General features: G+C 49.0%; 4 protein-coding genes across 4 annotated transcripts; 1 reads left to right on the top strand and 3 right to left on the bottom strand.

The window, feature by feature from the left end:
- Positions 1-9,143: 9,143 nt before the first annotated feature.
- On the top strand, positions 9,144-18,155 carry TEX261 (testis expressed 261). The gene is made up of 6 exons (XM_012750152.2): positions 9,144-9,331; positions 10,247-10,326; positions 11,483-11,636; positions 14,305-14,372; positions 15,101-15,203; positions 15,391-18,155. Exons 1-6 carry the CDS (start codon positions 9,262-9,264, stop codon positions 15,504-15,506), a joined length of 591 nt encoding a protein of 196 aa, XP_012605606.1. The 5' UTR covers positions 9,144-9,261; the 3' UTR covers positions 15,507-18,155.
- A 723-nt stretch (positions 18,156-18,878) lies between these two features.
- Positions 18,879-25,554, bottom strand: ANKRD53 (ankyrin repeat domain 53). Its single transcript, XM_012750151.2, has 6 exons — positions 25,175-25,554; positions 24,721-24,850; positions 24,173-24,372; positions 22,755-22,919; positions 22,221-22,341; positions 18,879-19,571 (listed from the first exon to the last, which is right to left on the bottom strand). Exons 1-6 carry the CDS (start codon positions 25,333-25,335, stop codon positions 18,879-18,881), a joined length of 1,470 nt encoding a protein of 489 aa, XP_012605605.2. The 5' UTR covers positions 25,336-25,554.
- A 1,520-nt stretch (positions 25,555-27,074) lies between these two features.
- Positions 27,075-60,980, bottom strand: ATP6V1B1 (ATPase H+ transporting V1 subunit B1). Its single transcript, XM_012750149.3, has 14 exons — positions 60,744-60,980; positions 53,946-54,001; positions 40,472-40,570; positions 40,189-40,282; positions 39,503-39,580; positions 38,539-38,678; positions 37,573-37,674; positions 36,885-36,982; positions 35,439-35,562; positions 35,065-35,215; positions 34,740-34,822; positions 33,569-33,673; positions 33,255-33,384; positions 27,075-33,163 (listed from the first exon to the last, which is right to left on the bottom strand). Exons 1-14 carry the CDS (start codon positions 60,859-60,861, stop codon positions 33,000-33,002), a joined length of 1,542 nt encoding a protein of 513 aa, XP_012605603.1. The 5' UTR covers positions 60,862-60,980; the 3' UTR covers positions 27,075-32,999.
- Positions 60,981-63,015: 2,035 nt separating this feature from the next.
- On the bottom strand, positions 63,016-92,414 carry VAX2 (ventral anterior homeobox 2). The gene is made up of 3 exons (XM_012750054.2): positions 92,107-92,414; positions 74,833-75,020; positions 63,016-64,032 (listed from the first exon to the last, which is right to left on the bottom strand). The coding sequence occupies exons 1-3, from the start codon at positions 92,351-92,353 to the stop codon at positions 63,595-63,597; spliced, it is 873 nt and encodes a 290-aa protein (XP_012605508.1). The 5' UTR covers positions 92,354-92,414; the 3' UTR covers positions 63,016-63,594.
- Positions 92,415-127,746: the final 35,332 nt, after the last annotated feature.

Raw genomic sequence — 127,746 nt, 5'->3', positions numbered from 1 at the left:
TGCTATTCTGCTGCCTGTGTGTGTGGTGCGGAGAAGAAAAGGGAGACACCACAGCCATGGTGGCAGCTGAAAGCCCAGACAGGGGGACAGCCCTCAGTAAGAACCTACCTGCCCAGCTCAGCTCTAAGTCTAATCCCACCACCCAGCACACAGGGGCCTCCCCTGCTTGTGCAGACGGCACCTGGGACCGTCCCCAGTGGGCACCCCCAGCTCTGCTGCTCCAGCTGTGTCCACGTGGTGCCCAGCTCCTAGGGATGCCCAGGAAGAGCAACCAGGGCTCACATAGCCAGGCTTGCCCCTGGACCAGATCATGAACCTGGCCTTGAAGCTGTATTTTAGAAGCCAGAGGCACAGCTGCCGTGGATGCCCTGACACATAGGACCCACTGGCAGATGGTGGGATGGGCCTGCCCAGAGGCCTGAAGGGACACTGGAGACTCCCGGCTGTCCCTCTCAGCCCAGACTTTCCCCTGGGGGGTCAGAGGCCTGACATGGCACTCAATTTCAGGCAAGCACAGCGACCAGAGCTGGCCCTAGGAAAGCTGGGAGGCCTTTCCTGCCCTCGCTACCCCGGCCGCCTTCTCTCCATGATAGGGGCAGACTCTAGACACCAGCAAAGGGATGGCAAGCCAGCTTCCAACTTTAACTTCCGTCTCCCAAACCCCACAGCCCTGGGACAGAGAAGCCTTTTAGGCCCAGGGGAGGGGAAGGTGGGCAGCCCCTCTTTAGGTGGCCTCAAGGAAAGGTTGGGTGGATGCAAAGAAATGGAGGTGGGATGGGTGCGAAAAACTGTCATCACCACAGCAAATCAGCCAAAGGCTGCCTGTGACTGGGGAAGATTGATTTGGGTGTGTTAGGAGGATGTCGGGTGTGAAGCCCGTGTTTGTGGGTCTGCCTGGAGGTGTGTATATTTGGGGCCTAGGTCCATGGGGTGCCTTCCTGCTTGCTTACATGTCTGTGAGCGTGTCCTCATGCGCCTCTGTGCCCACGTGTCTCCGTGTGCACCCCCTGGGCTCCTGCACTGCCAGCTGTGAGGGGGCTCTCTGTGTATGTGCCTTTCTGGGTGTGAGTGTGAGGTGTCTCGAGCTTTGTCGCCTGTCAGCCTCCGCAGACTATAACACCCTGTTCCCCAGCCTCACCCTGAGGCTCTCGGGGGAGAAGCTGCCTGCTCGACTCTTGTCAAGGCTGCAGACGGGGTTGGCAAGGAGCCGCTCTTGGGAGATGCGGCTCTGCTGCTGTTGGCTGGCAGAGGTTTGCACTTAGCTTTTTCTTCGCTGTCACCACACACGCGCCCCATACAGCCAGCCAGGCTAGCGGCCCTAAAATTAGTCACACATTGATTCTGGCCTCTTACTGATCTCTGGCTGGGGTTTCAGACTCACACCACTGCTGTTGGCCCCCGAACGTGCACAGAGGGTGGTGGTGAGCAAAGGCAGGCAGGGCGGCTGGGACAGGCAGCTCGTCTGCTGTGCGGGGCTCAGAGAGTTCAGATTTGGGATGAAATTTAGAGGTATTCTACCCCCCACCAACTGATCGTTCCATCGGCCACAGCTGCATGTGTGTGTGAGAGAGGGCTTGTGGCCCTCTCACCCGATCCTTCTAAGGATGGGACCCTTACTGACATATTGGAGTTGGGGGGGGGGTGGCTGGGAGCGTCCACCAGTGCGTGGACTTCTCAGTGTGCATCTCCCTTGTGCCTAGCTCGATGTATGGCCAGGGCTGACCAGACATGGGGGCTTCCTCTGTGGCCATAAGACAACACCCTGCCACTGGGCCCACAAGCTGCCGCAGCGATGGCTCAGTGCCACACATTGCATGCAGGTGATCGGCTTCTCTCCGGCCCCCTCTCTAGGTGTGGGAAAGAACCTGTCTGGCTAGCTTGGGTCATGCAAGGACCCACCCCTCTGAGGGATGTACTGTGACCTTGCCAAAATAGGGCTGTAGGCAGGATGGCTCTTGCCCACCTGATACACCTCTGTGTGCCAGGCCCTGTGTGCTGGGCACCCAGGACCGAGATGAGCACACTCCCATGGCCTTCTCAGCAAATACTGGAGCTGGGTTTTGAAAAACGAATAGGAGGGGCTGGGTGCAGTGGCTCATGTCTGTAATCCTAGCACTCTGGGAGGCCGAGGCCGGTGGATTGCTTGAGGTTAGGAGTTCAAAACCAGCCTGAGCTGGTTTCGAGCGAGACCTTGTCTCTACTATACATAGAAAGAAATTAATTGGCCAACTAATATATATAGAAAAAATTAGCCAGGCATGGTGGCACGTGCCTGTAGTTCCAGCTACTCGGGAGGCTGAGGCAGCAGGATTGCTTGAGCCCAGGAGTTTGAGGTTGCTGTGAGCGAGGCTGACACCATGGCACTCACTCTAGCCTGGGCAACAAAGTGAGACCCTGTCTCAAAAAAAAAAAAAAAATGAATAGGAGGTTGCTAGGTGGAGAGGTGGGCAGGGTATAATGGGTCAGCTGGGAGTCTGTGTCTGAGGCAGATACTGCCCTGCTTTATCCTCACTGTGTGCATGGAGAGGGAGCATGCCAAGGCATGGAGGGACCCCAAGGGGGACCATCCTAATGTGCCATTTGGAATGGATATGTGTCATGCTTCCTCTTCCTCCTGCCACTCCCCACTGCCCCTAAATCAGATTTTCCTCCTCCAGTGGTTGTGCTGAGGCTGTTCTGGAGAGTTGTTCTGGTTTTTTGTTTTGTTTTGTTTTTTAAAGCAGGGCACACTTCTTTCGCTCTAAACAAAATGGAGACTCTGTTAGGAAGGAAAAGAGGAAATTGGGCAGCAAACCTTCAGTCTACACATGCTCGTTCCCCTTTCTGGTAAATGCCTGACTCTGATCCGGCCCAGGATGCACCTGGCAGGTGCTACACAGAGATGTGATGGATATTCTGACCAGGACGGTTTGCAAAAGAGGGAGGAGGCTGGCAAAGGGATGTGGAAGTGTTTTGTATGAGGGATGTCTGTGAAAAGGTGAGACATGGTCTGCAAGGAGAAGACTTGGGGGCAGCGCATGCATGTGTGAGAAACATTTGAAGAAGGGATATTCTCAGGCAGTGTATCTCAATGGTTAAGCATGTGGGTGCTAGTGTCAGGAAGACTGGGGTCTGGGTTGACCAACTTGTCCCAGTTTGCTGGTGGCTTGCCTGGTTTTAACACTAAAAGTCCAGTGACTTGAGTATACCAGTATGGTTTGTCATCCTACCTAGGACTTGTTTGCTGTTACCTAACTTCTCTGTGCCTCAGATTCCTCCTCTGTAAAATGGGTAGAAAAATAAAACCTACTTTATAGAATTGTTGTGAGCTTTAAACAAGAGAATCTGTATAAAGGACCTAACCCAGTGCCTGGGACAGGCAAGTTCAACAACTGTTAGCTATTTACCATACTATTAGATTAGATATAAAGACTTTCTCTGGATAGTATCAAGGGGGAAAGCTGGACTAATCTGCTCAGTATAAGGAAAGAGTTCCTCATAAATCATGGGGTAGTGAGTTGCCAGGGTGTTCAAATATAGACTGATGTTGGGTATGGTTCGTGAAATGAAAGACAGAACTAGCTTCCTCTTGGTCTGGAAATTTCTTAGTCCTCTCATATATTCATTCTCACCCTCCTTTTTTCCCCCTTGAGAAGAAAACTGTACCTTTTCTTCTCATCAGGATTTCTTGTCATGGGAGACCACCCAGAGCTGCTTGAATAGAGACAGGGAGGTACTCTAGCCATGGTTCCAGTGAGCTGCATTATGCTAATGACAGACGTCAACATGGTGGATGACTCTCTGCTGTCCTGGCTAATGTGGCTGCCTTGGGAGAGGAACACCAAGCCCAGGCCGGCTGGACCTCTGTCAGCCAGCTGCTCGACCCCTCTGCCTGACTGTAGGACTAGAACAACTGTACTCAGGGGCTCTGCTGTGTATGCGTGTGTGTGCGTTCGTGTGTTCATGTGTGTGTGTGTGTGTGTGTGACAGAGAGAGAGAGAGACAGAACAAGAGAGATGCAAGGGCCTTATGTGATGTGTGCATTCAAAGTCCCACATTGCTTCCCTCCCCCCTACTCTGTTCCTTCTGGCATTCCCCAGCCACCCCCTCACCCCACCCCACTCCCTACACACGGTCCTCTCAGGCCTAGCAGTTCAGTCAAAGACAATGCTGAGGCAATTAATGGAGCCCTTTGAGGACTTGTCACTAGAAAGCTCTTTAACTCAGCCACCTGATGGGGAGGGGGAGGGGCGCCAGGCCCATGCTGCAGCTGTGGGGCGGGGCACAGGCATAGTATAGAAGAGGGTCGGGAAGCCTAGATTACCTTGGACATACAGACTATGTGGACATAACAGCATTGTTTTCCATTGTTTGTGGTTTGTCTCTTAACTAGAACTTCTGTCTGGCCAACCTGCCACAGAACTGAGATCTGAGAAGTGGGACCTGAACAATAAACCTGCTGGCCACATGGACCATCACAGGAAAAATCCCCCCAGCATGTGGGGACCTTAGAGAGGGGACATCACATGATGACACAGTGGTATTAGGGATGTGGGGTACAGTAACACATCTCAAATCTGACTGCTCCAACACTGCTTCTGTGAGTCCTGGGGAGCTGGTGGGGAAGGGGCGTCAGGTCAAGGCGAGAACCAGACAGGGGAAGAGCAGATTTTACGAGAGAGGGTCCCGGGTCCCCAGGCCTGTCTCTGCCAGTGTCTGACTCCGTGCTGTCTCTTACACAGCAGCCGTTGTTTGTAGCCAGGCCAGGCAGGGGCAGCAGAGGCCCAGATGCCGAGGTCCGGAACTGCGTGCAGTGTGCGTGTGCCGTGGGTGTGATGCGGTGTTGGGCGCCTGTGCTCTCAGGGCCTGCCCGCCTGGCCCTCCCTCTGACCCTAGCGGAGGCTCCAGTGGTCTCTCAGGACGCCTTTTAGGGCCGATGGACGCCTTTGGTCCTCGCCAGCTCCTCTGCTCGCCAGTAGAGGGCAGCAGCGAACACAGCCAGGCACTGGGGGCTTTCTGCAGCCTCCTGGCGCTCCCGTGTCCTCATCCCGCTTGTCCCCGTCCTTCCCAGCCCCCAGGGACGTGCAGGACACTGAGGTGTGGGCCACTGAGACCACAGATCCAACTAAGTGCCTGTCCCCGGCCTTGGGCACAGTGAATGTGTAAGTCTGTGAGGGTGAGAAGGTGAGTTAGTGAAGAAGCTGGAGGGGCCAGAGGAGGCCAGAGCCAGAACGCTGGGGTCATACTCATTGGCTCCTGCAAGGATGAAGGCCGAGGGCGAAGAGGAGAAGCTGAGGGTCCCAGGCAGCCTGCAGAGAGTTAAGGCAGGACCTAACCCCTGGCCAAATGGCTGGTGATGACTAGGCAGGCAAATCACCCTGACTGCAAAGGCAGGCGACTTGAAGAGACCAGAGAAAACCACGTGGGTTCCAGAGACAGACTGCCCAGATTCAAACTCTGGCTCCTCCATGTATTAGCTGTGTGACTTTGGAGAAGGTATTGAACCTCTCTGTGCCGGTTTCTTATCTGGGATATAGAGACAATAACACTACTATCTTCTACACTAGACATGAGCAGTAAATAGGTTAATATTAATACATACAAATCACTAAGAACAGTGTCTGGCACACTAGTAAGAACACTATAAATGCTAGCAAGTATTGTTTTCTGCGCTTCATCTTAGCCAAAGGCTAAAAAGCGATTCAGTTATTGTTTTCTGAAACAGAGATCAGTGTGATGTTCAAATAGCTAGTTTCCGCTGGAAGCCCTCCATGCAATATGTGGGAATTGGTCACATGCAGGCATTAAATGGTGACATATGAATGTGCGTATTAGTAAGTTTTAAGAGTATGTGTAACACTGGAATGAGTATGTGTAGTTATCAAGGTCTGTCAATATTTAAATCAACAAAACGGTCAGTCGCCTTTGAATCTACACACTCTTTTACCCTTTAAATGTGTCCCTTGAATTGAGTGTGGGGCCCCTCCTGCTTCCCTCTATCCCTCCTTCAAGCAAGGCCTGGGTTTGCAACCCCCCACCCCGGGCCACCCTGCCTAGCATGGTCCTAAGGAGCCTCCTGAGCCCTGCCCTGCTCTGTTTGTCCATGGCACAGACCTGGGGCTGGCTTCTCATGGCTCTCAGGAAATGGTGGCTTCCTCCTTCCTGCTGTTGGAAGAAATTTGGATCCTCAGTCCTGTCTCTCTGGGGCCAGTCTTGGCTCTAAAACTTTGAGAAAGTGAAAGTGCTCAGCCCTGGAAATACAATGCTGGCTCAGCCAAAGGTGAATGCGCTTAATCTTTTGGGGCCTCAAGTTTCCATTGCCCACAGTTCTGGAGAGAGGTGGTGGATACTTTTATATTTTCCTCTCTCCCTGGGAGGACATTTAGGGAAAAGACCAATTGAGTTTATTGTGTCTCTATTCCCTCATGCTCTGTGTCTCAAATACAGACACCCCAGTAGAACAGATCTAAGCACAAAGCCCCCCTATTGGGCCAATCAGGAATGACCAGGTCACATGACCAAGTTAGCCAACTTACCAGTCAGGTACTGCAGTGGCTTTTCTCTCAAAGGGGCTGGTTAATGACAGGAAATTCGAGGCATCCTAGTAGATCCAGCATACTATGAACATTTTAATTTTAAACTTTATTTATGAATAGGTAATGTATTTCCACATATTTACATACTTCAATGTGTTAAGGATATAAAAACACATACAGTGGGAACACTCCTACTTTTGAACCCCATCTGTTCTCTTCCTAGGAAGCAAGCAGTGTTAGCATTTTCTAACATATCCTTCCAGAGAGGTTGTATATAAAGAAATACATATATAGATAGCCTCTTTCTCCCCATCCTTTTGCTTTTTTCAAAAGGAGTCCTATATGGGTACATAAAGAGCATCCTCGTTTGTTTTTATGGCTCTGCTTCATGATGTATCAAAATATACTTAACCGGTTTCCTAGTAATGAACATTTAGGTTGTTTTCAGTCTCTCACAGTGCTGCAATGAAAAGCCTTATAGGCCCTGTAAGACCCCACTTCTCCTTACACATGTCTCTTAGAAATTCTTCACTGGGGGTCCAGGGGCCTCTTAGAAGTCAGCAGATATAGAATTCAGTGAGACAAACTCAAGGAGCCTGGAAACTTAGAGGGGAAAATGTTTCTATCTTTGTTTGGACTAACCTCTAACTAAAATTTAACATTTCCTTCCCTTATGAATGTAGGCAGCAAACTCACAGTAGTTAGCAGTATCTGTGACTCTCTCGTTTTATATGATTGAAGATATCTTGCAATATAATTTACACTTATGCCTACTTTGTCATTGTGGTAGGGAGTTATTAGATTTTTCATTAGATATGGTTATATTATATATTAATAAAGAAGAATATATATTACTATAGCACACATTTGGTTTTCTAAAAGAATATTTTAATATCTGCATTTTAGTGTAATTGCTTTGCTTTGTAATCATATGGTTTTTTATTTTGGTAAATTATGCTTAATATAAAACTTACCATTTTAGCCACTTTTGAGTATACAATTCAGTGGCCTTAAGCACACTGACATTAATGTGAAGCCATCAACACTATCCATCTCCAGAACTTTCTCATCTTCCCAAACTGAAAGCTCTGTACACGTTAAACCACAGGTCCCCAACCTTTTTGGCAACAGGGAAAAAGTGTCCACAGAAAGGGGTGGAGGACGGAGCTCAGTCAGTGATGAAAGCGATGGGGAGCAGCTGTAAATACAGATGACGCTAGTCGGCTGCTCACCTCTGCTGTGCGACCCACTTCCTAAGTTTCACGGAAGACAATTTCTCCACAGAAGGAGGAGGGGAGGCGGGGCTTAGGCTGTGATGCACAGTCGGCTTCCTAACAGGCTGTGGCCCCCGGGTTGGGGACCGCATCATTAAAACAATGACTCCCCCATTTCCCAACCCTCAGCTCCTGGCAAGCACCATTCTACTTTCCATGTCTATAATTTCGCTATTCTAGGTACTGCATATGGCTGAAATCATACAGTATTTGTCCTTTCATATTTGGCTTATTTCACTTAACATAATGTCTTCAAGTTTCATCCATGTTGTAACATGTGCCAGAATTTCATGTCTCTTTAAGACTAAATAATATTTCATTGTATGTATACACCACATTTTGTTTATCTTTTCATCCATCGATGGACATTTAGATTGTTTCCATCTTTTGACTATTGTGAATAATGCTGCTATGAACATTGGTGTACAAATATCTCTGCTATCTCAATTCTTTTAGATATATACCCAGAAATGGAATTGCTGGATCAAATGATAAGTCTATGTTTTTGTTTTTTGAGGAATATGTATTTATTTTTATGCATGAAAAACATGATTCTGAAATAAGCAGTATACCAGACTCCTGATATACATACTTTACTTTGCATGCCTGTTTCGGCCACTAGATGGGGGACTTCTTGGCAAGGACTGTCCCGTTCCCTGTGCCTTCTTTAGTAATTCTCCCAAAGGTGTAGTCTTAGAAAACGCATTCGGCTCCTAGTGGGCGCCTTGCGCGCCCAGCACGGGGCGAGATGCAGGCGATACACAGGTACAGAACATACCCCAAAAGAACTCAGCCTAGAGGAAGAATTAGGCCTTAGGATGGCCGATTAAAGGCAGCCCAATTCCCGACCTTATTGCTTCCTAGGTGTACGGCCTGGGGCGAGGAAAACTACCGTGGCCCCAGCTTCCCTATGCATAAAATGATTTGCATCATCTGCTCAAATTTCTGTCATGAACATACAGCCTGGCCTTTAGCACAGTGCCAGGCACGTGTTAGGAACGCAATGATTTTTGTCCCTGTCCCCAATAGCAAGAGAAAGAAAGCCCTGTCGGCAGCCCGCCAGAGGCTTCTGGAGAGGTTGCTGGGGTCAGGCTCTCTCTGGCCCTGGGTACCCCTCAGGCTGGCGCAGGAGTGCGCAGGGAGGGGCCAGAGGCTACACTTCGAGCCCCTGTTGGGCGCCTCGTCCCTCCCCAGGGGACTGTGCCCTCCGCGGAGCCGCGGTAGCCTGGCGGTCCGCGAGCGCAGCGCCGCACAGAGCAGCAGCCGTTGGTCCTCCGCGCCGGCGGGCGGCGCTACTGCAGGCCTGGCCCGGGGCGGCGCTCGGGCCGGGCTCCTCTCGGCGGTGGCGCACGGCCGTCCGGCCGTCCGTGGGGCGGGGACGCGGCGGCGGCAGCGGTGGCGGCTCCGTATCGCCGGAGCCCAAGCGCGCAGGCCCGTCCCGGCGGCCGGGGGGCGGGCGGGGTCGGAGCGCCATGTGGTTCATGTACGTGCTGAGCTGGCTGTCGCTCTTCATCCAGGTGGCCTTCATCACGCTGGCCGTCGGTGAGAGTGTGCGACCCCGGCCCGCGCGGGCTCCCGCCCCGGCATCTGTGCTCGCCGGGGATCGTATCGCGGGGGTTCTGGAGCCACTGGGGTCCCCTGCCCGGCTCTCCCGGCCTTCGTTGCTCCCCTCCCATCCCGCCTGGTCCTGCCCCTCCTCCTGAGCCCAGCAGCCCCGCCCGACCGCGGGTCCTTCCAGGTGTCACAAAGTGCGCCCCAGCAGTGCCCGGGAAAGGCTGACTTAAGTGTCCCTGCCCGCGCCTGGGAACCGCCAACCGCTGCCTCTCCCACTCTCGCGGGCTGACCGCGCCGAACTGATCCCCGACACCTCCCGCCGCCCTTTCACCTCTGGCCCTTGGTACATGCTGCTCTCGCCGCCTTTGACACTTCCGCCTCCTGACTTGTACCTACTCGAACGCTGTTGAGATCTCACTTCCTCTGGGAAGCCCTCCTTAGGATTTCGATGGTCCAGCGGTACCCTCTACTTTCCCTGAAGTAGTATTTCTCACTCTGGGGTCATCTGACTCCCTTCCCTTCCAAGCTGGGTCAGGGAAGGGATATTGTCTGTTTTGTTCTGCTGTATTCTCAGCACTCAGCCCTGCACCTGGCTCATACTAAGTGCCCAATGGGAATTTTGATTGAATCAACGAAATTCCACTTTTCTGGGCCAGAGGTTAGCATTGTGCTGAGGCGTCAAATGCAGGCTTCCCCTGAATTCCATACATTTTTATGAAATTTTTCCTTTAAGTTTTACGTCTCCAGATTTGGAGGGGCAGTACTTGGGTTTGGTTTGTTCCTAACCTTCTGCAGTCCATGAAGGGTTGATGGGGACTGGGCTGCAGAGAGAGGGATGACCGGGATGGCGGGGGATGACCCTGGCTGATGATTTCCCTGCTTGCTCCTCTCCCCATCCCCCAGCGGCTGGACTCTATTACCTGGCAGAATTGATAGAAGAATATACAGTGGCCACCAGCAGGATCATAAAATACATGATCTGGGTAAGTGGCAGCTTTCTCCAGGATTCCCCCTCACTCCTTTGCCCTGCTTCAAAAGAAGGAAGTGGGGAAAGTTTGGCATGGATGATGAGACCTCTCCATCTGCTGTTTCCAGAGGGTAGCACTCCTACCTCATTGCCCTGAACCCTGTCTTTTGGGTCTGTTCTTCTGGGTCCAGATCTTCCCTGGCCTCCTTCCCTGAGTAGCATTGCTTCACTGCAGACCTTGTTTTCTGTTCTTTAAGGTGACAGCCAAGTGCACATTTTCTGTTGACAGGACCATGGCTTTGGGTTTGCTTGGCTTTCTTCCCCTTGCTCTGCTCACAGCATTTAGAACTTAGAAGAACCCTAGGACAGTTGAGTATTTGTTCATTGCTCTCTTTCTAATCGGATCAAGTGATTTGCTAAGAGGGGAGCACCTTCTGTGGCGCTGGCTCTGCCCACTGTCTGGTCCCATGGGAAGCTTCTCTTCCTGAAGACACAGTCCTTCCCACTGATGTCAAAGCCAAGGAGTGACTGCTGGTAGAGAGATTTCCTCCAGTGACAGGAAGGGGTGGGGGTGGGGGCACATTTGGACAGGAAAAGTCCACTTCCCCTCAAGTTACCTGATGTTAGCAGCCACTTCTACTCTGGGCATGGCCTGAGCTGGGAGTTAGTGGTGGAGGCAAGAGCATGGCCCTTAGCTCTGGGATCAGAGGTCCAGCTTGTGGGTGTTGGCACTGGAATTAGACTGTCATTCAGCCAAGTGTCATTTGTTAAACACTGAAAACTACTAAATCTTTTAGAATGGTGTTTTTCAAACTGTAAGCATGATTTATTATTGGGTTATACAATTCATTCAGTAGGTTGTAATCAGTATTTTTTTTTAATGGAATAGAAAAGACTAGAAACTTTAGTCTGGTCGTGTGTGTGTGTGTGTGTGTGTGTGTGTGTATTGGGATCATAGTGTAAAATGTTTCTCTTAATGTGGGTTGCCATCAAAAAAGTTTGAGAAATGGCATTAAAAGATGCAGCCTTTTGGGAGCTGAGAGTCCAGCTGGGGAGGCCAGACCTGTGACTGAAACATGAACCTGCTACTGCCTGGAGTGGAGTGGGGGTTAGGGAGCCCAGGAAGCTTGCCTGGAAGAGGCTCCTGCATTGTGTGCCTCTGGTCGTTTCAGTTCTCCACTGCTGTGCTGATTGGCCTCTACGTCTTTGAGCGCTTCCCCACCAGCATGATTGGCGTGGGCCTCTTCACCAACCTCGTCTATTTTGGCCTCCTCCAGACCTTCCCCTTCATCATGCTGACCTCGCCTAACTTCATCCTGTCGTGCGGTGAGAGGGGACAGAGTTGGGGAGGCAGCTAATGTGGTTGGATGTACCCATCACAGTCCCTGACACAAGGGCATACTCAAAAAGGAGGCAAGTCACAGGGTCCTCCAGGAGGTCTGGCTGATTGGGAAGATGGGGTTCTCACTTGTGAGTTCCCTAGAGCCCACTTTGGTTCTGGTGACTAGAATTTTGGGGGTCTGGGGGCTCAGACAGAGGACTCTCTCAGAGAGGTATGTCTGAAGAAGGGTTTGGGAAGGGAGAGAGGTGTGGTTTGGCCAAGGCAGGGCCTCCAGCTGAGTAGTTCCAGCCTTAAACAAACTACTGGCCAGAAAAAGCCCCAAGCCCTTCCTTGGCTGACAGTCAGGCAGCTCCCCATGCAGTTGTCTGACGCAAAGTCATGGTAAGACTGGAGCCTCATGGGGCTGTGAGGCCCCCTGCAGACCCCGGCCTGGTGCAAATGCCTTGTGGAGCTGCCTTTGCTAGTCTTGTTCTTCCCTGTTGCAGCTGCTGCCTCAGGGGTGAGGCCTGTGTGTGGAGGGTGCTGGCCTTCTTGCCTTTGCTGTGCTATCACTTTCTGACCCTAGGGAATCATTTGCCCTCTCTGGCCTTAGCTTCTCCATCTGTTCAGAAACGATGTTTCTGACACAACTGTTGGGAGACTCAGCCAGCACATAGTAGGTGCTTATAGGTATTTATGCAAAAGGTTTGGAAAGTATTTGGTTACCGGGATTGCCATTTCTTCTGTTAATCATTACTGGTCATCCTAGCTTTTGGTCAGGATATCAGATAGAGTTGGGTTTTTGTTTTTTTTTTAGAGTTACTGTTCTTTTTTTTTCTTTTTTTTTAGACAGAGTCTTGCTTTGTTGCCCAGGCTAGAGTGAGTGCCATGGCGTCAGCCTAGCTCACAGCAACCTCAAACTCCTGGGCTCAAGCAATCCTGCTGCCCCTGCCTCCTGAGTAGCTGGGGCTATAGGCATGCGCCACCATGCCCAGCTAATTTTTTCTATATATATTAGTTGGCCAATTAATTTCTTTCTATTTATAGTAGATATGGGTCTCGGTTTTGCTCAGGCTGGTTTCGAACTCCTGACCTCGAGCAATCTGCCCGTCTGGGCCTCCCAGAACGCTAGGATTACAGGCATGAGCCACCGTGCCCTGCCTGGAGTTACTTTTCTATTATGGGAGAATTTGGAAAGAAAATATTATCTACAAGGAGGGTATACTGTTAAAGCTAAAACTGGTCTCTTTCCTGATTGCCTTCGTGTGATTTGACCAAAGAATTTGTTCAGCAGGGATTTGTTTGGGGAGCCCTTCCCTGGAGACCAGGCCCTTCTGTGTCTTCCCAGGGAAAACCTCCCTTTCCCCACACACACCAGCAGATTTCCTTGGCTTCCTTTTGTCACTCCTGTGAGCTGCCCGTTAGTTGCCTGAGTTTTTCCCAAAGATCTTTTGACACCAGGCACCATCCTATCTTCCAGCATCCCTTAGCCTAGAGTGCTGCTAGTCATAGCAGAGCTGTGGTCTTTGCCTTACAGGGGAAGGGGCAAGAGAGAAGAAAAGAGATGTGGTAGTTTGTGAGGTGTTCAGTGTCAGGGACACATTCTTTTTCTTTTTGAGACAGAGTCTCTCTCTGTTGCCCTGGCTAAAGTGCCGTGGCGTCACCCTAGCTCACAGCAACCTCAAACTCCTAGGCTCAAGTGATCCTTCTGCCTCAGCCTCCCGAGTAGCTAGGACTATAGGCATGTGCCACCATGCCCGGCTAATTTTATATATTTTTTTATTTATATATTTATTTATTTATTTATTTTAGTTGGCCAATTAATTTTCTTTCTATTTTTCATAGAGATGGGGGCTCGCTCTTGCTCAGGCTGATTTCAAACTCCTGACCTTGAGCGATCTACCCGCCTCGGCCTCCCAGAGTGCTAGGATTACAGGCGTGAGCCACCATGCCCAGCCAGGGACACATTCTTTCTGGTGCCTGCCCTCATCTTACCATGGGAACAGGCAGATGCTGGTCTCTGGGCATCCTGCCCCTAGGACCTGCCCCCACTTTCATAAATCAGTTGGACACCAAGGGAGTGTGTGTGGGTCTAGAACAAATCAGTTCAGGCTGCTGTACCTTACCCTGGGGCAAAATGGGGAAGAACCCGTCCCCCAGAATTTTGAGGAACCTAAGACCACCTCAAAGCATGTAGTGAACTGCCTTTTTATTTGAGGAGGCCTTCTCCCTGCTGCCCAGTTTGGAGTGGAATCTCTCAGGCTGTCTGATCTGCAGGCCAATGGCTTCTCTCCACCTACTGCCCATGGGAGGCTTTCTTTAGGACTCACAGCCACTGAAAACCAGGTTCATTGTCACGATGCTTTGGATTATGTAACATGGAAGTCTAATTTTTATAGCATGTAAAGAGCTTTATTGCCTACCTCTAAGTTTACTCATAGTGCCCTCTGCAGGGGGCATGCTGGGGCTAATTCTTCCATTTCAACAGATGGCAAAGTGAGTTTTAGAAAGTAGTGTGCTTGGCCCAAAGCCATACTCTGAGTTGGCTTAATTTCTTTGGGTGTAAAGTCAGGACTAAAACTCGGGGCTCCCAACTCCAGGGCCTTTTAAGGTTAAAAGTCCAGTTTTATGTTTTTCACCCCCAGACTGACAGACTCTTCATTCCCTCAACAGGACTAGTGGTGGTGAATCATTACCTAGCATTTCAGTTTTTTGCGGAGGAATATTATCCTTTCTCAGAGGTAAGAGTGTCTAGCATATTCAGCTATTAACAAAGACGGGGGAGTAGAGGGGACCTACCTGATTTGCTTTGTGAACTTAACTATGATTTGAAATTGAGTCTATTCAGGGATTACATGTTTGAAAAAAGAAAAACATCATGTAGATGATTTTAGAAAGCAGTATGTATGAGGAACAGAGGGATCCCTTTGGCTGAGGTAGAGAGGACTTCTCCCCCAGTGAGCCGTTTAGGTCCCCCTGAGGGGGTCATCCTTAGGTCAGGAAGGGACACTGGACTTGTCTAACGCAGACCTCCCAGGGCATGGGTGGGCTGCACCCTTGAGCCCCAGCTTTTCCCAGTGGCCTGCCAAGATTTTCTCCTCCCAGAATTTCTCCACACCCTGCTCCTTCAGTTTGAACCCCTGGGAAGAACAAAGTCACCTTGAGGAGTGTGGGTCAGTCATGGCCTCACCCTCATCTGCCTCCTTCAGTCCAGAGGAGTTGCTTGTCCTAGTGACCAAGGTTTGTGGATAGTGGCCACATTCAGTCATCTTCAGCCTCCACCTTTCCCCACTGATGTATCTCCATGTCTGAGGATGTCCTGTCCCTGCTTCCCGGGCCATGGTCCCCTCAGAGATCAGGTGTGCCTTCTGTGTACTGTTGGCCACCTCTCCACAACACATGGTGACTGTGTTCAGCCCGCTCTTGGCACCTCCAAGGGCACCTTCTTCTCAGTCTCTCTTGTTGCCAGGTCCTGGCCTATTTCACTTTCTGCCTGTGGATAATCCCATTTGCATTCTTTGTATCACTTTCGGCTGGGGAGAACATCCTGCCCTCCACCATGCAGCCAGGAGGTGAGGAGGACTTGTAAGGGGCCAGGGTAGGGGGTTGCCAGCAAGTTCTGAGTTGGCTGGGGTTGGCTGGGAGGACCAGAGCCCAGCTCTGTGATGGAGACACTAGAGCTCTGGGGTGGGAGAGCTGTGTTCTCATTCACACACGCACATACACACACTCACACTCATCTTGCCTGTGTCTCCACAGATGACGTCGTCTCCAATTACTTCACCAAAGGCAAGCGGGGCAAACGCTTAGGGATCCTCGTTGTCTTCTCCTTCATCAAAGAGGCCATTCTACCCAGTCGTCAGAAGATATACTGACCTCCTTGGGGAGGGGATATAGGGGCAGGATCAGGAGGACCTCTGTGCTAGGTGGGGGCTGAGACCTGGGAAGGTACCTTCCACCAGACCTGGCTTTCCTCCCCTCAACTCTGAAGCCCCATCCCCACCCCCTCGGGGGCTCAGTTTGGCTCAGATCTGATGCTGCTAGAGGCAGTAACCTCAGAGGGCACCAGGGAGAGTGGCAGAGCCTGCTTAGCCAGGAAGCTGAGGGCCCCCCAGCCGTCTCCTCCCCCTTCCGAGGTGGATCGTGAGGTTATGGCCCAGCTAGGGAGGCAGAGAAGGGTCTGTGAAGCTGGAGAGCAAAGGGTGACAAGTTCTCTGGGCAGGTCGTTGTGGGAAGGGGCCATGGCTTGACATGTCCAAGAGAAATAGTTTTTGCTGTTGAACTGTGATCTCTGTCCAAGTGCTGATTCCCATGTGAATAAAGATTCTAGGCAGCACTGTTTGCCTTAATGCCCTGACAGTTCATCTTCCTTTCTTCCTGCTAACCTTCTGCCCTGGACTGGATTCGTTTTTCTGCTCCAGGGACTCCCTTTCTGGATTTGGGTCTTGCCCTTTCAAAGGGACTGTTTTTGTGGCCCTTAGTGGGAAGGAGGCAGAGGTGAGGTGCTGAATGTGGTCAGGGAGTGGGGAGTGGGCTAGAGGCAGCCTTTCTTAGGTCATGCAACTCCCTGTTCTTCCATCTCTTCTTTCCCTGAGGCTCCCTGCGAGGCTGGGGGTAGGAGAGGGAACAGTTTAGGACTGGGTTAGATTTTCAGAACATCTACAATATCCTATTTATAAATCCTCCTCTGGGGAAAAGGCACGGTTTCTGGCTGAATACTATCTCGAGCTCAAGGAGAAATGAAATAAAAATTGGCTTCTAGGCAGCCTGGGCTACAGCCTGTTTTTTAAGAAATGGGGCTGGTGGGAGAAGTCGTTTGTCACTCTAAGAGCAAGGTCTAGCCTTCTCTTCTGTGCATTCTTGGCTCCTGGGGAGATGATCTCTGCCTTCCAAGAAGGCAGGCCAGGTCTCAGGCACAGACCATTTGTTGACCTTGCACTCCAACTACAGTGCCTTGCAAGTGTTCAACGGTACATATTGGAATGAAATCCCCATGAGAGCCTTCACTGGCCATGCTCTATACCTCAAAGTGAGGCTGGCAGGTGCAGAGATAGACTGCTCACATGTAGTACCTTTAAGCCACTGGGAAGACCCCTGTGCTTAAAAATCTTTCCTTTCCGACATGCCTGAAGCCCATCATAGCCCTTTATTTCTTTAGCTTTAGCACTTGTGTTCTCTGAAGAATACCAGCTTTCCCCTTTCCCTGGGACGAGCAGCATTTGTTGGTCTTCTCTTGATGCAAATGAGGTTGTAAGGCCCTTTTCTCCTATGCAGACAGGACAGGCAAGGCAGAGGACACTGGAGGCCAGTGTCATCGTCTAGATAGGCCAACAGCTGGCCGTACTCTCCCTTGATGTCCACTGCTTTGTTCCTCAGCCTAATGATGTGGCTTCACCACCTCCATTCATTCTACTGCCAGTGTTCTCCCAAGGAGTTGCCAGTGGCCTTCTTGTACTAAATCCAGCAGATCATTTCCATAGCTTACTGGATCTGGGCAGCATCTGACATGGCTGATCACCTCCTGCTTCGTGATTGCACTTCCTTCCCTGGCACTTCTGTGGCTGGTTGTCTTCCTACCTCTCTGGCTGTTCCTTTCAGCCTCCTGTGCAGGCTTCTCCACTCGCCCCATGCACAATGGGGTCTCTCAGGGTTCTGTTTTGGGCTCCCTGGGGAAGCCCATCCATGGAATCGAGAGTTGACCTCCAGCCCCAACATCCCTCCTACTTACCTGAACCACAGTTTGCTGCCTTCTGCGTGCACAGACAACTCAAGTTCATGGCCCAGATGGCACTTGTTGCTGTCCTCTGCAAACCTGCCCTTTTGGGTACCTGCCTTGGCCCTAACATCACCCAGGAGCCAGACAGGGAACCTGCTTTCTAGTCCTGCTTTCTCTTTTTGTACCCCTCATTCAGTCTATAAAAACTGTCAAGTCTATCTTCTTAACATCTCTCAATTTGAGCCACTCCCACTGTCATCAGCTTTCACTTGGATTATTGTAACAGCCTCCTGCTTCTCTATCCCACAGCTGGGGTTGTCTTTCTAAAATGCACAGTTGATCAAGTCACTCCCTGGTCTAAAACCTTCCATGGCTCCCTACTTCCCTCAGGATAAAGTCCAGACCCCTTAGCATGGCTTGTGAGACTCACGGTGCCCTGGTTCCTGCTTGCCTCTCTGGTCTCATCATTTGCCTTCTTGCACTCTGGGTCCCCAGCCTCCTGTATACAGAGATGCCATGGCTCTCTCCTGCCACTTGGATTCCCCTTTCTTCTGCTCACTTTGGTACTTTCTCTGTCAAGTTGCAACTTGGATTTTACTTCTAAGGAGCTTTGAGTGTCCCTTCTCCCTCAACCCCACTCAGCACACCACACAGATCACTCTGGGCTTACTTGCCTGCTCTATGGTCTGTCCCTCCACTAGACTGTAAGCTCCTTGAGGGCAAGGACTGTCCTTGAATTTTTGTATTAACAGTGCCAGGCATGGTGTCTGGCACCTAGAAAGCACTCAATAAATGTTTGTTTAATGAATGAATTGTAGTGATGTGTACAAAGGATGGGGAAGGGGCAAGCAGGGAAATCATCAGTCAGGGTCACCACTGCCATCCTGATCACCCCTCTCTGCAGCCCAGTCCCCATCAGCCCTTCATGGACTGCAGAAGTACAAATGCTTTCACAGTCTGCAATTGAAGCCACAGATCCTCCCTGTCCTCAGATACAGCTGCCTGTGCCTCCATGAGCTGTAGAAACCTTAGTGGCAGCTGGGAATAAGGGATGGCAGCCCATAGTAGCAGGGAAACTCATGCCAAGGTGACACATTAGCTGTACTCTACCCCATTCTGGATTTGGAGATGAAGAGTGAGGCTCAGCATGCAGCAGGAAGAACTTAATGTGAACAAGGGACTGAATTTCCTAGTGGTCCCTCCATCCTGGAAGCCTTGGGAGGGCAATGGGGATGCCAAAGTGTCACTTTTACAATGCTAGGGCCCAGAATAGTGACTGACCCCTACTCTGAACCTAACTCGGATTTCCTGGGGGGGGTGGGGGTGGTGCTCAAGAGATTTGTTTGCAGAGAAAAGAGAAGCCTAGGGTCTGGGCTTTGAGTAGGGGGTTGGTAAGCAGGGGACTCCTACCCTTGAGCTTGGCAGTGGGAAGCCGGTAGGCACTCCTTCCCCTTGCTCCTCACCCACAGCGTGAATCACCACACCTCAGCCTCCACTGGGCTGCCTCAGGTGGAGAGGCTACAAAATAACTTTATGGGTTGATTTTAGGGGAGGGCAAGGCGGGGAGCGTTTGATGAGCTCGCACAGCTGCCAGGAAGGCTTCGTCAAATGTCTGACGCAGGTTCATGGCCAGAGTGTCTGTCCAGAAGGTGTTGTCACCGAAGTACCGCTTCCGGGGCACTTCCGTCATGCTGACGGGGTGAAAGCCCTGGGGCACCTTCATCCTGTATGGCCGGGCATGTGGGTACAATGTACGGAGCACCACCTCGAAAGGCAGCTGGGGCACGGGCGCCACCCAGTGGCCGTCCACCGTGCGTAGCTGCGCACTACCCTGCTGGTCTGGTGTCACCTCCAGGAATCTGCTGAAGTCATGCTCCAGGCTGGGGTCTGGATGCACCCCTAAACGGATGCCCTGCGGGAAGTTGATGTGAGTGCTGGGGTGTCTGGCAGGGTTGTTGCTGACATTCCACATCATGGGCCGCCTGACCCTGGGCTGTGGGTAGGTGGGCTTGGGCGGCGGAGGGGGCAGTGGTATGCATTGCAGGCGTGCTTCCACAGTGGGGTAGAAACCCTTAGAACACCGAGATCCCTGGTTCCCTGAGATCTTGGCGAAGGTGACGTCCTGGGCTCGCTTGGTATTGGGGACCAGAGAGTGACTTTGGTGCGGCATCTTGCAATGGAGCCACTTCTTGAAATCAGCTTCTCTCAGAATTTTGTGCGTTTTCTGCAACAACAGAGGGCACAAGATAGTCATGCAGTGCTGCCCCCCCTGCCTCTGTGGAAGGAGACTCTGTGGTTATAACCCTTGGAAACCTCCAGTCTGACTGGGGAGAGACTGTCCTTGCAGGAAAACCTTGCGTCCAATGAGAGATACACCTGCCTTATGGGAACCTTGTGATTGAAGGAGAGAACTTTTGACATAAGGGAGCCTCTGGGTTGATGGGGGATACAGTGCCTCTCCCATGGAGAGACCTCCAATCTGATGGGGGAGATAAGCCTCTACCCTAGGTGAATCTCCAGCTTGAGAAGTGAGATGGTCCTCACCCCAGGAAAAACCTCAAATCTCAAAAAGGGAGACAAGCTCCCTCCCCCCAGAGGAATCCTCAATCTGATAGTGAAGACATGTCTTGCCATAAAAGAGTCTCTGGTTTAATGGGGAAAAGGCAAATGAGGGCCAGGTGTGGTGGCTCATGCCTGTGATCCTAGCACTTTAGGAGGCTGAGGTAGGAGGATTGCTGGAGGCCAGGAATTTGAGACCAGCCTGGGCAACATAGCATGACCTGTGTTTTTTTTTTGAGACAAAGTCTCACTCTGTTGCCCAGGCTAGAGTGAGTGCCGTGGTGTCAGACTAGCTCACAGCAACCTCAAACTCCTGGGCTCAAGCAATCCTCTTGCCTCAGCCTCCCATGTAGCTGGGACTACAGGCATGTGCCACCATGCCCGGCTAATTATATATATATATATATTTAGTTGGCCAATTAATTTCTTTCTATTTTTAGTAGAGACAGGGTCTCGCTCTTGCTTAGGCTGGTTTCGAACTCCTGACCTTGAGTGATCCGCCTGCCTCAGCCTCTCAGAGTGCTAGGATTACAGGCGTGAGCCACCGCGCCCAGCCAAGACTTCTGTTTCTACCAAAAAAAAAAAAAGAAAAAAGAAAAAAGAAAAAAATTAGCCAGGCATGGTGGCATGTGCCTATAGTCCTGGCTTTTCAGAGAACGAGGCAGGAGGATCACTTAAGCCCAGGAGTTTGAGGCTGCAGTGAGCTATGATGATGCCACTCCACTGCAGCATGGGCAACAGAGTGAGACCCTGTCTCAAAAGAAAATATGGCAAATGAGAAGTGCAAAGTGTATCCTTGACTCTGGAAGGAGAAAGAAGAAAGGTCTGGAAGGCTTGGAATTGGGAGGAGCTGATCTGAGCAGACTTCTTAGAAGTGGTAGGCCTTGAGAAATGTATGGAGGATATGCTTGGCCAGCTCTCCAGGCTGGGTGGCAACAACTAGATCTAGCTCTGTCCTTGCCTCCACTGGAGTTGAACCTTCCATATGTTGTCACAGAATCTCCCCTACCCGCATTGTTTCAGTGTCTCATTCTCAGACTTGCTAAGCAATCAAGTGCTTTGGAGATTGACCCAGCTCCAGGGGTAGGCTCTGATTAGGCTAAGCCAATCATAATAATTCCATCGGCCTTGCCCCAGATGTAAGTCAATCAGCATATGGCTGATTGAGGCCATAAGAGATGAGGGGAGATCTGCAAGGTGCTTCTGGAAAAGGTTATAGCCACAGGAAACAGGTGGGTTTTCCTCTTCTGGGCAGGTGTGTGACTGTGAGGGCTGGTGACACCAACAACAGAGGAAGGTAGGGCTGAGAAAACTGGAGAGAAATGCAGGTGAAACAGCTGGTGTGCTGGATTTGCCAGCACAGAAGCCCTCCTCACTTCAGGGTCCACTTAAGATTCCCAGCATCTTCTTTCTGGGTTTTCTGATTTTTGCATCCTGTGTAATTACACCTGCTTAAAATCCCCTTTCTTCCCCAACCATTGATCTGGTCCCCTGACAAATCTCTAGCTTGTTAACCTCCAACTCACATGTGCTCCCCGGCTATGCTGAATTTGCAGTTCTCTGCATACACCATGTGCCCATGTGCCTCTGTGCCTTTCTGCACAGCAATTCCCTATGCCTGGTCAGCTCTTTCCTACTTCTTCATTTGGCCAACTGCTGCCCATCGTTTTCGTTTTTGTAGAGAGGGGGTCTTGCCATATTGCCCAGGCTAGTCTTGAACTCCTGGCCTCAAGCAATACTCCCATATCGGCCTTCCAAAATGCTGGGACTACAAGCCTGAGCCACCATGCCCAGCCCCTTGCTGCCCATGTTTAAGGACTCCTCTTAAGCATCATCCCTTCTGGCACCCTCCTGGGCCCTCTCCTCCTCGATGGGAGTACAACCTGCCTCCTCTACTAGACTAAGCCCTCTACTAGACTAAGATGTGGAAACCACATAATCTGAGCCTTGGGGCTTAGCAGGTGCCTAGCACAGAGCAAGTGCTCACTGTCTGTTGGAAGGAAGGAGTTTGAATCCCAATTACAATGCAGGGCCTTGGTCTCATTATAGATTCTCAGCCTGAAGGAGGCAGTGCACTAGGTGGGGCTCATAAATACTTACAAATTAAAGCTGTCTTTGCTTTCTAACACAGGACAAGATTTTGACCTAAAGGAGTGGCTTATAAGGGTGGAATTTCAGCCAGTCATGAGGAGGGGGAGGCTCTTTCTGGGTGGGAGTGCTTCTAGCCACTCCTCTCTACAACAAGTGGGTCACTGCCTCCTCACATGCCTGGGTGGCAGCTGCGGCCTGGTGTCCCTGCCCAGCTCTCCCTTACCTGACACTCAATCAGGTAGCTCCGCTCCATGAAGACCAGCTGGTCCTTGAGCCTCTTCATTTTCCCCATCTCACGAGCAAAGTCACTCTTGTCCCGTTTCCACATGGCATCCTTCAAGAACCTGGTGCCAAGATTGGGAGGGGGGCATGTCATTCCACAGTGACTGAGCTTCCATCTGGGCTGGGAAGACTGGCTGCTGCTGGCGGCCTGGAGGGGGTGAGAGGAGCTGCCAGAGATGATATGAGCAAGATGACTTGTTCTGACTGCCCAGGGGCCCTGTGGCTAACTACTTCCTTTGGAATGCAAGAAAAAAGTGTCTGGTGGCCTGATCACCACTTGCTAAGGAGCCCAGGGCAAAAGGGAGGGGTGATGCTCAACCCAGAGCCTGGGCAGGGGCCTCTTCAGCAGACTCATCTCCCAGCCATCTGGCTCCCCAGACCCTCCGTTTAAAGGCTCAGCCTTGGGTGAGGGCCCTCGGGAACGGGCCGGGTGAGAGGGAAGAGGTGGCAGGCTGCAGGTAGTTCTCACACTCACCGGGCACAGGCACGGTAGTTCCTTATTTTGCAGAAATCGATGGGTTTGAGGCCCATGGCATCTTGGGCATGGACATTGGCGCCACTCTGCACGAGGACCTTCACACAGCCCAGCAGGCCATGACGGGCTGCCAGGTGCAGCGGCGTGGAGCCCTTGCATGTTTGACTGTAGAGGGCCCCGCCAGGGGTGATGAGGGCAGAAAGGAAGGACAAAGAGCATCTGCTCATCAGACAGGTGGCATTCCAGTTTCCAGGTCCTGGTTTGCCACCAGCCCAGCCCACTGGGTGGCCCAGGCCATGTCCCTTCCCCTCTCTGTACCTCAGTTCCCTCTACTGTAGAAGGAAGGATTGGACTAAATGAACAATAAAAATCAGATTATGGAAGGTATGTGACAGTTAAGAACCGCTGGAAGGAGAGTGGGATTGGTTCAGAGACCACTGACCTCACCCACTCTTACACCAGCCAGCCCTCTGTCCCCTCCCCAGAACCCACAAGGTCTTCATGACCCTGGTCCTGCTTCCTCCTCTCCCTCATCCTCAGGCCTTGCCCCACACTTTCTCAACACATGGCCTTTGCATGCGATGTTCCCTCTGTCTACAACTCTTTTCCCTGGCTCTTTGCATGGCTGGCTCTCAGTCTTCAGGTTGCAATTTAAATGTCACCTCCTTAGAGGTGACTACCTCTTCTGAAATAGATGCATCTTCTGAAATGGATCTTCCCCCTACCCATCACCTGCTTATCCCCTTAATGATCACTTTCCATGCTGTCATGATTTTGTTCATTTATTCGTTTGCTAATTTACTGTCTAGGCATATCAGCTTCATGAGGGCAGGGGCCAATTCTGTGTGTTTACTGCTGTATTTCCCAGCTCTGACATAGTGCTTAGCACATAGTGCATGCTCAGTAAATATTTTGAATGAATGCAGTCTCCTGTGTGCCATGCACTTTCTCAGCACTTTCTCATGCACTGTTATCCTACCAAGTTTCAGTTGAAGGCATTGAGGCAGTGGTTCCCAAACTGCGAATTAGAAACACCTGGGAATCTGTTACACTTTTTGAAGCCCAGGCCACACCACAGACCCATTAAATCATAACCTTTGGATCGGAACACAGGCAGTATTTTTGAAGCTCCCCAGGTGATTCCAATGTACACATAGCACAACAAGAACCAGAGCACTGAGGCTTAGAGGTTGAGTGACTTGCTAAGGTGCTGCTACTTGCTAGCCAGTGGCAAAGCTAGGATGTGAACTGGGTCTGTCCTCTCCCAAAGCCCAATCTCCTAACCGCTATAGCACATGGGATCAATGACTGCTTCATGGGTGCCCAATCCTTGTCACCCCCAGTAGTCCATGTGCCTGGGAGTGGGGTTCCTGCCTGTCCAGGCTCCAAGCCACCCTCCTGAAGCAGGCTGGACTCACACATTGAGGGCTGCCCCTTTCTTGAGCAGGTAGGAAATGCAGGGGAGTGCCATGGTCTTGTTGTCCTTGTGGATAACGAGGTGCAGAGGGGTCTGGTTATTGTTGGTGGGCAGGTCCACGGGAAAGTTGTACTCTTCTATCAAAATCTGCAGGCATGCAAGCTTGCCCCGTTGGGCTGCAAAGTGGATGGCAGTGAAGCCCTGTGGGGTCCAGAGCCAGGCAGGAGGCTGAATGGGATGGGGTCTCTGGGTTCACAGCTTAACCTACATAGCAATTTCTTGGAGTTACCCATCCTCTCTTTTCTGTCCTCTCCGGAAACCTCGGGAATCACTCACACCCCTTTCCAGCTCCCAGTGTGTGCTCTTCGGCTCACCCTACCTCCCTGCCCTCAAATGGTCCTCCCACTGCCGGAAGATGAATTTGGACAATCTACACAGAAAAGGACATCTCTGGATGCTCTAGAGGCAGATCTTCGCCAGGTGACCACTATATGAGGAGCTCTTTGCAGGGCGGGACCTCAGTCCTCGCCCCGCTCTCCGGGTTCTTACCCTGCAGTCGGCGGGGACTCCTTTGCGGTCCCGACCCAGACAGAACCGCAACCATTCGACGTTGCCCACCGCGGCCGCAAACAGCTCGTAGTAAGTCCCGAAGGCCCTCTGGTCCCGCTGGTCTGTGGAGCTAGAGTGGGCGAGGGGGCGGGGGCGGGGTGAGCGGGGCGGGGGCGGCGGCTCTGGGTGCCCCGTGCAGGGGCGCCGCGTGGGGAGGGCAGTGGCTCGCGCGCCGCGGCGCTCGGGGACGCCAGGCCAGGGCTGGCTGGTCGGCGAGGCAGTGAGGAAGCGACCGTCGTCCACCGTCCACCGCCCCGGGGACCTCTCAGGAGGCGAGCCCTGGCCCCTCGGGCCTCGGCATCAGCCCAGACCCGCTCCAGACCCTGCCCTGCCAGGGAGGCGCTGGGCCGGGTCCTCACGCCCCACAGCCGGGCCACCTTCCCTCCCGGCCCACCTGGGACCCGCGTCACTGCAGGTGGCCTTCGAGGAGATTGTCTCCAAGCGCCTCACGAAGGTACGTGAAGTTGGCCTGGCGTGAACTGCCCTCAAGGCGCCGGCTCCCAACTCCCAGCTGCTCGCCGCAGTCCACAGAGAGGGCCTGCGCCCCGAGGCCATCGCGAGGCCGGGCGGGGCAGTGCTCCCGACCCGCCGCGACGGTCCCCCGTGGTAGTGACCGGCCCGCCCCTCCCACGCCGCTAGGCCGGTCGCCTCGCTCGCTGGCTCGCTGGGAGCAGGGCCGGGGGACCCCTGCCTGCTCCGAGGACCCCCGCTCCCAACCGGCTCAGCGCCCGAGCGACACCCCCACCCACCGCCTGCCTGGGCCCACTGCCCCGGAAACTCGGCCTCCAACGCCAAAGACACTTAGCTTTAGTTTCCGATTATAAATTAATAAATAGAAAACAAGAAAAGCACAATATGGAAATTAAACATCACCATCCCACCATCCATACAAATCACAGCCTATTGCGAAACATACACGTATTATGTATACTTTTTTTATCTCTTTATTTAGCGCCATATTATGAGCTAGCTCCCATTGTCATTCCAGGTACTAAACGTGCATTGTGACGCACAGAGCCCCACATCGTGATGGATGAGCAGTCATTTCACATGTGCCGCAGAAAACAAAATGGCTCAACTCGGGTTGTTTTCTTATGATGGATTCCCGGAAGTAGAATTGCTAGATGAAAGAGAATGATATTTTTCACTTTTCAATATGTGATTCCAGATCGCCCTCCAGAAAGATATTTTATATTCACTTACACTTCCACCTGCAGGGAAACAAGCACATTGCACATCAGCAGTGTGGCTTTGGGCATGTCACTTGACCTCTGTGTCTCAGTTTCTGCATCAGCAAAATGAGGAATAGTAATTCTTGCCTCATAATGAGTGAACGGATGCAAGTTGGAAGAACTACCCTAGCAGAGAAGCACTATCTGTGAATTTGCTATTACTAAAAGAGGAACTATACAAACCACTGATAGCATTGACTTTAAATAAATGTTTGCTAATTTGGTACTGAAAATAGTGTTCTGATGTGACTCTTTGATTACTAGCAGGAGGATAGAGAAACTCAGGCAAGAGGATATAAGAACTGAGCAAGTCCTTGGCAGGGGAGGATGCATCGCTCAGAAGACCCCCTTGGCCAGCGCCAGGCAGCTGGGTAGACATTGCCTGGCGGAACAACAGAAGCTAGACCATGAGAAGAGCAGACAGCAGAAAATATCCAAAGAATGACTTGATTTCTTCTTCAGAAGGGAATGGTAAAGGTATTTCCCAGAGCAACTGGTTCTAAGGTCCCAGGCAAGGGAGAAGTGGGGGCAGGAGCTTGAGAGACACTATCTCTATACTCCAGGACCAGTGCCTAAGGCCAGCTCCTCCTCCTGTTCACTAGACCACCTCAGGGTCCTTCTGAAGCTTAAGCTAGTTTGGATTGAGTTTCTGTCTCATTCAACTGAAGCCTGACTAGTAAAAAGCTCCTGAAGTTAAATTCTCTATTGGGTAAAATAATCAGGACCAGTGGGAGGGCCCCTGAAAGGAGCTGTGTGAGCTAGGGCACTGTGAAGCCCTGGGGAACATTGGACCTGAACGTGACCTGTCCTCCAGGAGAAGAGGAGGCATGCCCCAGGGAATGGCCAGGTAAGTGAAACTGAAGAACTACCCTTAGAGTGCTGAGACAGGTTTGGGCAGGGGTACACCCTCAGAGGGGCTTAGGGCTGGGGGAAGCTGAAGTGCTCAACCAACGATGGTAGCAGGTGGGGGAACTTGGCTGCCAGCGGTTAGGAATCCTCTAGTGGTGGGTGTGGGTTCTGGCTGTAGTGGTGCTGGAGTAGGAAACAGGACTTTCAGGTCAGCACCCTGAGCATGCAGCTGTAGTTAGGGGTGGGGTGGGTAATGCTGTCTTGTTGGGGTAGACCCATATGGAGGAGTAAAGAAGCTTAAAAAGCAGGTCCTAATAAGTGGGAGAGGGAATGTCTGACTCTTGGGACCAGATTTGGAGGAAGGCAGGTATCTGTGCTCACTACATTGTGGGGCTGGGGAGGTCTGCTTAGGACAGGAATTCTAAAGAACACGTCATATCCCTCAAATCAGATTTCCAAGTTGTGTGACCGTTCCCCAATGTTCTCCCCAGTGCTCCCAGTGAATACGCCAAATCTGAGTGTGTCCATTTCTTCAGCCTTAGGGAAATTCCAGAGGATCAGCAGAGCCCTCCCTGGGCTTGAGTCTTCTCCCCTCCCTGATGGTCTCACAGATTGGCAGTTACCACAAGGCTCTCAGGTCCAGGAGGTTGTTTACTCACACTGTTGTCTACACATCATGCTTAATCCAAATGATCCCAGAGGGGACTCAAAATATAATTCCAATGCCTCCTGGACTTCTAAGATCTAGAATAGTTTGTCTTGAATGCCTGTGTCTGACTTTCTCTTCTGGGATAGTAGAATGAGGAGCTCTGTGGACCCACTCCCCAGGAAACAACCATAACTAGTGAAAAGTAGTTTAAAAACCAACTATGTAAATTCCCTGGGAATTGTCCTAAGGGCATATATCAAATGAAGAATCGTTTATTCAGGTAAATTTATTAAATCTCAATAAGAATGGTGAGAATTTGAGGCAGTTGAACTATAAATTCCTCCCTCCCTTCTCTCCCCATCTCAGATCCATGACTGAAAAAGCTCCAATCTGGGTGGGTGTGGCCAAGGAAATAGGGCCTTCTTTGCCCTCAGCTCCCACTCGAGAGATGGCATCTCAGCATTTCTCACTATCACCCACACCTCCCCCAACCCCAAGTTGTAGAAGTTAAATTCCTGGTGAGTGAAGCTGAGAGATTGAGGCCTCCCTTATTCCACCCAGTCTCCACTCATAGGGCAGGGGCTTGATCCCAGGTATGGCAAGCTGAGAATACTGGGATCCTGATTGCTTGCCCCAGCTTACTTTCATAGGGCTGAGGCCTCATGTTGGGAGAGGCAAACTGAGAGGACCAGAGGCCACAGTCCTCGTCCAGAAACCTGCTCATGAAGCAGGTTGTTGCTGACAGAAGTGGGCAAAAAGGTGAGACTCTGTCTTAAAAAGAGAGAAAGAGAGAGAGAGAGAGAGAGATGAGGTCTCACTATATCCACCAGCCTGGTCTTGAACTCCTCAAGGGATTCTCCTGCCTCAGCCTCCCAAGTAGCTGGGACTGCAGGTGTGAACCACAATGCCTGGCTACACCTCTTGTGATAAAACATTCAACAAACTTGGAATAGAATGAACTTCTTCAATTTGATAAAGGGAATCTATGAAAAACCCACAGGTAACATAATATGTAATGGTGAACAATTGAATTATTTCTCTTTAAGATCAGGAGAAAAGGACAATTATGTCCACTCCTAGCACCTCTATTCAACACTGTACTGAAGGTTCTAGCCAGGGAAATTTTTTTTGAAGGTAATTTTTTAAAATCATAAATATATATATTTATCTCAAAATATTGCGGGGGTACAAATGTTTGGGTTACATATATTGCCTTTGCCCCATCCAAGTCAGCCTACAAGTGTGTCCATCCCCCAGACAGTGCGCACTGCACCCATTAGGTGTGAATATACCCATGCCTTCCTTTCCGCTCCCACCTGCCCAACACCCGATGAATGTTGCTACTATATGTGCACATAAGTGTTGATCAGTTAATACCAATTTGATGGTGGGTACATGTGGTGCTTGTTTTTCCATTCTTATGATACTTCACTTAGTAGAATGGGCTCCAGCTCCACCCAGGATAATACACTAGCCAGAGAAATTAGGCAAGAGATGGAATAAGCCGGTATGGTGGCATAGGCCTGTAGTCTTAGCTCCTTGGGAGGCTGAGGCAGGAGGATTGCTTGAGGCCATATCATGCCTGTGAATAGCCACTGTGTTCCAGCATGGGCATTACAGTGAGGCCTTGTGTCTTAAAAAAAATAATAAGAAGAAAATGAAATGAAAGGCATCCAGATTTGACAGGAATAAGTAAAGTTATTTCTATAGATGACGTGACTTTGTATATTGAAAATCCTAAGGAATTCATAAAAGCTTATTAAAACTAATAAGTCCAGCAGAGTTACAGAATACAAGATCAATATACAAAAATTAATTGTATTTCTATACACTAGCAATGAGCAATCTGAAAATGAGGTTATGAAAATAATTCCATTTACAATGGCATCATAAAGAATAAAGTACTTAGAAATAAGTTTAATAGAAGTGTAAAATTCATTCCCTGAAAACTACAAAACTTAGCTTAAAGAAATATAAAAAGACCTAAGTAAATAGAAAGATATTTCATGTTCATGGATCAGAAGACTTAATATTATTAAGATGGCAATACTCCCCAAATCAATCTTTTTTTTTTTTAAGACACAGTCTCGCATTGTTGCCCAGGCTAGAGTGAGTGCCATGGCGTCAGCCTAGCTCACAGCAACCTCAAACTCCTGGGCTCAAGTAATCCTCCTGCCTCAGCCTCCTGAGTACCTGAGACTACAGGCATGTGTCACCATGCCTGGCTAATTTTTTCTATATATATTAGTTGGCCAATTAATTCCTTTCTATTTATAGTAGAGACAGGGTCTTGCTCTTGCTCAGGCTGGTTTCAAACTCCTGACCTCGAGCAATCCACCTGCCTCGGCCTCCCAGCCCAAATCAACCTTGAGGCCAGCCTGGGCAACCTAGTAAAAACTTGACTCAACAAAAAACAAGAGTGGAAAGATTTAATGTTATTCTTATTACATACATTAAATCAAGCTGATTTCCTTGCAGAAATTGACAAGTTGAGCCTAAAATTCATATGGAAATTTAAGGGACCCAGAATAGTAAAAACCACCCTGAAAAAGTGGGAGCCATCCCACTTATCGATCTAAACTTATTATAGAGTTACAGTAACTAAGAAACTGTGGTACTGGCATAAGGATAGCAAATAGATTGATGGAATAGATTTGGAGTCCAGAAATAACCTCTCACATTAATGATCAACTGATCTTTGCTAAGACAATTCAATGAAGAAAGAATAGTCTTTTTAACAAATGGATCAATGGAATATCCACATGCAAAAGAATGAAGTTTGGACCCCTAGCTCATATAATACATTGAAATTAACTCAAAGTGGATGAAAGATTTAAATATAATAGCTAAAACTGTAAAACTCTTAGAAGAAAACCTAAGCATAAATCATTGTGATCTTTTATTAGACAATGGGTTCTTAGATGTGGTATCAAAAGAAACAAAAGAAAAAATAAACAGGACATCATCAACTTTAAAAATTTTAAAATGTTGTGCTTTATGTGCCTCAGGAAGCTGAGGTGGGAGGACACTTGAGCCCAGGAATTCGAGACCAGCCTGGGCAACAAACATAGTGAGACCTTGTCTAAACCAAAACAAAACAAAACAAAACAAAAAACCACCCCAAAACATTTGTGCTTAAAAGGGCCATCAAGAAAGTGAAAAATCAACCCAGAGAATGGGTGGAATATTTATTTGCAAATCATTGGTAAAGGACTATAATTGGCGTCTAGAATATATAAACAACTCTTACAACTCAATAATATGACAAATAACCCAATTTAAAAATAGGCAAAGGGGCCGGACGTGGTGGCTAACGCCTGTAATCCTAGCTCTCTGGGAGGCCGAGGCGGGCGGATTGCTCAAGGTCAGGAGTTCAAAACCAGCCTGAGCAAGAGCGAGACCCCATCTCTACTATAAATAGAAAGAAATTAATTGGCCAACTGATATATATATATATATAAAAATTAGCCAGGCATGGTGGCGCATGCCTATAGTCCCAGCTACTCGGGAGGCTGAGGCAGAAGGATCGCTGGAGCCCAGGAGTTTGAGGTTGCTGTGAGCTAGGCTGATGCCACGGCACTCACTCTAGCCTGGACAACAAAGCGAGACTCTGTCTCAAAAAAAAAAAAAAAAAAAAATAGGCAAAGGATCTGAATAGATATTTCTCCAAAGAAGAAGATATATAAATGCTCAATAAGCACAGGAAAGTATGATTAACATCATTAGTCATTAGGAAAATGAAAATCAAAACCACAGTGAGATACCTCTTCATACCCACTAATATGGCTATAATAAAAAAGACTGATGCTATTAATAACAAGGGTTGCCAAAGATATGGAGAAATTAGAACCCTCGTACACTGCTGAGAGGAATGTAAAATGGTGCAGCCACTTTGGAAAGCAGTCTGGCAGTTCTTCAAAAAATTAAATGTAGAGTTACCATCTAGCCCCCAGCAATTTCAGTCCTAGGCACATACCTGAGAAATGAAAACATACGTTCACATAAAAACTTGAACATGAATATTCATAGCAGTATTATTCATGATAGCAAAAAAGTGGGAATAACTCACATGTCCATAAACTGATGTATAAACAAAAACTGGTATAACCATATTGTGGAACATCATTTGGCAATAAAAAGAAATGAAGTACAGATATATGCTACCACATGGATGAACCTCAAACATATTTTGCTAAGTGAAAGAAGCCAGTCACAAAAGACCACATATTGTACAATTACATTGATATTAAATATCCAGAATAGGTTAATCCACAGTGATAAAAATTAAATTAATAACTGTCTAGGGCTGTGGAGGGGATGGGTAGGGGTGGTGGTGTTGAGAGGTGATAGCTTAGGGATGCAGGATTTCTTTTTAAGTTAATGAAAATATCCTAAAATTGTGATCATGGATGTATAACTCTGTGAATATACTAAAAAATTTTAAATTATACAATTATAATTGGATAATTATAAACAGGTGAATTGTATGGTATGTGAATCATATCTCAATAAAAATGATGATGCTTATTATATCTTATTAAAATAAAAACAACTCTATGCTCTGTGGGTACTCAAAGCTTTCCCCAAGATGGTTGTAAATTGTCCTGGGGATGGAAATTTTATTCTTAGGGTCTCCTTTGGTGCTGCTAACTCTTGACCTAAGAATTGTAACCTGGTTCTGCAACACATTGACCTAGAAATGAAACTAAGTTCTTGGCCGAAGTTCCATCCTCCCAAGTCACCCTTCTTCCCCCTGCTAGGAAGTACTCACGACTTCTCAGGAGACAGGGCAGGGGAGACAGAGGAGGGCGGGACATTACAGAAGAGTTGGCAGCTGTCAAAGCAGCCTCAGGCATCCTAATTTTTAGGATGCTCTTCACTCCTGTCTTAACTGGGGCCTTTTTTCAGCCTTCCGTGTACCTGCACTGTGTCCCTCAGGGCATCTCTCTAGCAACTTTCCTCCCTTCCTGCCCGGAGCAAACCAAATTCCTCCCTCCTCCCCAGCACGGTTCAGGAAGAGCTGTTTACAGTCGGACACAAAGATAAATGTCTCCCTAGGGGGAATTCTATTGTCAGCTGTTAAGACACTAATGTAGCTTTTTTTTTTTTTTCCCTGTTTTTGTAAAGTAGGGAGACTAGTTTAATGAACTCCATGCGTCCATCAGCCCCAGCTTCAACTAGTATCAATTTTTGCCAATCTCATTTTCACCTAAGTTAAATTCATCTCAGCTACTTCTTATTTTGTGGGCTTTTAAAACAAAACTACAGATGCTCCTGTCAGTAAGGCATGGATGGGGGGCTTAACAGCCTTCTGTTCTTCCCCAGTGCCGGAGTCGAGGGAGAGGGACGGAGCGCGGGAGCACCCCCACCCCCGCCCCGCAGCCCGCGCAGGGCCGAGGGCAGGTGTGCGGGGCGAGGGCAGACCAGGGCGGGGGACGGGCACCCGGGGCGGCGCAGGACAGGGGCCCCGGGGCGGCGCAGGCGCGCGGCTAGAGCGCGGTGTCCGGCACGGGGTCCTGCGGCGCCCCCTCGCGGGAGTAGAACTCGTCGATCACGCCCTGCGGAATGCGCTTCAGCATCTCCTTGGGGAAGATGCGCAGCAGCTTCCAGGCCAGGTCCAGCGACTCGAACACCGAGCGGTTCTCGTAGGGGCCTAGGGACAGGGCAGGGGTGCTATGTGGAATGTGTGTGGGGCGGGAGGAGGGTGAAGAGCTTACCTCCTTGACGCCAGCGACGCGCCTTACCCTGGTTGATGAAGTTCTTCTCGAACTTCTGCAGGAATTCCAGGTAGAGCAGGTCCTCAGAGGTGAGCGCCTCCTCTCCCACCACTGCCTTCATGGCCTGCACGTCCTTCCCGATGGCGTAGCAGGCGTACTGGAGGAGGGCCAGAGGAGGCAGGTGGCCGCTGTGCCCTTACCCCTGGAGCCCCATGGTCCCCAACCTGGCTGTGCTGGGAGGCCCCTTTTGCCAGGACAAAAGCTTATCTTCCAGATGGCGCTCAAACCTCCAGCTTCTGAAGCTAGATGTCCCACCTGCCCCTGGGCCCTCCCCTCCTTACCAGCTGGTTGGACACATCACCATGGTCCTTTCTCGTCATGCCCTCCCCAATGGCAGACTTCATCAGCCTCGACAGGGAAGGGAGCACATTGATGGGGGGGTAGACCTAGGGGAGCAGGAGAAGGGAGTGGCAGATGGCAGGACCCAAGCTTTCCTTTCCTTTCCACCTCCTTGTCTCTCCTCCTCCTATGGTTCTCAGGAGACCCCTCATTCATCCTACAGGGAGATCAGTGGCCATACACCCCCTCCCCCGCTCTATGGCTCACAAATTCCAGGGCTTGGGTTTGCAAGTCTACATATGTGGCCCTAGACAGGGCAGTGGAGGGGGGCGATGACATGAAAATAGTTAATGAAAAGCTCACTATTTCAAAAGTACTGATTATTGGACAAAAAACCAAGTTGATGCTTAATAGTTAATAGCGGCAAAGAAAGAACTTGCTGGGCAAAGATGAAAAAGTCATAGGGGTGGTCTTTAATTTACAAATGGGACAGACCCATTGTTTTCTTCCCACCAAAGCAAATAACTGGAAAGGGAAGAAAAATGGTATTTATTTAATATTTACTATTTGCCAGATGCTTTCTATATGCCAACTTTTTTTTTTTTTTTGAGACAGTCTTGCTGTCACCCCAGGTAGAATGCAGTGGCATCATCACAGCTTACTGCAACCTCAAACTCCTGGGCTCAAGTGATCCTCCTGCCTCAGCATCCTGAGTAGCTGGGACTACAGGCATACACCATGAAGCCCAGCTAATTTTTGTATTTTTAGTAGAGGCAGGGGCTTCACTCTTGCTTAGGCTGGTCTCGAACTCCTGAGCTCAAGCAATCCTCCTGCCTCGACCTCCCAGAGTGCTAGGATTACAGGCGTGAGCAGACCTGCCAACTTATTTTTATCCTCCCCAACCTATCTGTGTGATAAATTTTATTATTCCCATTTTATAGATGAGGAAACCTAGGATCAGAGAGGTGAAATTATTTTCTCAAGGTCCCAGAGCCAGGTAAGCTGGATTCTACCCAGGCCTGTCTTCTGCCTGTGAACCACGCAGTCTTCCCAGTGACTATCTCCTGTTCAGGGTTAGCCTGGTCTGGCCCCTCCTAGTTCAGAGGGTGGTGGGACATCTGTTTGTCAGTGCCGTTGGGGGAGAGAGCAGAGTAGGTAGGGAAGGAGCAGTACCTGTCTGTTATGAAGCTGTCTGTCCACGTAGATCTGTCCCTCTGTGATGAAGCCTGTCAGGTCTGGGATGGGGTGGGTGATATCTACGAGAAAATACACTGGCCTCAGTGTGGATGGGGTCCAGGTCTCCACCCACTCAGGACAACCTGGGTTCTGTTCCCCCTCCTGGGAATGATAGGGTGCGAGGCGCTGGGAGGGAAGGAAAGTGTCTGCCCTGATGGAGGAAGAGCACTGCTGTACAACCGTGCACAGCCACAGGCACCTAAGTGTCCGGGTGGGGAAGGGAGGGGGGGGCTCTGCAGGGCAGTGGCTGTGGGGAGGCTACCGTCGTTGGGCATGGTGAGGATGGGGATCTGTGTGATGGACCCGCCCCGGCCCTCCACGCGGCCTGCACGCTCGTAGATGGTGGCCAGGTCTGTGTACATGTATCCTGGGAAGCCTCGGCGCCCGGGCACTTCCTCTCTGGCAGCTGAGACCTGCAATATCCATGGCATTGGGGTAAGAAAGGGGGCAAGAGGCTGAAGCAAGGAAGGGTGGGTGGGAGGCTCAGCGGCTCTGGTGGGGAAAGGAAAGGGATGGCCAGGCTGTGTGTGACTGATGGGCAGGTGAGCTCCCCTCTATTTGTAGGGTGACCCCCTGGGGTATCAGGGCGGGGGTGGGGGGGCAGGGAAGATCAGACACCTTGGCCAGTGAGCTCACCTCCCGCAAGGCCTCTGCGTAGGAACTCATGTCAGTCAGTATGACCAGCACGTGCTTCTCGCACTGGTAGGCGAGGAATTCAGCAGTGGTCAGCGCCAGGCGCGGGGTGATGATCCGCTCGATCCTGGAGGTGTGGCCAGGTGTTTAGAGGGCCTGGAGACCCAGATCTATGCTCCACTAGCCCTGGGGCTGAGTGCAAGGTGAACTGGGAAGCTCGAGTTGTTCAAAGCGGCAGAGCAATGGATGAGATGAGCCTCTGCCCCACCCCCCAGGCCAGGGCAGGGCATGGTTCCTAGGGCTGGGCACTCTCCAGCCACCCCCTTGCCATTGTCCAGAGTCGGAAAGGGGACAGAGGCTGAGGCCAGGAGGAGAGTTGGTGGGACAGGGCCAAGTAGGGCCAGGAGTGTTGACAGCAGTCTTGTCCCCTTGGGCTGAGGCTTGTGTCAGCTGGAGCACTTACTTTGTGTCCTCTACGTGCTTTTGTCACTCACTGTCCCTCTCACTGCTCCCAGCCCACTTGGTGTGTGTTCTCCCTACGCTTGCCTGTCCGTGGGCCCCTCCTGCTTGGAGCTCCTGAACACCCTCGCTCTGGCTTCAGGCACTCAGCCCCGAGCTCTGGGCCTGGGCCTCTTCCCCTTGGTGATGTCATGGCAACCTCCAGAATTCTGTCACTTGGTTTTTTGTTTTTTTGTGTGTTTTTTTTTTTGAGACAGAGTCTCACTCTGTTGCCCTGGTTAGAGTGCTGTGGCATCAGCCTATCTCACAGCAACCTCAATCTCCTGGGCTCAAGTGATCCTTCTCCCTCAGCCTCCCGAGTAGCTGGGACTACAGGCATGCGCCACCATGCCCGGCTAATTTTTTCTATATATTTTTGGTTGGCCAATTAATTTCTTTCTATTTTTAGTAGAGATGGGATCTTGCTCTTGCTCAGGCTGGTTTTGAACTCCTGACCTTGAGTGATCCTCTCACCAGAGTGCTAGGATTACAGGTGTGAGCCACCTTGCCCTGCCTATCACTTGGTTTTTAGAGTGTCCTCAATACCTGGGATAGTTTATCAGAATTGTTTCATCCACCTGACACCCAGATTTAAACTCTTATTTTCTAAAATTTAAAAATAGCAGTTTTTCTAAACTAATGTTTAGGGAAATGATCTCTTCGGGGTGACTTTGGGGAAGTAGTACAGAGATGAGGAACCCTGAGTTGAGATGGTGGCTGGACCAGGTTGTGGGAAGAGCAGAGGACTGCAGGTCATGGCCCGGTTCCTTCCTTCTGTCTGTGGGCCTTTTCCAGGCCACAGTCTCCCCACCTGCACGCTGCCGGGCTTTTCTCCCAGCTCTGGCCCATGGCTGTGGTTCTGGGATGCCCTCAAGCCCGGGTACTTCGGATCTTGGAAGGGGACAGGGTCTGCCCGCCTGAGGGCAGTCTGGGCATCAGGGGAGAGCTCACGTGGGATCATTGGCCAAGTTCAGGAAGAGGCAGACGTTCCCCATGGTTCCGTTCTGCTCAAAGTCAGACTTGAAGAACCTGGCTGTCTCCATGTTCACCTGGACACACAGCAGGGAGGGCTGGAGCCGGGGCCCTGCGGCCGGAGGACATGGCCTGGCCCTGCCAGCTCCCTTCAGGAAAGCCTGTGGACTGACTGGCTGCCAGTGGTTGAGGGTGAAGACACATGGTCACAGGGTGATCCTGGCGTTTGAAAGAGCAGGGGCTGGGCTTGCTGCCCCAGTCCTGGTGGGGCCTCATAATACGCCCCGCAAAGGGTTCAGACTTCTCCAGGGCGAGCTCTGCTCAGTGCCATCCCCGCCCCTCTCTCGGCCAGCTGCTGCCCTGCCCACCTCCCCGTCCTCCCCTTGGGCCCCATGAGGGCCCCCTAGTATCTCTTCCTGAAGCTGTTTTGTCTCCCAAAATTTCCTGGCTTCCCCCTCCTCCAGGCCACCCTGGGCCCATCTTATAACTGCCATGGGCTGCCCTGGTCACTGAGCCCACTCCCACCCCTTTAGACTGGCCCGGAATCTAACGGCTTCCCAAGTAGGACTGTGCCTGCCCCATCAGACCAGGCCATGCCAGGGGACTAAGGGAGACAGCTGCCTGCGCACAGCTTCTGGAACTTGCCAGTCTGCCCAGCCTCCCTTACCCCCATGGCTGCAAAGACGATGGCGAAGTTGTCATCGTGATAATCCAGCACAGCCTTGGACTTCTTCACCAGCCCCGCCTGGCGGCAGATCTGAGCAGCAATCTGGGGTGGGGGGGTTGGGAGGGAGGACGTCAGAGCGGAGCCCAGAGCCCACCCCACTGCACACCACTGAGGGGGATGGCCCAGCTCTCCCCTGTGCATCCTCCTGCCAAGGCTTTTGCAGGGGAGGGGGTCCAACCCCAGAGAGGTGAAGGGGCTGCCCCAGGTCTTATAGTCCTACAGTCTTTCTTGGGGCAGGGATGGGGGTGGGCTCTTCTGTGGCTACTAATGAGCTGTGTGGGTGCCTGACATGAGGAGCAGGGGAGAGTGACAGTCCCAAAGGTCAACCGCCTCAGCACAGGTTTGGGCAACTTGGCTTAGGGTGGTCAGGCCTTTGGGACCCCCACTCCCACCCCCTCAAAGCATGCTGGTGGGTTATCTGAGCACAGAGTTGCCCGGGCCTGCAGATACCATGTCCAGAACCAGGATGTGGGGGCAGGGCAGGAGGGGGACACTTATCCCATCTGATTACTCAGACCATTTTGGGTGGTCAGGGAGCTGAGTGGTTGGGGAGAAGCATCTGGAAGCCTTGTCACAGCAGCTGCTCTGAGAGGAGCCGGGCTGTTTCCTCTTGGTGGTGAGGGTGGAGTAGGTGCGCTGAGGAGGGGCCCGCACGAGCACCAGTGGGTGGAGGCTGTGAGCTCAGCCGGGCAGGACTTGCAGCGCTACCCATGGGCTCCTGCTTGGGGCAGCTTGGAGACCTACTGGGGCAGGCGATGGACATGGAGGAGGTCTATGCAGCCCCGAGTCCCTGAGTGACCCCAGCTTGGCTGGGCCCTGTCTGCTTGGCACAGGAGCACTCCTCACTGGCCTGGCCTGTGCTCTGTCCCTTCCTCTGGGTCATGCCTGTGGCCCTGCTGGCCTCACCTCATTGTGGGGGAGTCCAGCCGCTGAGAAGATGGGGATCTTCTGACCACGGGCAATGCTGTTCATGACATCAATGGGAGAAATGCCCGTCTGAATCATCTCCTCAGGGTAGATGCGGGCGTGGGGGTTGATGGGCTGGCCTGGGAGGGGGCAACCATGAAGCCATGCTCAGGAGTTCAAGCCCTTCCCTGCCCTCCTCCAGCCTGCCCCAGACTCCAAAGCAGCACTGTTTAATAGAACTTTCTGCGACGATGGAAATGGGCTCTAACTGCACTGCCTGATGTGACCCTAGGTACATGTGGCTGTTGAGCATATGAAATGTGGCTTTGAAATGAGCACTGCCCCAGTGCTTTGGAAGGGGCAGACAGGCAGGGACTTGGGCTAAGGCCCCGTGGGTGGAGGCAGAGCCCTCCCCACCACCTCCAGGTACTTGTGTGGGGCTCAGAGGACCTGAGGGTGACTTGGAGACATCCTGTCTGAGCAGATGTATGTTCTGTGCGCTGCCACTGACTTGCTGTGTGGCCTCATGCAAGCCACAGGCCTCCATCGTATCCTCAGTAAACTGGCAGGATAGGGCTGGGGCACTCAGGAAGGCGCCCACTTGAACACACGGGAGCCAGCAGACCACTCCAGCCCACGCTCGGGACTGGGAGCCTGAGGCAGGAGAGTGATGGCCTTGGGCAGCGTGTGGAACACTGTCTAACGATGATGGCATGGGCTGGACAGGGAGTGCTGATGGCAGTGCTTGGGTTCAGTGGCATATTTTGGGACAGAGGCCCTTGCTGCTCTCACCTCATACCTGATCTGCCTGTGTGTCTGACCTGGCCTGGGCTGAACCCTGGGCAATTGCCTCAGCTTGTGTCTGGGAAGAGCTTTCAAGGACAAGGTGGCAGAGGTGATGGCTGGGGGTGGGGAAGGTGTTGGAGCTGGGTCCTGAAGCCATCCACAGCCTTCAGTCACTCACCATTGATATCCAGAAAGTCCTCTGCCATGACTGCTGGCCCCTTGTCAATGGGCTTGCCGGAGCCATTGAAAACCCGACCTGAGGGTGGGCGAGGAGGGTTGGATAATGTTCAGGGCCAGCATCCTGGGTCCATCTCCGCTGCCTACCCTCCACACCACCACCAGCCTCCACCTACCCTCACATCCCCATTGCCCTGGGTCCCCTCCCCCTCAGGCCTCAGATACCCCGGAGAGCTGGCCACAGCAACTGTCCCCTTGGGGGGATCTTCCTTCCTCTCCTAGACACCTTTACAGGCAAGGCCTTGGCCCAGGACAATGACTCTAGTGGAGAATTCCAGGACTGGAAAGAGGGGAGGCTCAGGCAGGTATGGCCAGGTATCGTAGAGAATTGGGGGACACTCAGGGCTTAGCAGTCTCTTTAAGCCTGATCTCAAATAGGTGGCTACCTACTGTACCTCTCATTTATTGAAACTGCCTTCCTCATTTATTGAACACCTGTGTGTCAGCCCCTGAGCTGGGGTCAGGGATCAAAGAGAGAAGAAGGCACACCGCTGACCTCAAAGAGGTCACTGGGGAGACAGGTGTGTGAACAGGCAATGACAATGCAGTGTGCTTAGGGCCTGGTCAAAGAAGCTGGTCTAGGGGGGCCAGAGGAACAACCCTACCCCACCCCATCCTGTCCCTCACCCAGCATGTCCTCTGACACTGGAGTCCGTAGGATGTCCCCTGTGAATTCACAGGTGGTCTTCTGGGCATCGATTCCGGATGTTCCTTCAAACACCTGTGGAGACAAGAGGTAGTTACTCTAACAAGGTGCTTGCTGGAGCAAATGGGGCTGCCCATTCTGGACATGCCTTGTGCTCTCAGGGATATAGAACATTTCCTGCCTCCAGAGCTTAGAAGATAGTGTGGGAACTTCATGAGTTCCTTCATTTATTCAAGGAGCCAACATCTCATTGACATCACTGACCTGAACAATTGCCTTGGTGCCAACCACTTCAAGCACTTGTCCGCTCCTCTGAGTCCCATCAGGGAGGGTGAAGTTGACGATCTCAGCGTACTGGGCAAACTGGCAGGAGAGGAGAGCAACCCAGAGTGACTGTGAGACCAGAGGCAAAGTCCCTTCTCCTCCCCGTCCCTCCTTGATCCAGTCTCAAGCTGCTGTCTCCCTTCTTTTGCCCAGACATCTGTGGAAATGAACTTGAGGGGCTGGGAAGTGGAAGTTTGAATTCTCCTTGGGAGGCAGTGCACCTGGATGTTTAAAAGTCTCAAGCTTTACCGACTGAGGTAGCCGGGCCCCATCACCTGGATTTTTAGGAGCATGGACTTTAGAGTTGGAAGACCAGATTGGAATTGAAGATCTGAAGCTTAGTAGCTGTGTGACCTTGTGGAGGTTACTTAATGATGTAAGTAACTCATTAAGTACTTAAGTCACTGAGTAATAAACTTTAGTTTTCTCATCTTTAAAGTGGGACTGCTACTGGGAGGAAATGAGATAATGTATGCAAATCCATGAGGATTGTGCCTGGCACCTTGTAAAAGGTCAATAAAATGTAGTAACTATTGGGCTGTCCAGAGCTCCTGGAAGGCACAGACTCCCTGCTCCCAGGTGCCCTCATGTACCAGTGGCAGTCTTTTCCTAGCCATGAGAACGGGATTGATTCACATATAGTCCTCCCAGCGTTCAGGAATAAAAAATACCAGGCCGACACCTAGAATATATAAAGAACTCTTACAACTGGGCAATCAAAACAATTTGATTAAAAGATCTGAATAGACATTTCTCCAAAGAAGACATACGAATGGCTAATCAGCATGTGATAATAAGACCCACATTGTTAGTCATTAGAGAAATGAAAATCAGAACCACAACAAGATACCACTGCACACCCACTAATGTGGCTATAATCAAAAAGGTAGATACTAACAAGAGTTGCCAACGATGTGGAGAGATTAGGACTCACACACTGCTAGGGGAATGCAAAATGGTGCAGCCGCTTTGGAAAGCAAGCAGTCTGGCACCTCCTCAAAAAGTTAAATGTAAAATTACCATCTCACCCCCAGCAATTTCACTCCTAGGAACATACCTGAGAAATGAAAACATATGTCCACATAAAAACTTGCACATGAACAGTCATAGCAGCATTATTCATTATAGCAAAAAAGTGGAAATAACTCACATGTCCATAAACTGATGAATGGATAAACAAAATATGGTATAGTCATATAATAGAATATTTTTCAGTCTTAACAAGGAATGAAGAACTGACACATGCCACAACATGGGTGGACCTTGAAAACATTATGCTTAGGATAGTAAATAAGATGACAGGAAAGCAATAACAAAAAGCTCCCCAAAATCCCTCATTATGCTAAGTGAAAGAACCCAGACACAATAGGTCACATATTATATGATTCTATTGATAGAAAATGTCTAAAATAGGCAAATGCATAGAGACAGAAAGTAGATTAGTGGTTGCCAGGGGTTGGGGAGGAGAGGATTGGAGTGATGACTAATGGGTATGGGGTTGCTTTTTGAGATGAAAATGTTTTGGAATTAGATAGTGATGATGGTTGTATAAGTCCGTGAGTATACTAAAAAACACTGAATGTACTTTAAAAGAGTGAAGTTTATGGTATGCGAATTATAACTAAATTTAAAAAAAAAAAAACCATCAGGCTGCCCTCCAGGACCACAGACAACAGGTGGGCAGGAGAGCTCTGCCTCTGCTCATGCTCCTGGCACCGCCAAGTCCCAGTCTTTGCCCCATCTAGAGAAGGCTACAGGCCTAGCCAGGCAAGCTGGGCTTGAAGAGTACCCCTCCCTGCTGACATCGGTCCTCCGGTCCTCCGCTTCCATGGCCCCAAGAGAGCTAAGTCCTGTATCTGCACCTTCGTTCCAGAGGAAGTCCTGAAGCAAACACATTGCACCTCCCAGGCTCCCTCACCTCGCTTCCTGACGTGACTGATGCACTTCAGGGAGAAAGCCATATCTTAATCCAACAAAAATCAGTGGCAAAAAGACAACCCTCTCCTTCAAATTCTTAATATTCTGGGAAATTAAAGTACTCCTCTAAATTACTCCAGAGGCAATCAAAACTGAAATGACAGATCACCTAGAAAAGAATGAAGAGGACATCACTTCATGCCACGACCCAGACATAAAGCTGTACCATGTTCTCTGACCATAATCAAAGTCAGTTAGAAACCAAAACAAATAGAAACAAAAAAAATTGTTAGGAAAACCTTCAATAAGTATAGAAGAATTTATAGTCAGAATTAGAAAACATTTAGCTCTAAACAATAATGAAAAGCTATATATCAACATATGTGTGATACATTTAAAGCTTTAAATACTCAATATTAGAAAAGAAGAAAAGGTTAAAGAAACCAAAAAGTATGCAAGTTGATAAGTCAGAAAAAGAACGGCATTAAAATGCCAAAGAAAGTAGAGGAAATAAGAGGGCAGAAATTATTAAAATAAAAAACAAATGTATAATAGAGAAGAACAACAAAGCCAAAGTTGCTTCTTTGAAAAGCCTAATAAAATAGACAAATTACTGGCAACATTGATTAAGAAAAAAGAAAAGGCATGTATTGTAATTAAAAAGTCTCAACTAGATAGACTTATAATATTAAAAAGGTGAATTTAGATGAAATGAATAAAGTCTTAGAAGAATACAACTCCAACCAAAACCAATTAAAAATGAAATTGACAGCCAGAATAGCCAGGTAGTCTTAGCTACCTTGGAGGCTAATTGCTTCAGCCCAGGAATTTCAGCCTGGGCACCAGAGTGAGATCCTGTCTCTTAAAACACACACACATGCACAAGAAAGAAAGCCAGAATAATTCTGTAATCTTTAAGATATTGAATAGTTTAAAGCCTTCTCATGAAGAAAACACCAATGAGTTCTAACAGTTAAAGAGCAAATAATTTGAAACTTAATTAAGCTCTTCAAAAATCTGGAAGGAAAGGTACTGTATTTAACTCATTTTATGAGGCAAGCATAACCATGATATCAAAATAAAATAATTATGGGAAAATTATAGGCAATCTTACTCATGAATATGGATGTACAAATGCTAACAAAATATTAACAGACCCAATCCAACACAAATGAAAATTATAAAAGAAAAAAAATGAAGATAAATAAATACACACATACAAATAGAAAATTTAAAAAACAAAGTTGGGATTATTTCAAGAATGTAAAGTTAGTCTAATATTAGAAAATCTATTTAGGTAATTCAGTTTATTAATGGATTAAAAGATACAAAACTATGAGCATCTCAAACATTTTTGGAGAAAGTTAAAAAACTATCCATGGTTAAAAACAAAAAACAAAGAGCAAAACTACTCTTTGAAAACAGAGAATAAAAAAAAAAATTTCTTAACCCCAAAAAGAATATCCTCAAAAAAACCTACAGAAAACATCATATTCAATGATACAATGCATAAAACATTCCCTTTAAAATTAGGAAAAAACAAGAAAACCTGTGTCATCATTCTGTTCAGCATTGTACCAGAGCAACTAGCCAAACTACATCATGACTCTGGGAAACAAAACAAAACAGAAAAAAACAAAAAGAAAAATAAAATGAATGAAAATTAGAAGGAAACAAGACTATCAAATGGAAAGCCACAAATTCAAGTCCAATAAAGGTAGCACCCAAACAAAAACTATAGACCAATTTCTCTTATCAATATAGATGCAGAAATTCTAAATCAATTGTTAGTCAGTCTAATCAAGCAGTGTACTAAATAAATAACTAAGACCAATTAGGATCTATTCTAAGAATGCCAGGCTAGATCAATTGATATTAGGGAATCTGTCAACATCTGACAGCAAAATTCATAATAATAGGAATGTTTGTTAACATAAATTAAAAGAAGAATCCCATAGAATTATGTAAAAAAAAAGGCTTTTGATAAAATTCAGCAGCTGTTTCCAATGCAATTCTACATAAAACAGGAGTGGAAGGCAACTACTTGAACGTTAAACTATTTACCAAAACCAACATCAACATCTTTGTAAATTGTGAAATGCTAAAGCCATTTTTATGTCCAATAAATATCAGTAACAGAGATAACCATTACTGTTATCTGTTACACCATGATAACTGTTACACCATTATTATATAATATTGTTTTGAAGTTTTTGTTTATACAGTAAGAAAAAAAAATTTTTTTAAATATACCAATAAACATAAATGAAGAATGTTCTACTTTTTTTAAAAGAAAAAGTGGCAGTGGGAGGCGACTGTATTCTTTAAAAATGTCAAAAAAAAAAAAAAGCGTGTGGAAATGTTCCAGGTTATAGGAAGGTAAACAGACATGGTTAAATGCAATACCTGACCCTAGGCTGGATCCATTACTGGAGGGGAAACAATGTTATAAAATATTTTATTAGGTCAATTGGTAAATTGAAATACGGATGGTAGATTAGATAAAAGTATTGTATCAGTGTAAATTTCTGAAGTTGATACTTAATACTGTGGCTAGATAAAAGAATATCTTAATTCAAATATTTGGATATAACTTACCCTGAAAAGAATCAGGAGAAAATTATATACATACACATTCACACATACAGAGAGCAAATGATACAACAAATGGGATAAAATATTAAGAATTGGATATATAGATGTTCTTTGCACTATTTTTATTTTTGCAAATTTTTGTAACACTTAAATTGTTTCAAAATAAAAACAGAAGTATGCTGATGGGAAAAAAAGACATAATTCCCTTTATTTGTAGATGCTATTTTACATCTAGAAAAACTCAAGAGGCTCTGGTTTAAAAAAAAAAAAAAACTTTTAGGATGAACAAAAGAATTTGGCTATCTACAAGAAAAATAATAATATATAAAAATCAATCTTTTTTTCTATCCCAGCAGTAATCATCCAGATGAGGCAATGGAGAGAAAACTGCCCATGCACAATAGGGCCAAAACCCATAAAACAGTTAGAAATAAACAGACCAAGAAAGGTACAAGGAAAGAATAAAATAGTATTGCAGGATATAAAACAAGCCCTGAACAAATGAAGGACAACATTGTTTTCCAAGACAGAATGACTTACTAGCATAAAAATATGAATCCTTTTAAAAGTATAGAATTTATTGTTTCTTCTGAAATTTAATAAAATGGGCTGGGTGCGGTGGCTCGCATCTGTAGTCTTGGCACTCTGGGAGGCTGAGGTGGAAGGATTGCTTGAGCTCAGGAGTTTGAGGACAGCCTGAGCAAGAAAGTGAGACCCATCTCTACTAAAAATAGAAAACGTAGCCTAGCATGGTGGCACATGCCTGTAGTCCCAGCTACTCAGAAGACTGAGGCAGGATTACTTGAGCCCAGGAGTTTGAAGCTGCAGTGAGCTATGATGACACCACTGCCTGGGTAACATGAGTAAGACAGTGTCTTTAAAAAAGACAGATATCAAATAGATATCTGATAATAGTCAAAAACAGCTATGGAAACAGGTATGGAAAAGATCAGGGATAGAGGACAGGCCTTATCAGATTTTAAAACTTGTTATAAACCTACTGACGTCAAGTGGTAAATTGATGTGAGGCAGACAAATGGATCAGTGGGCAAGATGGGAGAGTCCAGAAACAGATCCCAGATTTTACAGGACTATTACTGAACAAATGTGATATATTAATTCACAGGGGAAAAAAAGAGTTTATTGAAAAATGGGGCTAACATAATTGGGTCTCTATTTAGAAGATAACCACATAATAAACCCAAATACATTCCAGACATATACAAAATTTAAATGTAAAACCAAAACTATTTTTAAAAAATACTGGAAGAGCTTTTCTTCTTTCCTTTCTTCCTGAATAATCCAGTTAAAAGAGATAAGAGATGTCTTCAAGTGAGATAAGAAATTCAAAAGCCATAAACAGTAACAAAAAAACCCCAGAAATATTTGATTATATAAACATTTAAAATTTCTGCATGGCAAAGACACCATAAATGAAATACAGAGACAAAAGATAGCTTGTGCACAATAAACAAAGAACTCCCGCAACTCAATATGTGCAACTTGATTATGTAGGAAGAGTTCACCAAGGAAGCAAAATCTAAATGGTAAACATATAGACAGAGATTTAACTTCCCTAGTCATCAGGGAAATGCAAATAAAAGCAAGTTTTCATCTACTAGATAGGCAAAATTACAGAGGAATATTCAAGACTGGCAAGGATGTTGGAAAGTGGGTCCTCTCATACTTTGTGGGTGGGAATTGAATTACTGCAACCCTTCTAGGCAAGCAATCATGCCCCAAATTCTCAATATCTATTCTAAAATAAAAATGTTCTTTGAACCAGCAGTTCCATTTCTGGGAATCTATCCTATAGCAATAAAGGCATCAATATGAAAGGGATATATATTGCTATATTATTTGTAATAGCAAAACCTGGAAACATGCTGTCTATCAATGACGAGACTATGGAAGAAGTCACAGCACATCCATACTATAACCTGCTATGCCACTATCCAAAAGAATGGGCACAATGTGTATCTACTGAATAGAGAGAACCCTTGGTATCATGAGACCAACACCAATGTCAGCCTGTAGCGTGTATATTTGCTGGTGTTTGAGCACATACAGCAGGGTCTTTACATTGGTTATCTCAGGGGGCTGGGAATAAAGTGGTTAGTTGCAGTAGTTAACATGTGTCTTTTCTTTGTTTCACCAAGTTATAAGAAGCATATATTATTTTGTAATTAAAATGTAATGCAATTTGGGGACATGTTCAAGTATAGTGAAGGTGGTTATTGCCATCATTAGATCCCCTGCTGACCACAAACTAGTGACTGCAGGGCCCTGGGGGAGGGGCAGATGGCCCAATTCCCCAGCATGGTGTGACCAGGGTAGGGTCCACTCCCCAGGGCACCCCTGTTGGGGTTGAACTTGAGAAGGTTTGCAGCTCTAACAGTCACTGAAGGAAGCTCTGGCTTGGGCCACTCCTTGTCCTGTGAAGAAGATGGTGGCAAGGTGACCCTGTTCTTCTCCAAACCACCCAGTGCGAGGGTGGCATGGGGACGGTAAGGGGGTCTCAACCGAAGGCCTGCACAGGAAGAACGCACTGCGGTGGGAGGGGCTGCGGATGCCCAGGCGTCTTGGGCTCTCAACCACAAGAGGGAGCCCGAGAGCAAGGACACGGAGCTAAATCCAAGTCCTCGCCCACTCAAAGCCCGCCTGTTGTCTCTACCTGAAATGACCACTGCTTTATTGTTTGTCACCTCCCTGGGGGTGATAGTGGGCTATTTTAACCTCAGGAGAAAAATTGCTGGACAGAGCACAGGCCAGAGTGGGCCCAAAGGAAATCAGGCAGTGGGGCGATAAAAGTGACCATTTTGATGTGGGTTTATGCAGTGAGGGAGGGTGGGGGGAGAGGGGAGTGGAGATGAGGGTGGTGCATTGAGTGTCCCCCAAAGATGAAATCACAGAAAATGAACTTTATTTATTTTTTTTTTTGAGACAGAGTCTCACTTTGTTGCCCAGGCTAGAGTGAGTGCCGTGGCGTCAGCCTAGCTCACAGCAACCTCAAACTCCTGGGCTCGAGTGATCCTTCTGCCTCAGCCTCCCGGGTAGCTGGGACTACAGGCATGCGCCACCATGCCCGGCTAATTTTTTTTATATATATATATCAGTTGGCCAATTAATTTCTTTCTATTTATAGTAGAGACGGGGTCTCACTCTTGCTCAGGCTGGTTTCGAACTCCTGACCTTGAGCAATCCGCCCGCCTCGGCCTCCCAAGAGCTAGGATTACAGGCGTGAGCCACAGCGCCCGGCCAGAAAATGAACTTTAAACAGCAGAGATTACAGTCACACACAGGGAAGAACTGCCAAGCCCTCACACTGAGGCATGGAGTGTGTAGAATCTGGGGCCTGCTAGGAAGAAAACGCCAGGCTCTATGGGTATGTGTATTGACTGATTGTCGGTGGGGCAGGGTCTCTTAACCAGTTAGGGTAGTGGGTGGGGGTGGGGGGATTCCAATGGGGCCCTGTTTGGCCCTCCATGGGGCCCTGTTTGGCAGCCACATCAGCAAGCCTGATCCTATCAACTCGCTGTTGCTTACTAGGAAGGTTGTGGGAAGTAGAGATGAATCCGTGCAACCAATTCTGTGCTGGAGATGCAACCGAGCTTTTGGCTAGCAAGAGGCCAGGCACAGGAAGCTGCTGTGTACACATGGAGGACTGGGAGGTTTTTAGCGAGCCTGCCAGGACTTGTGCAAGGGTGTGCTGGCCCCTAAGGTGTCTCCTGCTGGCAATGGCCAGCGCAGTGTGGGAACTTCTCTCTGGAAATAGTCTTCAGAGCTGATGCATACTCTTTCTAAAGCAGCTGCAGACGTTTGGGATCAAGTCTGGTGGGTGAGTGCTTACTCCAACTCCCAAATAAGGACCAGTTTGCATCAAAGAATACAGGAGGTGGAAGATCCCCTAGAGCAGAGGTTCTCAAAAACCAGCAGCATCAGAATCACCTGGGAACCTGTTAGAAGAACCCACAGAAACTTCCCCCAGAAAAATGTGCAGGCACATTCATATATATATTCAATCAAGGTTCACATACAATTTCAAGGTCCTTATTCCCTGGGCTAAGAATCTCTGATCTACACAAAATTATTTTCCCAAATGTTTTTCCATTTGAGGACGGAAGTAGGGAGTAATTGCCTGTGTGGTTCAATGCGGACAGAAGGTGGCGCTGTAGAAACAGAATTGTGGCATTTTGCCCAAGTAATTCTGGAAGAGGGGAGGAGGTGTGGGGGGGAGGAGTTGTGGGGTGTTGGAGAGGGATGCATGGAGGCGCTTCTCCTCCTGAACTTTTTTTTTTTTTTTGAGACAGAGTCTCGCTTTGTTGCCCAGGCTAGAGTGAGTGCCATGGCGTCAGCCTACCTCACAGCAACCTCAAACTCCCGGGCTCAAGCGATCCTCCTGCCTCAGCCTCCCCAAGTAGCTGGGACTACAGGCATGCGCCACCATGCCCGGCTAATTTTTTCTATATATATTAGTTGGCCAATTAATTTCTTTGTATTTATAATAGAGACGGGGTCTCGCTCTTGCTCAGGCTGGTTTCGAACTCCTGACCTCGAGCAATCCACCCGCCTCAGCCTCCCAGAGAGCTAGGATTACAGGCGTGAGCCACCGCGCCCGGCTCTGAACTTTTAAGACTATAAATCAATTCCTTTCCTTCCTCTGCAAACCAAGGATTCTCTGGGTGCCTCTAACACCCAATTATTTTGCTCTGCACGGATACAGGTGCAAGCAGCAATCACAGGACCATGGGTCTGGGGACCTGGCACTGGCTTCCTAGCTCAGCTCCATTTTGTAGTTGAGAAAATACCTGCATAGGTACCACCTCTCCCTGCCATACTTGGGCCATATAGAATGACAGGTCTGGTAGGGAGTGTGGTGGCACTGGAGATGGCACCAACTGTTTAATCACACTCACTAGCATTAGCTGGCTGTCCCAAGGGGGAATGATAATACTAAGTTTGTCTGATTTGACCCTCACAACATCCCTATTCTCATTCAAGAGATAAGGAAACTGGGATTTATGATCCTAGATAGGGGGTTCCCGAACTTCAGGAAGCATCAGATCACCTGGAGGGCTTGTAACAACAGACCTCTGGACCCCACAGCTAGAGCTGCCAATTCTGTCAGTCTGAGGTGGAGCCCAAGAATTTGTATGTCTAACAAGCCCCTAGCTGGCACTAGGCTGTTGATCTAGGATTGGCAGGTAGCTAGTAGAAAACAGTGGGACAGAGCTGGGATTAAAACTCACGAAATCTGACTCATCAGACTCTCTGGCCCCAGGGTACCATACTTGATTATTCAGCCACACTTCCTCTGTGGGCATCCCTCACACTGGTGGATCAAGCAACACTGGCCATAGGAACATGGCATCTGTTTTCTAGCAGCGAGTGGGTCTGATGTCTTTAATACGGTTGGCTCAGGTTTTGACAGGTCTGTATCTAGTCATGCTAACATTCATTCATTCATTCGTCTCATTCATTTACTCCCCCTTCCTTTGCACAAACATACCAAGCACCTGCTACAGCCTGGGTGTTCATGAAAAGTGCTATGTTTGGCTCCTGGAGCTAAGAATTAATAAACACAGTCCACGGCCAGATGAGGTGGCAGGTGAGGGGGGAGTTCGTAGGGGAGGGGGCACAGAGGAGACATGGCCAGATCCAGACCAAATGCACAAATGGATGCTGCCAATAAGACTACAAAAAATAGGCCGGGCGTGTTGGCTCACGTCACGCCTGTAACCCTAGCACTCTGGGAGGCTGAGGCGGGTGGATTGCTCGAGGTCAGGAGTTCGAAACCAACTTGAACAAGAGCAAGACCCTGTCTCTACCATAAAGAGAAAGAAATTAATTGACCAACTAAAAATATATACACAAAAAATTAGCCGGGCATGGTGGCACATGCCTGTAGTCCCAGGTACTCGGGAGGCTGAGGCAGCAGGATTGCTTGAGCCCAGGAGTTTGAGGGAAGTTGCTGTGAGCTAGGCTGATGCCACGGCACTCACTCTAGCCTGGGCAACAAAGCGAGACTCTGTCTCAAAAAAAAAAAAAAAAGACTACAAAAAATAGAAAAGATGGAGAGGCTCAATGCCCAGGAAGCTGGGAGAGGCACCAGGAGAAGGTGGCCCCTCAGCCCTGGGGATGAGTCAGAGGGAGGGACTAAAGGAGGGTTGTCCAGGAGGCAGAGGGAAAAGTACGTGCACAGAATTACAGCTAGATAGGAGGAATAAGTTCTAGTTATTCCTACACCACTGTAAGATGACTATAGTTAACAGTAATATATTATATGGTTTTAAATAGCTAGAGAGAGGATGCTGAATGTTCCCAACAATGGAAAATGCACCAGCCAACAAGCATTAATGGGGCCAGTGCCCACTCTTCACTCAGCAGAGCTAAGTCTAACTAAATAGCTCAATTCCCCTAAGCACTTCTTAATGACTGTGTGCCCGAAGGGCCAGGCCAGGAACCCCAAGGGAAAGTCCTAGTCCAACCTGGGGATTTTTAAAAGCTTCCCAGGAAGACAAGATCTCTGATGTGATGAAATGTGAATAAAAGGCCCTGAATGGCAAAAATCAAAAAAAGAAAAAGAAAAAAAGAAATGGTAAATTTTGAGGAGATGGATATGCTATTAATAATTATCCTGACCTGATTACTATTCATGTATGTATCAAAACATTGCTATGTACCCCATAAATATGTACAATTATTATATGTCAATTTAAAACATTATTGGCTGGGCGCGGTGGCTCACACCTGTAATCCTAGCACTCTGGGAGGCCAAGGCCAGAGGATTACTTGAGGTCAGGAGTTCAAGACCAGCCTGAGCAAGAGCAAGACCCCGACTCTACTAAAAAAATAGAAAGAAATTAGCTGGACAACTAAAAATATATAGAAAAAATTTAGGCCAGGCGCGGTTGCTCACGCCTGTAATCCTAGCACTCTGGGAGGCCGAGGCGGGCAGATTGCTCAAGGTCAGGAGTTTGAAACCAGCCTGAGCAAGAGGGAGACCCCGTCTCTACTAAAAATAGAAAGAAATTAATTGGCCAACTAAAAATATAGAAAAAAAATTAGCCAGGCATGGTGGCGCATGCCTGTAGTCCTAGCTACTCAGGAGGCTAAGAAAGGAGGATCACTTGAGTCCAGGAGTTTGAGGTTGCTGTGAGCTAGGCTGATGCCACGGCACTCTAGCCCGGGCAAAGAGTGAGACTCTGTCTCAAAAAAAAAAAAATATATATATATATATACACACACATATATATATAAAAAATTAGTCAGGCATGGTGGCTCATGCCTGTAGTTCCAGCTACTCGGGAAGCTAAAGCAGGAAGATTGCTTAATCCGAGGAGTTTGAGGTTGCTATGAGCTAGGCTGACGCATGGCACTTTAGTCTGGGCAACAGAGTGAGACTCTGTCTCAAAAAAAAAAAATTATCACGAGATAAGTCCACACCTTCGTCATTTTTTCCCATATACTCCATGGTCTCATCCAACTAACTGTGAGAGCAATTCTTAACCTGGAGCCTATGTGAGTCCAAGGAGAGAACTCAGGGGGGCTCTGTGATTTTGGATGGGCAAGTTACATTTTTATATTCATGAACCTTTACAGAAATTTAGTATTTCCTCCAATTCTGAGTATAGGTAACAAGCCATAGTAGACTTAGCAGGACTGCGCTACCTGTGACTTTGTCACTGGCAGAAATCACAGATGTTTTCATATCACATTTCAGTTGTAGCAGGCATCTCAAAATATTGTGTGTTCATCGCTGCTTTAAACTTATGGCAGTTATTAAACTGGCAATGAGACCCAGTTATTTAATTTGTTAATAAACATATATTACTAATCACATTTTTTAAAGTGTATGCAAATGCCCAGCGATATCAAATGGCACCTCCATGCAGAGACAGTGTTGGTTTCTAACCAGAGAAGAGAGGGTGGTAAGCACGAGAGGAAAGGTACACAGGGACCCTCAGAAAGAAGGCTAGTGAGGTGCAGGCACTGGGTGCTTAAGTGAATTTGAAGCCAGGGACAGCTGCAGGGTGGAGAGGATGGGAGGGTGACAGGCTGGGAGCCCAGAGGCCATAGCCATAAATAACACGGTAGCAGTGGGGTGGGAGAGAGCCACAGAACATGGACATGGGCAGAAGTGGTGTCCAGGATGAGGGGTCGGGGGTGGTAGGTTTCCAGTTTGCACAATGGTGGAGAGCAGATGGGAGGCTGGGAAATGGCTGGTGGAGGGAGGACAACAGAGTGATCTCTACCTTGGCAGGGTGCTTTATCACTCAAGAATCCCCAACCCCAGGATTCAAAATATTGTCCCTGTCTGCCATGTTCCTAGGGTTCCTTAAGGGATGCAAAACAGCCCACCTGCGATTTACCTTTGGTAGATCCTGCCCCCCTTCCCACTTCCCTTCCCACCCACGTTGCTGGTTCTGGGACTGAGACTTTCCAAGGGCTTTGGAAACCATCAAGATCCCTAGAAATGTTAGCTGGCATGAACCTGCTGCCTCCTCTTCCCCTTTAGAAGAAAACTCAGTGGGAGACGCAGGTGTGGCGAGTCCAGCCTTTGAGGAAGTCAGGCACCATTCCACTGATGGGCCATGGATGGGGACAGCTCCTTAGTGGTAGAAGCAGGTTTCCCAAGACCAGAGCCCGGGTCTCTGTGGAGTTTTTACGGATTTTTCCCCCACTGAAAAGTCAGGAAGGGGAAACCTTGGGTAGCTGGAGAGACAGCTAGGGAAGGAGGACGTGGGAGTGGATGACGGGTGTTAGAAAGAACAGAGCAGGGCCTGGGGCAATTTAGGAGAAATCCTGTGGGTGGGAGGGTAGAAAGGTGGGGGGCAGTGGGAGGGGGACCTGAGTCCTGAGATTTGGCCTTAGCGCCAGGGAAGCAGCAGAAGAGTCTCACCTTGACCTGGTCCAGCACCACCAGGGGCCCATTGACGCTGCACACGGTCCTGTAGGCTGGGGGAGGGGCAGGGAGTGAGTGAGGATCTCACCCCAGACCCCCCCACAGAGGCATCCTCCCCTTCCCCCATCCCTGCACACCCCACCTCCTTCCTTGCCCTGCCTGGGCCATCAGGGCCATTAGCTGTGACAGGGCCAGCCACCATTGCTGTGAGGGTCATGCCCCTGCCCGCCGGCCCCCTGCTGCTCGGACACCTGCAGGAGGCTGGGGGAGGGCGGGCAGAGAGGGCAGAGGCCTTTCTCGTCCTTGATGGGGCTTCCCCTCTGGCCTCAACCCCCACCTCACCCACTCCCTCCTCTCTGACTCACAGCCTTTTCCAAAAGCTTCTGGCCCCCAGCTGTGGCCGAAAAGTGCCCTCTTCTGCCCCTCACCAGGACCACATTTCCCTCAGTTCACCCCACACTGAGCAGGGTGTGTGTGTGTGTGTGTGTGTGTGTGTGTGTGTGTGTGTGTGTGTGTGTGTGTGAAAAGGCAAACAGGGCCTCTGCTCTCACCACAGGGCCCTGGGGAGCCCTGCCAGGGGGTGCTGAACCCTCTGGCTCACTGGGTGCTCAGTGAGGGAGAGGAGTGAGCCAGAGGGTGAGAGGAAGAAACAGGATGTCCAAAGACCTAGGGACTGGAGACCCACACACAGGGAAATGAACTCAGCTTGCAGGGAGGGATTAGGTTAGATATCAAGAAGTACTTCCTCTGGGAGGCCGAGGTGGGCAGATTGCTCGAAGTCAGGAGTTTGAAACCAGCCTGAGCAAGAGCAAGACCCCATCTCTACTATAAATAGAAAGAAATTAATTGGCCAACTAATATATATAGAAAAAATTAGCCAGGCATGGTGGCGCATGCCTGTAGTCCCAGCTACGCTACTCAGGAGGCTGAGGCAGGAGGATTGCTTGAGCCCAGGAGTTTGAGGTTGCTGTGAGCTAGGCTGATGCCACCCACTCACTCTAGCATGGGCAACAAAGCAAGACTCTGTCTCAAAAAAAAAAAAAGAAAAAGAAGTACTTCCTAACCCCAGTGCCAGGGGCTACGACACAAAAAGCCATGGACTGGCAGCCAGGAAGCCTCATTCTGGTTCTGCTAGGGACTCTTGCTGAGGGACCCTGGGACAGCCCCTCGCCCACAGTCCCCCGATGCCGTATCCCTTCACTGGGAGGCACTAGAGACCCCTGAGACGCAGGCTCTGGGCGAGGCGAGAGGGGTGGGCTGTGTTCGAGGTTGGTAGTCGCTCCCAGGCTGGCAGGACCTCAGAGCGGAGAGTGGGCCAGCCCTCTTTTCACAGGCGAGGAAAACGGGCCCAGCGGGTGAAAAGCCTCGCCCAGAGCCTCACAGGACAATCGAGGCAGAGCTTCTCCTCAGACCGCGCTGCTCAGCTCACTCACCCTCACACTTCTGGGCGAGCCTGGCCCGAGCCACCCCATGCCAAAGGGAAATCGAAGCCCTTCCCCTCCCCAGCCTGGGTGTCTGTGGTCAAACCCCTTATTTTTGTCTGATCTAAGCTCCTTTAAGCAGGACGAAGACTTGTCCAAGATGGACTGGGCAAGGAGATTCTTGCACAGATCTTTGCAAGGGTCCTCCGAGGACTGTGGAAGGCTCGGGGGCTCAAGAAGACAACTCCCACTTGGGCTCTGGCCCAGAGCAGGACTCTCTCAACTCCCTGCCCTCGAGCCTGCCCACGTCACCTGAGCCACCCTCTTCTCCCTTCCTGTACCCATGAAGGACATTTCCCACCTTCTGTCTTTAGCTGGTTCCTTCCCCTGCACCAGAAACCAGGCCCTAGAGATGACTTCTCCATGGGGTGGGGGGCTAGTGCCTTTCTCTCTCCTCGCCTCCTCCAGTTCCCCCATGACAGCCACCCCCCCCCACACACATGCAATTGGTGTCCAATTGCTCACTTCCCTTCTCCATCTTCCACCCTCTCCTCTACCCTTTCTGCTATGGCTCTGGTGGCCCCCAGGCTGCTAAATTTCAAAGGCCTGGGAGCCCTGTCCTCAGAGGCCTGGAAGCCTCACCCACCCTGCGTGCCCCACCTCTGGGGCCGTGCCTCAGCCTCCTTGGAAGTCTCCTCTCCGGTCAGGCCTTGAGATGTCGAGGCCTGGAGGCTCGGCCTGGCCTGGCTCTGTGCTTCTTAGTCTCCTTTCCTATATCATTTGCTTCCTCCTTCCCTCCTCCCTGCTTTCTTCCAACGCATCTAATAGATGCCTTCTCTGTACTAGGCTAGGCCAATGAGGGTGACAGATAAAACATGGAGCCTATAATCTAAAAGTGGGGATAAAGAGGAAACAGTGTAATTACAAAGGGCAGTGACTGCTACGAAGGGAAAGATCAAGGTGGGTGGGTGAGAATGGGCAGGAGGACCAGCCTGGGTGCTCTTCGGGACAGGAAGAAGGGCAGTGGGCTGGTGTCACAGTCTCGCTTCTGGTGTGCAAAGACCCGTTAACTCCACGAGGGCAGGGTGTCATCTGTGCTGCTCACTGCTGTATCCCACCTCTGAGAACAGTGCTGCTCCATGGCGGACACTCAACACGTTTTTGCTGGATGAACTATGAAAGGCGTTAATGGTTCCATCAGCTCATTCCTGTGTTGCTCACACCAGAACTGAGGTGTGCCCGCTACCTTCCCAGCCCCACATGAAAGAGTGTCCTGTGCCCAGCCTGAGGCCTTACGTGCCTGGCTCCAGCCACACTTCCTGTGAAGACTGTCTTCAGAGGAGGGCAGGGGCTCTAGTGGAAGAGAGGAGAAGAGAGGAGAAAGCGGGTACCAGGGCTAAGGGCAGGGTAGGCATAGAAAGATCCACTGCAGGGGACAGAGTCTGGGGCCTCACTCTCCCCAAGGGGGAAAAATAATCTCCAAACAGCGCCCCCCCCCCCACACACACACCGTTGCCCACATGGCGCTTTGATCAAATGGTCTGAATAGTTAGAACTGTGTCCCGCAGAGTGGAGCAGGTGAGCCTGGCAGAGGATGGGGGAGAAGCAGGGAGGAGGAGATGCACTGTGCAGCAGGGGAATGAGGGGCAGGAGGGGAGAGACCCTCATTTTTATAAGCCCCGGGAAGAGCTGGCATCTTGCTGACCCCATAGAGAAAAGAACACACCTGCCAAAAGGGCAGTGAACCGGGATGAAAAGACGCGTGGTGGGTGGGCCTGGTAGGGAGGTGGGGGCTGGGAGGCAAGGGGCCAGGAGGGCCAGGAAGCCCCAGGGAATCATTTCCAATTTCAGAGACAAGTCTTTCAACTTCCTCCCTTCTTCACAGCCCATGTCCACGAAATCCCCATTAACCCTGACATCCAGCAATGCTGGGGGGAGGAGGAGCAGGGCTGCAGGATGGGTGGAGGGGTCGAGGATCCTTCCCTAAGCGGGAGGGCTGGTCTGGAAGGAGCCCGGGGCTGCTGCACAGTGCTGGCTGCTGCAGGCCCTCTGGGAGTCAGGGTGGGAGGGAGCTGCCTCCCCCAGGCCACCTGGTGACCAGCCCCAGGTCTCTAAGTCCCCCATCTTAGTGCACCAGCTCATCTGTAAACCGCCTTCCCAGGCTTCTGGAAGCCTCAGTGTGTGGCTCTAGGCGGGCTTCAAAAAGCATTGTTGGATGAGTACATCACTCCGCAGCCTGGTGCCTGCATTGCAGACACTCCGCTCACGTAGCTGTTTCTGTTTGGTGTTGGACTGTTCATATCCTTCAAGGCTTTGCCCTGGACTGATGACTGCAGCCCAGCAGGGCCACTCCCCACTGCAGGCCCACAGCATCACAGACTGGCACCCGGGACAATTGTCTCTCCCCTCAGACTAGGGCTCTGTCTCCCCTGTCAGACCAGACCAGATCTTTTCTTAGAGGCTGTCTGGTTTGGACACAGCCAACATGGTGCCTAAGCCACAAAGGCATTCTTGACTGGAAGTCGGGCCTTTTGTTTGTACACCCCCAACTCTGAGTGTGGCTGTTGCATGGCCCAGAAAGTGAGTTGATTTCTCCCAGGACACACCACAAACCAGGACAGTATCCTGTGGCACTCAGGGATTGTGGCCACTGCTCAACCCTGGGAGGCACCCCTTGACCCTGGAGAGGAAAGGCAGAGGTCTGGATCAGACGACCTCAGGGGCCTCCTCCAGTGGGCCTTCCAGAGACTTTGCAGACACTCCCTCCAGCTGCTCTGCCCACCCCCTCCATTGTCCTAGCTGACACTTTGGGTTGCACTTTGGACTGCAGGCTGGTGGAGCGCCTCCCTGCCCCCACCTCCCCACCGCCTACCCTGTCAAAGGCTCAGCGGGGATCCCGCGAGGCCCACTAATTAGCGCCAGCCCAGCCACACCTGCAGCGTCCTGGGAGAGGGCTGAGACAGGCGCCCATGCGTGAGGCCAGGGTGGGGGCAAGCCCGGGGCAGCAGGTCCTGCACCTCCTCCCTGATCCCGCTGGAGGGATTAGGGGAGGGAGGGCAGGGGCTGGGAGCTGAGGGCTCTTAGAATCAGCCCAAGACCCTGCTGGTTGGGACTCTCCCAGTTTAACTCCCTCCCCTTTCAGTTGAGGAAACTGAGGTGAGTGGCAGAGTCAGTGCTTTGGTGCTCAAGCCCCTCGGTGATCTGACCTGGTTCTATTGCTCCAACCAGGCTACCAGCTTGTCCTTCCTAAGCTTTGCTCGCGCTGGGCACCCCCACCCTAGCCTAGCCCCACGAGAACAGGTGCATGGCCAGGCTGCCTCCTCCCCAAGGAAGCCAAGGCCTTGGGAAATGCTCTCATCTGTGGGAGGCGAAGGGGACCCTTCTTTCCCAGGGTGGATATTGCAGGTGTTCACTCCCCATCCTGACTCTACCCTGCCTCCTCCTTTCTGGCCAATCCTTTCTCAGTAGTGAAACCACACCCTCAAAGGCTCAGGCCTGTTCCATCCACCTCCTCCAGGAAGGGGAGTTTCTTCAAGCTGCCCTGGGCTCACCTTCACCCATGACCACAAAAGCCTTGGGGACTCCTGGCCCTCTGGTACCTCCAGCTTTCCTCCTAGGCTCTGTCTCCGCAGAGTCCTCCTGCCTGGGAGGCCCAGCGCAGGTGGCAGGCTGGGGAGGAGGGCAGAGAGGGACACAGCAGTCCTGCCTCCAGCCTACTGAGGGTGCAGCCCTGAGCCTCCAAACCTCTGTGCCTGTCCCCATCCCCCAGGGAGAGTCCCTGCCCACCACCCAGCTCCTGAGGAAGAAGGAGGGGAATAGGACAGACACTGCAGGTGAAGAAGTGGGCCCTGTGGGTAGGAAGGTGTCTGTGCTGGGCTGGGGTATCTTGGTGCACAGCAAAAGCAAAGGCATTCGGGAGTGAGAGGCCTGGAAGGGCTCCCTGCACTGCCGGATGACCTCTGCTCTGGTCAGCCACCAAGCCATCCTCACAAAAGGCATGCAAACCTGGTGGGCACCAATCTGCCCCCCCCCAGCCTAGAATTTTCCCTCCTGCCAAGGGCATGTTGACTGTAAATAAGGGGCTGGCTGGCAGGGAAATGGCTGGAGGCAGTTCCAGGCCTGGGTTGCCCTGGCCAGAGAAAGAAAAGGAGGAGGAGGCAGTATGTGGGGTGAGATTGCACCCACAGGGTCTCTGGGAGGGCACATTTGGGGAGAAGGAAAGCAGAGCATTGTGGTCTGTGCTACACCCCACTCAGCACCTGGCAGATCTCCTGTGCCTGGGGGAGGGGCGCACCTGGGACTACTCGATAGTCACAGGCCACAGCTCGGGGCCTGGGCTCTGGACCCAAGGGGGCCCTAGTCACTGCGCATTTCTGGGCTTGGCAGCTTTGGACCAGGGAGAATCTGGACCTCCGTTACTACCCCCACCCCGCCATGGGGCAGGGCCTGCAGGGCCTCCTTGAGAAACCTGACCCCACCCCATTCTCACCATTTCTCCTTGGCTGGAATGTGCTCCACCCTCAGCACCTGCCCCAGGCCTCAGGAGGTGCCCCACACCCCAGGGCTTGCTCCCCTGCTGCCTGGGCCTGCTGGCTCCATCTTAGCCCCAGCTGCCCTCAGTTCATTCCATCTCTTCTGCTGGCCTGGATAGCGCCAGAAGCAGGGAGGTGGGGGGAGTGGCTGGGTCAGGCTCACTTCCCCTCACCCCACACACCCTGCTAGGAGCCCCTGGCTCTGCCTAGCTGTGGCTGGCCTGGCTGGTGGCCTGGCTGGTTTACTCCAGTGAGCTGAGCTGCCTGAGAATTCACCAACCCACGGAGAGTGACCTTGGACAAGGAGATGAGGGGGTCCCTTTAGTCCTCTGGACCTTGCCCTAGATCTGGATTTGGCCAACCCCTGCAGGACAGGCACACGAGCCACACACAGGGCCTCCCCACTCTAAAACTGCCAAGGAGACACCCCACCCCCATGAGCATGTCCTTGCCCCTGTGCCTGGACACTAGCCCTCAGCCCAACTGTCACACCCATTACCACACCCAGACATGTGATGCCGCCCAAACACACATGCTCTCCTGTGAGCACCCACACACGTACATCACCCAAGCATACACACAAACTCACCCTTGCCCTGAGTGTACAAGCATGTACCCACACTGTCACACATTTCCTCACCCCAAGGCAGCCTAGGTTGGGGACCGCCATTCCTTCTCCTGCAGAGATGGCCCCTTATCCAGGTGGCCCCACTGCATTACTCCACTGGACAGAGCCCCCTAGGTCTCTCCAGGTCTCAGGTCCCCCTCTTTGTCTGAGGACCCAGCAGCCACCCCAGATCCCCACCCTGACCTTACCCATGGTGGGGGGAGGTCATACTCACTGACACGGGGGTGGGTGATATAGTTTCGGGTGACCGCCTGCATGTGCTCTCGGGCTGGGGCCAGGTCGCAGCCACTGCTGGGAAGCCCCCCAGGCCTGCTCTCTACCTTCATGGCCATGGCGCGGGTTAGGCTGGCAGACAAGTGCCTGAACCTACTGGTGGCAGCTGTAAGACTTCAGGTCCAGCTGGAGCTGGAGAGAGCTGCCCAGCCAGCCTCCGCAGCCACCTGCCCCTCCCCTCTCCTCCCACTTCCTTCTCTCCTCCCCTGGGTTGACTGTAAACAGGGAAGCCGGGTGCTCTAGCTGGGAAGCTTTGCCCTCACCCAGGCTGTGCAGATCTGGGAGAGGCCTAGCCAGCCGGGGCTGGAGGGTGTGAGGGAGAAGGGCAGAGGGGAAGGCTGGCTTTCTCCAGCCTCAGTGCTTGGCTGCTCCTCTGCCCCAAGCCACCTCCCTGTGGAACTTCAAGTGTTCTCAACAGTCCCACCCCTGCCCCTCACCCATCTCTTCCTGGTCTCCTTCCCACACCCAATTTCTGGCAGGCTGTCCTCTCCTCACTGTCCCCCAACCTGCCCTCACCCTGCACCCCCTGCCCTGGCTATACCTGGGTATTCTTTCCCCGCACAATTCCATCATCATCTTTTTGAACATCTATAGAGAACTATTAGCTTCAGTGCCACCTCCTACAGGAAGCCTTTCCTGGATTCTCCAGTTCCTTGGATTCACCACATGTGGTCTCTTTCCTATGTCATGCCCTTTATGGGAGGCTTCTCTTGTCCCTGCCACTGAGCTGTGAGCCCCCAAAAGCTGAGCCCATGTCTTTTCCATCAGACCTGGGTCTCCTTAAGCCTTTCTTTGTCATACTATTGAGAGCGTCCTGAGGACCAGGGCTAGTCTCCTTCCACCTGATCTTAGGACCCTGTCTCACCTTCTTACATTCACCTCCAGGAGCCCATAGAGCAGGCCTGGCCCAACCTTTCAGCCCATGGGAGAAAGTACCAATGAAGGCCTGGGTATCATATATCAAAATATTTGGAGTTTTAAATCAAGCTATGTCCACAGCCTGGTCTGGGCTCCAACCAGGACCTCCCACTTCTTCCCAGGAACCCTCTTCGTGTCAGGTAGCTAAAAGACTTGTGCTTTCTCCTGGCCAGCGGACATGACTCGGGTCTGCTGGGCAAGGCAGGGTGGACGCTGGGTGGTGGCTGGACCTGCCCAACCCAAGATCTTCCCTAGTCACCCCCAGGCCTCATTCCAGACTCGAGATTTCCCACATTGCTAAGCTCCTCCCAAACCATGCTGCCCGAGCAGAGGGAAGGGCTGATGAGCAGTTGTCTAGGAATCCCTGTCCCCCAGCGCCCATTCTGGGTGACTCAGGGCAGCCAATTTGGAACCAAAGCAGCAGCTACTGTGTTTCCCAGAGCAGACTGGCGCAGACTGTGCTTGTCTTCTCTGCCCACACAGTCACAATCTCTCCCTGAATCCTCTGGCCTGAGGACCCATTTCATGTCTCTGGTCCCTGGCTCACAATTCCCATTCTTTCAGGGAACTCTCCTGTTGGGAGCAAGGGGTGGGTGGCCCATAAAGGGGGAGCACGAGGGAGCTCTTTGTGGTGATGGGACAGTTCTGCATCTTGATGGTGGTGGTGTTCCACGAATCTACATGGATCATGAAATGGCAGGGAACTATGCACACGCAGCACCCATGCAATTTCCTGTTATTATACGACAGTTATGGAAGATGCAACCACAGGGGAAACTGGGTTGTGGATACTTGGAAGGCTAGGCATAGTGACTCACACCTGTGATTCCAGCACCTTGGGAAGCCAAGGCAGGAGGATCGCTTGAAGCCAGGAGTTCAAGACCAGCCTGAGCCACACAGTGAGGCCCTGTCACTACAAAAAGAAAAAAAAAGTCGGCCAGGTGTCTTGGTGCATACCTATAGTTTCAGCTACTCCAGAGGCTAAGGTTAGAGGATAACTTGAGCCCAGGAGTTTGACGTTGCAGTGAGCTATGATGACTCCACTGCACTCCAGCCTGGGCAACATTAGGAAGACACTATTTAAAAAACAACAATAACAACAACAACAAAAACGACGCACAGGGCTTTTCTGTCCTATCTTTGCAACTTTCTAGAAATTTAATTATTTCAAAATGAAAAGTTAAATAAAAGTGTCTTGAGCAAAAAAAAAATTTTTTTTAAGGGTTTCATGTTGCAGTGTATATGATGGTAGGCCCTCTCTAAACATGTGGGGTCTTGCCTGGGTTTACCTTTGATACCCTCTCTCCCTCTCTCTGGATCCTGGTCTCACCTTTCATTGTTCATCCTCTTCAAGGGTGACAATGTTTCCCCTCTTAAGTATTTTTATGTTTGAAAGAGGAGCTTGCAAATGGCAACACTTAATCGAAGAATGCATGTTGGTGCTTCGGACTGCCTCAGTGGGAGCCCTATGGAAGCGGAAGCCCAGAGCTTGCTGACCCACACCTGTGTGTGCCCCGACATCCAGAACCCAGTTTCTGCCCCCTCCCATTTGAGGTCCCCTGACTCCTGACCCATTTTCCCCCTAGTGACAAGAGGGTGGAAGGGATTCAGGGGCCAGTCGAGGTGCTGAGGGACTCTGTTTCCCTTCTTGTCATTGTTTTCCTTTTATTCAGTGAGACGCACACACACACACTGCATTCACACACGCTACTGCAGGACCAAGGCCATCTGGTCGCGAGTCTCTGAGCTGGGGGCAGTGGGGAGGGCGTGTGGCTGCCCCCTCCTCTCCGGAGCCTGCTCTGTGCAGTCCACTGGGGCACAGGAGGCTGGGAAGGTGCTGTGCTTAGGACTCAGTGTCACGCGGGGCGGGAGTCTTAAGTGTTAGCCTTCTTGCCGCTGCCGGCGCTGCCTGCTTTCCGCTCTAGCCAGCCGTAGGGCTCGAAGGCCGAGGAGCCCAGTTCGTAACCGGCAGGCAGGTCCAGGAGCGGCGCTGAGGAAAAGCAGATGGCTGGCAGCGGGGGCGGCAGCGGGGAGGACGCTGAGGCCGAGGGCAGCGGGTGGAGGCGCGGGGAGGAGTCCCTGGGGTCACCTAAGGAGGTGCCCCTGTGGCCAGCAGCTAGGCCCGGCAGGCCGGGGGTCAGCGCCAGGAGGCTGGGGGCCCTGGGCACGGAGAGCAGCCGGCCCTGCTCCAGCAGCCGCAGAATGTTGGAGGTGGCGAAGGCCTCGGAGGCCGAGGAGGACGCCCGCTTCTCCAGGTCTCTGCTCTGGTCTTTCTTCTGCTTGGTGCGGCGGTTCTGGAACCAGACCTTCACCTTGGGGCAGGGGGCGGGGAGGGGGTGTCGAAAAGGAAGAGGGGACAGGCAAAGCAAAGTGGGGGCGGGGGGAGGAGGAGAGGAGAGGAAGGGTGTGGGGCCGGGCAGGGTGGTGGACAGGGTGGGAGTGGGGCGCAGGGTGGAATGAGAGGGAAAGAAGAGCAGAGAGTCATTAAGGTCTCCCCACAACCAGCTTGCTCTGGGCGAGCTGATTAGGGACCCTGGTCCCCCAGATTATGGCTGCCCCTCTGCTGCTAACGCTGACTCTGGCCTGGGATGGAGGAATGAGTTGACAGACACAGGATGGAGTTTGGGGCATATTTGAAGTCCCCTCTTGGCCCACACACCCTTTGTTCTCAGCCAAGTTCATGGCCTCAGCCGCCACATGAGTGCTGGAAACTCCCAACTCTACCTTGGCCCAGGGCTCTGGACTGAGATCCAGGCCACGGATCCCATGGACATCTCTAAAACACCCCAAACCCCACATATATAGACCCATCTCTACTTCCCTAAACAGGGGCCTCTCTTCCATGATGGCCACCTCCATTCACCTGCACAGAAACTTGGGGGACCCCTAGAAGCCCCCCACCCCATTCCCCAGTACAGACCCTCCTTCCTTCCCTTGTCCTCTGACTGGGGCCATGGCAGCTGTCTCTGCAGCAGCACCTCTCAACCCTGGTGCCCACAAGAACCATCTAGGGAACTTTAAGCCCCTAACTCACCCCTAACCTCAGGCCAATCAACTCAAAATGGGGGTGACTGGGACCCAGCTTCTAGTTTTTAAAGCTCATCAGGTGATTCCAAGGTGAGGAAACCAGTGCTCTAAAGATCTTTCTGCTTCTGGTCCAAACTCATCTGCAGGGCTGGGGCAAGAATAGAAATGGAAGCCTCTGGCTTACAGCCCACCCTGGCTCTGACTGACACCCGTGTGGCCACCCCAGCCTGCTGATACTCTGCAAATAGCCCCCGATGGTTGCTTCTTGAGCCTAGAGCTCTGGTAATATCTGCGGGCTACCCTTGGGAGGACGGACTCAGGAGAGGCCCAGGCAGGTGCTGGAAGTGGCTCAGGGCCATTTGGTAGGGAATTCTGGAACCCTGGAAAACCTGAGAGGTGGTATAGAAGGTTGGCACAGGCTCCTGGCAGGCACAACCCCTCGGCTTTGCAGAATCCTTATCCCATAAAGAGGAGCATGGCCAGAGGAGGGCCAAAGCCGGGCTCTCTGAAGCACGGGGCTTAAGGGCAGGGCCAGGTGCCCAGTATTTAAAAAGTTCTCTGCCCCCCAGCACCACCTTGCCCCCCAATCCTGGGGTGGGGGTGGGGGGAGCAGGAGCCCGAGACAGAGCACACTCCCCTCCAGAGGCTGCACTGGGAGGTGGTGAGGAGTGGGCAGGGTCCTTCCAGCAGGGAGTCAAGGCTGCCCTGAGCAGGGAGGCAGGGCTGGGCTGGGGAGAAGATGAGATTTACACCAGATGTGAGTTCCGTGTTTTAAAGGAGATTGGGTTGAGTTTCAATACGAAAAGTGACCAGAGAGTTATGAGATCTACTGGAGGTTGATTACTTCATTCATTCATTCACTCAACAGATATGCATTGAGTGCTTCCTACGTGCCAGGTGCTGTTCCAGGCTTGGGGAATCAGCTGTGAACAAGGCAGAGCAAACCCTCACCACCTGGGGCAGACAGAGGGGAGGGGAGGTGGGGCTGGGCAACAAATAAAAGCCAATGTGTCATGCCTGTACTCCTAGCACTCTGGGAGGCCGAGGTGGGTGGATTGCTCGAGGTCAGGAGTTCGAAACCAGCCTGAGCAAGAGCGAGACCCCCGTCTCTACTATAAATAGAAAGAAATTAATTGGCCAACTGATATATATAGAAAAAATTAGCCTGGCATGGTGGCACATGCCTGTAGTCCCAGCTTCTTGGGAGGCTGAGGCAGAAGGATTGCTTGAGCCCACGAGTTTGAGGTTGCTGTGAGCTAGGCTGACGTCACTGCACTCACTCTGGCCTGGGCAACAAAGGGAGACTCTGTCTCAAAAAAAAAAAAAAAAAAAAAAAAAAAAAAAAAAAAAAAATCCAGCCTGGGCAACATAAAAAGACCCCATCTCTAAAACATAAATAAATAAATAAAATGGGGGCCGGGCATGGTGGCTCACACTTGTAATCCTAGCACTCTGGGAGGCTGAGGTGGGAGGATCGCTCAAGGTCAGGAGCTCGAAACTAGCCTGAGCAAGAGTGGGACCCTGTCTCTACTAAAAATAGAAACAAATAAATTGGCCAACTAAAAATATATAGACAACATTAGCCAGGCATGGTGGTGCATACCAGTAGTCCCAGCTACTCGGGAAGCTGAGGCAGAAGGATTGCTTGAGCCCAGGAGTTTGAGGTTGCTATGAGCTAGGCTGATGCCAGGCACTCTAGCCCGGGCAACAGAGTCCGACTCTATCTCAAAAACAAACAAATAAATAAATAAATAAAATGGGAAAATAAAACCTGGCCATTGTGGAGATTAAGTAAGAAAATCCACCTACAGAGCTTGGCATCATGCCTGGCAACACGAAATGTGAGTTATTATTATTTATTATTCACTTTCTCTGTTCCTAGCTCTGAACTAGAGGGAGAGGAGACACAGATGTCATGGTTCCTCCTGTCCTCAGGAAGCTGAGGGTTTGGTGGGGAGTGCACTAACCCACTCCCAGAACACAGGGCAATTAGGTGCACAGGGAGTGACAGTAACAGGGATGAAGAGTGACAAAGCGTTTATAAGGTGTTCTCCCATTCATCCTGTATTCATGCAGCTCTGAAAGAGGTGCGTGTGGGCTGGCGCTGGGTTTGGGAGCATCCTGAGCAGGTGGGCCCTGGAACAGCGTGTGGGGAGAGGAGAAGTCAGAGGCAGACGGAGCAGGGGCTGGGACCTGGAGTGCTGGTTCGCTGGCCACATACAGGCTAGGCCAGGGATTCTCAATCCTGGCTGCACATTGGATTTACCAGGGCTGGTTCCCAGGCCCCATCCCACACCCATTAAGTCAGAATCTCTAGGGACAGGGCTGAGGCATCAGGACTTTTGTAACGCTCCGTAGATGATTCCAGTGTGCTCTCAGCATTGCAAACATCAGGGTGGGAGTGAGAAAGCCTACCTCTCTGCCTCCCACCATCAGTCCCATGGTCCCTAGGGGGTTGCTGCATAAGGTCCAGCACATGGGACAAACCAAAGGAGAGACAGACTCAGAGTCCTCTGAACTCGTTCCTCCTTCTCCAAGAAGGCTTTGGTTCCACCTCAGGGTTAAATCCAAAGTTACTCATCCTTTTCCTCTAGAAACCATTCCTAGCTGACCCCACAGGGTGGTGGGGCCAATGCACATTGTGGGGCGTCCACCTGCCCTTGTCTCCTTAGTGCTCTGTGTGGCCTCCCTGCAGGCTGCCATCTTTATACCCTGGAACTCAGTGGACACTTCACCCGTCACCCCTGATCTCTTGCTGGGCCACACTGCAGCCCATGGCTGCACACCAGGGCAGGGGCATGGTTTCCACGGGGCTGCCAGGACAAGAAAAGCGTCTTTTAAAGGCTGCTTCCTGTGACCATGGGCACATACTTAATCTGAGAGGAGGGGGACCTGTGTATCTAGGATGGCTCTGGCTTTTGTAACCTGCACTAGGAAGCTACCATGCATTCTGTCGTTCCAGAAGAAGCCATCTGGGGCAGAGGTGGACATGAGGCTGAAGACAATTACTGAATGGTTGGAGTGGTTCTTATCCAAGCTAAGTGGCACCCTGTCAGTACTTGGACATGGAAGTTTGTCCTCAGCTTGCGAACGTCCCACAGGCCAGCCACGGGAGGGGATCTCACCTTCCCTTCCTCTGCAGCCACAGCTCTTTCTTATGTCCTGCTCTGACCCTGGTACATTGGTCATCCATTCAGGCAACACACAAATATCAAGCATTTGACACATGCCAGGCATTGCCAGATGCTGAAAAAACAAAAACAAAACCCCGTCTTGCAGCCTGTGGCTCTCAGACACCAGCAGTGGGGCGTGGGCCCGTTAGCAAGTGTTAGAATATGGTAAGTATTTTTAAAGAAGCAAACAATATAGTGGAGAAAACCTGAACTCAGACAACCCTGGTTTTGGCTCTGGTTCCTCTAACTAGCCAGATGACTTCGGGCAAGTTACTTCACTTCTCAGTTCCTCAGTTTCCCCATCAGTAAAATGGGGACATACTAATGCCTTTTCCTAAGGTTTGTTGTGATGACTCCGTGGGCTAACAATCATGGACTTAGTAAAGTGCCTGGCAGATACTGAAGTCTCTTAAGCAGCATGGTGATCACATCAGCTGGTCAGATTTGGTCATTTTTCCATAATCCAGCGATTCTCAGACATTACTGTGCATTAGCATCACCTGGAAGGAAAAATATATAGGTTGTGTGGTCTTCCCTAGAGATCTGATTTGGAAGCTCTGGGTTGTGGGTGGTGCAGGCATCTGTATTGTGCTGAAAACCCCAGGGGAGTTCTACCGTGTTTCCCTGAAAGTAAGACAGGGTCTTATATTTATTTTTCCTCAAGATGACACCCTAGGGCTTATTTTCAGGGGATGTGTTATTTTCCCCTCAAAGCCTCAGCTTGCAGCACACACAGGATGGCCGGGACCTGACAGGGGGAGCTGACCTTGTAGGTGGGGCTGCGCGCACCTTTCCGGTCACCTCTGGGATAGTAGCTGTCACAGTGGGGCAGGTGAGAAGGGCTGCTCATCTTCTTTACTGCTCCACCACGAAATGCTAGGATTGTGCAGATGCGCTGTGTAGCCACGCCCATCACTAGGTCTTATTTTCGGGGTAGGGCTTATGTTGCACAAATGCTTAGAAATCCTGCTAGGGCTTATTTTAGGGGTAGGTCTTATGTTCGGGAAAACACGGTACATACGGCTGGTCTACAGACCATACCTTGGGAAACACTGCTTTAATCAAACACTGAACTTTCTTTTTTTTTTTCAAAAAAACAACAACAACATGGTGACATGGTATATCAGGAGGGTTCTAAAATCAAGGAGACCTAAACTAAGTGGGGCTATCCCTGTTCTCTGACATCAAGAGGAGCCTTCAGTGTGTGGCACCTGGGGGAAGGGGAGTGTGTGGAGGGTTCTTCTCAGAGTTCCAAGAGAGAGCGCCCTCTGGGCTCCCTCCTGCTCTCGGGCAGCCCTCGGGCAGCCCTGCACATCCTCCGCTGCACTCTGTCTTGTTAACTGTTCCTACATCTGGGGGCCCCTTCATCCTGCAGAGCCCTGCCAGTGCGGCACAGTGGAGAAAAGGGCTTCACCGTTCTGCCCACCCAATCCAGTGAGTGGGCTTCTGATTTAAATGTGCAGACAGCTCAACTGAATTGGGCACATAGAGATTAAGGAAGAAACTAGGAATGAGAATGGGCCCTGAGCAAGCTCCATGTTTTCTCTACCTGCATTAGAACTATGCCTTGGTCCTCCTGGTATCCAGGGAAGAGGATACAGATGCCTGTTGGCAGCAGGAGGAGGGGAGGGGAGGGGAGGGGAGGGGAGGAGAGGAGAGGGGAGGGGAGGGGAGGGGAGGGGAGGGGAGGGGAGGGGAGGGGAGGGGAGGAGAGGAGAGGAGAGGAGAGGAGAGGAGAGGAGAGGAGAGGAGAGGAGAGGAGAGGAGAGGAGAGGAGAGGAGAGGAGAGGAGAGGAGAGGCCTTGCAGAGACAGCAGCAGACACTGAGAGAGTGGTTGGGCCAGGTACTCAGTGGAGCACAGGGGAAAGATCTGTGAGCACCTGGTGCTGAAGCCCTTGAGTCCAAGAGAACCTTCGGCTTTCAGTCTCTACCAATCCTGGCTATACCATGTTCCTGTTATTGAATTTCCACAAGATTGTGGCTCCTTTTTTAATCCCTTAGGAGTCTCCATTATGTGATGGCACCTGATAGAATATCTTATCCTTTCCCCTAAGAGAGCCGTGACAAAGACCTTTAGATAAGGCAATCAGAGAAGACCCAGACCCCTCCCCAATGTGTTTCCTGATACCTCCACTTGATCTCACACTGATCCAAGACAAAACTTTTGACTATGCATTCTTGCCCCTGTGAGCTCTTCTCAAGATGGTAGCCAGAGTGACCTCTGTAAAATACCAGTTGTCTCACATCACTCTCCCTTCAAGACAATACCATGCTCTCTAGGCATTGCATGCCCTGCCCCTACCTACTTACCCTACTACCTTCTAGCTCCAGCCAAACCGGGCTTCTGATGCTTCTAGAACATTCTATGCCAGGTCCCTCCACCCCCCAGGTCTTCACAGTTACTCTTGACTTCTCTTCCTCTGGCTCCTCTTCTGGCTGTCTCTTCTCTGTCATTAAGATCAATGTCAACTCCTCAAAGAGGCCTCCCCTCAAAGAATACCCCAATAAAAGAATTCCTCGGTCTCCATCATGCAACTCCATTTTATCTCCTTGCTAACATTTATCACTTTTTTTTTTTTTTTAATGGAGACAGGATCTTGCTCTGTCACCCAGGCTGGAATTCCTGGGCTCAAGCAATTCTCCTGTTCCAGCCTCCTGTAGCTGCACCTGGGTAATTATTTAAATTTTTTGTGGGGATGAAGTCTCACTATGTTGCCCTGGCTGGTCTTGAACTCCTGTGCTCAAGGGATACTCCTGCTTTGGCCTTCCTAAGTGCTGGGATTACAGGCATGAGCCATCACTTACCACTCTTTGAAACACTGTTTTATAGATGTAAGCTGCACGAGGGCAGGTGCCTGGTCTGTTCTGTCCTATGCTGTATCCCCAGTACTAGAGCAGTGCCTGGTACACAGTAGGCATTCAATAATAGTTTAGAGCAAAGGTGTAGATGAATATATAAGGATTCTGCAGAATTCTAGCCATATAACCTTGGGCAAGTTAATCAACCTCTCTGAGGCTCAGTTTACTTAAATGGGGATAACATTATCCCTAAAGCCATCTTCTTCTAAAGATTAAATCAGCTAATGAATGTGCCTACTTTAAATCTTGCACAAGCTATTTAATTTTTCTGTGCCTTGGTTTCCTTTTCTTTAAAGTGGAAATAATAAAGACTTATTGTATAATAACATACTACAAAGTATGTTTGCAATGTGCAAATTAGTTGATAAAACATTTTTTATAGGAAAATAAAAAATATATTTGGTCTTTGTGGGTTCCGGGCACACAGCTCCTAAAACTCTCGGAATTTTCTGAGTGATAAGAGTGTTTTTTGTCACTTATAACAAGGCCCTTTGGATTACACCTGAATTCATGCTAACGAGGTGACTTAGGGTGGACCTCTAGATAGTTTTAGTCAGGGGCTGGTCCCAGATAGGCCAAACATGTGATTGGATGATGGAAAGGTTCAGCCTTACCCCAGGAGAGGAGGGGAGTCGGGGGCTGGAGATTGGATTATAAAAACTCCTTTTTTTGTATATTTATTTTAGCGTATTATGGGGGTACAAGTGTCAAGGTTACATATATTACCTGTGCCCCCTCCCCCCTATAAAAACTCCTTAAGAATGAGACCTGGAGACTTTCTGGCTTGGTGACCGCATGGAAGTCCTGGGGCACAGTGGGGCACTGGAGAGGACAGGGCAGCTCCACAGCCTCCCTCTTACCTTGCCCTATATGCCTCTCTTCCATTTGACTGTTCCTGACTTGCATCCTTTACAATAAACCAGCAAATGTAAAGAAGTGGCCAGGTGTGGTGGCTCATGCCTGTAATCCTAGCACTTGGGAGGTCAATGAGGGAGGGTTGCTTGAGACCAGGAGTTCAAGACTAGCCTGAGCAAGAGTGAGACCCTACCTCTATATATATAAAAAAAAAGAAAAATTAGCCAGGGTGTGGTGGTGTGGGCCCATAGTCCTAGCTACTCTGGAGGCTGAGGCAGGAGGATCACTTGAGCCCAGGAGTTTGAGGTCGCTGTGAGCCATGATGATGCCATTGCATTCATCCCAGGTGACAGAGTGAGACTCTGTCTCCAAAAAAAAAAAAAAAATGTAAGTGAAGCATTTTCCTGAGTTCTGTGGGTCATTCTAGTGAATTATCAAACCTGACGAGGGTAATGTAGGAACCCCCAAATTTAGGGACACTCATTGAGAAGCATAGTGGCTCCTGGGAATTGCAACTGGCATCTGCCGTGGCACTGTCTTATAGGGCTAAGCCCTTAACTTGTGGAGTCTGTGCTGACTTTGGGAATTAGTGTCAGAATTGAATCGTTGGACACTCAGTTGACATCAGCGACTTGGAGCATTGGCTGCTGGTGGTGTTGGAGTAAACACACCATACATTTGGTGTCAGAAAAAAAACCTCACAGGTATCCCGCAAGGCTGTGGCGAGGACTAAACTAGTTAGAATATGTCGAGCCCTTAGAACAGGTCCTGGTGCATAGGAAGCTGTACGTTATGTATGTTGGCTGTGCGTTACTGATGCTATCTGCACACCCCAGGATTGGGGACAGAGAAGGGAGGGTGGGGAGCAATCATGAGTGCCCTAAGGACTTGCTGAGGGCTCTCTGTGTGCCCAGCTCTGTGCTGGGCTCCAGGCAGGCCTGAAGAGGAGGCATGGCCTTCCAACACATTCTTGTCCTTGGAAAGTGCATACTGGTTAGGGCCCACCACGACACACAGATGGGCGTGCACACACACGCACACACACACTCACACACAGAGTTTACAGGGCAAGCCATGTGGAAAAGGTCTCTTGGGAAGAGATCAAGAAGCCTTAGGAAGGCTTCCTGGAGGAGGAGGGGCTTGGGCTTGCCCTCCAGGGGCAGCTAAATGTGGGGCATATGGGCGGGGGTTAGGGGGCTGGGCTTTACTCAGGGCAAGCGAAGGATGGAGAAGGAGCTGCAGGTTGGGGCACCTGGGGTACACAGACAGCATGGTCTCAGGGGAGTTTAGGGCAAAACTAGGTGAGGAGAGTGTGGTTAGGACAAAGAGAAGGGGCGAGCATTGACTCCCTGCCGGCCTGGTCCTAGGGATTGAGGGTGTCTGGCTGACTTCCCCAGGAGCTCTGGCCTGGCCCAGCCACTGCAGCCTCCACTCCAGCACAGGCCTGGCTTCCCAGCCCCCTGTGGAGCCCAGCGGGAGGGAGGGCCGCAGGGTGGTTTGGGAGCTTTCCAGTGGCAGCTGGAGGAAAACAAGTGCAGGTGGAGATGACCAGCCCGGCAGGACAGCTCAGCAGATGCTGGCCAGCAGGCCTCACTCCCTGCCTGCCCCTCCTCCTCCTCTTGCCCTTTCTCACCTCTCCTCAGCCCCACTCTTGTCTTCCCCAGGAGGGACCTGCTCAGCCCTCAAGGGGACCGGCACATCAGGCGCATTGGACTGCCCCCTCCCAAGGGTTGGGCTGCACAGCACTCTGCGGTGGGACTTGAGGAGCTGGAGAATTCTGCTGCAGGAAGCAGCAGGGGACAAAGACGCCCAGGGAAGGACAGCAGCAGCAGCAGCACCGCAGGAGGGAAAGCCCTGCCCTAACAGCCTGCCTGCTGGCTCTGCAGAAGGAGCCCAGCACATTGCTGCAGACTGGTGCTCCCTCATTCCCCTCTCTCCTCTTCACTCATGAACCCTGTTTAGGCAGTTGTGTGCAGTACATCTGTGGATTGACCACCCTCATATGTGAGATTAAGCTACTAGAGCTGCAGCTAAACCGAGGGTCTCTCAGTTATTCTTTGACAAGCCCAAGGAAAGTCACCCGGTTTATAGGCAGCGTAAAGATTCGAGACTGCTTGTCCAAAGCCCAGCTCTGGGACTTACTAGTAGTATGAGTTTGGGCATAACCTCTTCTCTTTCGTAATATGGGACGATACAGGTAGCTACATCATATATGGTTGTTGGGAGGAATGAGTTAATTAACATATGTAAAGCACTTAGTGTCTGGCATATGTAAGTAGTAAGTATTGTTATTATTCTTATCTTTGAGACAGGGTCTCATTCTGTCGCCCAGCCTGGAGTGCAGTGGTGTCATCACAGCTCACAGCAACCTCAGGCTCCTGGGCTCAAGAGATCCTCCTGCCTCACCCTTCAGGAACATGCCACCACACCCAGCTAATTTATTCTATTTTTCGTAGAGATGGAGTCTCACTCTGTTGCCCAGGCTGGTCTGAATCTCCTGGCCTCAAGCAATCCTCCTGCCTCAGCTACCCAAAGTACTGGGATTACAGGTATGAGCCGCCATGCTCAGCGTATTACTATTATTATTATTTAATAGCTCTAGTACCAGCTGGAAGTGTCTCTGTTCACACAGGGTAGCTGCTTAGTTTATAAAAGGTTTTTTCTTTTGAGTTAAGAGTGCTATGGTTAAAATGCCAGCCCTTCCCAGGTGAAGGGGATGTGTGGAAGACCCCTCCTCTTCAAGAGAGACTGAGGCATACTGAGATGAAGGAAAGGTGATGGAGGGTGGGAAAGGGCCCGGATGGGGAAGTGAGAAGTCCCCAGCCCAATTCTATTGTGTCTCATCTCTCCCCAGCAAGCCAACCCCATATCACCCCAACTTGCAGCTACTCTTACAAGCCAACATCCCCATAGCTACTCCCTGCATCTTAAATACCCCTCCTCCAGTTTCTCTGGCCTTTTCCCATTTTCCACCCAAAGTGCCTGATGTATCCAGAAGCCCCCCATTGGCATCTACTGACTCTGTCTTGTCAGCACTGTATTTATTTGCTCAGGTTTACCTGTAGCTTTAAGTCTCTCCTTTGTGCATGTCTGAACTTCTCCAAAGTTGGGTCTCCTTGTAGAAGACCAGGGGGCCTCTATCCCAAGGAGTTCCCAGGCTGCCAGGATGGGTGGAGCGGCCTGGCCCCGCCTCTTACCTGGGTCTCGGAGAGGTCCAGCTGGCGGGCCAGCTCCGTGCGCTCGCGGCCCACCACGTACTGGCAGCGCTGGAACTCCATCTCCAGGCGGTACAGCTGCTCGGCAGTGAACGACGTGCGGGTCCGCTTGGGCCGGTCCAGGTCCAGGCCCTTGGGCAGGACAATTTCCCGAATGGTCCCCTTAGCGTCTGCAGGGGCCATGAAGGGAGCCAGGTTAGTTCGTTGGCTAAGGAGTTAGGGTACCAACTAGCAAATTAGTAAGAGGCAGTGTGTTCTAACAGGAAGCTCCTCTGGCCTGGGCCTGGCTGTGTGACCTCTGATGAGTTGCTTACACTCTCTGGGCCCAGATTTCTCAACCTCATTCAATGCAGGATATTGTATCTAATGGATTGTATCTAATAGATATATATGTATCTAATGGATATAATATGTCAATGGACCTCAGCCATGATTCTATTCCCTCAGCAGAGTAGGGAACAAATGGAAAAAAAATGTGCTGAGGCCTCAAGTACAGAGGGAAAGATGGGCTAGAACTGTGTGTAATCAATCAAATAAGGCTCACTGGAAGAGATGACCTGAACCAGGTCCTAAGCCGTGTGTGCGTGTGCATGGACGAGCACTCCGCTGGGGCCATGGGAAGGCTAGCTGGTGTGGGGCAGAGGACAGACTGGGGAGCTCCGTCCCCAGGAAGAGCCCTACTGCCAGCGCATCAGGCTATTGGGGTGCCTTCCGGGGTCGGGGGACTAGGCCACTCCCCGTGTACCTATTTTTGAACAACAGGTCCGTCCTGAGCTCTGGACTGACACCATTTATACACAGCGTCTCCAATACTTTGGAGCCCACGTAAGAGAGTTGAAAACCGCGCAGCCCATGTTCACCACACATTCCCACTTAAAGAACTTAGTAACAACACAAAGTGTTCAGCAAAAGTCAAATATTTGGGGCAGTAGTGATTATATATATATATATATATACATCAGCTTTAACAATGGGGTAGGGATGATCCATGTTTGAACCACACACACTGCTGGCTTGAAATCTAGTTGTTAGAACATTTTATGTTAAAAATTAAATTCTGGAAATATGCAGCATCATATCCTGTAGGATTTACGAAACCACTCCCAACAAATGAAGTCCATAATAATGAAGCCAAACTAACAGTAATTTACCACCACGTGGGAAGCGCCCTGGCAGTGGGAAGCTTACTGACTCCAGGCAGCCCCAGAAGCAGAAGAGAAAGCACCTTCCACAGTTGCAGGGATTCCAGCCCCCTGCAGGTGGTGCCCACAGTCGGCGTTTGCAATGTAGCCAGAAGCTCACTGGCAGTGGCTGCTCACATTCTCCTCACAGTAACAGTTGACACTTCCACAATACTTGCTCTGTGCCACGCACTGTGGATTTTTTTCTTGTTTTTTTGTTTCATAAAAATTTTTTACAGACAGGGTCTCACTCTGTCATCCAGGCTGGAATGCAGTGGTGTGATCATAGCTCACTGCAGCCTTGAATTCCTGGGCTCAAGTGATCCTCCTGCCTCAGCCTCCTAAGTGGCTAGTTTAGAGATGGGGTCTGACTACGTTGCCCAGGCTGATCTCAAACTCCTGGCCTCAAGTGATTCTCCCTCTTCAGACTCCCTAAGTGCTGGGATTACATGTGTGAGTCACTAGCACCCAGACAGGCACCATTTTAAGCACTTTAACCTTTTCAGTGTCTCCATGAATTTGGAACTATTATTATCCCAATTTTACAGATGAGGAGATGGAGGAACAAATTTTAAGTAATTTATTCAAGGTCATACTGACAGTGTTCAATAAACTCTTGAAACACCCTCATTTTACCTTATGAATACTCTCTGTTGGCAATAATTAACAATTCAATTGATAGATTATAATGCAGAGGACTTTGGTCCTGAGTAAATAAATGGAATCTTCTGGATGTGTTCATCATTCTTCTGGAGAACATAATAAAAGGAGATGCATTGGGATGTGCTGTCTGCCTGGAAGCTCCTGGCGATAGGCAGGGACTGCTGGTCCTCCTTGGAGAATTCCTGAGCTAGACGGTTAACCTGAGCCCCTCCCTCCAAAGCCCCACCCCAGGAGACTGACTCTTCCTGGCCCCTGCCAGTGCCAGTCCACATTCCCCCTCCAGGGAATGCTTTGGCTCCTCTTGGGTTCTTGGCACCGAGTCCTAGCCCAGGTCTCAGAGGTTCCCAAGCACGTTCATGTTCACAGTCAACCTCAGAGAGAAGATGGATCTAAGTGGGAGCTGCAGTCACTGCTCAGAGGTGACCCTCCTTCCCATCCCAGGCCAGGTCCTGCCAGGGCGCTGGGCGGAACACATGGGACAGATAATGGGTCTTGATGTGTCGTAGGAACACAGGCCTCTTGGGACAATTCAAGCTCTCAGCTCCAATTCTTTCCCCATTCCAAAAAGATAGGGTAATATTTGTGACCCCCTCGTGACTGGGTCAGTCCTATTTACTTGGGCTCCACTATTTCCAATTGTGAGATCACAATACCCCAAGTGAATCCATCTCCAAAGGCATTGGTTTTATTAAACATGTCCTGGGGCCTATGGCTAGGAGGAAGGGTGCTATCACATCTGGTGCTGGAAGCTTCATACCCTCCCCCTGAGTCAGCCTCCTGGAGCCCACCCTGAGCTCTTTCTGAGCCCCTCACTGTGGGGTCACAGCATATGTGGGCCCACCCTTTCCTCTTCGACTAAGAGCTCAAATGAGCATTGCCACCTTAGGGAGCAGCCAAGGTCAGCTATCTCCCTCAGGGTTAGGGGAGGCAAGAACCATGCGAGAAAGGCAACCTCAGACTTGCCACCCCAATAGCGAAACATTCTATAAAAATCAAGCACCTGAAAAAGTGTTCAACATTACTGGCCACTAGGGAAAGCAAATTTAAGTCGCAATGAGAAACACCTGTTAGAATAACTAAACTAAAAAGTACCGAGAATGCCAAAGTTTGGTGAGGATGCAGAGAAACTGGATCTCTCATACATTGATAGTGGGAATGGAAAATGGTACAGGCACTCTGGGAACCAGCCTGGAGATGTCTTAAACAGTGAGATAGATACTTCCCATACAACTCAGTGACTAAACTCCTGGACACTCATGCTAGAGAAATGAAGTCATATGCTCACACGAAAACCTGTACACAAATGTTCATAGCCACTTTATTTGTAAAAGCCCCCAAATGGAAATAAATCAGATGTCCTTCAATAGGAGAATGGTTAAACAAACTGTGGTACAACCAACCATACCCTGGACTATAACTCAGCACTAAAAAGGAATAACTATTGGTACACATGACAATTTATTCAGGGAAGTATACTGAATGAAAAATGCCAGTCCCCAAAAGTTATGTGTCGTATGATTCCATGTATATGCCATCAAAATGATAAAATTACAGAGGTGGAGAAACAGATCAGTTGTTGTCAGGGTTTGGGGATGGAGGAAGGACCTGACTATAAATGGGTAGCAGGAGGACGTTCCTTTGTGGTGACACAACAGTTCTGTATCTTTTTTTTTTTTTTTTTGAGACAAAGTCTCACTCTGTTGCCCAGGCTAAAGCGCCATGATGTCAGCCTAGCTCACAGCTCAAACTCCTGGGCTCAAGCAATCCTTCTTCTGCCTCAGCCTCCCGAGTAGCTGGGACTATAAGCATGCACTATAAGCATGCACCCTGCCTGGCTAATTTTTTTCTTTTTCCACATATTTTATTCTGCTGGATTTAATTTTTTTTCCCGGCTAATGTTTTCTATATCTTTTTAGTTGGCCAATTAATTTTTTTCTATTTATAGTAGAGATGGGGTCTCGCTCTTGCTCAGGCTGGTTTCGAACTCCTGACCTTGTGCCATCCTCCCTCCTTGGCCTCCCAGAGTGCTAGGATTACAGGTGTGAGCCACCGCACCTGGCCAGTTCTGTATCTTGATTATGGTGGTGGTTAAATGGATCTATATATGTGATTAAATGTCATAGTGCTATATACAAAGACCAAAAAATGAGTGCAAGGAAAAATGGGTCAAATCTAAAGAACGTCTGTAGTCAAGTTAATTATATCATGACAATGTCAGTTTCCTAGTTTTGATAATGTCCTGTAGATAGGTAAGATGCCACCACTGGAGAAGCTGGGTGATGAGTACACAGGAACTCTGTACTATTTTTATAACTTCTTGTGAGTCTATAATTGTTTCAAAATAAAAAGTTGACAACAACAAGAAAAACATGTCATAAAGCTGGAGTGATGTGTTGTCACAGAAATTGACAAATTCATCAGTGGGAAAAATACAATAGTGTTTTCCCAAAGTGCTCCTCCATTGCACTTGTGGTTTCTAAGATGACTTAAAATGGTACATAAATACACATTTGTCATTTCAAAAGTTATGTGCTTATTTTAATGTTTACTAGAAAAAATTTTAAGCCCATGATTTTATGTGCTTAGGCTAAAGTGGGTATTTAATTTTAAAATGCATCATGCTAAAATATTAAGCAAAATGGAATATAATATAACAGAAATGAAGATATTATGCGAATATTGAGAAACAACGGAACGAAGAGTACACTATTAGACACGTGTATGTATAGTGATAGAAATTTAGGATAAAGGGGCATTCTAGATGGGAAAAGACTGGTATAGGTAAGTAGACTAGTGACCATAAATTATCTGTTTGGAATAAAATTAAGTTAAATTCCTTTCTCACACCATAAATAACAATAAATTTCAAATGGATTAAAGAGTAAATCCTAGATGGCAAAATGATAAAGGCATTACAAGAAAACATAGAAGGATATTTTTAGAGTCCTAGGCTTGGGAGGAACTTTCTAAGCAATATATTAAACTGGAGGCTGTGAAGGAAACACAAAGGATGCATTTGACTATATCAAAGCTAAAAACTTGTATGACAAAAGCACCAAAACCAAGGTAAAGTACAAGAAATATTTGAGGAAAATACTTTTAAAGGAGGCAAAGAAATAATATTCAGAATATATAAAATGCAATTATAAAAAAATAATTTTTAAAAAGGGAAATCACCTAACAAAAAATGGTTAAGTAATTGATCTGGGTCATTCACAGAAAAAGACATCTAAATGGCCAATAAACGTATAAAAAGATGAGCACAGCTTCACAGTAATCAGAATAAGGCAAGTTCAAGCAACAGTGGAAAGCCCATTATCTCCCATAAGATTGGAAAGGAATTATTTGGTGATTAGAAAACAATGACACAGATAGGGAAATCCCTACTTCCATAAACTGTTAATAGAAACATAAATGATCACAACCTTTTAAATCTGCATTTATCAAGATTAAAAATGCACATAACTTTTGCTCCAGGGATTTTATTTTAGTGAGTATTTGTGATAGAGAAACACAGACTCATGTGCTCCAAAGTATATATAACAACAATTGCTGCAGCACTGCTCAAAATATTGAAAACTTGATAGCATCTTCAATGTTCCCCACAAAGGAAATGGCTGAAGAAATGACCATACATTCATACTATAAAATGCCGTGTAGCAATTAAAAATAAATAAGGCAACATATATATGAACTGACATTAAGTTCATGAAAGTAAGTTATGAAATAAGTGCGGTATTATCCCATTTATCTAAGTAAAAACAACTGTATATATTCAACCATTCAACATATGTTTAATATGCACCTATGTGCCAAATACTATTCTAGGGTCTAGAAATACAGAAATGAGCAAAATAGAAAAGGTGCTGCTTCTGTAGACCTTGTACTGGGGAGGGAGACAGATAATTTAAAAAGATACAAGGTAATGATGAGTGCTGGGAAGACAATAAAACAAGATAAGGGGATATTACTGTCCCTCCCCTAAATAAACAAAACCAATAACTACTGTGTGCATGTGTGTGTTGCTACATGCCTTTCTCCCTACTATGATGTGATCCTGGACCTAGGGCTTTAGGGGTGTATTGGGAGAGGTATGTCACTTCATTTCTGACCTAGCACCAGGTAGTCCCTCTGCACAACAACCTGCTAAGGTACTGACTTTTAGGTGTGCAAAATTCTTCCTGCCCCAACCTACAAATATAATGTGATCATTACAAAATTTCCTTGTGAAAAATTTGTTCCCTCATTAATTGGAAAAATTGGAAATTGAAGAATAGTTTAAAAAAATGTTAAAGAATGAGGAGTGAATACTTGTATTACAAATAAGGTTATTAAAGACATGGCTTTTGGACAATTAGTTCATTATTTAGAATAAAGTAATTTATCTCACACTGTATGCAAAAATAAACAGAAGATAGATTAAAAATTTAAATGTAAAAAAGAAAGCTCTAAAAATTGAAGAAAAACATAGAATAATTTTTTTTAAATAAAATAAATGACCGATTTGAGTACCTAAAAATCAAAGCTTCTACAGGGTGAAAGAAGATAGTTAAAAGACAAATGACAAACTGGGAGAAAAAATTCATAATGCATAATAGCATCCTATTGTCTGGTATACACATAGCCTCTGTAGACCAGTGAGTATAGTCAAGCAGTCCAGTGGGAAACTGAACAAATATTTCAGACAAGAAGAAATACAAGTGGCGAATAAACTCAAGCTCAGAAGGAATCAGGGAAATGAAAGCTAGAATAGCAATGAGATAACTTTTTGGGGGGAGATGCCATATTTTATCTCTCAGGCTGGGAAAACTGTGCTGGCAAGGGTGTGTAGAATTAGGGTCTCTCAAGGTCTGTTATTAAGAATATAAATTGATACAATATAAGTCTTTTGCAGGGCAATATCATAATGCCTAGCTAAATTAAAAATGCATGGTTCCTTTGTCCCAGAATTTTTATAGAGTTTTCTATCCCACAGAAATATTGGCATACTTGATAAAGAGAGACCCACTGTTTATAGAATAGTCTTTAAGGGGTAGGAGGGGGAAAGCTGAATGTTTAACAATAGGAAAATGGTTGATGAAATCACAGTATAGTCATGCCTTTTGGCTACTATGTGGACTAACAAAAATGAGGTCCACCTTCATGTACCAACCTGGATGAATATTCATTACGTACTGATAAGTGAAAACAGCAAGTGTGTATAAACCCATTTTTATAAAAAAGCAAAAGGTAACACTAAACTCTGTGTGTGTTGTTTGTACCCATATTAGGAACAAGTCTGGCAGGATGAGCACCTCACTCTCCTGTTGCCTCTGGGAGTGGAAACTGTGAAGAAAGATTTCTCCCATCTTTGTGCACTTCTTTATTATTTTTTTTGCTGTAAAGACGATGTAATAAAATTTTTTTGTAAAAAAAGATTTTAAATATATATATATATATATATATATATATATAACATTTTAAACATTGGATAGAGATTTCTGTAATCTGGAGCTAAAATCTAGAAGCCCAAAAGAAAACAACCATTAGATGTAATTACAGTTTAAATTTCAGTTCAAAGAACAAAAATCTCACAAGCAAAATTAAAAAAAAAAAAAAAGAAAACAAACTGAGGGTTTGCAACACACAAAAAGGGCTCGTTTCCTTAGTATATAAATAACACTTATAACTGTAAGAAAACAACAAACCATCCAATAGAGAAATAGCTAAATATATGAACAAGTAAATCACAGAAGAGAAAATTAAAATGAAGAATACATATATGAAAACATGCTTAATCTCATCAGCAATTAAAAATGCTAATAAAAGTAAACTTTCTCACTTGAAAAAATTTCACTCTAAAATATTGAATGTATTCTTGGTTGGGAGGTTGTGGAGAAATGGCACATTTATATTTGATTTCTGGAATATTAATTAGTACAACATTTTTGGCATAAAATTTGGAAATACTCATTATAACTTTGAGTGTATCTACTTAGATTTTAAAAGTTCACTTCTAGGAATTTATCCTGTAATTGTACTCACACCATGTACATGTAAAATGATTCTTATTTTAAATATTATGACAAATTTCAAACATATATAAATTAGAGAGAATAGTATAATGAGCTCAGATATAACTATCCCTCAGTTTCAACTATCATTAACTCAGGAACAATCTTAATTCTTCTATGCTGCCATCATTTTTAGCAAATCCGAGATGTCATATTATTTTACCCATAAATATTTTGATATGTAGCTCTGAAAGAAAGACACCTCTTTAAAAAACTTACCTACTATTAATACTATTATCACAATAAAAAATTGACAATGATTCCTTAATATAATAAAATATCTCACCTGTTTTTACATTTTTCAAATTCTCTAATAAATGATTTTTTTCTTTTTTTAGACATAGGGTCTGGCTCTGTCAGCCAGGCTGGAGTGCAGTGCCAGAATCATAGCTCAATGCAGCCTCAGACTCCTGGGCTCAAGTGATCCTCCTGCTTCAGCCTCCTGAGTAGCTGGGACTACAGGTGTATGCCACCATACTTGGCTAATTTTTCTTATTTTTTGTAAAGATGTTGTCTCACTATGTTGACCAGACTATTCTCAAACTGCTGGCCTCAAGCGATCCTCCATCCTCAGCCACCCAAAGTAGTGAGATTATAGGAGTGAGGCACCAAGCCTATGCCATAAATGAGATTTAAAAAATCATTTGTTCAAATTAGCATGCAAAGAGCTTCACTACAGCATTGTCTGTAAAAGCGAAAAAGTTGAATCAACCTCTCTACATAATGGAATCCTATGCAGCTGTTGGAAAGAATGAGGCAGCTCTAGAAAGATTTCCACAAATGTTTTAGTGAAAAAAAAGCAGTTGCAAAAAAATCCATCCCACTTTTTTTTTCCATCCCACTTTTGTAATATATAACTTACATATTTATGTTTTCTAATTAGTAGGTGAATTTTGGGAGTTAAATCTTGGTTAGTGGAAGTACATTATGTAAGAGAAATGAGGACCCTTCTACTTTTACGTGACATAGCAAAACAGTATGAATTACTTTTATAATTAGAAAGGTATTTTGGGCAGGCACAATGGCCCATGCCTGTAATCCCAGCACTTTGAGAGGCTAAGGCAGGAGGATCACTTGAGGCCAGGATTTTGAGATCAGCCTAAGCAACATATCAACCCTGGTCTCTATAAAAAATAACAAAATGAGCTGGGCATGGTGGTGTGTACCTGTAGTCCCAGCTACCTGGGGAGGCTGAGACAGGAGGATCCCTTGAGCCCAGGAGTTTGAGGTTGCTTTCAGCTACAATGCCACCACTACACTCTAGCCTGGGCAACAGAGGGAGGCCTTGTCTTAAATAAATAAATAAACAAACAAATTTTATACTTCAGAAAACAAAAGACATCCCAAGCAAAATTAAAAGATAAATTATAAACTAGAAAATTTGCAACATATATTGAAAGCAATGGGATACTGTCTGTAATACATAGAGTTTCTACAAAACAATAAAGAAGGGGATATTTGAAATTTAAAACTGTTCAAATGAATCCGTAGATAGAAAAAATACAATTGGCCAATAAACATGAAATAATGATCAAACTTCACTATCAATCAAAGAAGTAAAAATTAAAATGCCAATGAGGTACTTTTTATCACTGACAGAAAAGATACATAACGTCCACTGTGGAAAGAGGACAAAGGTGGGGATATAAATTACTAAACTTTTCCCGTTGAATAATTTGACAATATCTCTCCACATGTAAAGTGTGAACAGTGCTGGCAAGATCTGGAGTAATAAGTACTTTCAGGCATTGCTGATGGGAGTACAAATTGCTACCATCTCATGGAGGGCAATTTGGCATTATCTTCCAAATTTCAAATACAGATACCATTTGACCCAGTAACCCACTTTTAGGAGCTTCTCTGACAGATATACCTACACATGTGGAAATGACTAAGGAACAAATTTATTTATTGCAGCATTGTATATAGTAGCAACAGATAAGTAAAAACTAAATGTCCACCAAGGGGGCACCAGTTATGTAACATACATTAAGGTTCATCTAGTTCATATAAATGAAATACTATGCATTTATAAAAAACAAAGTTCTTTACATTTCAAGAAATATTATTGGAAGAAAAAAATAATAGAGCTGCACTGACTTGCATAAGCATAAACAGTGTTCAGCAGGACATATTATTAAGCGATTAAAGTGGCTGCCTGTGAACCAGGTGGGAAGTGGGAGAGGCGTACAGGGGTGGAGAGGTTTTTCACTGTCTATTTTTTAAAAAGAGGGTGGTCTGTGCCTGTAATCCCAGAGAGATGCCATCTGTTGATGTTGGGGGGGAGAAAGACGTTATGATGAATTAATTCCTTATTTCACAATGAAGTGTAAAAAACATTACAACTGTGTGTGTAAATCTTTTGAAGCAGCAATTACTCTGCTAGAAATCTATCCCACAGAAACACTCAAAGAAGGGCGCAAAGACACTTGCCTTAGGAGTTTACTTCACAGTATTTATATTAAGGAAAAACAACCCCAACCTACCTCCGGAGGCTAGGGGAAGGAGGCCCCTAACCAAAGGAATACTTACTTTACAGTTAAGGGACAGTGTGCACTGGCTCAGCTGAAAAGATGATCGCTGAAGATTAAATATTTTTAAAAGATACATTGCAAAACAGCCTATGTAATGTGTGTGCGCTTTTAAATATGTTTCTATAGGAGCTGGGGAAAATCGCCTGGAAGGGCGCACCGGGAACTGGTAACTCGGACTATTTCTGAGTCTTCCCTGGCTTCCAGGGTGTGCGCGCTCACGGTTTACTTTTCTTTTTTTTAACGAGTACGTACTACTTTTTTGAATCAACTCCTTGGCCTGTCTACGGTGCAAGCGTGGCCCTTTGGGGTCCTCTGCCCTGCCCTGGCCCCTCACAGCTCCAGGGATGGGACAGGCCCGAGGGAGGGAGCGGGGAGCCTCGGCAAGTCAGCGCTTCCAGTAAAATACTAAAGAAACCGTGACTTCAATTGCCCCGTTATTTTTAGCTCCGGCCTCCGGCTGCAGGCATGTGAGGTGGGAGGGGCAGGGGTGCAGATTTATCGAGTTATTTCTGTCTACCGGCTGGCTGGTTTTGCGGTGGAACCTCAGGCCCAGCAGCCTCAGAAAGCCGGGGGACTTACTCTTGACCTTGCGAGCGGCCCTGCGCTTCCCGAGACCTGCTGCTCCAGCCCGGCCTGGCCTCGAAGGCCTTCCCGGCCCTGGCTATCCAGCTACCAGTAAAAAACAAACAACAACAAAACAAAAATTGAGGGTTTTCAGGTTTTGTATTTCAGTGGTTCCCAAAGTTGTGGATTGCACAAACGAATTTCCAAAATTATGATGTTTTTCGACTGTATATTTTAATAACGATTCTATGTTCCGCCATCATCACCGCCTCCTATGAGAAGGAGGCGTCAAAAAATGAGTTAAACTCATTGTAACGTCAAGAAATGAGTTAAACTCGGAAGATAGGCTCCTCCAGGAGCAGGGCGTTGCTCGCCTCATACTTACGGAAAAATGCGATGTTCACGAATTTTGTCTCATTTCTTTTATTTGGCAAATATTTGCTGAGTGCCCACTATGTGCTAGGAACGTATCTGTGGAGACCGCGTGGATTTACCTGGCGCGGCGATCACTTCCTACGTGGTCCCCGCGCGGCAATGAGGGAACCAGGCCTTCGGGCACCGCCTCGCTCGGTCCCGGCGCCCAAGACTCTACCCCGCCGCGCTCGGCCCGGCTTCGGGAGCGGGTCAGGGTCCGCGGTAGATCCTCGGAAGCTGCGTGCGGGCAGCCTCAGCCATAGTCAGTGTGGCACGCAGTAGGTGCGCAATGATGTTTGTGAAATGAGTCGAAGTGCAAAAAATGCCAAGGCTGAGAAAGAGTCGGTTCGAGGGGGAGCCATGGACTTTGCAGGGCCCCGCAAGGACTTATTAGCGCCCCTCTCCCTCCGCATGCAGGCCCGGCCTTCCTGGGGCCGCCCATGCCAGAACCAGGCCTGGCGCCGGCCACCTCTGTCCACAGTGCTGGATGCCACCCGCGGGCATACCGGGCATCCGCCCCGCAGCGCAACGGAACAGCGCCCGGGAGGCCGAAACGGAAAACGCCAACCGGCGCCCTCCCAGCTGAAGGTGCGGGGAAGAACCAGGCGCCTAGACCGCCCTGGGTCCTGGGGATTCGTGAGCAGTCTCGCTCGGCCTCCGTGTCATCTATCATAGCATCTCAAATTGGTGTACCGAACCTGGGAGACGCGCAGCTAGGTAACAGGCCACTGGCTTCCCAAGGAGAGTAAGATCAACCGTTATTTGTTATTAAACAAAGAAGAAACAGACAAATTCATATGCTCCTCCTCTCCTGCGTGAAAATAGAAATCAAAGAAATTTAGCGAACAAGGAGGGAGGTTGAGGCCAGAGAGGTCACTGGGGAAATGGCGTCCAGGCCAACGGGGCGCATAGACACTTTCTCTCCCTGCAGGTGGTGCGCAAAGACTCGAGTCTGGCGTGGTGACTGGCCCCAGGATGCACGCCGCTGCCCTCTCCTCCCTTTCCTGCAGCCCCAGGTACCCGCTCACTGTCTGGGCTTCCGAAGGATTTGGTCTTCTTGCCCTAGGAAGTCAGCCCGGGGCTACCTGGGAGTCCGTCCCTGAGGATGTGTGTGTGTGAGGGGGGATGAGGTGCTGGTTCCACGGGCTCCTGGGTCCACACGACCACGCTGGGGACAGAAACAGCGTGAGAAGGTAAGGGGAGCTGCCTAACCCTTCCGCAGGGCTCCCTGGCAATGGAAACTGGGCGTACAAGACACACCAGGACGACTCAGGGTTGCTGGTCTGCTTCTGTGAGGGGGGTGCGTGGTGGGGGTGGTGGGCGTGGGTGGGTATATAAACGGAAAAAACAAAGGACCAAACGAGAGGGCCGGACGTACACTGGCGATGGGAATGTGGGTCTCCTGCCCAAAACAAAGGAAAAGGAAAAATATAACATGAAACCAAGCAAATCCAAGAAAATAAAAAAAAAGAAGCCTAATACCCTCCACAGACCCTGAAACTAAAATCTAATAATAATAAATATCAAAATCCCAGAGTGTGGTTTTCTGCCAGAGCCATTTAAACCTCTCCGCCTCTGCCTGGGGGTGCTGGTCCTGGGCTACCCGGTCTATTAACAGGGTCAGACAAGGAGACCAAGGCCCCGCTGTCCTTGTTAAACGCCTGTCCTGCCCGGCTAGGCCTGCGGCCTGGACCCAGTCTCCCAGAGGCTGCTGGAAACCCAAGCAGAAAGCGAGCGGACGCGGGCGGCGATGAGCCCAGACCCGGCTGCTGGAGGGAGCGTCTGTCGCCGCAGTAAGCTCCCAGCCAGAGCCCCAGGCCGCCGCCCTGTGTGGCTTCCTCAGATGCGTCTCGGGGAGCGAGGGTCCCGCCGGGTGCACGCCCGTGTGCTTGTGAACATGTTCGGACGTGCGTGTTTCTGGATCGCGGGTCCCGGCTGCCCGCGGATCCTCTGAGGGGCCAGACCCGGCTCAGGTCCAGCCCCACGCCCGCGGCGGGAATCGCCCAGCCCGAGCCAGAGTCCCGGCCTTCTCTTCTCGCGTCCCCTCAGGGCCCGCGGTCATCAGCGCACCCGTCGAGCTCCCACCCAGGTGGAAGCGTTTTCGATGGTGAGGGCCGGTGGGTGCAGGGAGTCACTCCTGCAAGGGCCCCGCGGTTCTCCGGCCCTCCCGGCTCCCCGTGCGGAGGGCGCGTCTCAATGGGGTTTCAAGGCCCGCAGGGGCGGCGCCTAGCCCGGAGAGGCCGCTTTGGTGGCGGGGAAAGGAGCCGCGCATTGTCCGTAAAAGCTGCTGGGTCCGGTGACTCTGGTGGACAGACATTGCAGGCTCTATCAATGTTGTTGAATTTGCGAACCGATTGATTCGGGAAACACGTAGTCACGTCTGTGTGGAGGTGCGAGCGTGGCTTTCGTAGAGAGTTTGGGTCCGGGTTGTCTAGCTCTTCTGTCTGCGGGATCCCGGCTGCACCGAAAAGGCCACTGCATGGACACTGCACTGTGCTCAGAGGCCGCCTGTTCCTTCGGTTGCCTCCAGCCCGCGGTTGGCGCGCCCTTTCCAAACATAAAACAAAAGATTCCCCTAACTCCACCCCTCACTGGCCCAGGGCCTGCGCTAGGAAGTGGGGGACGGCCTTCTCCGGGTTATGGTTTGGGTGGAAGCCTCGCTGTACCTACCGCGAGGTGTGCCCGCGCCTATGGCGGGTTTGTGGGTCCACGCCTGTCATCTCCGTAGCTGTTTGTGCCGGTGTGTGAAGTGAAGCAGCCTTCGTTTTGAGGGTATGCAGCGTGTTGGCCGCCCTGGCTCCCCACCCTGTATTCAGAGAGGCAGCCTGAACCCTTGGCTGAGGAAGGGTTCCACCAAGGAGATGGGGGAGGGCCACACTGTGTGGTCTGCTTGGTGGTGCCAGTTTTCTTTTTCCATCTGTGGGTGTTCACCTTCCAACACAGCCCAGCCCCTAGGCCCAGAGCCAGGAGCAAGGGGGAAGGGTGAGTTCGGAGAGGCCTCTGACAACCAAGGTCCATTGCTCCTCCTGCCAAAAGTGGTTTGTGAGCCACCTCAGAGCTACCCGCTTCCTTTCTTCCTTTAACAAATATTTGTGGAGATCCAGCTGAGTTGTTTGAAATTTTACAGACATCCTCATGGACCCTTAGCAAGCCCTTCAGGTAAGGCCTATGGGTCCCTTGGCACAGACTAGGAAACAGAGACAAAGAAACTGGTTCCGGTTTAAAAGGCTTATAGGGCCGTTATTCTAAACCAACTTTGCTGAACTCTGGAGCCCAAGCTCTCCCCCTAACCCCCTGTCAAAGGACTCCCTCAAGAGATCTGCTCTCCTGGGGTCGGCCCTCTGTTGGGAGTGGAGAATGAAAAGGAGGCAGAAGGGACACAGAGGGCGTGGGGCAGTTTCTCAGAAAGGCCTGACCCCAACATCAGCACGGGGCTGCAAGGGCAAAAAAAAAAGGTGCCTCCTTTCCACCTTTTAGTGACTCTCTTCTGAGGTACTTTGGGAGGATGTGTTCTTAGAGGTCAAGGGCAAAATGTACTGAGGGCCTCTGGGAGGAGGGACATTCATTCTGGGCCCAAGGCACACTTCACAGGAATTTCCTTCAGCAGTGCCAAACTTGTTTCATTGATCAGAGCCTCTGCCCTGAGCCATGATGGGGTTGCAAGTGACGCAGGTGACCTAGCTAGGAGAGATTAGTGGTAAATGATGTCCTGAGCATTTCAGGCCTGTAATAACCTCTTCATCATTAAATAGGGAAGGGCAGAGGGATTTGCAAGGGTGCCCCATTTGCCTTTTATTTCTGTTAGGTGCATAAATATATCCCCTATGCTTTATATCTAATATTACTATTATGTTTTTACAAATGTAATGGCATTGGGGTGTGTGTGTATACATTTATAAAAGTGCACCCCTTAAAGATGCACACAGGCTGCCCCATAGAGAGTGGGAGTCCATGTCTGCCTGGCTGTGGATTGCTCCCAGCTTGGGTGGCCCTACCTCACAGGGTGGCTCCCACTTTCTATGAGTTTACACCTGGTGGCTATTTAATTGACACTGGACACAAAATTTATTTGTTCTACATACAATTTTAGTGGAGTGAAGGGGACGGTAGGTGAGCACAGAACTCACAATTGTCCTGGCAGAAGGAAATGCCCACATACAGGTGGAGTGTGAGGTGATGAATGTCACAGGCAGGGACTTTTAAGGTCTTACCCTGGGAGTGTGTGGGCACAGGGAACTAATTTTTCGGTCTCTGTAAACCTTACAATTTCCTTAAGGAAACCAAGCTGGCTGCTTACCCTTTGCACCTAGGACGACCCACAGTCTAAAAATGAAATCTAATTTAAACCCAGGTGCCCAACAGGTCCACACACCTGCTGGAACTAAGTGCAACTGCCTTAGCAGCCAACTATGGGTGGCAGTAAGCACCTACACTCTCAGTGACCACATCTGGTTCCAGAAGTGTTTTCCAAAGCTAGGGTCCCTGTGTCTATGTTGAAGACCGTTATCACTTTCATATTGGGTTGCCCTCCGTGGTCTACTCTAGCCATGTCCCCATACCCAGAGCCACCCACACCAGCCACTACAAGGTGTCCCAGTGAGCTTGTGGGTAGCCGAGTCAGATCAGACAGATTCGGGATCCCGCGCTGGAGCGACCAAGAGCTGGTTCTTTTTCCCCAGGCGCAGGCTGAGGAAATCAGCTCTGGCCCGCCGCCTCCAGAGGCCCCGCGGATCTCTGGACAGGCGCTGTGAAGAAGAGGCTGGGAAGAGGCAGCAGGAGGAAGACGGGGGAGGGAGCTGAAGAAGGAGCTGGAGCGAGCAGTTACCGCCAGTGGCCTTTTCTGGCGCTGGGTCTACGGGTGCCGGGGCTTCGGGATGGCGGGGGCAACAGACTTTGGGCCCTGGCCTGCGGTTGACCTGAGGGCAAGACCCCGGAGTCCCCTTTCTCCTCCCTTCTCGCCGGGCGAGGCCCTGATCAAGTGAAAGCTGAGCCTCGGCTTGGCGTGAGCTGGTGTTGGGGGCCTGGGGAGCCTCGGCCTCGCGGCGAGGAGGCCAGGCAGAGCTGGGTAGTCGGGCGCAGTCCAGATCGAGGGGACTTGCAGGGAGAGGGTGCTGGGAAGGTGCCTTCGGCGGAGAAAGATGGCCGGGAAAGAGAGGAGGGAGAGGGGCGAGGGAGAAAGGGGAGAACGCGAGAGGCCAGGCCTCGGGAAGGTGGCGCCGAGAGCCGGCTGGGCCCAGGCGCCGCGAGGAAGTGGACACAGAGAGAGCGAAGCACAGCGGGCGAGTGCCGCGCACGCCACCCTCCGCGTCCAGTGCCCTCTTCCGGGAGCAACCCCTACGGTCCGGAATACTGGCGATGGGAAACAAGGCTGGGCAGGAGGCGGGGAAGCGCCCTGGTGGCCAAGCAGAGCCCGGCCCTTTTCCTCCCGCGGTTGGCGACGCTGGTCCCTTCACGTCCTGTCCCCGAGGAGCGCGCGTGACGCTTTTCTCCGTACTTGCCCTGAGGGTCGCAGGGCGGCGACCCTGCTCTCAGCATCCCACACCCCCAGTTCTGCTCTGGCCACAGTAGGCGGCCCGGATGGGCCTGGGGTGAGGGGACGAGCCCGAGAGGCTGAGAAATGTAAGGTGGAGAAACGGGGACCTCTTCGGTCCCATTCGCTGCTTTGTCCCCTGCACTCAGCTTATGTCCAGGCACACAATAGACGCTCAAAATAATATTTGCTGAATGAATGAGTGATGAGTGGATTAATATATGAATTGGGAGGATGGAGGATGCAGGAAGGTCGGAGGCCTCCTGTATGGATAAGGTGGGGGTCCAGTGGACCGGAGCCGCGGGCTGTCCCCTTACCTCGCACCAGGATGCGGCGGCAGTGGTCCGCCTCGCCGGGCCCGGGCTGCCCGTCGCTGTCTGCGCCGCTCTCCCTGGAGCCTGCGGGGCTGGAGGCCAAGGTCCGGGTAACCTCCGTTGGGCTGCGGTCACCCCCATCAACTCGCAAGTCCTCCGCTCCGCCGCGGTCCCCGCCGCGCCCACCGCCGCCACCAGACTCCGCCCGGCGCGCGGGGCCGCGGTCGCGCTCGGCGCCCCCATCGCCCATGCCTACCGCCACTGCCGCCTTCCCTACAGCCCAGCCAGCCCAGGCTGGCCAAGCGCTTTGCTCCCCGCCCCTCGCGGACCCCGCCGGACTCCTCCTCCTCCGGCCCCGCCCCCGCCCCGCCCGGCTGCTCCTCCCCTCCCTGCTGATTGGGCGGGAGCCAGAGTTCCAGTACTCCGGGCGACGCGGGGGCTCTGCGCCGTGGGGAGAGGGAGGAGGAGGCGGAGCGGTGGCCCCACTCCATCCCTAGTCTAGCCCCGCTCTGAGCCTGGCCGAGCGAGACCCGGGCGGCTCTGGGCTACTGAGGAACGCCCTACACCCTCTCCTAAAGTTTATTAACCTCTCCTCCCCACCACCATTTCCCTAGCCTACTCATCTCCCCCCTCCCTTCGTCCCCAGAGCAGCTCAGCCTCAGCGCTCAGGCCGGTTCAGCAAGATCAATAACCAAAGTGCGCAAGGAAGGCGATCCCGGAGAGATCTAGCAGAGAACAAGGTTGGCCTTGCTCTCGGGCGCTTGGCGGGGCGGGGTGGGGTGGCTGGAAGCTGGGGCGCAGTGAGCAACCCCCAGATTCGTGCCCATACTCACACTCATGAAGACAGACCGGAGGCCCCTTCTGGCCCTCCTGGGAGAGCAAGGCCGAGAGTGGGTAAATGACCTAGGAGAGTGAGGCACGGAGACTGACTCTCCCTCATTCCCTGATGGGGGCTGGGGGGAGAGAAAACAGACGGGCAGACTTCGAGTCCGGGAGCTGAGACAGTCGAGAATGAGGCTGAGACCTTGGTAGGCAGCAAACTGCTGTGTCCCCAGCCGCTCTGAGGCTGGCACAGGAAACAGGTATAGAAGGTAGGGATTCCCTTGTTTCCCTCCGCTTAGCTTCTCCCGCGCTTGTCCCTTGTCTCCAGGTCCGTCTTCTCTGGACCGGGGACAGGCAAAAGGAGGAGGTGAGCGGAGCTGGAAGTGAAGCGGGATCAGCTCGTGAAGAGCCGAGTAGGTGGGGTCCCTAGGCATAGTGCTGGGCGCTCCGAGGCGTCCCGCATTTTCTGGAGAGGCCAGCGCTTGCCCGAGTCTGGTATCTCTCAACAGCTCCAGGAGGGGCCAGGCCCAGATTTCCCTTCTTTGACAAAGGAAGGGGCTTGGAAGAAAGATTGAAGATGTATGTGCAAATGTGCATGGCAAAGGACTCTTCCCCGAAAGCGCTAAAACTACAGACTTCTCTTTTCTGACCCACTGAGGGTGAGCCAGGTGCTAGATGCTAGAGTAGGGACGGTGCCTTGTTCTGTCCCAGGGTCTGGTTAAGGGTGTCTGTGAGAGCGCCCACGAATATGCCAGTGTAATGGCTGTGGAATGGCCAAGTGTGTCCTGGTGCAGTCTCTATGACTTCTGTGAGCAGGCAAGCAAGTATATGAGTGTGAGTGTGTGTCAGTGTCATAGCGCGTGTCCAGTGTGCCTGTGAATGGTTGGGTGTATGTGTCCAATGGCAGATATCCCCAGCTGAAGGCAAGGAGGGTGGAGGTACACCAGTTATTTAATTGGGTGACTAACTGCTCTGCTCAGGGTTTGGGACCTGGGGAAAGGGGGAGGGTAAGGATAACAGAGGAGACGGCCCACTGGTCCTACTAACGGAAGGAAGGAAAGGTAGCCAGCCACACAGTGCGTGGGTGATGGGAGAGGTGGGATTGCGCCCAGCGTGTGCAGAGGGTGAGCAGTGTGGACTAGCCGCCGAAGGTGCTGAGAGTTTGTGGCAGCTGGGGCGTGGGGCTGTGCGAGTGTGGGCATGCAGGAGGAAGGGGTGTGAAAGGTTTGTAGAGTTTCAGGAGGGCCCTGGGGAAAGTGTGACCCAGCAGGGATAGAGCTCAGCCTGAAGGAGTCTTTGATGCATGTGTGGGTGAGCCCTGCACTCTGTCCCTCCTGGCCTGGCCCCTGGAGAGGCAGTCAAACTTATTAGTGACCGCCCCCTCCCCAGACCGATGGGGGGGCACCAAGCCTCCGCCTCCCCTCTGCATTCCAGTTTTTCTCCTCTCGGGCTCTCTCAAGTTAATTTTTATTATTCAAGTAAGATGAGTCTAGTACACACAAATTGTTAGAAAGCCTTCCGCCTCCTACACACAAGGAAACAAAAATGGAAAAACAGCATCTGCTGGACCCTGAGAGGCTTTGTTTGTTTTCATCATTTTAATTTTTCATTTCACAAATGGCATCTTTCCGTTCCAGTAACTCGGGTCTCCGTCCCAGCATCCTCTTCTGGGGTCCATGGATGGGCTTCCGGGCGTGCGCACACTCTTGGTGAGCTGGGTGTTCTGCGGGAGGAGGCCTCAGGTAGAGCCCTGCAGCGCCAGGACCCTCGAGGTTCCGGCAGCTCCCTTCCCTGGCTGCCGGGGGAGTCTCAAGGGAGGCGCCACACGGCTACAGGCCAGCTGGGCGGGTGTTGACTCTTGGGAGTTCCAGTTTTCTGCTTGTCACCTGCGCCCTTTATTCTTCCTTTCTCATGTTCTGTCTCCGCGGTATGGGACTCCGCATCCGGCAGAAGTCTGAGCTCCCTTTCCCCCCCAAGCCTGGAGAGTGGGGCCCCAGCCTCAGTGCAGGCGCGCAGGGATTGAAAGAGGAAGTCAGAGCTCGAGGCAGCCGGTGTGTGTAGGGGTGGAGTTGGGAGAAGGACTGGGTCTCCTTGCCAAGCCGCCGCCCCGACCCAGCCAGATCCTTTCCAGGGGGAACTGAAAATCTCGGGGCATGCTACCTGGGCAGTCCAGTTCCCCCCATGGAGGCTGGTCGTGCCTGACCACTGGGCTCCCACCCACTTCTTTCCCTTCCGAGAGACAGCGTCCTGCCCCGCTACCTCCCGCGGGTCCCGCTGAGGAAGGCTGGGCGCATCTGTGCCTGGGTGCAGCCACGTGGCGTGGATGTGTGTGGGGCCTTCTGAGTGTGGGCCTGTGCGAAAGCATGCGCGTGTTGCGGCACTATATGGCTCTGGGGGGCCGTCCTGCCTAGTGTAAGAGGGACACAGAGCTGGAGGCCTGGTGAGTCCGCCTGGCGCCAATTCATTGGCATGGGGAGTCCTCTTTGCGGCTGGGGCTGGAGGGCCGGCGTCCCGTGCACGCTGCTTTCACCTTCACCGCCAGTCTCCACCTGCAGCCTCGCTGTCACCCCAACCGACCAAGATCCAGGGGACGCAGAGAATTTCCTCAGACTCTTTACTCTGTCTTTTCATAAAGCAACTGAAGAAACCGAACTGGTGTGGCTAGGAGCAACCCAGCCGGTAGTTGCGCAGGGCAGCGGTGGTGCAGGTCCTCCGTTTTCAGTGGGAGTAATGGGGGGAGGGTTGGCAGGGAGGAACGTCCCGTTTCCAGCGCCCCTCAAAGACTTTTAGAACTGGGTTTCCTGTGGGTTTCTGCAAGAATTAGCCTTGAGATGGAGAGAAGCCATCCTCTCTGGACTGGCCTTGCTCAGCGCCACCCGCCACCCTCCAATTCCTATTGCCTTTTTGGGGGGCGTGGGCCTGTTCCGGCCATTCTCAAGGGACCCTCCAGTACCGCCCCACCCACCTTCTCCTCGCCTTTTGGCCGCTGGGCGGGTGGGATGGACTTCTCGAGCCTCCGATGGTGATAGAAGCTGGGATCCTTAGTTGTCCGCGGTTGAAAAGCACCCCTCTCCCACGACCTTCAGCCAGCCCTTTTTAGGACCTGCAGTGTGAGGCCTGTCCTGGGTGCCAGGCGAGCCAAAGTGTGTAAGTGGATGGGTGGAAGTCTCAGCCCGCATCCCCCCAGGCACTATGCAGTACCTCTCCGCGGAGACTGTCCGTTGCTGGGAGTCCTTCACTGCCAGCGCTCCGGTTCATGCAGCTCCGCGGAGCCTTAAGCAACCTGGCCAGAAGCTCAGAACCTGTCTGGCCCCTCTTTCTTCTTCTGATTCCCTGGGGATGCTCTGGCAGGCGCACCAGGTGAGCTCTCCAGGGCTGGACCCCTGGACTCAAGCTCAGCCTGGCTCCTTCTGAGGCCACTTCTCTCTCTGTGAGGCTGGGGCCTGGCCCCTCTCCCACGTGTGCTCCCAGGCATGGGTCCAGCTTGCAGCTGTGTGGGATGCTTTCCCGGGCTCCTCTTGGTTCCTTCCTGTCCTCCCCTTTTGCCTCTCTGTCTCTACCACCCAGCTGCCCTCTCTCAGCCTGCTGGTCTCCCTAGCCATTCCTCCAGCATGGAGGCTCAGGGCCTGGGCTCCCCTGCCTTGCTCCACACACTTTTTGCCTGGGTCTCCTGCCTGTCCTTCTCCTCTCTGGTTTTGGGGCCCACTCAAAGGTCCCTGGGAAATTCTGGGCAGTACTTGCCGTGTTTCTAGAGAATAGAGTCCCCAGGCTTCTGCTTAGCTGGGATGGGGGTTCTCCTGCAGCTGGGAGCTTGCAGTGAGCAGGGAGGAAGAATCCTCCAAGACAAGGATCTGCACTCCACTTCTTTCTCCAACTCGGCTCCTGTGCCCCACTTCTAGTGCCTGCGATCCTAACTTCTGCACTAGCCTGTTTTGGGAGGCATCCATTGTCCCATTTGCTGGTAGAGGGGAATTGACATTTTAAAATCAGATGGGTTGCAGCTGAATTTTTGGAGGAAAAAAATAAAAGAAAATTTTTTTATTTTTTTAATTAAACAAGAAAAACATTTAATTAAAGAAATAAAAAATAAAATCAGATGGGATGCCACTGGAATATTTTTTACAATGAGTGATTATTTTTATAAAATGATACAAATGTATTTCTGAAGAGGGGCAGAGCTAAAACTGTAAGACTGGAGGCAGCTCCTTGGCATGTCGAGAGAGGTGCTGAAGGCATGACAAGGCTCCTCAAATTCTGGCATTTAGGTCCCTACTGGATCGCTGTCTGCCTGTAGGCTATCACTGACTCATTTCAGGCAGTGCAATAGATGACTGAGGCATGTCTGTGCTAGATGCCCATGTTGCATCCTGAGGATTCTGCAGGGAGAAAGACCACTGGGCTGTAGGGGCACCCACCATGAGGGGTGGTTGAGAGGGGGGAGCAGGGAACCTAACTTGGCTGTGCTGGGGTGAGATGCCAAAAACTCCAGCCACTGCACCACCTCTGGACCCAAGGAATCCTACCATTTGGCATTTACCTTCACTGGCCTAAGGCCACCGGGTCTTCAGTTGGCTTTGTGTGCTCTGGGCTGCAGGACCAGTAACATCAGCTGCTGCTGAATCCTTTCCTCTGATACCTCAGTTCAGGGCGCAGGAGGGTGTGGACCTGGACACCCCCTAGTGGCCTCCAGGGCACAGGCTGAACACCCGCCTCTCCTGACGGCAGCACTTCCCTGCTTTGTTCCTTTTTGCTCCCTCTCCTCAGCTCTAGCAGGGATCCCAGACACGCTGTCTGCTGCCAGGCCTGATGCAACTTTCCTGAGCTGCTGAGTCCCTGGGCCTATCCAGGAGGGCTCCCTGGGGGAGGCTGTAGGTCTGGGCTGGTCTGTAAAGAAGGCCATATCGAAATGACCATTGCTGACATGTCACAGCCTCATGGGGTCTTTCAGCTAGCTACCTAACAAGGCAGGTGTAGAGCCAGCTGCATCCACCTTGACTCTAGCCTCCACCCAGGGCCAGAAAAGCTTAAGGGAGGAGGCAAACTCACCCAACACATATTAAATCACCTGGAGAACTTAGAAAAAATGACTGGTGCTCAGCTGCAGACCAGATGGCTTCCTAGTGGGCATCCATATATTTAAAAGGCTTCTGGGCGAAGCCTGGTTGGGGATCACTTAGATGGGACAAGAGTGGGGAAAGCAGATGCTTCTCAAGGGCCAAGGTGATCTGCACGTGGTGATTCAGGAAATGAGAAATGGTCACATTGGCCAGGGCTTTGGGTGGGTTAGGGGAGGAGGCGTGTGGGGGCGCTTGGGCCTGGGAGGGGGGGAAGCTTAGGGGAGGAGGTTCCTTTGGGGAGGGAGAACAGGCCTGGGCAGGACACAACTCCTCCAGGTGTTCAACATAATCTGATAAACTCCCTCCATCTAAGGTGGGGAGGGAAATCCCAGACAGCAGCCAATGGGGACTGGTGTCCCCAAGTTCTAGAAAGGGACTCTGGGGATTTGGTGATCTCTTCTCCAGATAGATTCCAGACTAGTTGGCTTTTTACTCCTTCCTGGGTAGTTCCCCTCTCACCTGCCCATTTAGCCACCTCCTTCTACCTCTTCCTCCTTTTCTTCTGTTCTCTGGCCTTCCTCCTCTCAGCCATCCCTTGCCTGGGCAGTTCTCTTCTCCATGGCCCTTGAGCCTCCATATCCATATCCATAGCAGTTAGAGGGACATTGCACCCCCCCCCAATTATTCTCTACATCTCCCTCCTACCCAAGCGCTCTCCCTCATTTCCCCTCTTCTCTTGGCCCTCTCCCTATGCATTTTGGGGAAATTACAGTCCCAACAGGTGTGGAGTTGAAAGGAACAAAAAGACGCAGGAGACTTTGGAGAATCTTCCACAATTTTTCCTTCTTTCTTAAAAAACAAAATCCCGGCCGGGCGCTGTGGCTCTTGCCTGTAATCCTAGCTCTTGGGAGGCCGAGGCGGGCGGATTGCTCAAGGTCAGGAGTTCAAAACCAGCCTGAGCAAGAGCAAGACCCCGTCTCTACTATAAATAGAAAGAAATTAATTGGCCAACTGATATATATATATAAAAATTAGCCGGGCATGGTGGCACATGCCTGTAGTCCCAGCTACTCGGGAGGCTGAGGCAGAAGGATCACTCAAGCCCAGGAGATTGAGGTTGCTGTGAGCTAGGCTGACGCCACAGCACTCACTCTAGCCTGGACAACAAAATGAGACTCTGTCTCAAAAAAAAAAAAAAAAAAAAAAAAAAAAACAAACAAACAAAATCCCTTCACACTCACCATGTTCTGATTTTATCTGGATCATCCCCCAAATCTGGTCAACATTTCTTCTTTTTGGTCCCCCAAGCTGTGCTAAACTCATAATTTCACAAAACAGTCACATGTCTGTTTAGGGTGGGGACTCAGCTGTCCCGTTTTTGCAGAGGAGGTTACTGAGATCAAGGTCACACAGCTGGTTTGTCTTTATTCATCTTTATTCAAACCCAGGCTTGGGACTCCAGGGCCCTGCCAAGCCCCAAATCTCTTCCCCTCCCTCCAACTTCACTCTGAGAAGGGACTCCTTCCTCCCAGACCTGGCTCTGTTCTCTCACTGGATCCAGACTTCCGGCACAGCCCAGGAGGGGATTTTTGAATCAAGGGACAGTGTCTTGGGTGGGGAGCTGCAGCCTTTGCAGAGACCCAAGGAAACCTGGACTGTGAGGATGAGGATGCAGAGCTGTGTTCACTTTGGCTGGGTGGTGGCCTCATTCTCTAGAACAGCGGTCTCCAACCTTTTTGGCACCAGGGACTATATAATGGCTGACAATTTTTCCACACATGGGTGGGTTTGGGATGGTTTTGGGATGATTCAAGTGCATTACATTTATCGTGCACTTTATTTTTATCATTACATTGTAATAGATAATGAAATAATTATACAACTCAGCATAGGTTGGGGACCCCTGCCCTAGAACTACGTGTGTCTGTTATTTTGTTTTTGTTTTTTGGTGACAGCTTTATTGAGATGTAATTCATGTGTCATACAAGTCACCCTTGTAAAATGTACAATTCGATGATTTTTAATATATTTACATATATGTGCTACTATTAACACCATCAATTTTAGAACATTTCATCTCCCATTCAGCTCTAAGCAACCACTAATCTTTCTACCTTTATAGATTGCCTATTTTGGATATTTCACATAAATGGAATCATATAATATGTGGCTTTTGTCCCTGGCCTCTTTCACTTAACATGTTTCAAGTTTCATTCATGTTGTAGCATATATCAGTACTTCATTCCTTTTTATGAATAATATTCCATTGCATGGTTATACCACATTTTGTTTATCCATTCATTAATGATGGACATTTGGATTATTTCTATCATTTGTGTGGGAGTGTTTGTGCCTCCCTCACTTGGGGTGCTCAGCCAGCAGCTTGGCCAGAAGAGGGGGGAAGTTTTCTGGGAGCAGCTGGAGGACGTGGCAGGGCTCAGGGAGGTGCCATCTATGGCTGTGTGTCTCTGGTCACCTTCTAGAAGTGTTCTTTCTGATTCTTTTTTTCTTAGCGTATTATGGGGGTACAAGTGTTAAGGTTACTTATATTGCCCATGCCCCCCCCCCTCGAGTAAGAGCTTCAAGCGTGTCCATCCCCCAAATGTTGCACATCTTACTTGTTGTGGTTGTATATACCCATCCCCAGTCCTTTTTGATTCTGTCCAGTGGAGAGGAGCCATCCGGATTGCCAGGCCTATAGGAATTACAACCTCTGGAATAATAGTTCAGTTGTGGCTCTTGGCTAGGTTGGGTTAAAATCCTGGCTCTACCACTAACTCATTGCTAATAGGTTGCTTAACCTCTCTCTCCTTTAGTGTCCTTATCCATTAAATGGTAAGATTAGTACCAACCTCTAGAATTGTTATAAGGAATAAATTACTCTGTGTAGAGTACTAATCCAGAACCTGGTGGGTGCTGGAGGAAAGAAAATATAAGGCTGAAAGCCGAGAGCACGATGGCACTAGGTGGTTCCCCACCTCCTCCCACCAGGCGGAGAAGAAATGAAGAGTTTAGCCCCTGGTTAGCCACGTCCAAGGAGACCTGGGGAGGCTGTCCAGCCTGCGGGTGGTGAACTCAGATTCTGGGCCTTCCACGTCGGCTGTCTTGGTGCCTGTCCCAGGTGGCAATGCGGGGGAAACAAGACTGGATGCCCAGGTTGAGGGAGAGCACATCTCCTGCTGGTCTGGTCCAAGTTTCTGAGTCCCCAACATGGACACTGAGCTCAGAGAGGACAGTGAGCTGTGAGGCCCAGACTGGAACCCTGCCTTCTGTCATCCAACCCTGGGCCCTGCGCGGATACTGCTGAGCCTTCCCGGTTCATAGTTCCACTCCCACTTTAGCCCGGAAGCCAGAGACTGCCTTTCTCCCAGCTCCAGACCCCAAGCCCGTGACCCCCAGCCTGCAGGCAGCTTTTCCAGAGGCCTAAGGAAGAACTCAGAGATGTGGCCAGGAAGGAACAGCAACTGGAGCCCCAGAAGGATCCCAGTCCCCTGGCCAGGAGGCAGGAGGGGATCCCAGCGGGCTGTGTCCTCTGGCCACCAGGCTTTCCCTGGCATTTCCCACAAGGCACTCCTGGGAGAGAGCAGGGGTTATACAGGACCAGGGTGGCTTGGACTGCTGGACTGCTCCCTGGGTTGCCTTTAGGGAGTGGCCTTTATATCCTGATACTTTTGAATTTTCCAGGTGTTAAAATTCAAATGAACCCAGTAAAGCTAAATTTTAAACCCATTTTAGAATGGGTTTGAACAAGAGTTTTGTTTTGATGCTTCCATCAGAGCAGCTGCTCACCTTTCCTTCCTGTGTCCAGAGAGCTCACCTACAGCGATTCACCACGTAGATGCTAGATGCGGCTGCTTTTTGTCTTTGCCCTTCAGCCACAGGCAGGTGTCAAGCTGAGCATAGAAGTAGGAGACTCTGGAAACCCTTTGGTCACCCTGGCTCTGGGGTCTCTCCCTCACTTCATCAGCCGGACATCTTGCTCTCTGGCTCAGGTGGGTCCCTACACAAGCACCTAAGGCCTCTCTGCTGCTGTCCTGGTGCCCATGGTAAAAGGGAAAGGGCTACCCTGGGACTAGGTCTCATGGAGCCACCACCCTGGGGGGGAGGCGAGGCTGGAGGAGGAATTCTCCATCTCTTGACTCTGGGAAAGAACTTTCAAAATGGAAGGGTGAGGTGCCTCTGTGAAATACTGGAAAGGTGCTGGCCACTAGGCAAGGCCTCCTTGAATTCATAGCCCAGGGAGGCTGTCCCCATATGCCAAAATGCCACCAGGAATTTATATCTACTGGGAACAATTCTCCAGGAGCCGTGTGCATTCTTTGAAATATCCTTCACCTAACAAATATTTATTGAACTCCTACTATATGCCAGGCACAGTGCCAGGCAGTGGGGGACAGTTGTGAACCAAACAGACCCAAATCCCGGGCAGTGGATCCAGCCCACATCGCTGGAGATGGTCAAGTTTCCCCAGGACAGTCAGACAGATATGCGGTCAAGACGGGGTACCTCACTGACCGATCTGTTGGGCCACTCCACCTGGTGGTTCACACATTGCGCATGCCCGGAGGTGACTCTAAGCATTGATTTGTCTACCTGGCTGGAAAACAGCCTCTGAAAATCAACTCCTCTTAAAGAAGTGCTTTAGCAAAGCATTTGCAGCCCTGTAATAATCACGTGCTAGGAAAGGAGTGCATGGCCTTGCCTTGGGTTCAGTCGGCTCACAGAGCAGAACAGAACAGACAACCCCAAATGAACGTGTGGACCCGCTCCCGGAGGGGTGGGCCTGCGTGTGTGTCTGTGGCCTGTGTTGATAAGTGCGCGAGGTGTATACTAATTTCGACTTTAAAAATGATCAGTTTTACTTTGTTTTTTAAAAGGAAAACATGTATATGAGAAAAAAATCTAGACAGCACAAAGAATTATGAAATGACAAGTAGGTGTCTCTCTCCAGACCCTCAGCCCCATCCCTAGCAGCCGCGAATTCTCACGCGATGGCACTCTGGCTTACAAAATAAGAACGCAGTCCCTCTGCCCGCTGTTCCTCCTGCCGGTTCCGCCCGCGCCTGACAACCCGCCTCCCGCTTACCTTTCCTGCGCCCGCACTGCTTGCCGGCCAGGTGCGAAAGTGCCGGCTTCCCCACAGCGTCACCAGCTTTGTGTCATTTTGGTCTTTGTGGGCTGAAGGGTGTATTAAAGACACAAATGAATAGGACTAGGGAAACAAGAGAAAGCAGGAGTACAGAATGTTTGAAACAAGGGACGTTCCCTTGGGTCCTGCGCCGCGCGAGCGTGGGTTGGGGCGAAGTGCGGCAGTCCTGGCTTGTGCACCAGCTCACCCCCGGAAGCCCTTGTCGCCCTTCCAAGCCCCGGGAGCGGAGAGGGGCGGCGGGGTCAGCGGGAATTAGCGCACCAGGGCCGGAGCGAGGGATTGCCTCGGGGCGAGAGTTCGGGACCGGATTAGTGGGTTCAAAAGCAGGTCAGGGAGAGCTAAGCCAGGCGACGAGGTCCGCGAGAGGTCAAGGTCCTCCGGAGAGGCGGGTTCGGGGCCGGCCGGGCGCGGGAAAGGCGGCGGGGCCCTGCGACAGCGGGGAGGATGCACCTGGAAGCCCGAGTACCGAGCGCATGGAGGGCTCCGCCGCTGTCGAGCGGAGGCCGTGTCCTCTGATGGCCGCGGGGCAGGGACACCGCTGACCCTGGGCGTTGGCCGCCATCAATGAGCCGGCTGCGAGGTGACCCTGGATACGAGTCCATGACAATTTCAATGAATGTACAGGAGGTTCCCAGGAGTGCGCGCGTCTCTGCGGAATGGGGTTTACCTACTTTTCTTTTACATTTTAATCTCGGTTTCCTTTTATTTTTATAACACTTTTTTTTTTCTTTCTGGCAAGGTGTATAACATTTCCTAAGCAAACAGTCCAACAAACCGCACTGAACAGCGCAAAGAAAATTTCTTGCCAGGAGCCACGCTCTCTCCCTTTCCCTGGCATGTGTGGCCTCCCTGCGGAGCAACTTGCGGAGTGTGATACCTTTCGTGTAAAAACAGTCGCGACCATCACTCCACTCTTCCGTGCGTCCTGTGCGTGGGTCGAGGGAAAGCTGGAAGGACAGCCGAGCGAGACACGCTCTCCCCCGAAAGAAATGTGGGGTGTGTGTGAGAGGGAGACTGTCTGAGCCCTTGGCTTGAAGTGTTTTAGGAGAATGTGTTCGTAAATTACTTGAGTTCTCTCTCTCTTCAAGAGCCCCTGGATACTTGGGGAGAACAAACTGGAAATACTGTGGGATGCCACGTGAGCTCTCCGCTCTGAAACCCCAAACCAGACAACTGGTAGATGAGCGCTCTCGGGGTCGCCCGGTGGAGGGGGCCCCGCCCCGGTCGCCATCTCCAGCGTCCCCACGCTTGTCACACTCCCCGACAACCCCAAGGGAACTGCCTCTTCCTTCCCCACGATGCGGCCTGGAGAAATGAAGCCCAGATGCTCAGGCGTGCGTCGTGGTCTCCCCGAAACCCGGCGTCTCTGGATTGGGTCCCGCTGATATTCCACGGAGAACCGCAGAGTCTGCCCCGCGGGGGCGAAGTCTGCACATCCCTGGGGGAGATGGCGACGCGTGGGGGAGCGTCTGTGAAGATGGCAGGAAGGAAGGGGGGGCAGGAGCCGGAGGGACGCGGGGACGACGCGGGCGGGTGCGGGGAGCGCGGGCGGCGCGGGGGTGGAGGCGGGCGGGAGCGCGTGAGAGGCGGCGCCGGAAACCCGGGGGCGGCGCCACCGAAACAAAGCGCGGCCGGGTCTCGGCCGAGGGCGCGCCGCTTTCCCTCGGATTTCTCCCGAGTCCTCCCATTCGGGCAGCGAGCTGGCTGGTCCAGGTGGGAGCGTGCAGGTGGCCAACAGGGAAGCCAGTCCAAACGGACCGATCGCGGGAGAAACGTCGCTCGTTCAATCCACCGCCACTCGACTCCGCCCAACCGGCCGGGTAGCCCGAGCGGAGGGGTGGGTCAAGCGCAGGGCCCGGGTCCTGCCCTTTCGTCCAGGTGGACTCAGTGGCTGTGCTTCGGTTCTGAGAGACCCTGGGATGCCATTGCCGGCCCCCTGCTCCCACTGGTAGGCCAAGGTGCTGGCAGTCCCTCCATTAAAAATGCATTCCCCAGGCTGGAAATACCTTCTTTCTCTCAGTTTTTACCTCCTCTTAACGCCGCTTCCAACCTTTGCACACTGCTCATATGGTTAGAACAATAACAGAATTGAAAGCAGGAAAAAAGTCTCAGTGCTTCCCCCCAAAAGACTCTTTCTGTCCTTTTTTTTTACTACGTCCTTATTTTGCACAATTTTAGTTATGGTGAACATGTGGTTTTGTATTCAGCCCTTTCTACTTGAGGTCACACCTAAATATTTGCTACGTGCTACGACCCTCATAAGTATACCTTTAAATGGCCGAGTAATACACTATTATGTTACTTTGTAATTAACCATGCGATTGCTAGATATTCTAATGTGTTTGATTTTTCAGCATTAAAATAATGCTCAAACCAAAATCTTCATGTATGTATAGTTTTCGCCTTCGGGGATGATCATTTCTTCAAGATCCTTAGTGGTTCAACAGGATGGGGACATTATCATTGCTCTTAATATATTGCCAAACCGCTTTCCAAAGAGATTTGCACGGGCATTCATTTTGGGAATCATTCTGGGTGTGGTGCTAGCGATCAGGTACACGCGGACTGAAGAATCAGTCTCGCCTTAAAGCGCTTTCCCGGCATCCCAAGTCTTGGCTGAGACAGGCCCCCGGGGAGCAGGAATTACCGCGCAAAGTAGGGAGCCCTCCGGGAAGAGGAAGACGAGGCAAAGGGAGGATGGGAGTAGGTGAGAGAGTGCAGGGTTTCCTCCTCAGCCCGGAGAAAATCAGGTAAGGCTTCACAGCGAAGGAGGTGCCCCAGGACTGCCCCAGGACTGCCCCAGGCAGGGGGTTGTCCGGTAGAAACCGTGGGAGAGACTTAGGAACCTTCTCGTGCCAGAGCTGCGAGGTCTGTTGAGTCTGGAGAGGTACGTAGTGGCTCAAATTTTGGGGAAGTTTAAGCGTGGGCGGGAAAGTCCCAGAAAGTGAGCCGCTTACCAACCTGTCCAAGAGAATTGGAAACCGACCATCTCATCATTGGGCATTTGCATCATTTTAAACGGTTGCTATATTAACAGAGGTGTAATTACATAACTATTATTGTAAATTGTGTTTTGCTGAAAGGTAGCTTACATTTCCTTATTAAAAATACTATTTATTCTTTAAGAAATAGTTCCTTCTCTAAACCACAGTAATATGTATTTTAAATCATAAAAGCAATAATACATTATTTGAATTTTTCAATAAGCAGAATATATTCATGTACTATAAGGTTAATTTAAAAATTATAAGTTAACACAAACCCATTGTAAAATAATGAGACCAAAGTATATACAAGTCTTTTTCTTAATCCTCCTTCCAGAAGTAGCATGGTTTATAGTTAAAATGTTGCATGTGCCAATTACTTATATATATATTTGCAACAATAATTCATACTATCTCTGCTGCTCTGCAAATTGCCTTTAAAAAAACCCTTAACAATAAGCCATGGTTTTCTTAGATGCTAATGTGATGATGTAGCTCTACCTCACTTTTAACAGCTATCTTGATAAGATTATATGGATGTTCTACCATTTTTCTCTGTAATTGCATATATAATATGTGAATATAGTTTATTTAATAAAAATTCAAACAATGTTAAAAGGTAAGGATAAAACATGAAAGCCCTCTTCATGCTTGATCTACTCCTATCCCATCCCATTTCTCAGAAGTGTGAGGTGAGAAATTTAGGGGCCGTTTCTCCAGCCCCCCTCCCTAGTATTATAAAAAAATTATGTATTTATTCTCTTTAACCTGAACACTCCCATTACCCTCCTCCCCCTTGTTCCACACTCCTCTCCCCTGAACCACTGGGTTGTGTTTCCTGTGTTTGTTTTTGTTATATGTTCTCACAAAAGAAGCATTGTTTTGTGTGTATGCGTTTTTAATTCATGTGCATGGTATTGGGTTTTATATTTTATTTGGTCTTTAATATTATTAAAAACATTTTTAAACAATTTCAAATTCATGGAAAAATTGCAAGAATAGTGGAAAGAACTTCCGTATGCCTGTCTTTTAGCTGTGTTTGCCTTATTGTTCTTTTTTATATGTATTTATAAAAATGTTTTTATTAAGGCATTTCAGAATAAGTTGCAGACATTATGCCCCTTTACTTTTAAATACTTTAAAATACAAAACCAGGAAATTTAACATAGATACAATGCTGTTAAATAATCTTAAAATCTTATTAAAAATTTGCCAATTGTTCCAATAATGTCTTTCATATATTTTTTTCTGATCTAGGATTTAATTCAGGAGTATCCATTGTACTTAGTTTTCAAGTTCTTGTTAGTCTCCTTTAGCAGGAACAGTTTATCAACTTTATTTTTGTGTTTTTAGCAGACATTTTTAAAGAATATGGCCAATTATTTTGTATACATTATGGTTTCTTGTTTCATTTTAAACAATCTGAAATTTATAAAAAGGTGTCAAGAACAGTACAAAGAACTCCTCCCCAACTGACCTTTTTGAGCATAAGTGGCTGACATAATATTTGATTTGTATTTACAAAAAGCAAGGTCATTTCCTTCCCAAATCACAATGCAATAGTCAAAATTAGAAAATTAACACTGTCACCATCGACTCCTCAGGCTTTATGAAGTCTTTCCAATGGTTCTGAAAATGTCCCTAATTATAAAAAGGATCCAGTTGAGATTACGTGTTGCATTCAGATGTCGCGTCTCTTTAGTCTCCTTCAATTGGTGACAGTTAGTTCCAGTCTTTGCTTGACTTTCATGGGCAGTTATTAATGTAGAACGTCTCTCACTGTAGGTTTGCCTGATGTTTCTTCATAATTCAATTCAGATTATGTATCTTTGGCAGAAATATCACAGAAGCGATGTTGAATGTGTCTTATTGTATGTATCACATAGGGCTTCATTTTGATTTATCTCATTACTGGTGATGTAAACTTTGATTTTTTGAGTAAAGTGGTGCCCGCCAAGTTTCTCCATGTAAAGTTATTATTTTTCCCTTTGTATTTAATAAATGTTTAGCAGGGAGACCTTTTAGACTATGTATATATCCTGCTCCTCACCAAACTCTATTTACGCATTGTTTAAATGAATATCAACAAATGGATTCCTGTTGTATTCGCTGGGTAATAACGTATTATTTAATAGTGTAGTTATAAGCGGTTATTTATTTAATTTGCAAATTACCTCAAATATGGGAGTCCCTTCAAGCTGGCTTCTTGCCTTTTTTTTTTTTGGTAACAACTTTATTAAGATATCATTTACCTATCATACAATTCACCTATGTAAAATGCACTGTTTAATGTTTTTTAGTATGCATATTCACAGAGTTGTGCAACCATTCCTATAGTCAATTTTAGAACATTTGTATCACCCCATCAAGAAACCCCATTACCTTTAGCTATCATTTCCCAACCTTCCCATGCCTCCTAGACCTAGGCAACTATCTAAATTCTGTCTCTATAGATTTGCCTATCCTGAACATTTCATATAAATTAAATTGTACAATGTGGTCTTGTGGTCTATGTGGTCTTTTGTGACTGGCTTCTTTCACCTAGCATGTTTTCAAGGTTCATTCATATTATAGCATGTAATAGTACCTCCTTCTTTTTTTATGGCTGCATAATTCCATTGTATGGACATACCACATTTTGTTTATCCATTCACCAAATTGATGGACATTGGGGTTGTTTCTACTCTGGTTATTATGAATCACACTGTTGTGAATGTTCTTGTAAAAGTTTTTGTGTGGCCATATGTTTTCATTTCTCTTGGGTGTATACCTATGAGTGAAATTGCTGGGTCAGTTAATTTCAAGTTTAACTTTTTGAGGAATTGCTACACTGTTTTCCAAAGTGGCTGTATCATTTTACATTTCCCCCCAGCAACAAATGAGGGTTCCAATTTCTCCACATCTTCACCTATACTTGTCATTATGTGTGTGTGTGTGTTTTTAATAGCCATCCCAGTGGGTATGAAGTGGTATTTCATTGTGATTCTAATTTGCATTCCCCCAATGACTAATGATGCTGACCATTTCTTCCTGTACTTATTGGTCATTTGTATACCCTCTGTGAAGAAATGTCTATTCACATCCTTCGCCCATTTTTATATTGGGTTATTTGTTTTTATGTTATGGAGTTTTAAGAGTTGTTTGTACATTCTAGATACAAGTTCCTCATTAAATATATGATTGGCAAATATTTTCTCCTGTTCTGTGGCCTTTTCACTTTCTTGATAGTGTCCTTTAAAGCACAGCACTGTTCACTTTTGACAAAGTCCAATTTTTCTGTTTTTTCTTTTGTTGCTTATACTTTTGATATTACATCTAAGAAGCCATTGCCAAATCCAAGGTCATGAAGATTTATTTAGACCTATATTTTCTTCTAAAAGGCTTATAGTTTTAGCTGCTACCTTTAGGTCTCTGATTAATTTTGAGTAATTTGTTGTATATGGTGCGAGGTAAGGGTCCAACTTCATTATTTTGCATGTGAATAGTCAGTTATTCCAGCACCACTTTTTGGAAAGACTGTTCTTTCCTCATTGAATTGTCTTGGCAGCCTTGCCAAAAATTTCTATTTCCTTTTGACAGGTCTTTATCATTCTTTGAGTATATACTTCCTTTCTGGCATAAGGTGTGTCAATTTCCCCTTATACTATTCCATGCTCTAGGTTTTGAATCAGCCATTTTCCCCAAGGAATCTTGGTTATTTTAGTGGATAATATTATTTGGAAGCCAAGATCTTGGTCCTAGTTACTGTCATTGCTATAGGACCTGCAACTACAAGACCATCTCAGTGGACAGAGCCAGGGAATGTATGGACCTAAATACACAGTTACATTTACATTTATTTATATCCATAAGTTCACACAAATAACTATAGTTCTAATCCAACCCCAGGGCCCTTTCTAGTTTTCTTCTTTTCTGTATTTATAACTACCTTCTCCAAATGGGGGGAAATCTGGCTTCCATTGTCCTCAGTCCTCTGGTGTGTAACCAGTTTCCTGTTGCTGCCTTGCCCCTCTGTCCTCCACCCTTGTTGTGGAGGCCCTTCTCACCCTACTGGGACTTGGATGTCTAGAGCTGACACTGTGTGGATGTCTCCCTGTTTGGATTTCAACACCCCGGTGCTGGTTTACCATGGCACACACCCTCCCTTGTGGGGAGGCTTGCCTCACTTGGCTCTACCTAATAGCTTTTGGATGAAATTTTCAGGAACAGAAGAGCAATGCTATATTTTAAACATCAGCCAGGCTAGGTGGCTCACGCCTGTAATCCTAGCACTCCGGGAGGCCAAGGTGGGCAGATCACTCAAGGTCAGGAGTTGGAAACCAGTCTGAGAAAGAGAGAGAGACCCTGTCTCTACTAAAAATAGAAATAAATTAATTGGCCGTAACTAAAAATATATAGAAAAACTTAGCTGGGCATGGTGGTGCATGCCTATAGTCCCAGCTACTTGGGAGGCTGAGGCAGAAGGATTGCTTGAGCCCAGGAGTTTGAGGTTGCTGTGAGCAAGGCTGATGCCATGGCACTCTAGCCCGGGCAACAGAATGAGACTGTCTCAATAAATAAATAAATATCCTTTCCCGTTGCTTCAGACTGCTATATAACTCTCCATGGTGTGTGACTACTTCATTTTACTTGTTTGCTCTTCCAAGGAAAGATATCCAGTGGCTCCAACAATTCCCCTGCCATCTCAAATAATGCCGCAACAAGCATCCGCATACAGGCTTCCTTAAGCATCCATAAGGAAACCTGCTGGGATATACACCAGGAGTGGAATTTCTGGGTCACACAGTGTAAAAATTTCTAACTTGCCTGAACATTGCCAGCTTGCTGTCCAGAACGTCTGCTCCAGCCCACACTCCCCAACATGCATGTAGTCTTTTGTATTCACACTTCCCCTTCACCTCAACTTGGGTTTTCTCACTCTCAAGATTTTGCCAGTCAAGTAGGCATCAAAGGATATTTTGTTGTTTTAATTTCCACATCTCTGATTCCCAGTGATCTTCAGCATCTCCCCAAGAACTTGCTGACCCTTGGCTTTTCCAGGTCTATGCATTTAGCTACATGTAGTCCTCTATTTTCTTAAGACCTCTATGGGATCTGACTTTTTGTATTGTTCTCCAAATCCTCCCCCCTTAAAATGTCGTGAAAAGCTTTTTATCAGCTGCATGGAAGTGCACAGCTTGAGTGGCCCATAGGGTATTAAGCCATTTCCTTATTAATAGACATCTGAGCTCTTTTAAAGGTTTTTTGCTATAACAAACAAATGCTGCCATAACCATCCTTGAACATACATCTTTGCGTTTGCGCCACAATTTCTTTCGATAAATTCCTAAAGTAGTGTTTTTAGCTTAGGATGCACATTTAGAAGACACTGTATCTAGCCACATATAACAGTGTCCTCAAAGTCTGTAGTGGAAACTGGGAACTCACTCAGGAACCAGAGTTTGGGAACAAAGAAAGGTATCCCTGAGAAGCACTCCTGACTTCAGAACTAGGAAGAGGCGTTGAAGCTGGAGTTAGGTAGTGAGGACTTGCCAGGAGGCAGAGCTGAGCACAGATGGACAGTCAGCCATCTTGGCCAGGATGTGCCAGGCAGTGGGGAAGGAGGCCGCCAGCTTCCCGAAACTGCTCTGTAGACTCCACCAGGTCCAGAGGCAGATGCTCTGGAAGGAGTCACGGGGAGTTGTGGGTCTACTGACAGAGTAGAAGGTGCTTTTTTTCTTACAGGAACGCTGACCACTACCTTCCCCCAGTGGCCCCGGAGTGCAGAGGTGGACAAGGGGACATTTGCCTGACCACAGGCTTATTCACAATCTGAGATCTTACTTCCCATGGAAGTGGCAGGATGCAGGTTTCTGCCATATGCAGTTGGGCAAGTTGTGCGTCACACAAGGTCAGCTGGCCAGAAGGTAAACGGAAAATGAAAAGATTAGCCTGAGCTAACTCTCACAGGGGTGCTGCATGGGTTAGACGTGGTCCTGCCTCTGGGCCATGAGGGAGAAGACAGTGCCAAGCCTCGGGCCAGCCACACAAAACCGTCCAGGGGAAGGTCCCCAGGATTTCTCTCTCTCACCAGCCATCTACTAAAGAGGACATATTTTCCTTCCCAGCCCAGCCTCACTGGGGAGATCCTGTCCTGTACACCTTTGGCTGGGCCGGAGTGGGGCTGTGCAGTGAGCAGCAGAGTAGAATTTTCTGGAGGTGTAGATTGGGGCAGCTGGGCTGGGCTTCCGACTTGCTTTCTTTGGGGCAGAGTTGAGGAGGGCTAATTATATATACCAACTCCTGGCAGTTGAAGAAGAACCTAGAAAGAGATGGGGTCCCTTTCCTTCTTTGGAATCCTCGACACAGTGACAGAAACAAGCACAGAGACACGGAAGTGGAGGGAGAACCAGGCCTAGGCCAGGCACTCTCAGGTGGCCCAGACACCCGCGTTGGGAGGTGCGGGTGGGCTAGGACCACTGCGGTGGGGCGAGGTAGAGAAAGGCTCTTTCTTTCACACAGCGAGTAGGTGGGGCTGCCCTGGGGCTCCAAGGGGCTGGAGTCTGAAGGCATCCAGAGGCGGTCCAAGTGGCTGATTTGGTCTGAGGTCTGAGACTGGGCTCTATAGGGCCCAGTGTGGCCCCGTGACACCCTCATCCCCAGTCTGCACCTGGCTTGCCAACAGCTCCCTGCGCATTTACTAGGATCAGGCTTGGTGCTGGGCAATGCCGAGACGGCTGACCCACACACGTTTTCCACCTAGCGGAGCTCAGGTATCTCGGGGACTTTTTCATGCCATGTGACCTAGAAATTCCACTCCTGGGTATAGTAGATTCCATAGATATTTTCCCACGGGTGCTTGAGAAAACCTGTACAAGGAGAGAAATGCACCAATGGCCGTTAGGGTGTAATCGGAAAAGTACTGATAAAGGCTAACATTCATGAAGCACGCAGTTGTGTGCTTACCACTAACGACCCGGCGGGGCGGCCCTATTCCTCCATTTAATAGATGGGGAAGCTGAGGCTCAGCCGGGTCAGACAACCTGCCCAGAGTCACACAGCAAATCGGTGGGACGGAAGCATCCTTGGGGTCACCCGGCAAGGCCTGTCTGCGGCGTCTCTGCACCGCGCGGCCGGGTTCGCCGCACTGCTGGAGGCAGCGGCAGGCGGCAGGGACCGCGGGCCGCGCGCTGCCGCTCGGTGAGTTCGCGCAGAGGCTGGGACCGTGTCTCCCTCCGTCCGCCGCGGTCCTGCCGCCGCCCGCCGGGGAGCGGCCTCGTGCTGCCCCCTGCTGGCCGCGGACTCGCAGCGCCGTGGGGGCTTCGCTCAGCGCCGACTTCGCTGAGCAGGCGCTCTGGGTCGGAGACCCCAGCCCTCTTGGTCCCCCATTCTCCACCCCCCAGGGTCCAGAGGAGGGTGGGAGGTGGGGGAATGTCTAACTGAGGCCAGGCCGGGCGTTTCTCTTGGGTGGCAGGTCTCATTTCTCCGGTACACCCGTGCGTGCCCAGCGCAGCAGCCCCTCTCCCAAATCCTGGTCCGAGCGGGGTGGGAAGCGGGCAGGACCCAGGGCTGTCTTAGGACCTGGAGCCCTAGAGGCGTCCTTTGTTCGTTCTGGAAATACTTCCTGAGTACGGGGGTACAAGGATGCTGACAATATGCACTTTGCTGTAGTGAACAATGGCAGCTCCCACCCAGGACACCCTGTAGCCTGACGGCCCTGTCTTCCTCCCCATAGTGACTAGAGGCCATTGTGAGTGACTGCAGGGGAGACGCACACAGGAACAAATGAGACCAGAAGGTGATGCATGCAAGAATAGCTGTGGGTATGTGGTACGAGCCTGGCACCAGGAGGACCAGGACTCACGCAGAGTGGTACTTGAGCAAGGCTTGCTAGATTCTATAGGAGCAGCATCTTCCCTAGGGCAGAGGCTGCCGAAGAGAGAAGTTGGGGGACGGCTCAGCTCTGGGCATCTGAGTCTGCTCTGTTCAGCGCTGCACCCGTCTCTTTCCCCAGCCTCCAGCCCCACATCTGGGCAGGCAGGCCATTCAAAACTTGAAGTAGAGTATTTCTTTACTGTGATTGCTAACTTAAGACAATCATTACCTTTAGCTGAACATGACAACAGGAATACCAACTATGTCAGGGGCCCCTAATGCTCAGCGGGACGGCAGGCTTTCCCCAACCCCTTTTCTGTCCCGTGGGGAGGGCATCCCCTGGCAGAGGACTGTTCTCCTGGAGAACAGTCACAGGGAGGAAGTCAGAGGATGCTGCTCCCATCCTGGTATGACCTGAATGTTCGTGTTGCCCTTAAATTCATGTGTTGAAACTTAATCACCAATGTGGTGATATTAGGAGGTGGGACTTTTGGGAAGTGATTAGTTCATGAGGATGGAGCCCTCAAGAAGGGGATGAGTGCCCTTATCAAGGGGAAGGCAAGGCACCCCCTTCCCCTTCTGCTGTGTGAAGACACAGTGAGAAGACGGCCATCTGTGAACAAAGAAGGAGGACCTCACCAGTCACCAAACCTACTAGTGCTTTGCTCTTGGACTTCCCAGACTCTAGAACTGTGAGCAACAAATTTCCATGGTTTATAACCTACTCAGTCTAAGGTATTTTGTTATAGTAGCCTGAGCAGACTAAGACTCATCCCTAAATCTGACCACTTTGGACTGTTGGTTTCTGTGGTTTAGTTCTGTTGTATGTGCAAAACTGGAGGACGTGGCCCTTGAACATGAATTCATTGGTCCTTCTGAACATAGGATTCTGTGGTCCTCCTCAGGTCACTGGTCCAGGATGTGGTGGCTCCTGATCAGGACAGTGGCTACCAGGGGACATTATATGGACAAATGTGTGGCTTGTGTGCTTGAGAAACATCTGCAATGGGCCGGGAAGATGCCACTGGGAGTTTGTGGAGCTTAGGATACTGTGTCCATTTCAGCACATAGAGCATCCCCTCAGGGCAAAATGAATGATTGAGTAGGGGAGACATAACAGATGTACAAATAACTGAGTTATGTGGTAGAAAGGGATCAGAACTTTAAAATAGTTGCCCCCAAATATTTGAAGAAATTACAGAATTAAATTTCTTGAAGTGTTAGAAAGATGAACAACCTCAAATTGAAAGGCTTTATAGAGTATTACACAGGAGATAAGGAAAAACTCACTCCTAGACATGTTCTAATGAAATGAAAAAATATCAAAGATGAGATCCTAAAAGCTTCCAGAGGGTAGAAGTAGATCTCCTCCAAAGTGACAAGTCAAGTTGGCATCAGACTTCTCAAGAGTAACACCGGATGCAAGACAACAATCAAGCAATATTTCTAAATATTGGAGGAACAGAATTTGGAAATTTTATATCCAGACAGATTGTCATTCAGTTATGAGGGTATAATACACAACTAAGAATGAAATCCTGCTATTTGAAACAACAGAGATGGAACTGGAGAACATTATGTTAAGTGAATTAAGCCAAGCACAGAAAGGAAAATCTCACATGTTCTCATTCATATATGGGAGCTAAATATTAAAGCAATTGATCTCATGGAGACAGCGAGTAGAATGACTGGGAAGGTAGCGGGGAGCATGGGGGGGATGGCGGATAAAGTACTGATGGTTAATGAGTGCAAAAATATAGTTAGATAGTTAGAATGAACAATATTTGATAGTATAACAAAGTGACTATAACAATAAGTTAGGGTATACTTTAAAATAACTAAAAGAGTGAAACTGGAATGTTCCTAACACAAGGAAATGTTAAATGCCTGAGGTGGCGTATTCCCCAATTACTCTGAATTGATTAATTTATATTGTACACCTGTATCAAAACTTCACATGTACCTTATAAAAGATATATAACTATTGTGTACCCACAATAATTAAAAATAAAAGATTGGCCGGGCGAGGTGGCTCACACCTGTAATCCTAGCACTCTGGGAGACTGAGGCGGGTAGATTGCTCAAGGTCAGGAGTTTGAAACCAGCCTGAGCGAGACCCTGTCTCTACTAAAAATAGAAAGAAATTAATTGACCAACTAAAAAATATATATATATATATACAAAAAATTAGCCAGGCATGGTAGTGCATGCCTGTAGTCCCAGCTACTCAGGAGGCTGAGGCAGAAGGATCTCTTGAGCCAGGAGATTGAGGTTGCTGTGAGCTAGGCTGACGCCACGGCACTCTAGCCAGGGCAACAGAGTGAGACTCTGTCTCAAAAAAAAAAAAAAAGATTAAAAAAGAAAAAAAATAGTATATACACATACACAGAAAAACCTAAATATGAGGGCATAATAAACATTTTTCTCAATATATACTGTAGTATGACCTACACTGAAAATACTTTCAGAGAAAGGATGTTTTAAAAGTTGAGAAACAAACCTAGTTGTATGTTTGAAACAAGCACATTTAAGGCACAAAGATACAGGCAAACTGAAAATGAAGGAAGGGAAAAAGATATATTGACCAACAACAAACAAAAAGCTAGCATGGCCATATTAATATCCTATCAAAGGGACCTTAAGACTCAATCATTAGGATGGAGAGGAATACTAGAGAATGACAGAACATTCAGCAAGAAGATATAACAGTTCTAAATATGTACGTACTTAACAAAGCTTCTAGTGATAAAGCAAAAACTGATGGGATTGCAGGGAGAAATGTACACATTCACCATCCTAGTTGGGGATTTCGGCACACTTCTAGGTTATTGATAGGCCAAACAGGCAAAACATGTTATTTCTCTGGCAGATCTAGAATGACAGTCAGATCCTAAGCTTTTTGCATCTGGAAATGTAGTTTTCATTCTTCTACCTCCTGTGATATAGGGGAGAACATAACAGGAATGGAAATGGATGCTACAGACCAATAAATATTATTAACATTTGGTATATCAATATTCCATATTTACATTATTATGCATATGCAAACATTGTTCACAAAGTATATTTTCCTTTCCTACACTACTTTTTTGAATTGATAATTGTTTTTTCTTTCTCATTTGTTTAGTTTCCTACATACTTGAACGTCACAGAATTCAATAACTCAGCTTCAAACTCTGCCAACTTTCTAAAACTCCTCTTAACGCCTTAAGAAAAATCTATCAATTTCATCATCTTGAAGATCTTTCTCCTGGGCTGGCTAGGTTCCCCAGAGAAGTCTCTTCTGGTCTCCTGCTTGGAGGGAAAGGCCAGGTGTCCAGGGGGTTGGTGATGGACTTGGAGGTCTCAACATTTGGTAAACAAACCCAACTTTCCTTGCCTCCTCTAACCATATCTGAAGGAAGTTAAAATTTTCATAAAAGAATTTTACCAAAGAGTAAAGAAGAACAATAGCAACAAAAGACCAAAACAAATACACCCCACCCCCCGCCGCCCCAACCAGCCATCATCTGTTTCTCTATGCAAAGAATCCAGCAACATTGCACACCTGGTAAAGTCTCAGGAGTTCTGGCTTAGGGAGTGAGAGATAGCGATGAGGATTACTAGTATTACTAGCTACATTTATTGAGGGGAGCTGGGATCCCCGGGAAGGCCAAGATTCCATTATAACTATCATGCTACAAATATCCCGGGAGGACCAGATTTACACACAGTGAAAACCCGACTCTAAACAACGGGAGTGTCCTTCTGTGCCAGGCAGGGGCAATGGCGCCATCTGTGGGTCACTGCGGGAGAGTGCACAGATGCGATTGTATTCTAGAAACATGGGGCGGGGAAGCCAGTCGCAGCAGGAGACTCAGGAATTGGGTCGCCCACTCTTCCTATCATTTAATGAGAAGTGACCTCTGCCGTGTTTACCACATGATCTTTGTTTAATGCCCAGATGTTTAAAAGCAACACAAGAGAAGGACAGACCAATACGTGAGCCTGGGTGTGAATTAGGCAGAGGGGTGGGGGGAAGATCAAGCTTGTGTATGTCCGTGTCCTATAAAAGTACTGCTAAAGAGAACTTAATTTAAGGATTTTCCCCCCCAAATATGACCAAAGAGGTGATGGGGTTGTATGCTCATATGAGGAGAGGCAGTGGATCACAGCTTGGGGACAAGTTTAGGGCTAGTCCAAGTGCAGCTTGGTAAGTCAAGTCCGTGTGCCTCAATTATTTAATAACACCCTACATTCGCTTACCAAGTGCCAGGCATTCTCACAAACACTCCAAAACACGTATTAATTCACTAGCCCTCACAGAAATGCTGTGAGGTAGACATTTTCTTAGCCCCCATTTTATATTGAGGGAACTTGAGGCACAGGGAGGTTGAGTAACTTGCCCAAGGCCACACAGCTTGGAGAAGCCAATAGTCCAACTCAGGTGGTCTGGCTCTAGAGCCCCGGTCTTAGCCACTGCACTGCCCTTCACTTCTTTGACTTCAGCTATTCTCCCAATTATTTTGGGTGGTGGGGTAAACAAGGTACAGGGAGGAGCTTCCTGGTACCTGCAGTCCCTTTCCCAGCCCCTTCTCCCCACTCTCAGCTCCCTTTTGGCAGCCCCATACAGAGGCCATGCAACCTCAATTTTAGAAATGTAGAAAACTGTAAAGAACAAGAGGTCGCCAGGAAAAAAACCAAGGTAGATGGCCAGGAAACCGTCCTCCGTTTCCTTTATTCACTTATTTTAACTTTTTAAACATTTACTGACTGTTAATTATGACACATATGCTAGTCATTTTTATAGATTTTCACAGTTAATCTTTTTTTTTTTACAACTTTAACTGAATATATTTAATAATTTACTGAAATACACTCATATATGCACACATATATGTATACACACAAGCAAACATGCACACATACATGTATACACACATACTTTTTGTTGCATTTTTTTTATTTCGGCATATTATGGGGGTACAGATTTTAAGGTTTCAATAAATGCCCATTTCCCCCCCTCCCCCCAAAAGTCTGAGTCTCCAGCATGACCATCCCCCAGATGGGGCACATCTCACTCATTTTTTTTTTTTTTTTTTTTGTGGCTGGGTTACAGTTTAGCATCTCACTCATTATGTATGTATATACCCACCCCCCTCCCCCCTCCCACCTGCCCAATACCCTATTACTGTAGTACCTATGTGTCCACTTAGGTGCTACTCAGTTAATACCAGTTTGCTGGAGAATATATCTGGTGCTTGTTTTTCCATTCTTGGGATACTTCACTTAGTAGTATGGGTTCCAGCTCTAACCAGGAAAATATAAGATGTGCTATATCACCATTGTTTCTTAGAGCTGAATAGTACTCCATGGTATACATATACCACATTTTATTAATCCATTCTTGGATTGATGGGCACTTGGGCTGTTTCCACAGCCTTGCAATTATGAATTGTGCTGCTATAAACATTCGAGTGCAGGTGTCTTTTTTGTAGAGTGTCATTGGATCATTTGGGTAGATGCGCAGCAATGGGATTGCTGGATCAAATGGTAGATTCACTTGTATCGCTTTAAGGTATCTCCATATTGCTTTCCACAGAGGTTGAACTAGTTTGCAGTCCCACCAGCAGTGTAGGAGTGTTCCTCTCTCTCCGCAACCACGCCAGCATTTATTGTTTGGAGATTTTTTGATAAAGGCCATTCTCACTGGGGTTAAGTGATATCTCATTGTGGTTTTGATTTGCATTTCCCTGATGATTAGAGATGTTGAGCATTTCTTCATATGTTTGTTGGCCATTCTTCTGTCTTCTTTAGAAAAAATTCTGTTCAAGTCCTTTGCCCACTTTTTAATGGGGTTATTTGATTTTTTCTTCCTGATTTTCGTGAGTTCTAAGTATATTCTAGTTATCAGTCCCTTATCGGATGCATAGGATGCAAAAATTTTCTCCCATTCTGTAGGTTGTCTGTTTACTTTCATGACTATTTCTTTGGCTGTGCAGAAGCTTTGTAGTTTGATCATGTCCCATTTATTTATTTTTGTTGCTGCTGTGATTGCCTTTGGGGACTTCTTCATAAACTCTTTGCCCAGGCCAATGTCTAGGAGAGTGTTTCCAACTTTTTCCTCTAGAGTTCTAATAGTTTCATACCTTAGGTTTAAGTCTGTTATCCAGCGTGAGTTGGTTTTTGTGAGAGGTGAAAGGTGTGGGTCCTGTTTTAGCCTTCTACAGGTGGCTATCCAGTTTTCCCAGCACCATTTATTGAAGAGGGATTCTTTTCCCCAGCGTATGTTTTTGTCTGCTTTGTCAAAGATTAGATGGCTATATGAGGATGGTTTTAAATCAGGATTCTCACATCTGTTCCACTGGTCAATATTCCTATTTTTGTGCCAATACCATATTGATTTAATTACTACAGCTTTGTAGTATAGTTTGATATCTGGCATATTAATGCCTCCCATTTTGTTTTTGTTGCCTAGAATTGCTCTTGATATTCGGGGTCTTCTTTGGTTCCATACGAAGCGTAAAATTATTTTTTCTATATCTGTGAAGAATGCTGATGGGATTTTAATGGTATTGCATTGAATCTGTAGATCAGTTTGGGTAGTATAGACATTTTGATGATATTGAGTCTGCCGATCCACGAGCATGGTATGGATTTCCATCTGTTTACATCCTCTGCTATTTCCTTCCTCAGTGTTTCATAGTTCTCCCTGTAGAGGTCTTTTACGTCCTTGGTTAAGTATATTCCTAGGTACTTTAATTTCTTTGTTGCTATTGTGAAGGGAATTGAGTCTTTGATTTGGTTCTCAATTAGATTGTTGTTGGCGTATATGAATGCCTCTGATTTCTGTGTATTGATTTTGTATCCTGAGACTTTACTAAATTCATTGATCAGTTCCAGGAGTTTCTTGGTTGAATCCTTGGGGTTTTCTAGATACAATATCATATCATCAGCAAACAGTGAAAGTTTGATCTCTTCTGCCCCTATTTGGATACCTTTGATTCCATTTTCCTGTCTGATTGCTGTAGCCAAGACTTCCAGTACTATGTTGAACAGAAGTGGAGATAGTGGGCAGCCTTGTCTGGTTCCAGTTCTAAGTGGGAATGATTTCAATCTTTCCCCATTCAGTATGATGTTGGCTATGGGTCTGTTGTATATGGCTTGTATCATTTTTAGGTATGTCCCTTCTATGCCTATTTTCTTAAGTGTTCGTATCATGAAAGGATGTTGAATTTTGTCAAAAGCTTTTTCTGCATCTATTGAAAGAATCATGTGGTCTTTGTTTTTGCTTCTGTTTATGTGGTGAATTGCATTTATAGATTTACGTATGTTGAACCATCCCTGCATCCCTGGGATGAAGCCCACTTGGTCATGGTGGATTATTTTTTTGATAAGTGTCTGGATTCGGTTAGCTAAGATTTTGTTGAGAATTTTTGCATCTATATTCATTAGGGATATTGGTCTGTAGTTTTCTTTTTTTGTTGCATCCTTTCCTGGTTTTGGTATCAGAGTAATATTCGCTTCATAAAAGGTGTCGGGGAGGTTTCCGTTCTTCTCGATGTTGTGGAATAGTTTCTGCAAGATAGGTACTAGTTCTTCTTTGTAAGTATGGTAAAATTCAGATGTGAAGCCATCTGGACCGGGACTTTTCTTTTTAGGGAGATTTTTAATTGCTGTTTCTATTTCAGCTGTTGAGATTGGTCTGTTCAGGGAATCTATTTCTTCCTGGTTGAGCCTAGGGAGGCTGTGTGTTTCTAGAAATTTGTCCATTTCCTCCACATTTTCCAGTTTGTGTGCATAAAGATTTTTGTAGTATTCATAAATTGTATCTTGTATCTCTTTGGGATCAGTTGTGATATCTCCTTTTTTATTCCTGATGGAGCTTATTAGAGATTTCTCTTTTCTGCTTTTCGTTAGCTTAGCCAATGGTGTGTCAATTTTCTTTATTTTTTCAAAGAACCAACTTTTTGTTTTATTAATCTCCTGAATAGCTTCCCTGTTTTCAATTTCGTTTAGTTCTGATTTGATCTTGTTGATTTCACTTCTTCTGCTGGGTTTGGGGTTGGTCTGTTCTTCTTTTTCCAGCTCTTTGAGTCGTTTCATTAGATTGTCTATTTGTGATCTTCTTGTCTTTTGGTTATAGGCATTTATGGAGATAAACTTTCCTCTCAGAACTGCTTTAGCTGTGTCCCAGAGGAGTTGATAACTTGTCTCTCCATTGTCGTTTTCTTCATAGAACTTTTTTATTTCCGTCTTGATTTCTTCATTTACGAAGTAATCATTTAGTAGGAGGTTGTTTAATTTCCACGTTTTTGTGTGGAAATGTGAGTTTCTGTTAGGGTTGATTTCTACTTTTATTCCACTGTGATCTGAGAAGGTACATGGTATGATTTCTATTTTTTTAAATTTCTTGAGATTTTCTTTGTGTCCTAGGATATGATCAATCTTAGAGAATGTCCCGTGAGCTGATGAGAAGAATGTATATTCAGTGGATTTTGGGTAGAATGTTCTGTAGATGTCTGTCAGACCCAATTGTTCTAGAGTTTTGTTTAAGTCCATCATTTCTTTATTAATTTTCTGTTTGGAGGATCTGTCTCGTGCCGTCAGTGGGGTGTTGAAATCTCTGGCGATTATGGAGTTGCTATTAATCCATTTGCTTAGCTCCAGTAAGGTTTGCTTTATGAATCTGGGTGCACCTAAGTTGGGTGCATATATATTTAAAATTGTTATCTCTTCTTGTTGAACTGTGCCCTTCACCATTATATAATGACCCTCTTTGTCTTTTACTACTTTTGTTGGTTTAAAAACTAAATCGTCTGAAATTAGAACTGCCACACCAGCCTTCTTTTGGCTTCTATTTGCTTGGAATATTGATCTCCACCCTTTTATTTTTAGTCTATATGCATCCTTGCAGGTTAGATGTGTTTCCTGAAGACAGCATATACTTGGCCTGTATTTTCTTATCCATTCAGCCAGCCTATGTCTCTTGAGTGGAGAGTTTAAGCCATTCACATTTATTGAGAGAACTGATAGGTAAGGTAGATTACTGATCATTCTGTTGGGTTGGGTGTTGTTGCTATGATTTCTGTCTTGAGCCATTGTAATATCTGGCCTTTAATATCTTTGGGTTTTGGTTGTTTTTATATTCGTGGGTTATTATTATGATGTTCCGTGCGTAACGCTGTTTTAAGTACTTCTTGTAGGGCTGGTCTTGTCTTGGTGAATTCTCTGAGCCTTTGCTTGTCTGAGAATGTTTTTATTTCTCCTTCATATACAAAGCTTAGTTTTGCAGGGAATAATATTCTAGGCTGGGCATTGTTTTGTTTCAAAAGAGTGAGAATGGGGCCCCAGTCTCTCCTTGCTTGTAAAGTCTCATTAGAGAAGTCTGATGTTATTCGAATTGGCTTTCCCTTGTATGTTACTTGCTTCTTTTGTCTTACAGCTCTTAGAAGGGCCTCTTTAGTTGATACTTTGGTCAGTCTGATGACTGCATGTCGTGACGTCTTCCTGTTTGCGTTGAATCTCCCAGGGGTCCTCTGAGCTTCTTGAACTTGTATATCAAGATTTTGAGCAAGGCCTGGGAAATTTTCCTCTATTATATCTTCAAACAGCTTGTCCAACCCTTGAGTGTTGTCTTCTTCCCCTTCTGGTAACCCTATGACCCTCACATTAGGTTTCTTCACATAATCCCACAGCTCTTGTAGGCTTTGCTCTTTTCTCTTGTTTCTCTGCTCTATTTCTGTGACTGATTTGTTTAATCGGAGGGTGTTATCTTCAAGCTCTGAGATTCTTTCTTCTGTTTGATCTACCCTGTTCTTGAGACTTTCCACTGTATTTTGTAGTTCCTTGAATTGATTCTTCATTTCCAGGAGTTCGGTTACACTTTTCTTCATTGTGTCTATTTCTTTTCCCATATCCTGGAGGCTTTTTGTGGTTTCTTTGTGTTGCTCATTGAGTTGTTGTTGCAGCTGGGTGAGTGTTCTTATGATCCACATACGAAATTCCTCTTCTGTCATATTGGTTGCCTGATTTTGGTTGGTGTCCGTTTCTAGGGGGCTGGTGCTCCTCTTTGGGGGTGTGTTTTCCGTTTGGTTCTTCATATTTCCTGAGTTCTTTCACTGATTTCTTCCCATGTCGATCAGTTGTTGTTTCTTTCCTTAAGTTATTGTTTGGGTATTCACACACCTTGTTTAGTTTCTGAGGCGTTAGGTGGTGTCTGTGGGTGAAATTGGACCACTCCCTGTATATTGAGTCAGTGGGTGCTGTGGAAAGGCTGTGCAAGATGCCGTCCCTGTCAGTAGGTGGCGTTTGCTTGGAGGAACAGGCTATACTGTTGATTTTTTGTCCTGTTAACAGCTCTTGTTCTGGGCGGAGCTGGGTTGGGTAAGCCTGCCCTCAGGCCGTTAGCAGGGATCAAAGTTTTGTTCTCTGCTTCCAGGGAAAGCTGTCAGGGCGGGGCTGGAATGGTCCCGCTCAGCCAGAAAGTCTGGGTGTGGGGGTGGGGCTGTCTGAGACCCACAGTCTGGAGCAGGCCTCGCTTCTTTCCACCCTCTCCAACTCCGCAGCTACTCCTGGGCCTCTGCCAGCAGGCCAGACCACAAGCCACCAGGCCTCCCCGGACTGTGATGCCGGCGGGGAGGTTCCCTGCACAGGAACGCCACCTGGGTTGGGTGCACGGCCTCCTCCTTGGAGGAGGGTTGCCCTCTAGGATGCCGATCCACCCCTGGAGGCACACACACCTCAGTAGGCTGTTCACATATAACCCTTCTGTGCCCCGGGCAATGCTAGCCCTCGGTGCAGGGAATCTGGTCTGCAGGTCCGACCTCTGGGTCCCAGAGTTCAAACTGTATCCCCACCAGGGAGAGGATTTCCGGTCCCAATTAACCCACAGGGAGCCCAAGCTGGGTCTATGTCTCTCAGCCTCTGAATCGGCACTGTTCTCCTGGGAACACGGTGCCAGGAGCACCTGGGAGGGCGGGCGGGTAGGGAGCTCACAGTCTGAGTTCCCCTGAGTCAGGTGTAGCGTCCCAAACGGGAAGGTCCCGTTCCCTGGAGGTGCCTCCGGCTGGTGGCTGTATTATCTCTCTGGGCAGCCGCGGGTAGGGTCGGCGGAGGGGAGGAGGAGGCAATATGGCGCCTGCCTTGCGGCTCGGGTCTGTGCACACGGAGGTGCCTGGAGGAAGTTGGGAACCTGGTGGCACGTCTGCTACAGGCTCACCGCTGGCTGGCAGTGGCAGTCTCTGGCTGGCTGTCGCAGGTCTCTCCACCCGCTGGGGAGCCCACCAGCAGTCCCAAATGCAGGGGAGGGGAAACAGCAAATCCACCTACCCTTGCCGCTGGTCTCAGGGCTGCTCCAGTGGTCTCAGCCTCCAGTTCTCCTCTGCAGCCTCCTCCCGTGGAGTCTCCCGGGGTCTCAGGTACCCCTCCTTCCGGCCCTTGTCCGCTGTATGCTCGTCTTCTTGCTTCTTTCCTCTAATTTCTGCTAGAATCTGTCTTTTCTGCAGAGACCCTCTGTCTGGTGGTGTTATTCGTCCACAGTTAATCTTTACAACCCTGTAAGGTAGGTACTGTGGACTGTTAACTGAGTTTTGCTAAAATGACTCACCCTGCTGTCAGAAAGCTAGGAAATGGTGCAGTCAAGGTCTGAACTAAGCTTTCTGACTTCAGAGCTGTTTATTCATTCAACAGGTATTTGTTTCAGTGCCTGACATTATTCTGGGCAAATGGCTGCAACAGAGCCCCAAACAGGTGAGGATTCTTGACCTCATGTATCCGATAGTATAGGGCTTATTATGTCATTGTTAGGGAAAGCCTTGATTTCAGAGTCAGACCTGGGTTTGAACAAGCAATCTGGACGACAAGCTCTCTGTGGTCTCCACTAGGCCCGCTGGAGGCCCTGGGGCCAAGCTTGTGGCCAGGAGTTTCAGTATGTCCTCTCTGGCTCCCACAATGTCTCGGAGGATCACAGTGGCGCCATTCTTCTAGTGGGAGCAGCCAACCACAGGCCAGTTCATCTGCTCATAGAATTTCCTTTCTGCATCATCATATTTGAACTTGTTGAACCAGATCTTCTCATGGACCAGGAAGTTTGTAGCTGCTTTTCTGAAGCCAGCCAAGGATGTGGTGTGCCAAAGCAGGGGGACTGGGTAGATGCAAGGGTGTGAATGATCTTTTAAGCATGTCATTGAATTTGGTTTGCTAGTATTTGGTTGCAGACTTTTGCATTGATGTTCATCAGGGATATTGGCCTACAATTTCCTTTTTTGTTGTGTCCTTGTCTGGTTTTGGTCTTGGGTATTGCTTACCTTGTAGAATGATTTTGGAAGTAGTATATCCTCTTCAGGTTTTTGGAATAGTTTGAATAGAATTGATGTTAGTTGTTTTTAAAACATTTGGTAGAGCTCTGCAGTGAAACCATCAGGTCCTGGGCTTTTCTTTTGGGAGACTGGTTATTATGGCTTCAATCTCATTACTCCTTATTGGCTTGTTAAGGTTTTCTATTTCTTCATGGTTCAATCTTGATGGGTTGTATTTGTTTGGGAATGTATCCATTTCTTCTAGGTTTTCCGTTTGTTGGCAGATTGTTGTTCATAATAATCTCTAATGATCCTTTGTATTTATGTGGTATAAGTTGTAATGTCTCTTTTTCATTTCTGATTTTATTTATTTGCATCTTCTCTCTTTTTTTTCTTAGTATAGCTAAAGGTTTGTTGGTTTTGTTTGTCTTTTAAAAAATTCAACTTTTTGTTTCCTTATATATATATTTTTTGTTTTTTTAAGTCTCAATTTTGTTTGTTTCTGCTTTGATCTTTATTATTTCTTTCTATCTCTTGCTCTTTCTCCAATCCCTCTTGAAGGCCAATAACTAATACATTTGCTTTTGTGAGGCTATTCTCTAGATTTTGTAGGTGTTCTTCATTTTTATTCTTTAATTTTTATTCTTTTATTCTTTTTATTCTTTAATTTTTTTCCACCTTCTACTGTGTATTTTCAAATAGCCTGACTTCGAGTTCACTTATTCTTTCCTCTGCCTGATCAATTCTGCTGTTGGGACCCTCTGTTGCATTTTTTGGTTCAGCACATGTATTTATCAGTTCCAGGATTTCTGTTTGATTTTTAAAATTATTATGTCAATCTCCTTGTTAAGTTTCTCTGATAAATTTCTGAATTGCTTTTCTGGGTTATCTTGGAGTTTGCTGAGTTTCTGCCTTGCTAGGGTTGGTAACTGGCCACTTGTTTTGTCCACTTGGGGAGGTCACAGTTCCCTGTTCGCTGTTGTTTCTTATCTACTTCTTCCCACTGAAAGATAGTTCATGTAATCCTAGCACTCTGGGAGGCCGAGGAGGGCGGATCGCTCAAGGTCAGGAGTTCGAGACTAGCCTGAGCAAGAGCGAGATCCTGTCTCTACTATAAAATAGAGAGAAATTAATTGGCCAACTAATATATATAGAAAAAATTAGCTGGGCATGGTGGCACATGCCTGTAGTCCTAGCTACTTGGGAGGTTTGAGGCAGAAGGATTGTTTGAGCCCAGGAGTTTGAGGTTGCTGTGAGCAAGGCTGACGCCACGGCACTCTAGCCGGGGCAACAGAGTGAGACTCTGTCTCAAAGAAAAATGAAAAAGAAAAAAGAAAGATAGTTCACTGTCTGACTTGGTTTGGTCTTTCTAGAGTATGTCTGCTTAAGAGGTTCTGTGCAGTTTGTTGAGTTCCCCTAGCCCTAGATCACTGCCCTTTTTTGGGCAGTAGATGGAGCCCTAGGCCAGATTCGCTGCAATTCCACAAACGTATCAAGTG

Source organism: Microcebus murinus, chromosome 3 (assembly GCF_040939455.1).
Source record: "Microcebus murinus isolate Inina chromosome 3, M.murinus_Inina_mat1.0, whole genome shotgun sequence".
Classification (NCBI taxonomy): Eukaryota; Metazoa; Chordata; class Mammalia; order Primates; family Cheirogaleidae; genus Microcebus; species Microcebus murinus.
The sequence above is the reverse complement of the archived record's forward strand: the minus strand, read 5'-3'. Positions and strand labels throughout refer to the sequence as shown.

What these genes read in the sequence shown, in the direction of transcription:
- TEX261 (XM_012750152.2), top strand. Translation starts at nt 9,262, where the DNA reads ATGTGGTTCATGTACGTGCTGAGCTGGCTGTCGCTCTTCATCCAGGTG. An exon ending in CTTCATCACGCTGGCCGTCG is followed by an intron (nt 9,332 to 10,246) that starts GTGAGAGTGTGC and finishes CCCATCCCCCAG; the next exon opens with CGGCTGGACTCTATTACCTG. An exon ending in CTCCACCATGCAGCCAGGAG is followed by an intron (nt 15,204 to 15,390) that starts GTGAGGAGGACT and finishes GTGTCTCCACAG; the next exon opens with ATGACGTCGTCTCCAATTAC.
- ANKRD53 (XM_012750151.2), bottom strand. Translation starts at nt 25,335, where the DNA reads ATGGCCTCGGGGCGCAGGCCCTCTCTGTGGACTGCGGCGAGCAGCTGG. An exon ending in TGCAGTGACGCGGGTCCCAG is followed by an intron (nt 24,851 to 25,174) that starts GTGGGCCGGGAG and finishes CGCCCACTCTAG; the next exon opens with CTCCACAGACCAGCGGGACC. An exon ending in AAAGGGGCAGCCCTCAATGT is followed by an intron (nt 22,920 to 24,172) that starts GTGAGTCCAGCC and finishes GGCCCTCTACAG; the next exon opens with TCAAACATGCAAGGGCTCCA.
- ATP6V1B1 (XM_012750149.3), bottom strand. Translation starts at nt 60,861, where the DNA reads ATGGCCATGAAGGTAGAGAGCAGGCCTGGGGGGCTTCCCAGCAGTGGC. An exon ending in GCACCAAGGCAATTGTTCAG is followed by an intron (nt 40,283 to 40,471) that starts GTCAGTGATGTC and finishes TTGTCTCCACAG; the next exon opens with GTGTTTGAAGGAACATCCGG. An exon ending in TCGTCTTTGCAGCCATGGGG is followed by an intron (nt 36,983 to 37,572) that starts GTAAGGGAGGCT and finishes CTGTGTGTCCAG; the next exon opens with GTGAACATGGAGACAGCCAG.
- VAX2 (XM_012750054.2), bottom strand. Translation starts at nt 92,353, where the DNA reads ATGGGCGATGGGGGCGCCGAGCGCGACCGCGGCCCCGCGCGCCGGGCG. An exon ending in CCGCCGCATCCTGGTGCGAG is followed by an intron (nt 75,021 to 92,106) that starts GTAAGGGGACAG and finishes TGGCCCCTGCAG; the next exon opens with ACGCTAAGGGGACCATTCGG. An exon ending in TGGACCTCTCCGAGACCCAG is followed by an intron (nt 64,033 to 74,832) that starts GTAAGAGGCGGG and finishes CCCTGCCCCAAG; the next exon opens with GTGAAGGTCTGGTTCCAGAA.